This window comes from Mytilus galloprovincialis, chromosome 2 (assembly GCF_965363235.1).
Source record: "Mytilus galloprovincialis chromosome 2, xbMytGall1.hap1.1, whole genome shotgun sequence".
NCBI lineage: Eukaryota > Metazoa > Mollusca > Bivalvia > Mytilida > Mytilidae > Mytilus > Mytilus galloprovincialis.
The window spans coordinates 37094353-37216248 of NC_134839.1; the positions used below are offsets into that span (position 1 = coordinate 37094353).

Sequence of the window (121896 nt, forward strand, 5' to 3'; positions counted from 1 at the left end):
AAACGCCGAACATTGGTGAAGATTATCCCCGCTTAAATTGTTCGATGAGCAAAACGCTTTCTTGGACTAAACACTTTGACAAATGCCCAAAACCAAACACTATAATCCTGATAGTTAAGCAACACGACGGGTTCCACATGTGGAGCAGGATCTGCTTACCCTTCCGGATCACCTGAGGTCACCCACAGTTTTTGGTGGGGTTTGTGTTGCCAAGTCTTTAGTGTTCTATGTTGTGTCTTTTGTACTATTATTTGACTGTTTGTCTTTTTATTTTTAGCCATGGTATTTTCTATCTATAAGTTTGACTTTCCCCTCTGGTATCTTTCGTCCCTCTTTTGTTGACTATGTACATTTTATACTTATTGACTGGATATGAGTGGAATAGTAAGTTGATCGTCCCGAGGAGCAATTATTGTCCTGAGGCGTAGCCGAGGGCAATAGTTGTATCCGAGGGACAATAAACTTATTATTCCACGAATATCCAGTCAGTAAGTGTTTAATTATTTCGAAAAAAGACAACAGAAAATAAATGGCGTAGATAAATCAACTATCGTTATATCAAAAAGAAGAAACCAAACCATAACGTTTACTTCATAGGTATGTTCAAATGGTAAGGCTACGTCTTGCACTGACGTCAACCTTATACTAGATACAATAGGTAAAACACGACGTCGTTACTTCAAAATCCTCCAATCCTGTAGCTGCACTTAAATTTCCGCGAAATCTAATGACGCTTGCTGTCAAATAGTTTCACCCAGGTCTAATAGTTGGACATTTTTGACCGGTCCAAATGTTCAAAGCTTGTAATTTGCAAAATAGTGAAAATATTGTGTACTTATTCTATATAGAAAATGATAATTGAGGTATAATAAAGTACTACTATATAACATTTTCAAATATATAATTACTTTCAATGTATTTATCATATGAAAAACAAATTGAAATACATAAACATACCTTACGATTTATTGCTTATAGTATTCACATTAGATAAAACCACAAGCATATATATAGTATTTGTGTGTATTATTATGCTTCCAAATTGTAACCAGTTATATATAAATTGTAATATCGTCGCCATAGTCCTCAGGTAGATTTGTGGCATATTTTTTGTTTATTTAAAAGAAAAAATCTTATTAATTGTAATAGAAAAACGTAAGGTTAGGTCAACTGTTTCACTCGCTTGATGCTCAGAATTTGTATCTCCATTATTATATTCATTGTATGTTGATGATGAGGCAGTAGACAAAATTACTAATGACTAGGGCCTCGGTTTCTAAGTGGTTCTACTACTGTAATGACTAGCTAGTCAACACTGAGGTAGTGAGTTCGAACCCTGTTCGTGCAGATGCACTCGACTCCAATCTTAATTGACTAGGAATGTCAGTTTTCTTATCGAAGGTCGGTGGTTATCGCTTGACAATCCGGCTCCCCTATTCATTAAAAACGACCGTCACATAATAGCTTAAAAGTGGTGCTTAAAGGTGGCGTTAAAATACCAACAAACAATAAATCCAACAAATGACGTTCTGTGATTTCTTAATCATTTGTATTTTACTTATTTACGCAGACGAAACTGTTTTTACATAGATCAATAACAATAGATAATAAATGCTGTACCGTCTCCTTCAAAATAGTATGGTATATCTTTTAAAATGTTTAAAACTAAAGCAGTAGTGTTTAGAAAATGGTTGTGTAAAAATTCAAGGGAATGGTTTTTATGTTTGACCCATTTGATATATGTCAATTTCTGGTGTTTTGGTAATATTATTAATCAAAATGAAAACTGCTTACATACACAAAAATAAAAGTATGAAATCAAAGTGGAAAGGCTGTTTTTGTTTTGTTTTAAGCAGTAAAATTGAAGATGCATATTTTTATACCTTTGAAACGATACTTCCCTTAACTAATACGTACATGAATGTATCCAGTACTCATAATTTTGTTGTGCGGTTCAAGTAATCATTAAGCTGATAATATACATGCAAGTAACTTATAAATTTTTAAATGAATTTTGTAAGTAAAAAAAACAATGTTGCCAATGATATGATTTCCTGAGAATTGGGACGTTTCCCAATGCATGCGTACAATGAAAATCCCAGATAAATAATTAAGTTTTGGTTTAAAACATTCCATATTGATTACATTTGCGAGTATGGTCTTGAGAACGGATGATATTCCGTGGGAAGAGGACGATAAATGACTGACGTGTTAAAAATAAAGGCAATAGTCGTATACTGCTGTTCAAAACTCATAAATCCATGGACAAAAAAACAAAATCGGGGTAAAAACTTAAACTGAGGGAAACGCATTAAATATAGGAGAACAACGACACAACATTAAAATGTAACACACACAGAAACGGACTAAGCATTAGACAAAATCCTATGAGAATAACAAAGATAACCAAATACATGAATTTGAGATAGGTAAGTACCGTGTAATGTGAATTCACACTCAAAAATAAGAGAAAACAAACGACACAACGGAAACCCAACGTTAAAATGTCACACACACAGAAACGATCTATAATATACCAATGGCCATATTCCTGACTTGTCATTTTTAAAGGAAAAATGATGCGTTGAACCTGGTTTTGTAGCATGCCAAACCTCCCTCTTTTATGGCCATGTGAAATATAACAATAAAATGACAACAAAAACATTACAGGACTACAATATAAATAAATAGGAGAACACAATTGACAAAGAAACACACGAATAATAGCTAACAAAAGGCAACAAGTTTAAAATTTTAATACGCCAGAAGAGCATTTTGTCAACACAAGACTTACTAGTCGCTAGTTACGCCTATATACAAAAATTTGAAAGCCGAAACAAGTACAAAGTTGAACAGCATCGAGGACCAAAAGTTCAAAAAAATTGTGCAAAAAACGGCCAGGGTTTTCTGTTGGGTACAAGAACATCCCTATTATTTAGAATAATTTGTACTTTTGCAAACAGTAAAACAGTAAAAGAGAGTAATTGCACTTAAAAAAATCCTTGTAGATTTCGAAAAAGAGCAGATGAATGCCGCTACAAGGCATCACTCGTACCCGCAAAGTAGAAAGGAATTAAAATAATTTGTAAGAACTTCTTTCCCAATCCACTTTAAATAAATATATTTAAATTAAATTCTATACAGGTATCCATATATTATAAGCACAAATTCAAGATGTGTTGACGACTTCACTTTAAAATTCACGACAAATTGAATCGTGCATGCTCAGTCATAGATATTATATATACATATGCTTTTTACAATGTATTGCTAAAACAAAGTATAACAATTGATATATACCTTTTTAAGTGATGTCAAGTTTTTTTTCAAACCTAAGTAATCTAAAAGAGGGACGAAAGGTACCAGAGGGAAAGTCAAACTCATAGATTGAAAATAAACTGACAACGCCATGACTAAAAATAAAAAGACAAACAGACAATAATAGTACAAAATACAAAACATAGAAAACTAAAGACTAAGCAACACGAACCCCACCAAAAACTGGTGATGATCTCAGGTGCTCTGGAAAGAGTAAGCAGATCCTGATCCACATCTAAATGAATTCATGGCCTTTGTTTTCTTGCATTATTTCTTGTTTATTCATATATTTTGGAGTTAAGTAAGACGTCCATTATCACTGGACTAGTACACTTTTTTGTTTAGGTGCCAGCTGAAGCACGTCTCCATGTGCGGGATTTTCGCCCTGTATTGAAGACCCATTGGTGGCCCTCGGCTGTTTTCTGCTCTTTGGTTGAATTGTTGTCTCTTTGGCACATTCCCCATTTTCATTCTCAATTTTATTTGTAGATATATATGACACGGACATATTACAATATGATTAAGACACCCTGTTAATAAATCTTTTGGTCGGGTTGTTGTCTCTTTGGCATGTTCCCCATTTCCACTCACAACTTTATATAAGCAATATATAAGTAAATATTCGTCGGTATATGTCTATCTTGTATGATTAGGGCCCCGCCTGGTGGCAGATTGTTCTTAAGTGATTAGTCTGTCCGTCCGTCTGTCTGGCCGCCTGTAAAACATGTGTCCGCTCTATATCTAAAGAATCGGTAGAATTTCACACTTAATACTTTTAAAATACGTATATGAACCAATACCAGAGAGTGTGTACAGACAAATCAGACATGAATTTTAAATGCCAAAAGTAACAGTTTATTAATCAACACAAGAGGTGGTGTCATAATGTATTTACAACTTTCTAGGTCAAAGGGCGTCTGTATTTACCAAATTACGTCCGCTCTATATTTTATGAGAAAATGCTTCTTATCAGCTTATTCATACAATTGTTAATCACACTTTATTAAATTAACAGCGGAATCACAGAGATGACTACCATCTCAATACACCTTATCGCTATTTGTCCGCCATTTCTGGATATCACACAGGTTCCCGTAAAATTTTGACGTCATAATACAAAATATCTGACGCCAGAATGGAAAAGTGATTGTTGTATGTGTCAAAAGTTCAAGCGGCCGGGTCAGCCGGGATTAGCGATAAGGTGTATGATGACTGATTATTGCTATTGTTATGATACTTATACATTGAAATTTGAATGTGAAAGTGTACATTCTATGACATGCATTTTTTTGTTATTAATTGTTTTTGAATTTTACTCACTTTCAGTAATTTCGAGTACACTCAAATCGCACTTTCGTATTATTGTAACCTCTTGACACATTTTGAATGCATTTCTGTTATTCAATGTTTACTCATTTGCCTTTACATTTCCTCTCACAATTTCAAATGTGTACCACCAAGTATTTAGTATGAGAAAATAATTTCACTTCTGTATTACTAGATTTATTTCACTTGACTGGGCGGAGTTTAAGAAGTTCACTTAATTAATGCTAGTCGATCTATAGACAGGAGTTTTGGGATAAACTCATCAAAGAGGGACGAAAGATACCAAAGGGACAGTCAAACTCATCAAAGTGTTCAGTTAGTCGCCCCTTATCATACACTTAGCTCTCTTTGTATATGCGTTTGATGACACTGATTGGCGATTAGAATTCAATAACAATTTTAACGGCAATCATCCTAATCACACACATTTTCAAATAGATTGTCCTTATGCAAATTAAAACATAAGTTCCGCCCGATCATTAGAAATAACATTGATAATACTTGTACTGTAAACAACAAATGTATTTATTTTGTAAAAAATAAGTATTTCCGTAACAATGTAATCATATATTAAGATTTACCTGCATATTTTCTTTTATTTAACGCCATTTTGTACCAGGTTATTGGCGTTTGTTTGGAATTATTCCTACATCTTTTTTTAATGATATTGTATTTATATCGTATCAAAGATCAAACTTATTCGTTCAGCGTTTGTGTACTTGTTTTTGTTTGAATATGTTTTCGATGTCATTTCAATTAATATTCTATAACGTGTCTTTTTATGTATAATGCTACACGACTGTTCCGGAGTTTTTAAATGTTGGTGCCTGTTAAAACATTTAAACCTGCTGCATTTGTATTCACCGGTTTTAAATAAGGAGCCTGTTTTTTCGCTGGTTGTCGCTTTAAAGTGTGGTTTATAAGTGTTTCTCGTTTTATATATGTTAGACTCAGATCGACGTCCAGTCCCTAATCGACGTCCGGTCCCTAATTGACGTCCGGTCCTCAAATCGACGTCAAAATCTGACGTCACTTTCTCAAATCGACGTCCAATATTTTGAAACACTCTAATGGACGTCCAATTACTGCACTTACACTTATACATGTACATGTTTTAAAGGGTTTTATTGACAATAAAACTTTCAAACATTAACTCATACTTTCCATATAGATTTTTTCAACTCGTAATAGGTAACATGCAAATAATGTGTATCTTGATAAAAAGTTAATCCAATCGATCTACATAATATTGTGTCATTCCTATTCATATAACTGAACGACATGCATGTAAGTTTAGGTAAATGAGAAAGCAACCCAACAACAAAGAAAACCATACGACATTTAGGAGCATTATTCAGTCTTTAACAAAAGACAAACTAAAGAAGAACAGCATAATTTGGACTCTGTAAGATATTTTTCGATAAATTTCTGACATTAAGTGAAACATATACGCAAGAAATTAGCATTAGGGTTTTATGGTGTTTTGTTCCATTACTGTTCTAATTTAAGTGCTCACACACATGTTTAACCCCTGCATATTCTTTATGGGCATGCAATACAGTGGTTGTTGATGGTTTATGTCGGTCCTATTTGCTTTTCGGAATTGCTTTTTTTTATCATAAATAAGACTCTTAATTTTCTAATTTGAATTGTTTACATTATTCATGTCGTGGCTTTTTAAAGCTTGTCATATCCTCTGTGGTGTGTTTTTTTTATCATTGTCGGAAGCCGTACAGTGCCTATAAATGCTCACATTACTTTATTTGAACTATGTGGATAGTTGTCCTTTTGAAAATCATACCACATCTTCTTATTTTTCATGATGATTAAATCTCTGAAATTTAAAAATTGATATCACGGACGTTGATTAGAGAAGGTAAAAAATGGACGTCGATTAGAGAAGCCAAAAACAGGACGTCGATTAGATAGTCATAACATTGGCCGTCGATTTGGAATGTTGTTTTATTGTGACGACATATTTGGACGTCGATTTGTGGAACGAACGTCGATTAGAGACCGGACGTCGATCTGAGTCTTACATATAGATCCCACTTTCTGTTTACTTACAATTTTGTAACCTCTCATCCAGTACCTTGTAAAAGGCAATTGATCTGGTATGTTTACTTTTCCCTGTTTGAATAATTTTACATTATCTATTGTGGGGCTCTTTAATGCTAGATGTTCGGTTATTGTCAAGGCTCCGTGTTAAAGGCCATACTTTGACCTATACTAACGTTATTGTTGACATTTTATACATTGTGACTTGGATGGGATGTTATCTCATTGGCAATTATACCACATCTTCCTTTTTATATATAAATATATATTAACAAAGTTGACCTGACCTAAAAGGTGTTTCTTGGAAACCCGTTCTGATCATAATTGTTTTCATCCTAATGGAACAATTGTCTTTAATGAACTTTTGATATAAATCGACTGATTATGACATTTTACGGTTTGAGTTTACAGTAGAAAATTTTTTTCAGATGATGTTGCTAAATACAGTGTGACTGATCACCGTACTTATTAATTCGACTTATATCACCTACTAAGTCATATGTTTTTTTTTCTTTTCTCGTCAAACCGTAACGTCCCTTCAATGATAGCATCTCCTGGCTTTGTTTGAACGGTTATCTGATAATCAATACAAGACTTCATGCGATCGCCATATTTATACGTCTTTTTTATTGCTTGTTCTCTGGTCTTTCCGTATTGCAGCACTTTGTCTGACGGTATAACAAGCAAGGCATATTTTATGGACTTCAAGTACAATTTTTCACAAACTTCAAAAGACTGCCGTAAATTTTGGTTAATCTTAGATACAAAAGCATGACCAATTTCGATAATTGTCTTATTTTGAATATCTAATGTTGTAAGTTTAGAACAAGTACATCAATTAGATAGGATACCAGCTTCATCACAAGTTCTGTTTTCGGGAATTTCATTAAGTAAGCTAATTGATCTGTGCTTTGTCACTTGCTTTTTCTCAATTCCATTAAAATCTAAAATATGTTCTAATGTGGCAAAGATATCGAAAGGAGTTGTAAGTCTTCTTGCATTCATCTGTAAATTTCTATGAACGTCTGGATACTTTGTAATGAACCATTTTTCTGGCTACAATCAAAGATTGCTATATCAGGATGATCTTCAGCTATATCCCTTTGCAGAATAATTGTTCCATATCAAATTATAGTTGTCCATTGGCGCCAACCTTACTGATTCTTTCCGTGGTAATTCATTTACATATTTTCCCGCTGTCATCGAAACTATATTTGCAACTTTATTTTAGCCAAGTAAATCTATGGCGTTTTGTGTGTTAACTAGAAATTTCCAAGTTTTCTTCATATAGCTTAACATATTATTTCTAGCTATTGAATCACTACTCATCATCAAAACATTTAACTGCTCTTGTCAAGTGTTAGAAAACTTAATGGCTTTTTTCACATCGATTTTCGAATTCTTCTTTTAAATGAACAAAAAGAAGAAATTTGTATACATGTCTAGACCACCTCCAGTGTAGCATTTAACACGAATGAACTCATTTGATATATCAATACGATCTAGGAATTCTTTACTTTCGTTTTTAAACATAAGAAAAGTTGTGGTGACGCTTTTTGTTATATGGCCTCCAAATGACTTCATATTTGCAGTATTTCATTCTATTTTTCGGTTGTGAGTTATTAACAGATTTCCAATTTATGCATAAAGTATGTCCATTCGAGAATACTACATCATTTATGACGGCACACTTTTAGATTGTTCCATTTCTGAACATGTGTTTAACTGATTTATCAAACGGATCTATACACGGAATTTTGCAAGCTGTTATAGTTTATAATCGTTCGTTTGATTCTAGAACCTTGTATTGGGTTAATCGAAAATGCTGGTAATATGCATAATAAACGAATATGAAAACTAAAAACTTAAACATTAAACAAAGGGAAATGCATTGTTCCCTCATGGTTTGATTGCTACTGATAACAGCTCTTGCACTTATGTTTTCACTGTATTTTTAACAAATTGTGTTTGGTATCTCCTATATAACTGAGTAAAATTGATTCGTTGATTAAGTGATTAATCCAGCTTAAGCTTAGCATCCAAATTTTCAATCTTTCCTGAAAAAAAAGAGGATTTTTAAATATTTTGTGAAGAAAACTCATAAACGATACAGGTTTTATAATTTGTTACGCCAGATGCGTGTTTCGTCTACATGAAACTCAACAATGGCGCGCAAATCAAGACAGTCGGAAGACCAAATAAACTCATCATAGATACCAGGACTAAATTTTATATATACGCCAGACGCGCGTTTCGTCTACAAAAGACTCATCAGTGACGATCGAATCCAAAAATGAAAAAAAGGCCAAATAAAGTACAAAGTTGAAGAGCATTGCGATCCAAAATTCCTAAAAGTGTTGCCAAATACAGCTAAGGTAATCTATGCCTGAGGTAGAAAAGCCTTAGTATTTCATAAAATTCAAAATTTTGTAAACAGTTAATTAATAAATATAACAATATCAATGATAATTCATGTCAGCACAAAAAGTGCTGACTACTGGGCTTGTGATTATATTTGAAATAGTACAGATCCAAAATTTGAAAATTAACAAAACATTAGTCATTTTATTCGAATCGAATCGAATATTGAATCGATTACAGCAAAAACTAAAATGTATTGATCGAATACTTTTTTATCACATCTGGATTACTTTATAAAATACTTTGATGAAATATTACCATTTTTAACTGAAACAATGCATGTATTCATCACATTTTAGTATAGATAAGTTGGAATGTATTAACAAGATTTCTGAGTTTATCAAATGTCGTATTTGTATTTAGTGTCTCAAGCTGTATCATGATCTAGCAGATCTCCTACCAAATTTTACTGTGTATCCAGATTTTGAATCAATTGACTTCACTGTCTTCAATGCTTCAAATGCAACGAAATTGTCAATTCTCCAACAGTCAGGTCCGTATACTCCACAAAGAGTCAAATTGAAAATATAGATTCTTACATTGCAACAAGTGTATTACGATATTTCTCCACTCGAGACAGTTAAATGTTATTATATAAAGTCCGAGGCTTGTCGAGCTTTTTAAATGATTAAAATTTAACTGTCAACAGTGGAGAAATATCGTAATACACGAGTTATCGGAATCTGTTTCTCTAATGATTTTAATCCTTCTTTTTCAAAGATTTTCAGAAATTTGTGTTCTTTATATGCGACGTCATCAGACATGGTTGCCTTTTTTCATGACGTCACAATAGAAAAAATCAGCAGAAAACAAAACATTTGAACGTCATAATCAAATTTCGACTAACCATTTACCGAGAACAGATATTTCACTAGTGAGGAGAGATATTTTTCTCACACCGATCAAGAAATGTGAAAATATCACAAAAATTAGAGAAACAAGCATTTCATTGCCACTACCGGGCTTAAATTTTGTTCCACTCCTCATATGGTTAGTGTTTTATTACTAATTATGTATCAGTGCTGTTTACTACTGTCATGGAACTTATTATTAACTTTTGTATCAAAGCTTATGAAAATAATGGTATTAATTATTTTATGAGGGTTAAGAATTATTGTTATGAGTTACAATTTATGACAAAAATAAGCAAAGACCCATCGAAACAACATCTGATAAACAAATTTAATAATACTTTTAGATATTTGGATGATATTTTGGCTCTCAATAATGACGACTTCAGTATGTATATTAAGAGCCAGTCTGCCATAAAACCATGCAAAATCTCAAATTTCGTCCAAATTGGTAGTTATAACTGGGCAACATTATATATATTTCCAAAATCTTTGGGTATTTAGGAGTTAAGATAAAAAATTTTTTTTTGTAAATTCACACTATTTTTCATTTAACAGCCTTATTTGCATATTTGTGAATTATTAAAAAAAAAATGCCAAAAAAATCACCATATTTAGGTACTTTTTAAAGGTCTGGATAATTGATATATCTCTTAAATATAGCATTATCTTGTTATATTTTGCAAAGAACATTATAAAAAAAAAGAAAAAATGCATTTTGACATGTTTTTTTACCTTTTGGCAGGTTGCCAGAGAGGTTCGTGCAACAGATGTATTAGATAACTTGCATGTAGTACATGTACTCAGTAGGTGTTTTCTCTCAAGATCATATTTATTTTTTTCAACTTTTAGGATTTTTTTAAAGGTGCATATCAGTTCTAAGACAAGTAAAAAAGATTAGCCTGGCAAATATTGGGAAATTGGTAAAAAAATGCTCCCAAATATCTATAAAATGCACTAATTGTAATAGTTTTTGCCGCTTAATATTTTAACTAAAACTGATCAAAGTAGACTTATATTACGGACAATAACTTTAGTTAAAGTGTATAGATCTTTATGATTTTTTTCAGAAGGTTCAATACCACAAAAGGAAGGTTTGGATCGATTTTGGAGATGATGGTCCCAACCGTTTAGGAATTAAGGGCCCAGAAGGGGCCAAAACAAGCATTTTATAGTTTAAGGATAATAACTTGTGTATAAGTATTTCAATTGCTCTGATATTGTATCACAATGTTTAAAACCACACGTAGAAGGTTTGGATTCATTTAAATGGGTCATGGGTTCAAAGTTAGGAATTAAGGGCCAAAAAGGGGCCAAAAAAACAAGCATTTTTCTAGTTTCAAGACAATAACTTGTGTGTAATTGTATGGATCTCTCTCAAATTGTACCACAATGCTCCATATAACAAAGGGAGGCTGGGATTTAGTTTTGGATTAATTGTCCAAAATATGTAGGAATAAGGGGCCAAAAAAAGGGCCAAAAAGAAGCATGTTTCTAGTTTCCAAAGAATAAGTTGGGTTTAAGTATATGGATCTCTCTGTAATTGTACTACAAGGTTCTATACTTATTAGGAAAGGATGGGATTGTGTTTAAGGGTTATTCCTTAAAGGGGGTTTCAATAAATGGGGGGGGGATTTGTAAACAATTTTCTAAGGGATTTCTTTTTTTTTCAAAATTTTCAAATTTCAAATTTTGAAAATTTTCAAGAAGAAATCTTCAATTGCACAGTATTTGTGCAATAGATTTGTTGATCTTTGACCACATTTATTTTGTAACAAAAACCTTTATTTTGTCAAAAATGCAATCACAATCCAAATTCAGACAGCATCAAGCTTGAACATTGTGACCAAATTGTATATATTTGTTTAGGGGCCAGTTGAAGGACGCCTCAGGGTGCGGGAATTTCTCGCTACATTGAAGACCTGTTGGTGACCTTCTGCTGTTGTTTTTTTCTATGGTCGGGTTGTTGTCTCTTTGGCACATTCCCCATTTCCATTCTCAATTTTATTTAATTTGCCCCAACTGTTCAGGGTCCAACCACTGCGGTTGTATAAAGCTGCGCCCTGTGGAGCACCTGATTTTCACATACTTTCAATTGATGACAGTCTTTTAAAAAGCTTGTTATATGAAACAGAGTGTCTATTAGAGCGTATGTAAAAAAATGTGGCCATTTTTTTTCATCTACGGAAAAAGTTTATATGTGCATATATAATGTGCCATATAAAAGTTTTTGATTTATATCTCAGATTAAATAAAGATAAAAGAAAGACATTTGAGGTGACCCTACTTCTTCAAAAATCGAAAGCTTTTCCAAAATTATCTTGAATGTTCCCTCTCCAAAGAACATCTCTTTCCTGTTTGCTGATACTTTGAGATTTTGATTTTAAGTCCCCAAACGTCTAAGTGGATTTAGGTTTGCACTGCGTTTGTCTGTCTGTCAGTCTGTCTATCTGTCATTTCGGCAAATCAAGACTTTTTGTGCTTGTAGATTTTGATTTGATATTTGGTTTATTGATTTATCATGACAAGTTACAGGTCGAATTCATTATTCACGCTTTAAGCTTTTCTCTTTGTTCAGTTGAAGCCCTTTCTCTAGAATTAAATTTTTGATGAAATACTTATTCATTAGAAGATTTCTGTTCAAACGGAAATAACTCATTTTTTTAAAGACAAAATTACATTTTGAATGTTTTTCCTTTTCTTTGGTATTTACTGATTCAGTTTTGTTCCAGTCTGATATTTGTGTGCAGAGTTGTGGTCTATGGACATAGGAAATTCACTTAGATAGTCAGAATTCAACAAGTTTTTTTTTTGTTTTGCTTGAAGATTTTGTCTCGATATTTTTATGTAGTTTACACCATGACAAATTATAGATCAAGTTAAAATTTTGTTCCATTACAATGAATTTGTAACGGGTTGGGGACTATGTATTGTCATGTATTACTCACAGAATGCTTGTTTTTATCCAAAAAAATTCTGATGCTGCAAAATTGTTTAATATTTAGTTAAAATAGATATTGATGACTTTATTATGTTAAATTTTTTCAGATCTATCAAACTTTTACTTTTTTTGCTAATACCTTCATCATGTTCATTCATGACTAAAGTATTTAGACCATTTTGCACGTTTTTCTTTACGGTAGACCACCATAATATTACATGTATATAAACAGTAAAATCTTACCATTTTAATGACAATATAAAAAAGAAGATGTGGTATGATTGCCAATGAGAAAACGGTCCACAAGAGACCAAAATGACACAGACATTAACAACTAAAGGTCACCGTACGGCCTTACACAATGAGCAAAGCCCATACCGCATAGTCAGCTATAAAAGGCCCCGATAAGACAATGTAAAACAATTCAAATGAGAAAACTAAAGGCCTTATGTATATAAAAAATAAATGAAAAACAAATATGTTACACATAAACAAACGACTACCACTGAATTACAGGCTCCTGACTTGGGACAGGCACATACATAAATAATGTAGCGGGGTTAAACATGTTAGCGGGAAATCCCAACCCTCCCCTTAACCTAGGACAGTGGTATAACAGTAAAACATAAGAACGAAAAATCAGTTAAAAAAGGCTTAACTCATCAGATGGACAAAAATACAAGTGGACGTGGCCGGGTAATTGTATGTCTGCTCAACAGTTTAACCATTTATCTGTGTATATTTGTTTTTCTACAACCGCAAAAAATGAAAAATTTTGGTCGTTTATTGGTATGACGTTGCCGTTGGCATCGTCGTCGTCATCCAAAGATATTTGGTTTTCGCACTATAACTTTAGTATAAGTAAATAGAAATTTATGAAATTTAAACACAAGGTTTATGACCATAAAAGAAAGGTTGGGATTGATTTTTGGAGTTTTGGTCCCAACAGTTTAGGAATTGGGGGCCAAAAAGGGTCCAAAATTCCTAAACTGTTTGATTTCATTAAAAAATGAATTATTGGGGTTCTTTGATATGCAAAATCTAACAGTGAATTTAGATTCTTAATTTTTGGTCCTGTTTTCAAATTGGTTTACATTAAGGTCCAAAGGATCCAAAATTAAACTTATTTTGATTTTAACAAAAATTTAATTCTTGGGGTTCTTTGATAATGCTGAATCTAGAAATGTACTAAGATTTTTTATTATGGGCCCAATTTTCAAGTTGGTCCAAATCGGGGTCCAAAATTAAACTTTGTTTGATTTCAACAAAATTGAATAAATGGGGTTCTTCAATATGCTGAATCTAACCATGTATTTAGATTTTTAATATTTGGGCCCGGTTATCAAATTGGTCCACATTGAAGTCTAATGGGGTCTAAAATTGAACATTATTTGATTGCACCAAAAATTGAATTCTTGGGGTTCTATGATATGCTGAATCTAACCATGTATTTAGATTTTGGATATTGGACCATAATAGGTAAATGTCAAATTAAATTTTTTAAATTTTTTAAGTTTAAGTTCTTAGACCACACTCATTCTGTTGTGTCAACTATTTAATCACAATCCAAATTCAGAGCTATATCAAGCTTAAATGTTGTGTCCATACTTTGCCCCAACTGTTCAGGGTTCGACCTCTGCGGTCGTATAAAGCTGCATCCTACATGTGGTTATGAAATAAATTTTATTGCAATTTGAAATATTTGTGTTTGTCTCAGCTGGTAGTAATAGGCCATCTGTATTTTACATGTCTTATTCCCAAGCCTCAAATTGCTTGAGATTACATTCTAGGAGGAAACTTAACATTACTGTTATGTCCACTGTTCTCCCAGAATTGACATAGGTAGCAATACACAGTTAGGAAAAAAACTTAAAATTGACACTCATAATTTTTAAACACCCTCTTTCCCCTCCTGTCTAACAAAGAAGGATTTATATGTGTGTTATGCATGTATATACTTATAGAAAGAGAATCTTCCATAGATTTGATTTCTAATGGTCATAAGGGTGAAATATAATCCCTCTTGGGTGTAACCATGGCAACAATCTGCATTTCTTAGATACAAAATATAGCAAAAAAGGGGGGTGAACATGTCACAAAAGTCTCCAAAATTTGGTCTAAAGGAAAATTTCAATCAATTACTGTTATACCTTTCCTGAATCCATAGGTTTATATCTATCAAGTGGTCCCAAAAAAATCATATGCTTATCTGCTCGTTTTTCCATAAAATTGAATTGAAAAGATCGAGCGCAAAATCTTTGTTGATAAACACTACAATAATGTATGGACCTATGAACGGTACGGATAGGAAAATACGGACTGTCAATCATATAAATGGCCTATAAAACATGTTAAAAACAATCTTAATGTTCATATAAACCCACTAAGAAGGCTATATTATTCTTCAATTATCTAAAAATCAATTTTATTGTACAAAAACTTTCATATTTAAAAAATTCACAGGGGCCATAATGCGAAACTAAACTTCTAACTGTGTATTGCTACCATAGGGATAACGAACTGGTTCATGTCAGCGTCACAAAATTTCAGTTCCAGTTTTATCAGGAACTACTAGGAGTAGTCTCTTTATATTTGACATAAAGCTTTATCACAATATACAAAATATAGCACTTTTCTAGGAAAGAGGCACCATTCTATGAAATTCACAAAACTATTAAATCTTCCTCTTTTCTGGAAATAGATAACATGGATGTACAAGGCTGCGCAGTTAGTACAATTTTGTCTACATTCTCATACTATTTTAGAAAAGAAAATACCCCGATTTCATCTGAAGGAGACGTGCTTAGAATTTTTAGTACTTTTATGATAGTATTTTTGTCTAAATTGCAAGGGGTTGCATTCATGTTGAGTCTCTATCTCTTATATGTTAGACAGTTTTATGAATCATTATCACATACAACATGTTTTAAAAATTTAAGACTGAACTCAATTGTGGCCACTTTGAATTTAGACAAAAAAGCGTCTAAAAACTAGACTATTATAAAATGCTAAAATTGTGAAGAACTCATGATGATATTACCTGATGAGTGTTCATAGTATTGTAAATAAAACAGCCCATTTTAAGTTACTAAAGTAATTTACTTTTGAAAAAGTTAAGATTTTAAACATATGGTAAAAATGCTCAGTGTAGGGGCAAAAAATGCAAAAAAGCGGTTTTCCCGGGTTTACTCCTTTAGTATATTTTATAATTTAAACTAAGTTAAACTTGGTTTATTCAATTAATATAACCAGTAAACATTAGTTCAGTCATTATTTTTCTTATATTTTGACTATTACATACTTTTAAAAAGTTTCTAATGAAACAGATAAAAAAATCAAAAAATCGGCAAAATGGCCATCACGCCTATCTTTAATTATTATTTTCTCGTAAGAAGGTATCATTTGCCGAGCACCATTTTCTTGCATTTTGTAGATAAATATATTAGCTTCATGAAATATTACATTTTATTGAAAATAAAACATGATCTTACAAGATTCAAGCCTTTAAAAATATACAAATTTTGCTGAATCGGCACTTTTTCAAAACCATGCAATTTCAACCTGTTAGTAGGGGCATTGAGAAATCTCACAACTTTTTGAATTATCATAATTTCCTTTCATTTTCAGTTGTTAGTTAAGACATTTGTTATCATTAAGCTGTATTTTTTCTATAAAACAAAAAAAAAACAGGTCAAAATACCCTAAAATAGGCTTGAAATGGCCATTTGTCAGTACAGAAATAGACAATTATCGAATGTTCGGCATACACAAATAATGGCTGAATATTTTTTCAAAATATTTTGCACAAATAGTTATTACATATAAGGTATCTAAAATACAAAATATCAGTCTGATTGGAGTATTTTGGATTTGGACCATTTTGCATGGTTTTATCACAGACTGGCTCTTAATGAAATTTATCCTGTTGAACTTACTTTAAATAAAGCTAATACTAACAATCACCACTGCCCTTTTCTCGATTTTGATATCTATATCACTAATGGAAAGCTGAATACTAAAATTTATGATAAAAGGGATGATTTTTCATTTCCTATCGTTAATTATCCGTTTTTAGATGGTGACGTTCCCTTGTCACCATCTTACGGTGTTTATATATCTCAACTTGTACGATTCGCTCGTGTATGTAACAATGTTTTAGATTTTAACGAGAGAAATTTATGTATTACTGAAAAATTATTACACCAGGGTTTTCGATATCACAAACTAGTCAAAACATTTACTAAATTTTATCATCGGTATAAAGACATCATTCGTAAATATAGCTCAACATGCAGACTTCTAATACGTTCAGGTATTTCACATCCAATTTTTTATGGTAATATTCTTTATAAAGCACAAAGGTGTCAGTATTCACCTCAGAAACTTACAAAACCTTTGAATAGACTTATTAAGAAGGGATATAATTACGATACTGTTGTCAAGTCATTAAAGATTGCATATTTTGGCGTTAATATTGAGTCACTGATAAGGTCTTTGCATCGGAACTAAACACATTTATTCTAAAAACAGTTGTTGGCATGACACGGGTTATGTTCTTCTCATATATGTTATGATGGTATGATACTAAACCCCTAACGGGAAGGATTGTGCCTGATGTTCATATGATGAAATCATAATCTTTCAGTCAGTTTAGTTGAAGTCTGGAGCTGGCATGTCAGTTAACTGCTAGTAGTCTGTTGTTATTTATGTATTATTGTCATTTTGTTTATTTTCTTTGGTTACATCTTCTGACATCAGACTCGGATTTCTCTTGAACTGAATTTTAATGTGCGTATTGTTATGCGTTTACTTTACTACATTGGTTAGAGGTATAGGGGGAGGGTTGAGATCTCACAAACATGTTTAACCCCGCCGCATTTTTACGCCTGTCCCAAGTCAGGAGCCTCTGGCCTTTGTTAGTCTTGTATTATTTTAATTTTAGTTTCTTGTGTACAATTTGGAAATTAGTATGGCGTTCATTATCACTGGACTAGTATATATTTTTTAGGGGCCAGCTGAAGGACGCCTCCGGGTGCGGGAATTTCTCGCTACATTGAAGACCTGTTGGTGACCCTCTGCTGTTGTTTTTTTATTTGGGCGGGTTGTTGTCTCTTTGACACATTCCCCATTTCCATTCTCAATTTTATTTAGAGGTGTAAGATAAAATTCATGCTTTTGATGGTCCTTTTAATTCTGTTGAAAGTTACATTTTTCTACTCTCTACGCTACACTTCCACGCAATTTTTTTAAGAAAAAGTTTTCAGTTTCAATTAATTTGAAAAATCTAATTTTCCTATACACAAAAAAATCTAATTGCAAATTAATTTGTTGTTACTTGTTTGAAGCCTTTTTCGGTAACAAAAAATAAAGTACGCTAAATACACTTACTGGAAACATATATGTATGTTTCGGCGATAAAGTGCATCGCTGGTAGAATGTATTCCTATGGGCACTGACTGTGCCCTTTTAATAGCAGATTTAGTCCTGTATTGCTATGAATCTCAGTTTATGACCAAACTCAGTAAAGACACGTCATTGTTACATTTGGTTGATTCTTTTAACAATAGTATTAAGAATGCATGAATTCAGTGTTTCAATAGCCCAAGCGTATATTGCTAAAACCATTTAATTAATCACAGGGATGACCCCGAAAGACTATAGACGGCTTAATTATTTAATAATCTGAGGACAATCAATGAACTATTACATCTGATTGTATTGGTTGTGTAGGTAAAGGTAATATCTTTGGTTAGCTTGCTTTCTAGCTGAACCGTAAAGTCATTATAAGATAAGGTAGACTACCTACCTGTCGAAGTAGCCTAGTCCTACAGACAGATATATTGGTTATATGTCGGACTAGTCTACTCCTAAAGGAAGATAGTTTATGTAACATAATAATGACTTCACGGTTCAGCTAGCAAGCAAGCTAACCAAAGATATAACATTTACCTACACACTAAATGCAATCGGCTGTAAGAAAATATAAGTTAAAGCGTGTATGGATAGTAATGTGAACATGTTGAATGATTTACGTTATTCAATGAAATTATCCCACATTCTTACTGTTTATAATTGATCATTCTATTCAAGTGTTTTCGATTTCTTTTTTATCATTTAGATAGAAAAAAACTAACTCGGTTTTTAGATAAAAAGTAAAGATTTCCTCTCCTCCACTTAATTTCGGATTTAAATTTAATCTCTTGCAACATGATTTTTTTCAAACTCATGATTTTGTAAAATATTATACATACAGTTTTTTTTCCCCTTATGCATAATACTTTAATTTCCGTATTTGTACGGGCATTTTGTTAAGCGGGTACTCGAAAACGTATTCACTATCACATACATGGTCACACTTCATGTAAGATAATACACAAACGCGAAATTCATTTTTTTATTACGTATACAAAACGTAATTTAAACAAATGTTCAACTCATATTTTAATTCCTTTTCATATATAATTTTATGCTCATTAAAATGAGAGAGGGAAAATATTCGTAAATAATAAGACTGAATATAATTATAATGTTCATATTTTTCATTACTTCTTTTTCATCTTTTTAAAATCATTATTTAAAATAAAAGAAAATATGTACACTTATGACAGTCATATCTTAAAATAACTTTGATTTTCATTCTATGACATATCATATGATAGTCATAAGATGGTCATAGGATTTGTCCTAAGTTATATCTTATGACATATCTCATGATACTTTCAAAACCCTGGCCCCTAGTGTATACGTATTCATTACATATTTCGTACAAAATCAATTCACCGTAATCAATTTTATCATTCAATATTGCAGCTTGTTTTAACCTTAATAATCTGGAAGAATAAATGAAATTTTACGGAAATGGATGGTATCAAAACCAATTTTAAAGAAAAAAGAAAAGTTTTGAAAAGTTTATAATTTACCTTATACTTTACATATAATACGTTCAACTCTCTCAATACTCAAGACTGATATTGCATTTGATATGTAAATGTCAACCTACCAGATATAAAGGAACAGTTTGCATTTTTTAGGCAGGTTGGAAAATATAAACAAAATCAATCCTTTTCCAGATTGTAAATTTTAAATGTGTCTTTTACATTTTTTGTACAATATAAATTCAATTTGTTATAATTTGTTTAATTTCTTTATTAAAAATATCTGAGGAGAAACAATGACCTATTAACCAACTGCATGGCATTGCGTGTATGGATAGTAAGGAGACGATGATTTCAATCGAGTTTACATTCCAACAGAAGCTTTTTCCGATTTTTTTGTGTTACAGAATGTAAAATAATTATAAAACATATGCAACCGATTAAATCGTTGACCTGGCGTTCACAATTTGAATTTATTCTTCTTCTTGTACCTTAAACTTGTTTCACTTATAAGAGACATTGTTTAGGATTAAAATTGTGTACTCGATTTAACTTTACTTTTTATATCACCGCTTTTGGTTTCCGTTTACATTTCCAAAAAAACCACCTGACTGATAACGTACAAATAAAACCAATGTATGTTACCTTGAACAATAATTATCTATTTTATATTTACAAATGGCGTACAAGAGACCATTATAGTTTGAACAAAAAACCCGAAAGGTAATTTTTCTTTGTAATCTCTCATTGAAAATTTCGTATTTATAGCATGAAAAATGATTTCGTTAATTTTCATGTCGAAAAGAAGAAGGATTGTGAAGAAGAAAAAACCTGTAAACCAATGGATTATTTAACGATAATTCGGTTATTGTCGTCTTAGACTTGAATGTATATGTGAATGTATATGACGCTGTCGTGTTGTCCCTGTTTAATAAACAATATGATAACAGTTGACAGTTGTTATCCATTCATTTGATGTGTTTGGGCTTTTGATGTTACCATTCGATTATGGACTTTCTGTTTTGCATTTTCCTCGGAGTTCAATATTTTTGTGAATTTCCTTTTTCCTGGAGTATCAAGTATATAACAAAAACAAAATCGCCCTAAGATTTCTTGAAGTAAAAAGTAAAATCACAAAAAAGAGAACGCTGAAGAAAATTCAAGTTCTTGATCAAAAGCTCATACACCCCAAACGATTTGATAACAAGTCATTTTCCTTACTTGGTACAGGCATTTCTTATGTAGAAAATGGTGGATCTAACCTGGTTTTATAGCTAGAAAAACTTTACACTTTTACGATAGTCGCATAAATTCTACTAAAACTATGTATGAATATGCTTTAACTCTGGTGAAATCTGTTACTGCTGAGTTTGAGAGTCAACCATATTCGAAGTTTATACGGTAACATCAGTGATAAAATTAACAAACATGGCTGTATACATTTCAGGAAATATCATAGACAGTACTCAATCTAATTACCTTGGATTACAGATGGCTAGCCAAGGAGAAGGCTCAAATGCACAGATACCTACTATTAATATCGACAAAGTAAAATTGACCTTTGTCAAAAAAATAAAAATTCGTCCAGGATTAGAAAAGGGAAGTTTCACTGGTATTTGCCAGCTTCCAGATAAGACAGTAGTGCTGGCGCATTGTGATATGGCAAACAACAAGGGAAGATTATATTCCATTGAGTCGGACGGCACAACATCATCATCCAAATGTGAAAATGCACCATTTGGAATAACCTTTTTTAATGATGAATTGCTTGTTTCATATCAAAAAAAAAAAAGAAATCGGAATGGTAAACATTTATGGTTTAGAAACGTACGACACCTTTGCTAAAGGATATGAATTTCGAGGAGTATCAACAAACGGAACTGACATTGTTTCAATTTCAAAAGGAAAGGGAATAAGTTTTATCAGTAAATCGGGTTATATTTATAAGAAATTTCCTATCAAATCAACAGACAAAAAGGCTTTCATTCATTTTGATAAGGAATATATCTATTTTACTGACGTACAAGAACCGTGGATAAAATGTATGAGTACCATTGGAAAGAGGGTCTGGCTTTGTGAATTGTCATACGAACTCCCTTACGGATTATGTACCGATATGTACGGTCATGTATTTGTTGCAGATAGAGTGAACGGTGATATTCTTATTGTTGCAGCCGATGGATCAGAATATCGCTCACATTTTATAGAGGAAGTAGAAGAGCCTACTGCGTTATACTTTGATAAGGAAAATAGTCAGCTAATTGTGGCAAACAGATTTAAAAGTCCCTGCATATACCAATTTACCTACAGATGAAAATAATATACACTGACAGTAACTCAATAGGTTCGAAATGTCAAATAATAATAATCTGTAAACTGCTTTATTCACATGGCGACAAGGTCATAACGCATATTCACTTTTTAGTCATTTATTTTTAAAGTGGATAATTGTGCTAATACGAAATTCCATGGGGATCAAAGTAATGTACCATGTTGAAAATAATTGTTAAAAGTCTAAAATACATTTGCCTAAAAATCGTAACCTGTGTACAATATATGTACCACATAACCCTAAACTTGTTAACGTACATGTGTTTCAGACTACCAGATTCTTTTTTTCTTACAAGACAAAGTTAAAAGTACAAAGAAGGATATTTTTACATGTAATAACATACAGATTCTGCGCATGACAAGTTTGGACAAAAAGAGCAAAAAGGATGAGAGATTGATCATTAACCTGGGGAACATATTTCCATATGGATAATTCTGATTAATTTACACAAAATTTTCAATACTCGAATATTAAAATATAAAATAAAGTGCCGAATTTCAAAACGTTTAGTAGTACTCGGTTTACGTAGTAAGGCTTAAGAAAAGCTCTTATTCTTTCAGTTCGAACTCTACAATTTATAATATAGTGAAATTCATCACCTATCTCTTGAGAATTACACAGTACCTTTCCTGTCTAACAATTCCACGCCGTCCACCCGTTTCTATGTCGTATTACCTTTACCAGTGTAAATTTCATGATTTCAATGTTTTCCATAAAAATAACAATGAAGGTACTAAATTCTTCTCGAAGGGAAGAATAAATAGTACTAAAAAAAAGATTTGGTGAAAGCAAATTGATGTCTGAAAAAGACATTCTCTGATGTATCGAAATAAAAAAGGAGATGTGGTATGATTGCAACTATCCACCAATTTTCAAATGAACTCGATACAAACAATTGTAGGACATGCACCGTAACAATAAAAGTAAACCAATACTATATGGTCGGCAATAAAAAGACTCCACATGAAAAAGGTGAAACGATTCAAACGAATAAAACAAAGGTCCAATGCACACCAATAAAATGACAGCAAAGAACCAACGACACCAAATAAACTACAGGCTTGGGATAGGCACATACAAAATGTAGCGGTGTTCCATATGTTTGTGAGCGCTCAACCATTCACTTACCTGGGAGAATGCTTTTACATCACAACATATAAGTAACAAGAATGTGTCCATAGTACACGGATGCCCCACTCGCACTAGCATTTTCTATGTTCAGTGAACCGTGAAATTGGGGTCAAAACTATAATTTGGAATTAAAATTAGAAAGATCATATCATAGGGAACATGTGTACTAAGTTTCAAGTTAATGTAACTTTAACTTCATCAAAAACTACCTTGACCAAAAACTTTAACCTGAACTTCGCACTATCATTTTCTATGTTCAGTGGACCATGAAATTGGGGTCAAAACTATAATTTGGCATTAAAATTAGAAAGATCATATCATGGGGAACATGTGTACTAAGTTTCAAGTTGATTGGACTTCAAAATCTACCTTGACCAAAAACTTTAACCTGAAGCGAACGGACGCACGGATGGACGAACGGACGCACGGACGGACGGACGGAGGCACAGACCAGAAAACATAATGCCCCTCTATTATTGTAGGTGGGGCATAAAAATCAGTTGCAACTGCCTTTAAGGAATAGAGCGATACGAGGTACAAATACAATTGAAATCATTGCAGATAATAGTTTTTTTTTACAGTATATTATTAGTCACATAATGCATATTTTAAGTTTTTGTCTTGTCGTACACATGTCGTTTGTTAATCAAAGTTGTGACATTCACAGTGTTGTTTCTTTGGTGAGTTTTTATAAACATTGTAAATGTTTTTGCATATAAGGTCTACTCGATGAAACTAAATGCTGCTTTTATGTCATTTCATTTATTGCTTAAATCATATCTAGCTCTGCAAGTAGAGTTATACACACAATCTGTAGGACGAGTGAACAGCAAATATTGGCTACAGTCTTTATACAGGATATTAAATAAATGGCGAGATGTCGTATATGTATAGAGAACAATCATGCATAATATATAACCAATCGTTTGATTTTAGGTCCAAAACAGCTGCAAATAACAAAGCATTGTCAACATTTATGTTGTTTACATTCTCATCCTTAGTCTAATAAACGTTCTCATTTTCAATTGTACCACATCTACTTCTTTGTACATTCGAATATTTTGTAAGTGATTCAATTACACATGTGATCTTTTTTATAAGTATTGCAATGAGGGTACTAGTTTTCTATGTTTAGTTTTCAATTTATGTTTAATCCCATGTCGGGGCCTTTTATTGACGACTACACGGTAACAGTGTTACTGTTTGTAAGTTTTCATAGTGGTTAAGATGATAACACAATGTTGACTGCTGTAAACTACAGCCGCTACGAGGTACTAGTAGACTGGAAAAGGGGTTTCGGCAAAGTATCAATGATTCTGGTGTATTCATTACATATTTCGTACACGCCGGATGCCACATGTACTCTTCTGGAGCACCCAAGTTCATGTTGCTCAGTCTTTAGTTTTCTTTGTTGTGTTTCGTGTACTATTGTTCGTTTTTTTGTCTTTTTCTTTTTAAAACGTGACGTTATCAGTAAATTTCAACTTATGAGACTTATGTCTCTTTAGTATCGTTAATATATCATGTCATGTCATTAGCAAAAGACCAACAGGCTTCATTGGTATGCGTTTAAGCTAACGACACTTAATTGTTAAGTAAAAACTATATGATGTTGTTTCCAGCTCGACATACGGATATCACGGATCTCAATATATGATACACACGTCAAGTAAGTAACGAAAATTCAACCAAAAAAATACGGAATTGATCCCACTTTACCTATTACTTTGAAAATAAACCTTCGAGTGCAAACGTTCAGAAGTGTTACGTATATACATGGGTAGGGTGGTATGAGTGCCAATGAGACAACTATCCATCCAAGTCACAATTGTAAACGCAAACCATTATATGTTAAGGTGATTCCTATAAAATATTAAGCGATTTTCTAATGACCTTTAATATCAGCATAGTGCTAAATTGACAACATCTGTTACAACAAAAACGATATCAGTGTATTTGGCCATTTGTTCTATTCAAAATTCAATTAATTAATTATCTTGAAGGGGGTTAACTTTCACATGAAATTTTATAATTACCGATTTGACTTTGAGTTTCATATCTGATTTATACTAAACCGTTTATCGAAATGTCAAAAAGTACAGAACAAAACAATAAAAAACATGCATTATCTTAGTGTGTCAGCACGCCACGCGTATTTTAAGGCTTAAATTCATTTGATTAATCACAGAGATTGCCCCAAAAGACTATAGAAGGCTTAAAATGTGATGTTGACAAACCTTAAAGTATAAGTAGCATAATTGTGTACCAGCCATTTTGTCTATGTACATTTAACATGTTTAATATCCTCTTTTAGATTTGAAAAATACTGTAAACCATCTGTTTACCTGTTGATGAATGTTTTTGTTATACAAATCATTCGTCGAAATGGTTTTACTATGTCGCTAACTAACAAACTTGACATAAAAGTCCTTTGGAATTGTTTTCAGTTTTTAGTTAATTGTCTCCGTTTTATACACATCAATAACCTCTTTAAAAATGTGTTATCATGGAGAACATCAGAAAGATGTGGTACGATTGGCAATGATACGACTGTCCATCAGAGAACACATGATATTGAAGTTAACACATAAAGAAGATTTAAGTGCTTCCTCTTCGAAGCCTCAGTTGCACTTTGACACGGAATGATGGGTAGTTATGCAAATATTTAGGGACTCCATCGTAATAGTTACTATGTTTGGTCATTTTATATTAAAATAGCAATTAGGGTGGAAATATGTCAGTTATTTTTAGAAAGGAAAAGCAACCGCCATATTTGTATCTTTCAAAACAACAACGTCACTTGCCATTTTCAGTTGTTTGTTGTTTTTTTTTTTTTTGTAAAATCAAATCTCCGAAGAAGGAAAAATAGCATGGTCTCCTGTTAAAATTTCCTATATAACTTATTGATGACAAATGATGCAAGTTTAATTGTCTTTGAAAATGAATTTCTTAGATAATCACACGTACTTTACACACGATGTAAACACATTACCGAGATGGTGCGATACTGTCGCCGTCTTATGAAAATCGCGAAAGTTGCCCTTGAATTCTTGTCTGTTACGTAAATATCATATGGAAGGAGGCGCAGAACTGACGTGTGGCTTTCCCACTGAAAATAATTTGGAACACGGGTAAGTTAAAAGTAATTTAAATTCAAAATTTAAACTACTAAGTGTTTCCCTATATGCAGACAAATTATGAACAATTTCTTCTTGTATCTTTAATTTTGTTTTAAGTCTTTCTTTTTAAAGATTTCTCGTTATTTTGTATAGCAACTATTCTACGATTACGTTTCTGATTTTCAGGGACGATTTCAACTTCCCAATTATCAATTTCCCATTTCTCAGCAGTAACATACCCTCTGCCCCTTCGTATGGTGTTTACAATTGTTTACAATTGATACGTTATTCTCGTGCTTGTTCACACTATACGGACTTCATATACAGAAGTGTGCTCCTTACACAGAAACTGCTTCAACAAGTTATTAGGAGGACAGATTAAAATTGACACTCCGTAAATTTTATGGACACCATCACGAATTAGTTGATCCATACGATGTGTCTTTGACCAAACTAGCTAAGGACAATTTTACCACATGGTAGATTGTGGTTTGTCATTACGTCGTCTAATCTTTTAATTACCGAACGTGACTTATTCCTGATTGTGACTGTTTTGCTGAGTGTGAATTCGCATTACTATAAGACGTGTTACGGTACTTATCTATCCCAAATTTATGTATTTAGTTTGATGTTATATTTGTAATTCTCATCGGATTTTGTCAAATTTGTTGACGTCTTTTCTATTATATTCATGTGTTATGGTAAAGAAAATTAATCACTGCCTTCATTTATTAGATTTGATTTTGTTCAACGTAATCTGAACAATGTTTTACGTTTAAAGTTAGATTCAAAACAAACCGGACATATATATAATATAGTTAATTGCTATTAATAAGTATTGCAATGTGCATTGTGTTTAAATGTAATATCAGTATTTAGTTCTATTATAATCTTATATCAATCCTAATTCTATCTTATTTTTGAGATATAGTTTTTCTAATGTGACGTCATTTTTGTGCTCTTTCAGAAATTCAGATGTGACGTAATTTTTGTGCCTTTTCACCACTTCGTATGTGACGTCATTTTTATGACTTTTAGCGTTGAGGCCTGGACTAAGTCGGGTGTGTCTATTTTCTGTATTTTTTGGTCTTTGTACTATGTATTCGGGTTTTGTTTTCTTTAATTAGTTTACACTTCAGTTTTATAAGGTATATCTTTTATATTCATTTGATAAAATTTACTGTTTGCAATAGCATAAATTGTTCTAAATAATAAGGATGTTCTTATCACAAGCAGAAAACCCTTGCCGTATTTGGCACAACCTTTTTCAACTTTTGATCCTCAGTGCTGTACAATTTTGTACTTTTTTTGACTTTCGAACTTTTATATCTGGGCGTCACTGGGAAGTCTTGTGTGGACTAGGCGCGTTTTGGCGTATTGAATTTTAAACCTGATGCCTTTTGTTATCTATTATTCATGTGTTTCTTTGCCTAATACGTTCTCCTATTTATTTGTATTGTAGTCCTGTAATACATTTTTGTATTATGTTGTCATTTTAATGTTATATTTAACATTGCCATTAAAGTGCGAGGTTTGGCATGCCACAAAACCAGGTTCAACCCACCATTTTTTTCTTTAAAAATGTCTTGTACCAAGTCAGGAAAATGGCCATTGTTATATCATAGTTCGTTTCTGTGTGTGTAACATTTTTACGTTGTGTTTCCGTTGTGTCGTTTGTTTTCTCTTATATTTTGGTGTGAATTCACATTACTATAAGACGTGTCACGGTACTATTCTATCCCAAATTCATGTATTTAGTTTTGATGTTATATACGTTATTCTCATCGGATTTTGTCTAAAGCTTAGTCTGTTTCTGTGTGTGTGTGTTACATTTAATGTTGTGTCGTTGTTCTCCTCTTATATTTGATGCGTTTCTCTCGGTTTTGGTTTGTTACCCCGATTTTGTTTTTTGTCCATAGATCTACGAGTTTTGAACAGCGGTATACTACTGTTGCCTTTATTTCAACTTTTAAAGGTCGAAAGTTTTCAGTGTACACATTGTTCATTTTTACACTCATAGAACCTTTAATTCACCTATACAATTCACCGATATGCGTACAAATTGTTGATTCGACCAAGGGATTGGTATATTGGCAATTTAATTTAAGGGGCACATATAATCCTATTACAATTGCTGCCTTCATAGTGAGGAAAAATGGTCGCTATTCAAATTAGCAAACTATCCCAAATTTTGCCATATTTTGTGTTTCTGAATCCTAATTGTGAATGTATTCTAAAATTCATAATGAAATATTGTTTAAATCAAATATAGCGAAATGTCAGTCTTTGGCGGTCATCCCGATGGATAATTAGATGGCTTCTAGACTAACATATACACGAATTCTGATACATTTTATCGAGTTCATGTATGTTGTGAATTGCTTATTTCAGACTTATTTTAGTTTGGATATACGTTTTAGTATGTTATGAATCAATTATGAAAATTGAAATCAAATCGGTGTACAAAAATTTGACAGTTAATGCCCCTTTTATCGTCTATGGTCAGTTTAATACACTAAGATCGATTTAACATTACTTTAGTTGTGTAAGAACTAAAATGGCAATCAATAAACGATTATGTAAAAAAAATATTTTCTTTTCCAACTCTTGTTACTGTAACAGAAACACGGAAATTGAATATCCTAAAAATATTCTTAAAAGTATATAATTTGCTTTCCATCAACAGAAGGGTTGCTAAATGTTTTGTATTATGAATTTTATGTTATTATATTTGATTCCCTAGTTAATCACAATATTTTGGCTAATTCCGATGGGTTGCCGGATGTTTTTGTTTACGGAGAAGGTCTCAAAAATTTCAACTATTTACAAATATATAAAACGAAATGGTAAGGAACGTACGGAATAAGCTAGTCAAATAGTCCCAGCATGTATTGTCACTTCTAACCGCGAAGATTCAGTTTATTTTCTTTTTGTAATAAAGGAATATATTCAGTGCCAATATTAACAACTAAATTTAAGATTTCCAGAAACTTTCCAAATTTATATGTTATTTAACTACATAATGAATAAACACGTGACTTTGTACACCACGCAATGTACAATGATATAGACGATACCATATTTCGTTAAATTTAATAGTTCTAAATAAAAACATAGCTTCAATTACTTCTATCAAATATAACATATTCTTGGCTAAGTGATTTCAATATTGAAATAGATAAAGTGAAAAGATCAGGGGCCTGAATTAAACAAAATTATCAGTCGACTCCCAATATACCTTCTACTTAGTGGACGACCATATTATTGGGTTTTTTTTATTTATTTTTCGGGGGGGTTCCGTACGATGTTTTACAAGTTATTTCAAATACAGTTATATCCTCCAATTGGTTCATTAAGTACCAGAATATTCAGTTGTATGTTTTCTTTGTCAGATAAATAATTAGCGGTGTTTACAAAGTCAGATTATACATTTACAAAATTTCTTGCCCAATCCCATTCCCTACTTATTACATTCTAGTACTCACAACGGAGACATTATCGCTTGTGGCGTATACTTTTGATCTAGAACTAATTTGTAATTTAAAAACCCGTAACAGTTATAGTGCCTAACAAGATTTTGTGAGGTAGACGAAATTGACTTTAAAACGATCGTATTGACTTTTGATGTGCAGAAATAGGCAGATCGGACATATTTTGACTTTAGTTACTTACTTCTTAAGTTTGGGATTAATTGTAATCAACATATTCCAATGAGACTGAAAAATGCTTTTTTTATTATGATAAATAATAATTTTACCTGCCGTAGTCGTGCGTAAAATATATTTCGGTATTTCTCTTACGAAAATGACTTGTTTAATGGAACAAAACGTATTATTTGTAAACTTTCTCTTTACTCTTCACAATAGGCTTTTAAAAAATAACCTTTCAACTGTATATTACGAAAATTTTGTGAAAATCGAATAAGTGGCAATTTTTACCTTTCATACCTTAACTTTCATTGATAAAACATAATATTGACTCGTCCAGTGTCCAGTTTGGTCATTTTAGTTACCTTACACATTCATGCACGTTCTAATTAATCAATTGTCATGTATGAAAAGCATAAACAAGTTTGAAGGTAAACAAATAACAACTTAATCCAATCGCCTACGATTCAATAACAATGACCAGTCCACATCATAAAAATGTATAGGGGTAAACTGGGTAGGGAGAAAATGTCAGATATATTAAGTTCATTATTTTGCAATAACGAGTAAAAATTTGTTAACCAATAGATTTGTTATAATTTCATAACATGTCGTTATGTATTGGTATAGTTTTTGGATCTTTCATTAGCGTATTTAAGGCTGTAGAAAGTCTGGCCTTCAAAAGTCAACATAATCATTGACTTTATAAAGAAAATTCGCCTTTTTAAAACATTGAATGTTTCACAAATAATACGCGACAACAAAGCAAAATCATTTCTTAAAACAAAGCAAAATCATTTCTTAAAACAAAGCAAAATCATTTCTTAAAACACTGCAAAAAAAATAATTCTGATTGATGCAGTGGTATTGTCATAAATTGCACTGGAGTGAACAGTGGTACATCAAACGTCGAATTCCCTCACACAATGTTATCACACACTATAGTTTATTTTTCAATATTGTATCTGAAACGTGTTTTATTTACAATATCATTGTTTGGGTTTTAAATTTTGTACTCGATTTACCTTTACCTCATTAATAATGTTTTGAACGCTTTTAGTTTCTTTTTGCATTTCCAAAAAACTTACCTTACTGATGACGTACAAACCTTTAACAAAAATACTGTGTCACCTTGAACAAAAATTATCTATTTTATGTTAAACTTTACAAATGGCGTACGAGAGACCATTATAGTTTGAAAAAACGAAAGGTAATTTTTCTTTGCAATCCTTCATTGAAAAAATCTATATTTCACTACTTGGTACATATTATTATTCAAATAATTTAACTTTATCGTTTTTATCTTCCAACATTATGACAATTTGCATTAAAAAGCGGGCATTCATATTTCAAAAAATGATACCGGAGCCATGATTCAGTCCCTTTAATGCCATGAACTGTATGTTAATGTAAAAGGGTTATTTTTAGTAAAATTAAATTTGAAAGATAAAGACGTACTTGTTTCGAAATCTTAACTCTAAAGTTTCAGTTTTGCTATTTGTTAAAGGCCTTACGTTGAAGTACAGTTGTCCTTTGTTCCAGGTGAGCTACTAAGCTACTCATCACGGCAAACATTTTGCGAAGTTTCTTTCTCGTAAGCGCACGGAAATTGTCTACGTCGTTTATATGTAATTAATGGCTTACCAACAAATACTATTTGGTTTTTCATTTAAAAACAATGACATTGTTATACAATCTAAAACCCTAGAGACTATTGTGTCATCAGTCTCCATATCATTATTGTGTAAAACAAATTTACATAAGATTGCAATTTAGACAACAGCAATCTCACGAAATCCAATAGAAGTGAGAATGTGTGCTTCGGCGGGGAAAGATTTGTTTGATAATGATAGACACTTTAATAAACTGAAATGTGAATAACAATGAAGTGATGATGATGTTGTGTGGTGATTCTAATATGACGTGCTTCTTTCGCTTTATGAATAAACCCAAGCTCTAAATCAGAATAATGAATTTTATCAAATTGGCATGCATTTAATATATTTCATTTACTTAAAACACTTCCAAACTCTTAAATGATGCACATGTTGTTACTAATTCATTTATTATGACTGTAATTGCATTTCGAAATTGACATTTTTGACCTAGATACAATAGCCGTTCATGCTCCCTCTGAAAAATCACAGTGCCAGCTGTTTGCTACTTTACAAACAAAGAAGAAAGGTTCATGGAAGAATCGCTTTACCCTTATACACATCGGACATAGAAATAACCTTAATTGTCCTAATCAGAATCGAAATAATTGATGCAAGCTATACTTAATTGTAGTTTTAACATGGGTAGGCATGATATTCGTGATTATTTATGCCCGAGCGATAGTGATTAAATAAAACTGCACCAATTGTTCTTAAACAGATGAGAATTTTGACAATTAATGTCGCTTCAGGGATGCACGGGAGCAAAATATTTGAAAAACAAAACTTATAGAAAATAATTGATAAAATCTAAAAGAATTAAGTATTGCGAAACACTGTCATGAAATCTGTGCTCTGCACGAGGAAGATACATTCCTTCATTTCAAATGACTTTCTCTGTTTTACGATTAAAAGATTAAACAGACACTACCTTGTTCAATTAATAATTTATTTGTTCTTTGTTCGAAAGCGCTTCATTCTAAAAATGTGTGCACGGGTTAACGCTTTTACAATCCTATGAAATTTCTAAAAGATGCATTCAATATTGATAATCACATATTTTCGATATTATCATGAAAACACAATTACTATATATTAAGTTTTTCTTCTATTTATCTGTGCACTTTATTGTGGAAACGTGTGTCATCATGACTGTTACGATTCATTTTGAAATGAATGTTATTTTCAGAATGACGCGAGATTGATGTTATCCAATCAAAATAAAATATTATAATGAAATATATATCTAATGCAATTATTAAACAATATGATAACGGGTGCACCTCCTAGAATGTCAATTAGTACATACATGCACCCCATATAGTATGATGTTTAAAAATTATATAGCTTTACGACCAAAAGAAGATTATGGGTGGGTATGATTAATTATTGTTATGATTAAATATAACTCGGATACAGTCTGTTACTTCTGAGTTTGAGGGTCAACCATATTCGAGGTTTATACAGTAACGCCATTAATAGAATTGACACAAATGACTGTATACATTTCAGATAATATCATAGACAGTTCTCAATCTTAGTATTACCTTGGATTAAAGATGGCCAACCAAGCACAAGGCTCAAATGCACAGATACCTGCTATTAATATCGACAAAGTAAAATTGACCTTTATCAAGAAATTAAAACTTCGTCCAGGATTAGAAAAGGGAAGTTTCACTGGTATTTGCCAACTACCAGATAAGACAGTAGTGCTAGCGCATTCTGATATGGCAAACACCAGGGACGATTATATTCCATTGAGTCTGACGGCACAAAATTCTCATCAAGATGCGAAAAAGCACCATATGGAATATCTTATTTTAAAGATGAATTGCTTGTTTCATATCCAAAAACACAAGAAATCGGGATGGTAGACAGCGATGAATTAATAATGTATAAAACTTTTGCTAAAGGATATGAATTTCGAGGAATATCAACAAACGGAACGGACGTTGTTTCAATTTCAAAAGGAAAGGGGATAAGTTTTATGAATAAATCGGGTTATATATATAAGGAATTTCCTATTAAATCAACAGACAGAAAGGCTTTCATTCATTTTGACAAGGAATATATCTACTTTACTGACGCAGAAGGACAGTGGATAAAATGTATGAATACCATTGGAAAAAGGGTCTGGCTTTGTGAATTGTCATATGAAGTCCCTTATGGAGTTTGTACTGACATGTACGGTAACGTATTTGTTGCAGATAGAGAAAACGGTGAAATTCTTATCGTTTCGGCCGATGGATCAAAATATAGCTCAGAATTTGTAGAGAAAATAGAAGAGCCTACTGCGTTATGCTTTGATAAGGAAAATTGTCAGTTAATTGTGGCAGACAGATTTAAAAGTCCATGCATATACCAAGTTACCTATAGATGATAATAAAATACACTAAAAGTAACTCAATCGGTTCGTAATGTCAAATCAGTATAATACTTATTCACATGACGACATGGAAATAGTGAATATTCATTTGTTTGTCATTTATTTTAAAATAAAACATTGTTAAAGAGGAAGATTGTACTAATATGGAATTCCATTGGGATCGAAGTAATGTACCATGTTGAGAATGATTTGTCATCCAAAGTCAAAAACACATGTGCTTAATTATTATCGTACAATATAGGTAACACATTACTTGAACCTTGTTATACAGTGTATATACAAAAAAACAAGATTTTTATAAATGCTTGCTAGCTTAAAAATGACTTACCTTACATATTACTCTTTACTTTTCATATTTAATTTCTGTTCAAATTCTATGTCCCCATTAGTAAAACAACTGATTAACGTACTAGTGCCGACAAAGCATAAGTTCTTGTCCCTTTGTATCTAAGCGATTACAGAAAACGTCTACTGATAGTAATCCAGACGAAAAATTAAGTAACATTTCAAATTAAACTAACCATAGGATTCGTGCTTACCTGAGCAACATGACTAGCCGACCGTGCAAGGGCTGTATAGCCAGTCAAGGTCGTTAAAAACTACCATTTGTTTGCAACACGACTACATATGTGAAGTAGGATCTGTTAACCCTTCCAGAGCTGCTAATATTACTCAGGGTGTCACCAGGGTTCTTGTTGCTCAGTCTTTATGTTTCTCTGTTTCGTTTTGTGTATTGTTTTTCTTTTTGTCGTTCTCGTTTTATTTCCATGTCAATGTCATTTTGTTTTAGACTATTAAATTTGAATATCCTTTTAACGTCTTTCGTCATCGCTCTTGTGCAACACAGATTCCATCTCTGTTACCGAAATTTGTTTAAAATATTGATTAATTTATGTGTTATATGTGGGTTGGTTTGTTTTTGTCCACTATCAAACTATTTTTGGATATCCTTAACAGAGTATATAAATGTCCTTGTGTTAAAACTGCATTTATGTATTCGTCTAAAACTGAAAAAAATAGATATCTATGATGTTAACATTTGAAATGCCTAACCATTTATAAATATATAAACGGACAATTTGAGAAAGTTTTGTTATAAATGATACTATATGTGTGCTGTGATTTTGCATTTGAATGTTTTGTAATTTTTTATTAAAAGCTGCAAAGCAAACCAAGCCAATTTAATGACTTGCTTCTTATCTAAAGATTTATATTTTTTATGATAAATTTATGAAGGAAAAAATATCTAATACAACTGTGAGAAAATGACACGGATTTATGCTGCAAAAAAGCTTAAAAGACGTAAATGAAATTGATCTACTACAACGGTGTTAAAACAATGTGTTGGCATATATTAATGATGCTATAATTAGCCGACATCTCGTAATATATCTTCTTTTCCCATCAACTTCAAAAGAAATCGAAAGCTAAAAGTCCTTTCTAAACAGGCATTACAACTGACAACAAGGGACTCTTTATTTATGTAATGTATTTATAAATAGATTTATAAATAGATTGTTTTGCTTTTTTTTTTTAATTTTATATGATTGTGGTATATATGTTTTCCTATGGTTTTGTTTGTGAAATGTATACTGTGTATGTTTCGATTCATATAATTTCTCTCAAACTTAATGTTTAAAAAAGTTTATATGACATTAGATATTTGAGCTACAGTTGTGTTAAACTATTGGTCGTTAGATCTATGCAGATAACAGGATTTTAGATATGACTTGACATGGATTTATGCAGCTACATACGTGTAAATCAATGAGATGCATGAAGGAATTCTGCTACATAAACAAATGACATAGATTTATGATTGTAAATTGCTTTGAGATGATTCGGATGTATGATGTAATAGGGGTGTAAAACAGTGAGATGGCATGGAATAAGGCTTCATGAAAGTGTCAACAATGAGTGGATATGCATATATAATTGTAGAGGGGTGTTAAAAAATAATATCAGATAAAAGTTATAGATGTTAAAAATTAAATGACATGCATTTATGCTGCTACAGGTATGTGAAAAAAAAATGACATTGATTCATTTTGCTGCATTGGGTGTTGATCAATTTGTTAATATAATTTAAGCTGCCGTGGTGTTTGATAATGAGGCAATATGTAGATCATGTAGATTTATGCATAACAGTTATGTTTAACAATATGATGTCTAGACATGTATCTATACTGGAAATTGCAATTCTCCTTTCTAAATTAGTTTTAATTTTTATCAGCAATCCGATCCGGGCCTCAAAGTTATTGTGAAACTAACTTATCTAGAGGTAGCGACAATCCGATGTGAATACTGTAAAATTTAGAGTAGATACAATCTAAGGCTCTTTAACTTGCAACAGTATTAAAACATTTGACTTTTATATACTTACACCTCCATTCCAAAGAGAAATAATATGACGTACTACATTGCAAAAAAAATCAATTGTTGCACATGTGTTGCACATGTGTAATCAAAAGTGATGACACGAATTAACTTTATATCAAATGATCCACAGATTAACGATCATCAAAGGTGTTAACTAGACGATAAAACACTTATCAAACACCTATCAAAATTCGGTTACATGAATAAATGCAACAAAAGTACTTTAAATTGTAGAATTAATTCCCATGAGACAAAAAAAGCAAGCACAATATGATTGTTTTTAGTATAATGATTACGAGAAGATAAAGAGAAAACTTCACCATCGCATATCATCACTAAAAATCTATATTTCGTCGATAAAAACTATTTTTTCATTAGAACTAAAGGGTTCTTAATCGTACAGTTTCGATTTTTAATGATCAAATAAGTAAACTCCTGCCTATCGCAGTATATATTATAAGTTATATGGTTCGCTACTGACCCCCTACGGATCCATAGAGGGTTAGTAAAATCCATAGGGGGTGAGGCCGGAGGCCGAGTCCCCTATGAATTTTATTCATCCTCTATGGATCCGTAGGGGGTCAGTAGTGAACCGTATAACGAATTTATCGGACGCTGGACTTTTTCTGCAGCGTTTTGTTGAAAAATAAACAATGAAACACAACAACATTAATAGATGACGTCGCCATTAACGCGTCATGAACCCCATATGAAACTTACTAACCCCATACGGTCTCATAGGGGGTCACCACGTGACGGCATTTAACCAATCACAACGTGATAATTCATCTGTGGTCCGATAAATATATATATCAGTCTAAGTGCGTTTACTGATATGCAAATTGTTTTCTATGCACGTATCCATGTAGTCAAACTTACAAGGTAATCTTTCCATGTCTTAATTGGGAAAACAGTTTTTATATTTCTTTAAACAATAAAGTTCATGCATAAAACTATCAACAAAAACCACGGAATTGGTACCTCTCGAATAAAAGTAATTTCGCAGCAAATTTTTGTCTGCTATAGACGCATGATGCTACATTGGTTTAAATTTTGAAATGACGTAACTTTTGTCAGCCAAAAGGGGAGCAACAATGCCATGACATGAATTCTAAAGAAATGCTATAAATGTTGTTTGTCCTTCTGCACACCATTTTATTTTTTATATTGTGGTGATCAATTTCTAATAAATCAACACGGAAATTTTAGAATAGAAAGATAAATTAAAAAGGATGTTCAATTTTAGTATCAATTTCTTTCGGAAAAAACAAAAATGTACACTATAATTTAAGGTTTTTCCTTTTTAATATTTCCTTGATTGCTTTGTTACTTTTCATACAATTAAGGACATTTTTTACTAAGTGAATAAGAGTGAAACATTTGCATTAAACTTAAGGAAATAATATCAATATGAGATTCATGTTTCCAAGTATGAAGTGTATGCGCTAACAATGAACAGAATCAAACTGCAGTGTATGATCTCGAAGAAGGTAAGTTTTTATGAATCTTTATAGCATTTACCCATCTTGATTTTCGTATAATAGCTAATTGTTACATATAAGGCTGTTTGTGTTTTCGTTTGAATCGTTTCAATTTTGTCATGACGGGGCCTCGTATAACTGACTATATGCTATTGTTCTTGTTATTATTCAGTCTGAAAGTTACCTCAAATTTCCTGCAACCAATTATTTGAACTCTAGTGGATAGTTGACTTTGATATATCACTCAGAACCAAGTGTGTGTTTTTGATAGTATTATTAACCATAAACATTGAAAATTCTCATTTTATAGTTATGATAAACAGTTCAGATAAAAGCTTAAGATTAACTCATCCGACAACTCAATAATCTTCAATTAAAAAAAGTCTTTGGGATACTATACATTTATTATTTAAACATCAGATGACCTTCTCCATTATGACAAACCCTGTTTTAACTTAGTTAAGACAAGATAAGATTGGTGGTTTAACTGTAATGTTCGCCATAAGCTCCAGCTTGACTAGTTTATTTTGCTAATAACAAAGTACCTTCATATTTTGTATATCATGTAAATTTCCATCTAAGAATAAATCACTTGAACCATATAATTGCATTCATTATCATTTATTCATGTTCAAGTTTAAAATACAAAACTGTCCAATACTTTTAATAATTTAAATAAAAACATTGTATTCCATTCAAAATAAACTGTAATAAGGTATTATTTTCATTCCTGATCGCTTTTGAAATTTGACAACTAGTTGCTTGTACTTTATCATAAACATCTGGTTTGTTGTATCTGAAATTCATAATTATTTGTTGACTTCTTAAATCAGTTATGTTTCCTAAAAAAGACAGAAGGACAAACTGGACATACAAGCAAATGTGTAGAAAAAAATCTCTAGTTTGCCATAGAATGCAGCTCTAAATACTTGAAACAATGAAACTTCGTAGTTCAGGTTTTAACAATTTTTCCTCTAAAGTATTGCAGTAGTGAGTTCGTGGTCTAGTGGTTAAGACCGATGGCTACAATGCTGAAGGTCCCGAGTTCGATTCTCACTCGGGGTGCTAAAAATATCAGCACATTAGAAGGGTAATTTTCACCCTCTCACACACATCTCTGGTAACCAGTTTAAACTAGAATGGGTACTTTGGGGGCCTCGGTTGGTCACAGTTGTCCCTTACTTTGAACTGCAGATCAATCTTCTGATATCTCTCTGGTTTGTCTGTTTCCACCGAGTGGCCCGGTGGTTCTCTCCGAGAACTTCGGCTTCCTCCACCATAATAACAGACTGCCCGGTGTCCTAGCACTCCCTCTGTGTTGGGTGGGGATTGATTGTCCTTGTAAAAATAATTGTCGTATAAACATACGTTAGTGACACATCTCCATTAATCCCATTAGGGAGTGTACATGGATGCCACTGTACCCTAGCAGCTTTCGAGGGGTTCTTCTGATATAGGAGGAATTTACCAGTACATACATACATACATTGCAGCCAAGAATATAGAGATTTAATTCTTAAAACCGTACAAAATATTGACATTTTTTTTTTTGCTATATAGGTAGAAAATAAAAAAAATGTTCAACTGGATTTAAACGAGCGGATAGCCTTGATCATTTCCTATACGAAACTTTGAAAATTTCATACTGACTTGGTATTGACGTATATATCATGCAAAGCTAAATAAACACCCTGCGGAGAAACTGAAAACTGTTTTGAACCCTAGGAAACCATAGGTAGATATGACATCGTTCTGTGATCTGTCAACATCTTCAGTGTATCCAATTTTCTCACCATTGAGCCATTTCCAAATGGGTTTAAATTACCTTAATATAAATTGTCTGCGTATTCCCTTTGTAATTAATTTGGTTTGACTATTTAAGCACACCCGTCCCCAGTTTCATTTTGTACATTGTCGTCATTTCTGTTATTTACTTTTCAAATTAGTAACAATTTCTGTAGTAGAGGAAACAATTACTATATGAATGAAATATCAATTCTAGTTTTTACAAGCATGCTTTTTGCTTCTTTTCATAGAATTAAGAAAGTTTTCACATAGTAAATGCAACTGAAACATATTTATTACACTAAAGAAAATTGAATCAAATTTCCCCTGATAATTTGTTTTATAAAATATATTTGCTAACAATACATCAAAGTTAAACTACTGTACCTGAAGTTTAATAGTCTCTAAGAAGGTGAGTCTTTATCACATTTAATTGCAAAAAACTAACTTTAGATAACTATTATGTTTTTCTTAGAATCCTCTACCAATAAGGAGAAAGACTTGCACAAAAACGAGATGAGTGCAAATACAAATAGACAACCACTTTTGTAGCATATGTTATAATTAACAATATAATCACAAGTACGAATTACTTATATTTGAATGCATGTTTCTGTTTTATAAAACCTGAAAGACATACCTTAAAAATCATTTTTATAACCAGACACAACACAATTTTTTAACTGTCCTGTAACCGTAAAAGCAGTTTTTTAAGTAACGTTGAATTATATCAAATGTTTTAATAGTTGTTTATTATGAAGCTTTGTTATATAAGTTGCTTTTAGGGAAAGAATTCCTTCTCATTATTAAATTTTTATTTTGTGTACTCTCGCGATTGGTGATTTTGCTCTGTACCGCGATTGGTGATTTTGCTCTGTACCGACATAGTGCATTGGCTGTAATAGAAATACAACTGGTCAATCGCGTCTAGGCCATGCAATGGTTTCCTTCTTAAAATAAAAATGTTATGCACAAACATATAGCAAAGTATGGAAAATGGTCATATATAGAGAGAGAATATTATATGGCTTTTTCAATATCACATCCGTAACAACCCGTGACACCAATATAATCCCCAGAGCTCTGATCGGCGGATTATATTGTTTGAAGGTTGATATGATGTGTGATATTGAAAAAGCCATATCATATACACTGTATTGTATACCTCACTCACAATGTAAGTTTTTATGTGAATTATTTCGATAATGAATTGACAGCATAAGAAAAAAAACAACAGTTGTTTTAATTATGAAATAGTGAGACGTCGGACTTGACATTTTTTTAAAGGTCACAGTACAGCCAATTACCCCTGATTTATAGCCTGCTAACCTCGGGAGGCACATATAGAATGTGGTTTTATTATAATTATTTGTAAGCCCTCAACCCTCCTTAAAACCTCGGACAATGGTGTAATAGCACAACATAAGAATGCATTCAGCTATAAAAAAAAAAGTGACTTATCAGACCCATCCCATGCACAATTAGCACAACCAACATAAGGACAAACGACACGATAACTGAAGCTTACTGTTGCTGAAAGCTAGTCCAAAGCCAATAGTAACTTATAAATAAATCATATCACCCCAATCTGAAGTACCATTCCGTAAACGTATTACGAAGTATGTGCAAAGAAGTTATAATTAGAGAAAAGAATGACCTTTTGTAATTTTGAATTAACATTTTTGATTATATTGAGTGGACGTAAGACCAAAGTATTCGTTATGTACGTTCGAAATATTATACTGTTGATAAATTGTTTAATTCTTATTCCTTTTTTTACAGTTGCCATCTTCAACAGCGTTTTACCAGTTTGAATAACATTGAATAAAAAGTACAAAGAAAACGTAACAAAATAATCCTGTGTCAAACACGACATCTTCAGGTACATATAATTTGTATTTGACAAGAAGAAAACATTTAAAAGTTTTATATTAAATTGAAGATAACTGCATTTAAAAAGTTTAAAGTATAAAATTTCAAGGTAAAGTTTTATACTTTTACAATCTTTTATGAAAATGTTCATCAAGAAGGGTATATGTATTTTCAGATGTCAATGCAAAAACAAATATTTAAGGAAATATTGTATATTTGTGACACATCAAGCAGATTTGTTATAATCTTCATAAGAGCCCAATTGCTTTTCAATACCTTTAGTCGTATTTCTTTTTTTTTTTTTTAAGAAGGGTAGGTTTTGATATGATTCATCTTCCTGAATCATAAGAGTTCTGTGAAGTTTTTTCCTAGATGCTGATTATGTTTAGTTTTGGAATTATAATGTCTATCTTTCTTCAACTTGAGATTCTTAAAATCTCTGGTTATTTTTTTTTTTTCATCACAAATATCATGATTATGATACATATTCAGGATGAGACTAACTGTTTTAACATTTATGTTCATGCAGTTGTATAAATACCAGTTTCACAACACCAAACAGTCTTGCAATTGAGGCATTTCTGCTAACACTGGAATAAAAGTTTATCGTGATCAATGATAATCCTCTGTCAATTGAATATATAACAATTTATTATTTTACAGATTTGTATAATACGGATTGATTCAATTGGTTGCAATAAAATGTTCAAGGATAAAAATGAATCACTTTCATTTTATAATTATCTCTGTCAAAAGATTGGATCTATGAAGGCAGTGAAATTTAGAAGATTAACCTACGCTATAAATGATATGGCTTTAATTGGGATAAAAGGCATGCACCATATCACAAGTGGAAGCAAAGGCGAAGGACTAGACATAAAAGGCAGTGATCTTGATATAATGCATATGGATACTTTATTCAAAGTTTATGAATCAGAGAGAGATATTGTTCCCTCATCTCCGGGAATTATTCTGGTTATGGATACAGAGAATACACCTCCATGTTTCACGCAGCTACGTCTATATCGGGATCTTAATTTACATTCATTTCTTGAAAAACAAATGAAGAATACATTTCTTGGAGTTAAGTTTTCAAGTGAATTATATAAACTCTATCAATATACGAAAAACAATTCATCAGTATTCCCTATGACTGGTATTTCGACTATAGTTCACGGTCCATGCATTTCCCCAGAATCCGAGAGCCATGATTTGGCATTTTGTCTGAAATGTGACCGATGAGTGTCTGAAGCACAACAATGGGTGGGACGATCTCGCACATCATGGCCCTCTAGCGATATTATTTCCAAAATAATCTCGTGTGGGGTTTTGTTTGTTCCAATTGGCAGCAAAGGGTCAATACAGGAAAATATTGAATGGAGAATATCGTTTTCTATAGCAGAAAAAGTTCTCATATTTTCCTTTAGCCATACCCAGTTATTATGCTATGCATTGATAAAAATCTTTCTAAAAGACATTTTGGATAAGCATGAAGATTTAAAGGGTGTTTTGTGTTCATATTTTTTGAAAACTTTGATGTTTTGGATTTCAGAAGAATCAGACCCATTTATGTGGAGACCTGAAAATACCATTCAATGTTTCATGGCTTGCTTACAACGACTTGTATACTGTGTCGAATATTCTACATTGCTACATTATTTTATTCCTGATAATAACTTATTTTATTTACGATTTGATGATGACAAAAAAGTCAAAATGATGAACGTTTTAAAAAAATCATATAAACAAGGAATTCATTGTTTTAGTCAATCCGAAACTTTGTGTGATTATTTTAAGCTACCGTTTGTAGACATGATATCACCAATGGGTAATCTGGTTACATCAATTCAAAATACAATAAGTTTTACCGATTTATATAGACACAATCCTCAGAAACTGCTATACAATTTTCTACATTATTTTAGGTCCGATATGTCTAGAACTATCTTCATTGAATTGCTGTCACAATTACAGTTTGAATGTGTTTTGTATTTGTCTGAACAGCAAATTTTACAAAATCAACCAATAGTTGCATGTAACAACAAACAGATATACTGCAAGTATAAGCATGACATCAGGCAACAGTTAAGAGGAATCAACTTACATGCAGTATCAGGATGGCTGATGTTAGCCTCTGTTTTCTATGTTCATAAAAACTACTTAGCATCATTAAGTGTAATAAACTATGCTTTAAGTAAATGCACACATGATAAAGTTTATCCTTGGCAATTGGGTTTAAATCAAAGTCAGGAATTTGTGCTTAATCTTATGAAGCATGAAAAACTTAGCACAATCACCAAAACAATGACAATAAAGTTTCTTAGATTTTATAAAAGAACGTCAATTTTTCCACAAGAACTTAAACTGAATAATTATGAAAACGTTTGTAATTTTCATCCTCTAGCATTTGCACATTTCTTAAGTTTTCTGTGTTACTACCATTTACATGAAATGACAGCATGCAATCAATCTTCAATACAGTTACACCAAACAATTTTAATGCATCTTAGTAATAGCAAACTAAATCCATATGATGTATTTTTGTCACTTATTTGTCTTGGTAAAGTTTTCCAAATGATGGGTAAAAAAAGCTTAGCAAGACAATGTTTCCTTGAAATTGCACTAAAAGCTGATAAGTGTAATGTAAGCAGTGCTGCAAGACGACTGTCTGAACTTACTTAAATAGAATGTATTTTGATAAGGATTTATATCGCCGCGATATAGCCTTTTTGTGCTAATGCGGCGTAAAGCAACCAACAATCAATCAATCAATGATAAGGATTTATATGATTTTCCCCCTATTAGTAAACAGTGACCTATAATAACACAAAATAAAGAATTTTATGTAAGACAGAGATTAAATACTATTAATATGTCTAGTAAAAAGATTTAAAATCATATCAAAACTATATTAACAACATACAACTTTCGTTTCAATTACTGGGCATTACAACCGAAAGTAGACATTCAAATTGCAGTTAAAATCATTATTTACACAATCATCTGTTTAATTGATCATGTATTCATGTTTGCATTTAACGTAAATTATATCTTATTTGGTGTTCAGACACTATATGCTGATATGATATATGTGTTATTGTTTTTAAAATAAATGAAATACTTATTAGTTACTTTATTATTCCATTGTATACATATTACTCATTGACTACGTGACTAATTTAGTGTTTTTATTCAAACCCTCTGTCTGATTGTTTGACCTTTTCATATCTCAATTACTACACGTAAGCAAAAGAATGATTACATTATACTGAGTTCATCAAAAGGATGACAACTCCTTAATAAATAGAGAAACTAAAATCGACACTATACACACATTTTACCATTACAATCATGAATTCAACTCGCGTTAGACATTTCCCAGGTACTAGAAACAGTATTAGTATAGTTGTCTTATCTTCAAATTTACAGATTATTTCCTATCTCCTATCGTAACATTTTGATAGAGTCTGGATTCGCCTGACGGATGATGCATTCATAGAAGGAGCCGCTTTCTTTCTTGACGTACCCGATTCTTACGATTTTGCCCTATTGTAATCAAACTTGATGCCCTAATCTTTTCTCTTTTGATTTGTATATCACAAAATAATTTACGGATTTTGATTAACGGTGTATTCATTTTTCCCTTTTATTCAATTTACTCGATTTTAGAGAAAGTAACAATATATTAGTATAACTGTGCATTTTTGATAGCACTGTTACCACAGCGAATACTTTACAGATCATTTTAAGAAGTCCCTGAATCTATACATGAAAAATACTGTTTAAGTGGATTACTGACAATATTTCTTTTCATGTTTTCAAAATAAAAAGAATGCAGAGTTTGTAGATTCATATAGATGTATTTCCAATATTTTTGGCAATGAAACAAAATTAAAGAAAACGTCAGACGTTCCTTCACAACAGCATGTGTCCATTTATATACCAAATTGTAAATGGCACTACGTCTATAAACATTTTCCGATATACTTTCTTGATATTAACCTTTTCATGGATCATTTATCAAAGATGAACTTCACAATTAACGAAAAACAATTTGAAAACAGGAACCAACAACCAACAGCAACCACTGAATTACAGGCTTCTGACTTGGAACTGACACATATATATATAGTGTGATGGGATAAAAATAGATCTGTGAAAACTAAAAATTATACTGACCTTGGACAGAGGTGTTAGAGCAGAACCTGAGATAAAACTGTAAAAATCATTTAATAAAATATATGATGAAGGTTGTCGCCTGTTAAAACGTATAAATCCGCTGCATGTGTTTGCACCTGTCCTATTACAGGAACCTTTTGTACAGTCTTTGTCATTTGATGATGTTGTTCGTAAGTGTTTCTCGTTTCACGACGCGAGTTATATATATATTAGACCGTTGATTTTCCTGTTTGAATTGTTTTATTGCAAAGCCAATTATAACTAACAAGTATGTCATATCTCAAAATGAAATCATTTTATAAATTCCAATGTATAACATATTTATCGTTAAAACGTTATAACAGTCTGAGAGAAATATGAATTTTTCCAATGCCAAAATATAATATGGACAGGATGGAGGACCCTACGACCAATGATTCCTAGTTGTTAAGTAGAAGTCATCCCCTCAGAAACGTTTTGTATTATGAATTTACCGAATGAGACCTTACAATTTGTACTCTTCGCGAGCAACACGACAGGTAGCCACATATGAATCAGGGTGAGCTTACCCTTCCGAGGTATTTTTTACTACATATTGTTATTTGTGTTCGTGTTGCTCATTATTTTGTTAATATGTAGTGTTCTGTTATTCTTGTCTATCTTTCTGTAATTCGTCGTTGTTGGTTTATTTTTCTTTTGTCGTTTTGTTTTTGTGTTTTGAGTTATTTTTGCATAGATTTTATCGGTGTCTCGTCAATTTGTGGGGTTCATTCTCATTATGATTATAATCCGCCTCTATATAGTATGTGTTTTGCTAGAAATTTACCATAATTTAATATCGAAATGTCAATTGTATAAATCAACTTTTCATGCTTAAATTCATGGTGCAATGAAATTTGGTTCTAATTGATGCAAGCATAACAGTTTACATTATACTGCAATTTTTCCTATCCGCGTCTACAGTAAAAACCAATCGTGTTTTACCTCAAAAATGTTATTCTAACCTCAATCTGAACAAAAATAGATTAAGTTCGACGAAAAACACATTGCGGTCAGTAGGTCGTGTTGTGAACATACTCAAAGTTTTTCTGAGAAATGTTGCTGACATCTGATATTCGTAGAGCAGAAAAAGAACTATTATTTATTAGAGTCATTAGAGAAACGGAGCAAAAATACATAGTTCTTAAACTTCTATCGGGACACTAAAAAATAGTATCGTTAATAACACAATTAACACTCGTGTTACTCTTACAAGTAATATAATAACCGGAAGCCCGTTTTTTACTGTTAATGTGCATTTATAGTTTTGTTAGAGTCTTGTGTATCAAACATTACTAGTATTTTGTAACAGTTGATTCAACTTTTTTTCACATAACGAATAAGCTTACATCCTGTTTTAGCACATGGTTAAAATAAGATCAATTCATATATTGATGATCACTGAATAAATACGACAATAAAAAATTTAAACTGACATTTTAACGTTGTATTAACTTCAAAGATAAGATATATATAGAACCTGTCTTTTCACTGGGAAATTTATCTAACTACAGCCCGTAACAGAGTAGTGATCGAATTCGCGTTTCTTTACCGTCAGAATAAGTTACGTTATCGACAAACTTATTTCAGAAGTGACATAATTTAATTTTCTTCATCGACAAAATATTTCATGTCCAACGTTTAAGTTTTCATTGTTTAAGTCGAAGTTTTTTTAACACAGTAAAACATTTTTTATAATCAACCTTTATCATTGGCATTTTCATTAAAATTATTTCAGTGTTTATTTAAAGTTAAATTTATTTTCAAATCTCTTCTGTTTAAAATTGTCGAAACTTCCGTTTAAGATTTCTGTGGTAAACTATCTATTCTATAGTTAGGACCATTTTATAATAAATACCCTTTTGTACAAGAATACTTTCTTTATAGAAGTATAGATCTGCTGGTTATAGATTTTTTTTTATAACTTTCATTATTGTGACGACCCGCTATGAAATTCAGATTAATTTATAAATGAAGTCGTATATAAATTTTTGGTCATAAACACACATCTTTTAAACAGCTTGACGAGTGCGTCAATGTTACAGTAGTCTGTTTACTGTAAGTTACTAAGCTTGGTCCGATTCATCTGTCATTTATGGAAACTAATTCACCACTTTCTGAGACATTCATTTTTATTTCACCATCAGACATGGAGCTAAATTTATAACTAAAGGAAAACTCTAAAATTAAAGAAATTTGACATGATATACTGAAACTTTCTTATAATCAATTAAACGACTGCTTTTCTTAGATATGTGATTTTTCATGGTCAAACTTTTTCATTGTTAACGGACATTTTGAGATTTTTTATTGTAAAAAAATGGTGTTTTTTAAAGAAATCAACATTCAAAATTTAGAACTTCATGAACATGTACAGGAAGCTGAATTATTGCACATCTATGTACTACTTAAAATTGTACTTCGATCTGTTGCGTCCTTAAAATGTTCTGACCGTCCTAAGATTTAATGTACGGAAATGTTTCGGTAAATTGAGTCAAATCCGAATTGAATGTTTATGACACACAAAAAGAGAACCCAGAATCTCTTGATGACCAAACGTATGTACACGTTGGGGCGATTTAGAGCTTTTCAGAAGGAGTGAGATTCCACCCTTGTTGAAAGCCTTGTGGAGACCTCTAGATTTTTAAATTCCGTCCGTTTTTCTCATGGATGGAGTGTGGTCTCTCTGTAAATTACCCCATATCTTTTCATTTTCCTATTTACCGAAGGTTCCATGTGAAAATTTCCATTGGATCATGTCTGTTAAACTAAATGTACAAAACAGGCTCAAGAAAAGGCGAAATTTCTTTTTCAAACCCGAACTAGAAATCCATTTTTTTCTAATAGAGCACCTTACATTATCGTCAATGAGTTTAGGCAAGTGAAAAATTATATAATCATACACAAGAAAGAAACCCTGAACAGGCTTTCAGCAATAATTTTTACCTATTTAATATTAAGTAAATATTAACATGTACATGTATTTGATAAAGTACAGATATAACAAAGAAACTGCCCGGTATCCGACGTAAGAGTACACTTTTTACTGCACGCGTAGTCGGGTGCGTTCACTACGAGGACACTTGTACCCAACTACGCGTGAAGTATTAGTACAGAATCGTCCCATACAGGACATTTTCTATGTTATCCTAGTATATTATCCGACAGTTAAGAATAGAATCTGGTCAAATTTTGAAGTTGAACATGTGGGTTTTTTTATTTTTGCCACGGACCATTTAATTTTCATGGAGGAAGGTGCCTGGTAGTTTTTAGAAAACAATATTCTGACCCCGATTTTGACTTAAAAAATCTGCTGCCTCATATTTTGTCATATGAAAAAAAAATTGTCAACAACAAACTACTTTTCGCCCAATCGAAATGGTGCATGGACATATTTTGTTTCATATTATTAGAATTATTTTCAATATTATCGGTATTAAAATTGATTATCGACACGTGAAAGTTTGTCAGCATTGTCAATCTTTTTAACGTTAAAGTACCAATAGTTCGGTCACTACTCAATTAAGTTTGTCGATAACATAGCTAATTTTGACGGTAAAGAAACATCAATTCGATCACTTCTCTGTTACGGGCTGTATAAAAATGTAACGTCAATCAATGAACCATGCACATTAGGAGTTATTTGAAAACGCAATAAGGGCATTTACACTATCATTTTTTAATTCTCACTATTCAGTTTAACATTGTTTTTATTAATTATAGTTGACTTTTAACTTAAAGAACCGGAGAAATTGATAGTTTACGACATAACGATATTAAATCGAATATCATTATGTCTTGAGTTCTACGAACTCTGTCGAAAGCGAGACTAAGCACAATGAGAGAAACACATATTCATATTACTCTGCTTCACCACTAGTATACATGTAAATAAGATAAGGGTTTGCTATCAGAAACCTACATCATTGTTTGAATGGAAAAAAGAAACAAATTTTTTCAATAAGATATATACGTACCACTCATATGCAAATTTCACTATTTTATATGTTCAGTTTTCACTTTCACTTGTTAAATCTCATGTTATAAGTTAACTATACTTTTATCAATTAAATTGTTTTCTATATATTGCATGTCGGAAACTTTCGTTGTCGACTATACGGTAAAAGTTTTTCTCATTGTTAAAGGTTTTATGGTTGCATATTCTTGCTTTCATTCACTTCATTTGAATTGTAGTGCATTTATGTCTCATTTGTAAGCATACTCAATCTCCATATTGTTATATACATTACTCATTCGAATTACTTTTAATTTTATCTATAAAAAAAATAATCAGTATTTGTCAATGTTAGAAGCAGGGTTTATTCATATCCTTTACACACTTTTTATTATGTTTGTATACTGTAAATATACTATTAATCTACGGATATTGAGATTAATTGCCATAATTATAAATAGGCTTGATATATAAGTCATAATCTGCCAACAATGTGACATTTAATAAATCAACATATTACATTGAATAAAACAAAACATTGTGTACACAGGTATGTATAGCATTGTGTATTTTTCCTGCATGCAATTTAAAACAGTTTATAATTTGCATTATGAAATACTTCAGCGATGGTAGGTCTATCGAATGGCCACTTTTAACCATATATAAAATTATCTAATCTGTTTTTCAAGAAGGCCCAGTCCAATATTATTTGACATTTCACTAAAACAGGGACGTACTTTCACGTTTGATAATATTGTACAACAAAAATATGTCAAACCTTTTTAAATATCAGAATAGATATGCTGCTAAATAAATCTTTCTGAAAATGACGTTCGGTTTACTTTTATCAAATTATGTATTTAAATCTTTTTCTTTCCATTTTTTAAAAAAAAAATAATTCACATGAATTACCAGTAAGTTTCTAAATATTATATCCTGCACATCATAAATTTCTAACTTATACAGAACAAATAAATAGGTTTTAAAACAGCTTTTATCACTTAAAAAATAATTTGGACTGAGGTCGAGGGACAACGTTCTGTAAATTTCCTGGAGAGTCGAATGTACTAAATAAACTCATCATAGATACCAGGAGTAAATTTAGTATATACGCCAGACGCGCGTTTCGTCTACAAAAGACTCATCAGTGACGCTCGAATCCAAAAAAGTTAAAAAGGCCAAATAAAGTACGAAGTTGAAGAGCATTGAAAACCAACATTCCTAAAATGAATGGTTGGAATATGTTGCATCACCTTAATTTATCTTTGTTTAATTGTGTTTGCATTTGCAGTTATATAAACATTTCCAGCTTATGCATTATATAAAAGTCAGACCTAAAATGTCAAATAAACTGAAATTATCAATAATCAATAAAAACAAAGGCGAGGATGGACACAAAATCGAAAAGTTTCTGCATTGTTACACGACGTCACTACGTTTATCAGTGACACGAGGAAGAAAAATTGATACACTACCTCTTTTTGCAGATGCATAAAATGCTCTTAAAAGACTGAACAGAAAATGTTTACGTCATTAAAAGTCTTTCAGTTAATCTTTAGTCTCATCCACTGCAGTAAATTCAGTATTGTACAAACAATGTATTAGCAATCAATTAATTTAAAGTGTGTATTCAGACTTTTCAGTATGTGTTATTTAAATGTTCCCAAATGATAATGTATCCTTCAGACTTTTCAGTTGAGTTGAGACCAAAATGATTGTTTTATACTAAAATTCAGTTTCTATTGCTGTGATATCAAGGATATGCGTTAATGATATTAAAAAAAGAGAAGATACTTATGAAACATTTAAAACTAAAACCTTTAAAAAATAAAATGGAAAATATTTCATTTTATAATTGAACGCTTACAATTCGACCATCACATTGATTACCTACAACGATTAACGGTTTCTCATACAAACATTTTTAACCTAATGAAATGATTTAACCAAACACGTAAATGTAATTATAGGTCACAAAATAATACTCTATTTCGTTTTGATGCATAACTTATCGTCATTAAGTGAGATATAAGTATTTAAAAGACTTTTATGTGAACAGAGATGACTTCAATACCTACATTTGGAAATGAAATCAAGAACACAGAGTTTACCCTGAAAGATGGAGTGGTGTTTGTTAATCATGGATCGTATGGCGTTGTACCAAAACGTGTACAACAGGCACAAGATAGGTAGGACAACAATAATAACATATACTTCAAACTGAATACATTCATGGATTATGTTACTGGTGAATAGACATATGATAACACAAGAAAGGTAAAACAAAAAGCATAACATATAAACTAAAATACTTCGATGTATTATGATACTAGTGTATACTAATACTAATAACATGAACTCAAACAAAAAGCTTTACAACTATCGTACTCGGACACAGAATCAACCAATCTAGTGTTTAAGTACAGATTCTGTGCTAGGGGTGCCGAGTACAGTTTTATGAACAGCATGTCTAGAATTCTCCCATGCAACAGTAGAGGCTATGCTTTTTATATTAAAAGATGAAATTCAGTTAAAAAAAAGTAACTATTCTACATATCATGACTTATGATAATTTTCCAAATGAATAGTACAAGTTGGAAACATTGAACCAATTGACAGACACAACATTAAGAGGTAAACATGCAAACGTCAACATACATGAAAGCTGGTGTCATTACAGTATATGAAAAAAGGTCAATTGGTAAGTTTCTAAAACGTTTTGAATTATTATCAGGTACTTAATCAAATATCTGCCATCAACACCGGTGTACTCTAAACAAAGTGAAAATTGTCACAAAGTCATAAAAAAAACCAATGTAATCTGATAAATAAAGGCAACAGTAGTATACCACTGTTCGAAATTCATAAATCGATAGAGAAAAAAACAAATCCGGGTTACAAACTAAAACTGAGGGAAACGTATCAAATATAAGAGAACTACGACACAACAGAAACACATACTTATACATACTTATACTAATACATTGAACTTGTAGATGGCTCAATAAATTAAGTATCACATTGATCAAAATCAAAGGTTTATAGGATTATTATTAAAGTTATAGCAAAGACATTGAGATATTGTTTTCTTTTTTTTAACTTACCAGAATTAATTGTGAAATGAGGGACCATCCAGACTTATGGTGGCGTCACAATTTAAGATTGAGAATAGAAGAATCTCGAAAATGTGTTGCTGAGTTCGTAAAAGCTGATGCTGAGGCTATAGTATTTCTCCAAAATGCTACTTCGGGTTAGCTTCTTTTAGCATTTATAGCATTTGAGAAACTAACATTGAGTTCAACATTAATTCCAAATTGAAAGTTAACAGTGATTTTTCAATTGCATGCCTTAGCTTAAAAAAATCGAAAATAACAAGGAGTCTATACACATGACGAGTTGTCATGCCAACAAAGCCTGTCAAGTTTTTTATGTTCCGAAAAGCTTCATAATTTTCCTGTAGGTCTCATTCTTTCATATAAACCTTCAAAATGATAGCAGTAAGCAACAACATCAACCGACACCAACATCCTATATCGGACATCTCAAATACACGTACAAACAACAACGAATAACACATGGACCAGAACTGTATAAGATACACATAGTTTTACATTTTTGTGTAATGAACGAATATTATGACACAATTAATTTTACATAATAACATTGCATTTCTTTGAGCCAAGAGTTTCTATTATAAGTATGTCATTTTTCGATTGTTTTATTTGTTTTGGGTTAATCCTGCATTAAAAAGCACAACATTTAAAATGGATATGGCGAATGTGTCAAAGAGACCACAACCCAACCAAAGAGTAACCTTTAGAACTGTAAAAGAGGGACGAAAGATACCAAAGGGACAGTCAAACTCATAAATCTAAAACAAACTGACAACGCCATGGCTAAAAATGAAAAAGACAAACAGAAAAACAATAGTACACATGACACAGTTACTTTAACAGACGAGTTGATTCAACCATGTTACTTGATACTATTATTTGAAGATCAATATAAATCAGAGTATAGTAAGTGTTTGTTTATTTTTTTCAGACATTCTGTGTTTTATATTAGGTTTTTTTCTAGATTCGATTGGATTCCTTTTCTTAACACTGGCGATGATAATTGTCATTTTCTTTTAAATCCATTGTTTTCAATATGTCTGTGTTTGTTGATTTGCAATGTGAATTGGTTATTATAGGCATAGACAGTGTTTTGAGATCCCTTCCATTTGAATCAGGAGATATCATTCTGTGTACAGACAATTCATATCAATCAGTAAAATATGCTTGTGAATTTATAAAAGAATATGGTAACGACAAAGGTAAAGTACTTGTAACATGGAAATTGTCAACGCTTTTCAATTAGAAAACTGCAATTAAAAATAATAATATGTAAACATTTTGCAAAATAAAATTAAAAAAAATAAAACCAAATCATTGACAAGTTCACCGCATATAGATCATCAAGTTCTTCATAAAATCAAACTCGATTAAATAAATATATAAATTTGTGAGTTTACAATATGTTTATGATTGTTAAAAAATCGTAATGATTCAATGTATTTGGCTCACCTTAGTATGTTCTCATGATTCATACAAACATTTCATACATATTTAACGATAAAAATTATATATATGAACATTTTCTGAATATACCACATTTCCTGGGAAAAGAGGTGAAAGATCCCAGAGGGACATTCAAACTCAAATATAAACTAACAACGCCATGGGTCCCTGGAAGATTAACAGATGAGACAGTCGTCAAATAAAGGGAAAACGACTAAATCTTTGAACATTGAGAGTTAAAATTTCTAAATTTCATATTTTTGTTATAGAAAGTTTTCTACAATTTTTCAAACGTTTATATATAACTCATCAAGTTTTCACAGATATTCAAGTAAAATATTTGACAATGAAATTCCCGATCAACAGTGAAAAAGATGTCATAGACCTATACAGGGAATTCTTCAAAACCAACCAAAATGTTAAACTTGCAATTATCGGTAAGTACTGTAGTAATATAAGTATTAAATGATAACCCTCCTGATCTGATGAATACTATTGCAGTGTTGGAAAGATGTCGGGAGTTAATTCGGAAAGGATAGATATTTGCTTGTTAAAAACAAATAATACCAAAAAATCTAAGATTGGATTGATCTGAAGAAATGAATCCTCTGGGTTTTGTTTATAATAACTACATTTACAAACGGACAATTAAAAACAAACAGTTTGTTTTAGATCATGTCAATAACGAAACACTGACTTCTAAGCTGATGATACTATAGGGAACTCAAATATAAAAAAAATATGATGATGTGGTGTGATTGTTATTGCGGCAACTCTCCACTAGAGACCAAACTATAGGTCACCATTACGGCATTCGATAATGAACTTAATCCATACTGCACTGTAGTCCTCTTGCAGTATCGACCCAGTGCACGAAATTAAAAACTTTGTGATTTTGAGTGAAATGTGAATAATGCAATGTTTTTACAAGATAATCAATTTTAGTTCTAGGAATTCTGAAAATGTAAGCCTTGTTAGTAGATAAAGCAAATTATTACCAAAATGAAGAACACACCGATTAGAACATTGCAGAAAAGCATGTTAATCGTGATGAATTGCTCAAATTATAAACAGAACATTTTGTAAAGATAAGTTTTATGTTTAGTGACTTTTTCAGACCATATAACAAGCCCTTCAGCCATAGTTATGCCTGTAAACAAGCTGATTCAATTGTGTAGAGATTATGGAATACTGAGTCTAATAGACGGTGCTCATGCACCAGGACAGATTCCTCTGAATTTGACACAGCTAAACCCTGATTTTTATATAGGTAAGCACAAAATAAGGAAGTAAATAATCCTTCATCTATTGGTCCATTGCAGACATTTGTGTGTATTTGTCATAAAAATTGGTGCTTATTGAATCTTTATCGCTAATCAAAGATTTCAGGGTAATTACATAAGACACAAAAAATGGTTCAAAACATAATGTATGTGATGGTCGTATCATTGATTATTTTTGCCGCTTACAAAATAATCTTTCATCTTATAGTTCCTAAAGCAAAAAGGGCAATAACTTTTACTAAGGACGATAACCCACCAATGATTCCACTGACGATTTCGATCATTTGACATTTTGGTCATACTTTGCTGATTATTTCTGCAGTTACCCTATCTTATAAAAAAATTCACCTTAATTTCGTAAAGACATGATTTTTTTAATTTTTTGGGCGTAGCATGTACAAATTGGTGTTTCTGTGTTTTATTAAAAGCTATTCTATTGCAGTCTCGGAATATTGTTGTGAATACATTATGATCATGGACACGAAGTAATGTGAATGATCGTCAGTTTTAAAACCATTTCGAAATTCATTTTGTTTAATAAACTTTTTGGTCAATCTTAAACCCATCTGAATCAAATTCAATGCATGTTGTTTATTGATATATTGATGTATTGTCATGAAATTCAAAATTTCAGGAAATCTGCATAAATGGCTGTACGCCCCTAAAGGATGTGCAATATTATACATTAAAAAAGAACATCAAGATTATATAAAACCTTTGGCAATATCCCATGGATACAAGAAAGGCATTTTAACTGACTTTTTTCACCAAGGAACACGTGACGACAGTCCGTATTGCGTTGCACCAGCAGCTATTCAGTTCTACAACGATATTGGTGGTCATGTAAGTTAAACATTGATCGGATTTTGCTTCAAAAGATAAGTATGATTATGTCAACACTGGTTAATAATATCAAAGAAACTTAAAGAAAAACAAACATAGCAGAGACGGATATAGAAATCTTAAAGGGACACCGTCAGTATTTTTTTTTTGTTTTCTTCAGCATGCATTTACTGTATTCCGATAAGGAAAGAAGGACGCCACCAAAATGCTCAAAATAGTCTAACCAAACTTTTATAAAACCTGATATTCAATTTTAGCCATTTGATTTTTATTTCTTTTGTAATATTATTGTTATAAATACAAAATTACAAAATACATCAAGAACAACCACATACTTTCCGTATATTCGAAAAATTTACCATTGAAAAATGAAGTTGAAAACATAACAAATGAGAAAAAAGACAATTTTTTTTGACAAATCAAAATATTTAAACAAATTATTTTAAAGGACAAGATACAAGCGTATACTGATAAGCTATTGGGTGAAGCAGTAAACTTGTTAACTGACGCTTGGGGAACTGAGAAACTTGCAATTCCTATGTCCATGGAGGCACCATTTATGAGAATGATAAAACTTCCAAAATTAAAAGTCTTTGGTGGATTGACGACATTCGTAAGTAAGATTTTCAGTAGTTGCTATACTTCTTTTGCTACTTTTTAAATAGCTACAGTTCATAATAAATACAAAAGGAGCTCTATGATCCCGCCATAATGAGTATCCAGTATTGATACCTTTTCGAACTTGAGCATAATGTTGCATAAAATACTGTATTTGTATAGCTTCCAACATTTCCAAATACTTAGAAATGTTATAGTTGGTGGTCTACATTCATTTTAAGTTAATGTTCTGATTTTCTTTTTCAAGTATTAAAAAACATAGAGTGACCATTTCATACATTATATTTCATAGTTACATTGTAATTATAAGAAGGATACTAAATTGGATTGCAAAGTCCAGTCGATGTCAGTGGGCACTGTATAGGCTTAGAGAATAAAGTTCATTTGGGAAACTGGATATGCAAATTTTCTTAGCCTTAGTACAGAAAACGATTAAGTCATCATGAATAACATATTCTATCAGGTCAGCTTGTGAACCCTAAGAAGGTTGTGTCATGGTTTTAAACCTTATTGAAAATATTGAAGGGGAGAAATATATTAAACCAGATGTACTGTATAGAAAGTTAGTTATATTTAATTCCGACAGAACGCAACGAAACGTAATCTTGCAATTATCTATGGCAATGCATAAGTTCATATATACCTCAAAATTGTCAAAAACATGTTTCCATCAGTTTTTAAAGAAAAGATCATTAAACTGATTAAGTATTGACCATCAACTCTTTAATGTACTTGACCACGCCACACATCGGTTGTAATCTTAAATGGAAATATTCATTTTTTTTAATGTATATATAATTCTTACTATATTTTTGTGTAGATGGGTAAAAGAAATTTGAAATTTTTCATTAATATATCATATTTTTTAGGATGAAGTTGAACCAGTTATCATAGACCACCTGGTAAACCATGACGTTTCAGCTCAGTATACATTTGTTGACGGAGATATATGTATTCGTATTAGTGCTAATGTATACAACTCAATCGAGGACTACCAAAAACTAGCCAATTTCATATGTAATCTGATGGAATAAGTTACGCACCTGTCACTATGTAAACTTTAAAACGTACAGTGAAATATAATAAAACAAATTTGGCATTTTTTATTCGAATGTCAATGTTGAGTATTCAAGTTATTGCTGTTCTTGTTTTATTTTAATCCCTCATATATTTTTATACAGAGCAGACTTCTTTAAAAATATGGACTTCAGTTGTGCAAAAATTAAGCATTGTTGATTTATTTGTCCACATATATAAACGTTGTATGTTAAATATCATATTATGTAGTTTCAAATAAAAAGCGCCAAACATGATTTCTTATTCTTATTCTTCTGTTTTCTTATATATTAACTTTAGAATAGTAAATAAACTCATCATAGATACCAGGAATTCAATTCTATAATTATGCCAGACGCGCGTTTCGTCTATAAAAGACTCATCAGTGACGCTCGAATCGAATAATGTTAAAAGGTCAAATAAAGTACGAAGTTGAAGAACATTGATAAACGCAACAGACGTTGTTAAATAAACACTGTTCAAAAGACATAAATCAATTGAGATAAAACAAATCCGTGTTACAAACTAAAACAGAGGGAAACTCATCAACTATAAGAGGAAAACAACGGAACAACAGAAACACGGAAGTTCAACAAAAACAAACGTCAATACATACATAGACACAAATTTATTTGATAACAACTTGAACTGTCATATTCCTGATTTGGTACAGGACATATTAAGAATAATGGTGAGTTAAAACTATTTTTCATGGCTAGAAAAACCTAGAACTTAATAACAATGTTAAAAATACAGCTAAAATGACAATATATTATATGATAGTTTGTTTTGCCATGTTAGCCACAGAATAAAAACGACCATCTTAAATTAATTCATGACAATACTCAAAACAGCATAATAGAATTACTAACTGTGATACACACGAATGTATCGTAACAGGGTATCGCATCAACATTCACATTATTCTAAACAAAAAATGAAAAGGACACATGCAAGCAGTCGATTCATTTCGATTTGGCTAAAATTCTTATATTTGATTTATAACATACTGCACGGTTTATCTAAAGTACAAACATTCGAAAAAAAAAACAAAATTAACAAATCATGGGACAAAACGAAAAACTATCATCATGTGGAGTGCAGTTTAGTCTAGACACTGGTTGTGATTTGAATATATGCCTCGGGTGACCTATGGCTACCCATAGTTACTTTTGGGTACCCATGGCTAAATACTATATATATTATTATATTGAAATAATCTGACTTGTCCTTTATAAAAAGAATTCGGTCTAATCTAGAAATTGGTATATGATGTTCAATAGTTTGACCTTGTTACAAAGTAATAAAAGTTCTTTGTCCTTTTTTATGTTTTGTTTCTGCAATTAAATATGTCAGCTGCTTTGTTTATGAATGTTTCATTTTGCATAAATATGTATTCATATGGGTAGCCTCGTAAACTGAGATTTCGGAAACAAAAAAAGCAATGTTACCCTAGAACTCGGTTTTGAAGTTTTTAAATTTGATCATTCAGACACGTCCTAAACTGAAGCTGGTACCTTACTATGTAACACAACAGGAAGATAACTCTAAAAAAAATCAGCTAAACGTTTTAAAATTACGTTGTATTGTTAAGGAAATATCAAGCTGCACAATGATCAAAATTAGTTTTTGTCAAACTACTGTATTACCAATGATTTTTTTTTCTGATAAAGTGGTTGGTTCAAATTATTTGAAATTTTCATATTTTTGTCAATGGGTCAAAGTAAACATGTTGTCAAAGTTCTTGAAAATTAAACGAGCCAAATTAATATTAGTCAATGTGTTGGGTACCACCTTAAGGTGGTTTATAATCAAACTGATCAGAATAACATTTTACAAAAGATAGTACTTTGAAGGCAATTTCAAAACATTATGAACAATTATACCTTTTTTGAATTATGAGATTATAGTAATAGTTGTATAATCACGATTTGCAATTATTTTACTACATCGAACATGAGAAACATATACATTTGTCGTATTAAAAAAAAAATCAGCAGATTGAATATACTTTTACACGTGCTTTCCATACTATATATAAAGCAATTAAAACAGAGCCTTTAAGTATAAAACTGTCTGTGAAATTTTTTTTGTGAAAACTGAAGTTATATGAGTTTAAATGTCAATGAATTTTGAAACATAATGTTTAGTAAAATTAGGTGTTCTTATCTTGTTTTCACTCAACCGTAATACATCTCCTAGCTTATTGTATTATTGTTATCAGGCAGGACTGATAGAGCCAAGATTTAGAGGTAAATATTAACTTGCATACATGTATGTAGTTCAACAACTCAAATATTCATTGCATACAATAACGTTTTGTTCACGCTCAACATATATTAAATACACGTATGTATAAATGCGAGCTTAGGAATGGTATTTATAAACCATTAAACAAGTCGATGACCATTGTAGACGTGCTATACATAATTTATTTAAAGAAACGTTGATCTATTTTAAGATATGAAAACACTTTCGGTTATTATTAATCATTGTTAATATTGTTGTGGTACTTTATCATTTTATTTTTAATATTGTTAATGCATTGATGGCCATTAATTTAAGTAACGATAACTTCTACAATCACATTGTATTTATATATGTACATTATGGAATACACATATATAAAAGTAGTATAGATTGAAAGTACACATGAAATACGTCACAGTCAAATGGAATACCAAACTGTTTTAGTTTGAGGTTTAAATAATAATACCGTTTCGCAAAGGTCGATGGCAGACATAGGCGAAAATGGAACATGTGTACATTTGAAATTTGACTTATAATTATAAATTGGCAGTCAATATTTATATCAGTCTTTTTTACTAATGGAGCTACCATTTGATTTTTATGGGGGGGCTAGGATGAAATTTGAAAAAAAAATAGGCAGGACAGGAGTTTTGAGTAAAAAAAGAAGGCAGGATGATGAGACACTTGCAAAAAAAAAAAGTGAGGACGACAATTTAGCAATTTAGGTAAAAAAAAGTCAGGATAAACTAAAAAAAAAAAAGGCAGGACAAAATTTTTCATCCTTGCCCCCCCCCCCCCCCCCCATAAAAATCAAATGGTAGCTCCCTATTATTTAAAGGGACATTATACACGGCCGACACTTGGCTAACCGAGAGTTTGGTCGGTTAATCTATATTGAATATGCGGCTATATGGGCGGTTGGTCTGTTAATCGGGTTGGTTATACGTCTGTTAAGAGTAAAATGCACAATTTAGTGTTAAATATACAGATTTTTTGGCAAATTATAAGAACCAAATCACAAAAAGAAAAGTGTCTGACAAAATGAAATATATCATAGAACATTTTCCACCTGTAAAAATATTTCATAGTCTGCGCAGTTTTCAGTAAAACTAAAAGGCGTCGCACAAGTATGCAGTATGTATGCTTATACGCAACGCAATTTTTTTTTAATAAAAGGCGAAACAAACAATTTTAGATATCTTTTAAAGGACACAAAATAGTACTTTGGTTCTAAAAAAAAATGGCATTAGTAAATATTTCATAATTGTAAAATAACGTGAATAATAGCACGTTTTAGGGGAAAATATGGGAATAAAGTCTGTTAATGGGTTGGACAATTAAAATTGTGTCAGTTAAGAGTTATTTAGCCACGACAGTAGTTTTGCTACCTTTATATTTTCCCATTGAAAAGTTAAGAATGAGATGTTCTTGAGTAAAAAAAAATGACAATACGGTGCAACAGTATCCTTCTCTTGCATTTTATTGAAGGGTGTGTCACTTCAATATAGCGTGAATATGGCCACTGGAATATGCATGAATTTATGTGTCTGTTCAAAGTAGCACGTTCTAAAATCCGACTGAAAGTGTCTATGCACATGCTATTTGTCATTGGACGTTAAACCCTAATTCGTCAGCATCATCCAATTAATTTTTTTCTTCTATTACTTCATCATAAGTTTTTTTTTTACAAATCATTCTAAAGAAGTAAATGGAAAGGAGCGAATACAGCTATATTTGGTTATCTTAAGTTTTAATTCATTTTATTCCGTTTAGTTCCTTTCTACAAAAGTACAGAGGAACTGCAGTTGTCCGCATGTAAACGTCTAGCATTTATCACCAATTTGAGAACATCGCAATCCGTTACTGTGTCAACACCCAGGGATGTTTCATGTCTGTATTCTTAAACAATAATATTTGTTTCTCTCTTTTTTTAGCAATGCATCACTCTCTACTGTCCTTATATATTATTCTATATTATGCGTCACCATCCAGATTTTCGTGTATACCATGAGGGTGTAGATTGGGGTGTTGTTTATTTCTGTATTCTTTAAATTTGTATGTCACTTTTCCCTAGATTTTATTTATTTTACTCATTATTCTTTCTCTATTCTTTATATTTTAGCATCGCAATGTATTTTACTTACTGTTGTTTGGTTACATTACGACGTTTATCTCTGATTTATATACTGGTTACCAATGTAGATGACAAATTGGTGTCATTCATGACAATTAAACATAATTCACATGATATACGCGACTATTACTTTAATATTATACTTTTTGAAACCATTTTTATCAATTTTCAATTTCCATTGTCTAAATTGTTCATTGTTCATGTGTTGTTTCCGTTTATTTATGTTTCATTGTTTATGTGTTGTTTCCGTTTATTTATGTTTCATTGTTTATGTGTTGTTTCCGTATATTTTAGCCACTCGTCTTGAGCCTACCCATTTGATCTGATAACACCCCATATAGCAATAAAATTATACTTTTATTGTCATTCATAACTCTTAACAGACCAATTAACAGACCGGGTTGTATATATCCGACCCATTTTTAAATAAAAATTGATTAATGTCACCAAAATACAGATTTTCGTGTAGATTTTTCACACAATGATATTTTAAATATGGTTAACACATATAATGCCTGTCTTTTTTCGACGTTCAAAATGTTGCATACAAGTAAATTCAACCAACGTGTCATTTTGTGTACATTTTGTGTGTGTAAAATGTGTATAAATTTATTGATGAGTAAACCGCCTTTTCATTTTATAGATCGTTTATCGAAGCTAGAAAAAAAATAATTACACCACTGGATTCAGTACATTGAATTGTTTTGTCAGACATAAATGATTTTTATGATAAAAGTATATTTAAACAGTTTTACAATGAAACATACTGAACGTGCAATGATTTTCTCGATAATATCCGATTAACAGACTTTAGCCAACCCGATTAACAGACCAACCGCCGATATAGCCGCATACTCAATATAGATTAACTGACCAATCTCTCGGTTAGCCGAGTGCCAGCCGTGTTATAACTGTCAAATTCATGTTCACCGATTTGACTCAAATGTTCATATTCGACTTATAAATCATACTAAAACGTATATACTAGTATATGAGTCTGAAAGATTGTGTTACACAATCTTTCAGACTCATATAATTTTTCCTGTTTGTGTAGTATTGTCAATTTTGATGGTCCAATACCTATTAAGTTTACTGGTTGGTAGACATGCGCGTAGCTACGTTTACGTCAAAACGCCCGGGCGTACACTTGAATTTTGAAAATAAAACAAATAATCGTCATAGAATAAGAAAAACTGGTCAAAACCACATCAGCCTTGTGTTTCTTTTTTCAATGGATTGTAATTTTGAATAAAAAGGGACTAAATTTACTCAAATAGATCATTTAATATATTTATTCGAATCTTTTGTAAAAGTCTGAATCTACTATGAATTCTACTTACTTTTCTTATATTTAAAGCAATTCACTATCTGCTCAGATTCGATATGCTGTTTGTATTTTTGTCGAGCCTGTGATTTATGTCCCAAAAGCGAGACAAAGCGGCGTCAATATTTAGGTTCCGAATGTGGATAAAGTCTTTTGAATGACTCTCCGTGAAATTTTACGAAAGTTGGACAGAAACTGTTTATGATCACAAGAGTATTCAGAGCAATATAATAATGCAATTATATCTTTAATTTCCCCGCATTTTAAGGACAAAATGTATTTCTTTCTGCAATTAATAAGTGGTCGCAGTTTGGGCTTACATAATTAAAAGTAATATTGGTTTGGACTTTTTCTCTAAAACCAATGACCATTAGGCTAGCTTCCAGTTTAACACGATGAATAAGTTATCATTTTACAAAATTTAACCAAAACAAATCAACCATTTAGATTCAAAAGTATGTTGCTATCAATGATTTTTTATTGACAGGAATCATTATGGTATCTCATTCCCGATAGCTATCGGGGGCTTCGTCCCTTTCGAACCCACTACCAGCAGGTGAGCGGTTGGTACCCCTCATATTCCTCGCCAAGGTTCGGGCGTACACGTAAAAATGACCAACCTACGTCACTGGTAGATTCTTATAGACTCTCTCTCTCTCTCTCTCTCTCTCTATATATATATATATATATATATATATATATATATATATATATATATATATATATATAGCGAAAGCTCTTTTTTTGAGAGCCCAGGTGGTCGTGTGGTCTAGCGGGACGGCTGCAGTGCAGGCGATTTGGTGTCACGATATCACAGTAGCATGGGTTCGAATCCCGGCGAGGGAAGAACCAAAAATTTGCGAAAGCAAATTTACAGATCTAACATTGTTGGGTTGATGTTTAGACGAGTTGTATATACATTATGTACACAGCCATGTATCACCATCATTGATGGCGATCCGATGGATACATCTGTTGTAGGGTTGTCACTGACTCAGACGTACTTATAAATATAATTATTTTCTGTGACTGTATCTTACATTAATTTGTAGGATCCTTTACTATAGATAATTTAGCTGATCTGTAACAATAACATCTTCATGCCTTATATATCATGTACTGCAGTACGCCGCTAGATTAAAACTGACGTGGAAAGGTAACACACGGCCAGCGAAAGCTCTTTTTTTGAGAGCCCAGGTGGTCGTGTGGTCTAGCGGGACGGCTGCAGTGCATGCGATTTGGTGTCACGATATCACAGTAGCATGGGTTCGAATCCCGGCGAGGGAAGAACCAAAAATTTGCGAAAGCAAATTTACAGATCTAACATTGTTGGGTTGATGTTTAGACGAGTTGTATATACATTATGTACACAGCCATGTATCACAATCATTGATGGCGATCCGATGGATACATCTGTTGTAGGGTTGTCACTGACTCAGACGTATATATATATATATATATATATATATATAGTAACATCCAAAGTATCTAAACAGGAGATATTAACAATCGGAGGTTATAAACCATGCGGAAGGGGCAATTGTAAGTGCTGCAAAGTCGCCAACATCGAAACCCAATTCGTAATTAGCACAGTCACAAAGAAAAAATACAACATATTTATAACATCAAATTGCAAAACGCAAAATTGCATTTATGTTCTAACGTGTGGAACTTGCAAATAACAATATGTTGGTGAAACAGAAACACCATTTAACATTCGACTAAATATTTAAAAAAAAAATCGAAATTATGTATCAGCATTTCGTTTGTATCTTTGTCTAGACGGAATCTTTAAAACATCTACGTGAGCCTCCGAATGAAGTTTGACGGTTATATGATCTTCATATATAGCCTTTTGCTAACATAAACAAAGATATAAACTATAGATAGCGAACTCGTGCAGGAATCAGAGTTTGTGGATCTAACAATCTAATTAAAAACCGCATATCAGAAACAGGAGCGATGAGAGATCGGTTTTTAATTAGATTGTGGATCTAATCGGTCAATCAAAAGGCTTACCCTTGTTTTAGTTTCAATGTTGACATTATTTTCCTTTTACTGGCCGATTATGCCTAGTTCATTCATAACCCATCAGCAGCTAAAAGTTTCAATTGAAGTTCACATGAATACGGATTTAATGAGGTCGAATTATTGACTTATTATTTAATACTTCATGAGCAATGTTTCTTTGCTAATTTTGACAAAACAGAACCACACTGATTGTTAAAGACAAATTTTACCTCACTATTTCCCTTTCGTTAAAAATGTTGAACCAAAAAATTCATATTCTATTATTTTCTGTATGTTGTAGCTATAGTGCCCCTTTAAAATCATAAAATGAATACATATGTATTTTATCTCTACTAATTTTAGACACACACACAAATAATTCTACCTTCAGTTAGTTTCACATTAAACGGATTTTCTTTTTGGGTGGAAGCTGGAAATGGTTGGGATCCCTGATGGTTCGTAGGTTAATAATTTTTTCGATAGTTAAAAATCTAACAATTCTTAAAATAAGAAGACAAGTAAGCGTTATATAGAAATATCAATTTATCTATTAAAGTCTTTGCATTTTAGATTAGAATGGGAGATATGCCTGCTTTCGGTAAGGAAATGCTCAAAAAAGAATTTGACCTGAAAGATGGCGTCACATTCATTAACCACGGATCATTTGGTGTTGTTCCATTACGAGTACAAGAAGCACAAAACAGGTACGAACCAAGTGATGGGTAAATAAAAAAACGTCTGTCATTGTGCTGTCATCATTGTAGAATCATGGTAGATAGTATAGGCAGTTCGAAGAAGAAAGATATGGTTAGATTTAAGTTTTGTAACGCGAACATGTTTGACCCCGTCGTTTTCTTTATGTGCCTGTATTTTAGTGGCTGTCGTTGGTGCACGTTTTCTATATTTGTTTTTCGTAACTGGTATTGCTTGTTCTTTGTCAATTGAACTCTGGTGGACAATTTTGTTTTGTTGAACACTTGTCATTTCGGGGCCTTTTATAGCTGACTATTCGGCTTTTTTCATTGTCGAAGGCCGTACGATGACCTATAGCTGTTAATTGCTGCGACATTTTGTCTCTTGCGAAGAGTTGTCTCATTATCCTGGTATCTATGATGAGTTTATTTGCAATCATACCACATCTTCTTATTTTGATAAACATGTCACACCTTGAACTATTGTAATGTTCTATCAAAACCTTGTACTAGTATTACCATATTACAAAAAGTTCATAGCGCATGCATGCTTAGATGCCAGTGAACACGAAACAACATAACATAGTGTACATGAATGTATATTACATGACTGTGTCTCTATAACTTCTAATAAATGCAATTGAGCAAAGCGGGTAGGGTTTTTTTTTGGTTCCTTCCTATAAAAACGTAACTGTTTTCTTTGTTTGCTCGTCAAAAACCTTTGCCCAAAACAAAAAGTAAAATAACAAAAACAAAAACAAAAACAAATGTCTTTCCAAGTAACATTGAACATGATAACGTAATTCAAACATGGTTTCCTTGCAGATAAAACAAGGTAGTGTTGCTATATTACTAATCCATCCGGTGTATATAGATCGTTACCTGGTACAGTCACCGAACAAAGTATCAAAATAAATAGACGAATCAAAGTTTGACATGTGGAAAGCAATTCTATTATATATATATATCAAAGAGCAAAATTTAAAAATGGCAAAATTAATTGTAAATTACTTACATCGGTTTTGAACAATTATACCTGTTATGACAGGTCTGTAAACATACGTGTCTCATCATCAATGAAACCAATTGTGTTTTAAAGAAAACAAAATAAAAGAGGGACGAATTACTTACGGAATGGTTAATGGTACATTCTTTTTTTAATTTGTTGAAATTGTTTTTAAGGGTTCTGCATGAAATAAACAGCTTTCCTGATCTATGGTTTCGAATTAACAGACGAGTAAAACAGGACGAATCTCTACGATTAATTGCTGAGTTTGTAAATACGGAAGCAGACGAACTGGTTTTCGTTCAAAATGCTACAACAGGTCTGTAAAAGGTTAATGCTAGCGAAACTTATCATTTTATCACATACAAATGTAGTATCATTTAAGCTGTGTCGTTCATGGCAAAATCGTAAATTATAATATTCAAAAATTGGATTATTTTTTCTGGATACTTATATTACACAATGCTTAATTAACGTATGCTCTCCTAATGTTATTTTTTGTTTAATTGGAGTAACTATTTGTAATCCAGTAAAACTGTTACTTGCCCTGAATTTCCACAAAATAGCTTGTAAAACAAGTAAAATCCGTTTTAGAGAAGAAATATGTCTTGTGAGTAATTGTTTCAAAGATGTATTGTGCTGGTCTCACTCTTTATTCATATGAGTTGAAAATTAACTGGCTACAGAGGAGTAAATTTTAAAAGATATAGTTTGCTTCAGATATTTGACAAATTGACTAATTGACTTGCTAAGTTAAATTCGGATGGTTCTATTTACAAAACTATATTTTAGGTGTAAACACTGTACTAAAGTCATTCAAATTTGACAAAGGAGACGTAATTCTATGCACTGACAATACTTATGCAGCTATTAAACATACATGCAATGCAACTTCAGAACTACCTGGTGCTAAAGGTAATAATGTATAGATATCGATAGCTTCTATTATCTTACCGCTTAAACATTTCTAGGAATATGATTGGTAAAAAGCAACCGCGTGGAGACTGTGTGTACTCCATATTAGGTTTGTAGGGTTCCTTATTAGGTTTGTAGGAATAACAAATAGTTGTAGACTGTAGTGTCGTATAGACGCGATGCCTAGTTACCACCAGCAAAAAGTACCTCTAAGTCAGTATGAATTAGTTTAATAATGATGATGGATATACGTCAACAACCAACCCCACAACACAACAAACCATATATCGATGTCAAAATATTGATTTCAACAATACACAAGCGCCCGAGCTGAGGCAAACAAATATGTCAAAACATTAAATCACAGGACTAAAGACATTCTATTCCATCCAAGTCGATCAAAGTGATTGATCAAATTTTTTTGGACGGTTGTTACTATTAAAAAAACATCCATAACATTGTAAAAGAAAACGTTGATAGTGACAACAGGTCTCCTCACTCATACATATACACACACGAACACTTTGCAGCATTACATCACATTAATAGTAATTTTTTTCTGTTAATAAATATCATACTCTTTGACTTCAATACGATTATACTGGTATCATATTCAGGCAAACCAACTCATTCAAAAATATTAGTTGTTAAAATGTGGTATTTTATCATTCGTTTTCGTAATTTCACTTTTTCAGGTTTACGCGTAGAATACATAGACTTAAAATTTCCTATTGAGAATGAAGATGAAGTTGTAGAAATGTTTCGGGAATATTTCAAGAATAACCCTAAAGTTAAATTAGCAGTTATAGGTATGCCTTTATCGTTTATTCTAACGAATGTAGATAAAATCATTTTGCAATTTCATCATTATAAAACTATCCGGATACAAATATTGAATAAAAGAAACGAACACAACAAATAAAAGTAAAATACAAAAATGCTGTACTCCGAGGAAAATTCAAGATTGAAAGTCCGGAATGAAAAGGCAAAATCAAACATGTCAAAAGCTCAAATACATCAAACGAATGGATAACAACTGTCATATTCCTGGCCTGGTACAGGCATTTTCTTGTTCAGAAAATGACGGATTAAACCAAGTTTTATAGCTAGCTAAACCTCTCGCTTGTATAATATACAGAAACGAACGTCACTTACGTAGAATGAGACTTCACATCGTTACTTTCGAAGACGAAACTTTCGTATGGCCTTCAACAATGGAGAAAACCATACCGTTTAGTCAGCTATAAGAGCCCGCTTGTTATATGCGAAACAACTATTATACGAAAACTACCAGCCATATGTTTTACAATACTATTTGAATCACGTCAATAATCGAATAACAGGCTTCTGACTTTGAACAGGCTCATAAATATTGTTTAGCATGTTTGTGAACATTCTACCCCGCTAACTTGGGAAGTGGTGTAACAACACTACATAAGAACAAATGGTTAAAATCAGTTTCAAACGGATTAACTCAATAAATTTGATACGAAGCACAAACAACTATGGAACCTACGCTAAAACAATGACCACTCATAACCTTATAAAAGTACAAGGAGTTATTTAAGGCTAGTTCAAACTTAATTACAACTAATTCATATTACATGGTATTGTTATCCCAGACGGCAGACCAGTTCACATCCAACATAAACTTAGTAAACGATTACAGACCAAATGAGGCATATTTTGGTATTCTCTTACTTTTAAAGAAAGAGGTATAAGAAAAAATTCAGATAAGATTTCATATTAGAGAAACTTAGCAATTTGATGCAAAGCGTCAATTTATTTTAGCTTTGTACATGTAAGACAGACAGAAAAATATTGATTTCTGACATATTAAAAATGTCATTGTAGATCACATAACAAGTCCATCCGCCATAAGAATGCCGATTGAAAAGTTAATACCACTTTGTAAAGAGTTTGGAGTATTGTCATTAATAGATGGTGCACATGCGCCTGGACAGATTCCTCTCAATCTGAAAGAGTTGGATGCCGATTTTTATACAGGTACTTTAACAGGAAAAGTGTTTGAAAACTAAGAAAAAACTTAATCATGTTAATAGCATAAAAAATATACACATGTAATTACAAATGTTAAACAATTTTTGAAATGAATTATATACAGATCAAGTATCTGAAAACAAGCACAAAATAAGCTAATAAAGCTATGGTTATCTTTTAGGCAACACAATGGTCAATACAATTTTTGAAGTATTTGTTTAAGGACTATGAACTGCAAATGATTAAAAACCAATGACTCTTGTATTCCCGTCCGGCGATAACAAAATTACAAAAAAAAACCGAAAGATACACAGATTTGTAAAATGCGTAGTACAGAAATCGCGAAACGGTCAAAATACAAGGAACATGAATGTCAAACATACTAGGTAATCATCTAAAGAAATTACCACGTTTAAAAAAGAATCAAATTATTACCACGTTTAGAAAAGAATCAAATTATTACCACGTTTAAAAATGAATCAAATTCAGAGGGTATCTTTAAAGTTATGAAGGACAATACGATGGAGGAGAACTTTTAAAACTGTTAACGAAAAAGTAGATTTGGAATAAAAATTTAGAAAGTCCGTCGGGTCTTGCAATTGTTGGCCCTCTCATGCCAGATTTTTATGAATTTATATCATATATTTATATCGGCATCTTTTTGTTTAATGACATGATCATGTTGATTATGTTTTATTTATTTTCAAAGCCCTTAGGATTGTTTTATTTCAGGTAATTTTCATAAATGGTTGTACACACCACGTGGATGTGCAATACTTTACGTTAAGAGAACGCACCAGGATTGGGTGAGACCTCTTGTGACATCACATGGTCATAAAACAACATTCCAGAATGACTTTTTTGAACAGGGAACGCGAGACGACAGTCCATATTGTGTTGTACCGGACGCTTTGAAATTCTACCAAGATATTGGCGGATATGTAAGTAGTCAGAATTCTTCAAGATAAAAGCCAAAACCAACAAGGTCACTCGTGGTTAAAAATGAGGAGTACATTTTAAAATTAAACGGTTATTTCAACATTATCGACCTGAATGAATAATAAATAATATATTTTCATTTCACTATATCAAGTACTATATTTAACTACATGCGTCAATGAAAGGTCCACCCAGTATGTGTTCAGAGCGCTGAGTAACTTTTGATAAAATGAGTTAAATAAGATCTAAGAAAAGTGTGTGAACAAATTAATATTGATTGAATTATATTCTAAAAGTCTGAATACATCATGACTTTCCAAAATAAAAACGTCTCTAAATTGTTGACTCGTTTGCGATGTTACAATGCCATATAGGAAAATAGATAAAGACCGCTTATGACAAGGATTTGTATAGCAAGTTTTAAATATACACAAATCCTTCTTATGACAACAAAAAATAATTCCGATATTTTTTTCTTCCTTGGTCCTTGAAATGTGCATTTACTGCAAAGACGATGTTACAATTAGCTTTGAATTAAACAAACACAAATAATAGATTTAATTAAAAAACAATTATTATGTTCAGGCAATATTTGCCTGTCATGCATGTCTTACACAAAGAACAAGAAATTACTCAACATTATCTGCTTGAATCTATTTAACAGTATGAATTTTACATTGCAAAGGCACATAAACTCAGCATAGATAACAGTATTAAATTTTGTATTAACGCAGGCGCGCGTTTCGTCTACAAAAGACTCACCAGTGACGCTCGAATCAAATAAGTTAAAAAAAAAGGCCAAACAAAGTACGAAGCAAAATTATTCATACATTGAATATTGTATTGGATCTTGAATTCTCATCATCATACTGCATTTTTCTGTATTTAATATATTCTGTCCGATCTATATTCCAAATTCTTCATTTCATTCTAGCTAATATGATTTTTCCAACATCATAAGGCAGCCAATGAGAACAGATATATGTCATGAAATAATTTTAAGATGGCGCGAAAATCGTATAAACTAATGGCTTCACATTATGATGCGTAGCATTTCAGTATTCTACCGTTTTTATCAAGTATTTCGACACAATTAGATATGTTAAAACTAAGCAACGCTTAAATGACCATCTTGCATGCATATATTTCTTGACGATTGAGTTATTGTCTTGCAGGAAAAACTTAACGGCTATGTAGATGACCTTTTGAACAAAGCCACCAACATGTTAACATCCTCATGGAAGACAGAAAAACTGCAAATTCCAAAATCAATGGAAGCACCATTTATGCGAATGGTTCGTCTACCAAAACTGGAAGGACTTTCATCAGGCGTAAGTAGTCTGTTTGATATTGTTCATGTACATTATACTTGAAATATTGCCTTTTGAATCTCTTCGTTTTAACGGAATAATGACATACACTAAAGGGGGTTCAAAAGGAAATATTGCCGTAATAATTATCGTATTCATCTTTGAATGCAGATGATCGGTTATCTTTTGTTTTAAAATTTTCCTAACTGACGAAGATTGGACTTTATTGTGTCATGGCAAATGTTTGTTTATATATCTGTTTGTTTTTGTAGATAATAACACAACGTTGACTGCTGTACACCTATTTTTGACATTTTTACCTATTATGTCTGTTTGTTTTCTTGACACATACGACTGTCATACAAGTGAGAGTTTACCTAACTATAGAACTAGGTTAAATCCGACATAAGAAAATGCCTGTACTTAGTCAGGAATATGACAGTTGTCCATTCGTTTGATGTGTTTAAGCGTTTTATTTTGCAATTTAATTATGAACTTTCCTTTATGAATTTTCCTCGGAGTTCAGTATTTTTGTGATTTCTATTTATCCAAATTATTTATAATAATAATTTTATTTGCAAAAATACACCCATATGGGTCAAGCAAACACAAATACAACATTTAATACAGACAGTGAAGAATTACAAATATAAACATAAAAAAAAAACATAGTAATAAATGTTAATTAATGTAGCCTTTGATGAACATGGACCTCATTTTCGCAATTCTAATGATTGCTTTATAAAGTCACCAATTTCTGTCAAAAGCTCAGATTTAGGATTTAAAAGTTGTTTTAGCTTTAAAAGTGGTTGATAATTTGTAAAATCAGGATTTAAATTATTAATCTTTAAAAATAAGCAATCTCTTAAAGTTGAGTTTAGTTTGCAGTATAGTAAAAAATGGTATTCATCATCAATTTTATTACAAAGTTTACATAACCTTTGATCTCTGGGTACATTTTTATATCTTCCCATTTCAACTTCTAGGTTATGGTCACTAACCCTTAATTTAGAAATTAATTGTCTCGTTTTAAAATTTGATTCTTTTAATAAATAATTTTCAATTTTTATCTCAGTTTTTATTTGACCATATAGAAATAATTTCGAACTGTCTGTTATAGAAGAAAGTTTATTCAAGACTTTTTTTGTATAAAATTCATGTGATACCTGTTTAAACTTCATCTTTAAGGAATATTTAATTTTATTGTATGGTTTATCACAAGTTTCAAAATCTTTAGCATTTAATCCAGTCTCTTTAAAAATATTTAGAGCAAATGTATACCAACTATGAAAACCATCATTATGCAGGGACTTATTTAATTCATAGGCTTCTTTTAACAGAGGATTAATATCATTGGTATGAAATCTACAGAAATATAGCATAACTTGTGGTTTAATAAATGAAGCCATAGAAAATCTGCCCAGTTCTGTTTTGGCTGAAATATCACATGCAGTTTTTCTAAGTCCTAGGACAGATTTACAGTATTTATTATGAATCATTTCATAGCAAAATTTATCTTCTAACGACAAAGTATCACAAACAGAACCATGTTGTTCTGAACGTTTCAAAGATTTAAACATGGATAAATAATCTTCCATAAACCATACCTCACTATTATATAATAAAACAGGTCTTATTAAGACATCAAAAAGTTTGCATGATAAATTAACAGGGATGGATTGAAAGTTAGAAAATCTACTTTTTAAAGCAAATAGGACCTTCAATCCCTTTTTTGATAACTCTTGGATAGCATTTTTAAAATTACCCTTATAGTTAATAATGTTTCCTAAAAAATTGTATTCTTTAGTCTCATTTAATTGGGTGTTTTTATAGCATACCACAGGGGTGGGAGAAAATGTATTCTGAAACGTGATAACTTTAGTTTTTTTAGTATTAACTGTTAATTGCCAGTCATAGCAGTACTTCTCTAGTTTATTTATTGCATTCTGCAGTCCTATATGTGAACTTGACATTATTACCAAATCGTCTGCAAAACTCAAGCTGGACAATTCAGATTTTTGAAGGACTAAAGGTTTACAAGTATTGTCAAATTGTACGAAACTTTTATAGGCTGAGTGTGAAACCCGCATTAAGGACAACATACTGAGACATAACATAGTTTGTCAAATATCATCAGTAAACGGAATCGCCTATTGTCGTTTGAGTGCCAACATTTATAATACAGAGGAGGACTATGAATTATTGTGCGAATTTATTCGAAGCAAAAGTTAGGTAAAGCATACTAGTACTCGCAATGAATAAATGAAATAACACACTGCAGAAAAAGCCTTATTTCATAGATATAAGAGGATGTGACATGAGCGCCAATGTGACAAATCTCCATCCAACATTGTCCAAGTAACACGATGTAAAAGTAAAACATTAAAGGTCAAAGTACGGTCTTCATCATGTAGCCTTGACTCACACCGAACAGCAAGCTATAAGGGAGCTACCATTTGATTTTTATGGGGGGCTAGGATGAAAAATTTTGGACGGCATTTTTTTTTAGTTGTAATCTCTGTCCTGCCTTTTTATTTTTCATTCTATTTGGTCCTGTCTTTTTTTTATTAGTTTATCCTGACTTTTTTTACCTAAATTGTCATCCTGCCTTTTTTTTTTGCAAAGTGTCTCATCCTGCCTTTTTTTTACTCAAAACTCCTGTCCTGCCTATTTTTTTCAAATTTCATCCTAGCCCCCCCCCCCCCCCCCCCCCCCCTAAAAATCAAATGGTAGCTCCCTAAAGTGACACTAAATGACTAGTGTAAAAACTAAAATAACAAACGTACCGAACTCTAAATGGAAAGTCCGTAATTAAAAGGCAAAATAAAAAGCTCTAACACATCAAACAAACGAATATATAACAACAGTCATATTCCTGAATTGGTACAGGCATTTTTTAATTAGTTTAAACATATTTTATTGTTCAAAAATGACAAATGGATTAGACACAAGTTTTTCAACTTAGTAACGTCTTCTCCAATATATACATAAATATACACATGAATGGACATTACATAAATCTGACTTTAAAAAATAATGTAGAAAATGGTGGATTAAAACCTGGTTTCACCTGGTAAAACACTCAAACATTATTTGATCATTTGATAATCTAGGACTGTATTTTTAAATATTTGATTAATATGTTTGTAACAGAAAGAATTAATCATTAATTGATTTTATTTAAAAATAAAAAATAAAAATAAAAATAAAAAAAAAAGAATTTGTGATTATGTGATAACTTGGACACCCCCAGTAAGGACATATGTGTAATATGATGTTCATTATGTTTTACAGTCGAACAGCAATCAGTACATAGTGGATACCATGTTGAATTACCAAATTGTTGTGGCTATAGTGTTCGTAGACGGTGACTTCTATTGCCGACTAAGTGCCAATATCTACAACACAGAACTGGATTATCAAACGTTGTGCCATGTAATAGAATGTCAATTTGAATAAAGGAATATAATTAAACGTCCGGAGCTCTGATTAACTTTCTTTAATCTTTATTTGTGTCCTAGAAATTTTTCTCTTTGCAGAATTTTTCTCCATTGTAATTGTGTAACTATTGTTACGCCATGTTTCTGCAGCGCTATGCCCTTACTATCGTTAGGCCACTTAAATTTTCTAAAAAAAAAAACTAGGTTCTAACTATCTTTGCGTAACTTTTCTGCAGACACATTCTCCGACAATCGACAGGCCATTTTTGTATTATTTCCTTGTGAGCTATATTAACTTTATCAGGAAAACTAATAATTCTTGTACAATACCCTTGTTATGTTAATCTTAAAAGACCCAAATGTTGCAAAACACTTGTCCTTCCTCAATGACAAATATGTTGTTGTCTCCGCAGATAAAGGCCCAATCAACATCGTTTTCGTATGTACATCTCATTACATAAACTGCTTGATAAATGAATAAAGTATTGACAATTCACTTGGAAACTCAACATATACCCTCACGACACTTACCAAAGAGGAAAATCCTGGATAATCATAGGTCTGTTCTATGCTCCTTTGGAATTTCAACTAAAGATGAATAACTGTATCTTCAATCACTGTATTTGATACCTAAACTACAAAAGTGTCATTACAAGCATATTGCTGGGTCTTCCAAGTGCTCCATGAAAGTTCTTTCTAAATTATTAGCATCTATTTTATCAGCAATTAGAGCAGGGCTTAAAGTTATTGTGAAACTGCCTTTTCTAAAGGGAGCGTGAAACAGATGTGGATACTAAAAAAATCCAAAGATCTTGAAGGGTGCATACAATCTAAGACGCTCTCATCTTGCAATAAAACATTTGACTTATCTACACTTTACACAAGTGTTCCAATTTCCAAACTAAAAGACAAATTGAAAGAGTTGGTATTGCTTTGTTTCATAAAAAAGAATGGCGAACGTAGATACAAGTATCTTGTCTTAGGAATGGATAAATGCTACTTTGTAAAGAATCACTCTGAAAAATTCTCTGAAACTGACATTATCAAGATGCTTTATTTCTTGGTTGACAACACATTTGTTACGTTTGGAGGACGAGTTTTTCAACAGACTGTGAGAATTCTAATGGGAACCAATTTTGCCCCTCTTCTCATCGACTTGTTTCTTTATTATTATGAGGCTGACTTCATACAGGAACTTCTTAGGATGAAAGATAAGGAGTTATCAGTATCCTTTAACTTTACGTTCCGCTATACAGATGATGTTCTCTCTGGAAAGAATACAAAATTTGGTGACTATGTTTCCTTGATAGAGGGTTGCTCTCACAAGGAAGCTATTAAACCAAGAGTTCCAAATGGTAAAATTGAAATCATCCCCTCGTATATTTTACGGACGCCATCACAAGTTTCTTGACCGTTATGGAATAACCGTTTCACAGATGATATCGAAAATGTGCCTTATGTCGTAACTAAATTCAGTGTGCACCTAGTGTTCATAACATTATTGGAGCAGGGAGTGTTTGACCTTCTGTCTAAACTTCATATTCATGTAATTTCATGAAAGTTTTTCAAAGTAATTTAAAACTGAAAACTATAACCTTATAGACTGCATCTTAGTGTTAACTGTAAACAGAACATTACTAATTAAAAATTAAAACAAAGATTTGCCTTGTTTACTGTCTTTTGGTAATTAAGAAACTTTTTCAAATGTCATTGTATAACTCAATTACAAACAGAATATTGACTGGCTCAAGACAGGCGGATGTATTATATTTGAAAAATTATTTTGTTTTAGGTGTAATAATACCAAGTCAATAATCATCACATCTAGTTTCATTCTAAAAAGGGTTAAAAAAAATATTCTCTTGAATTTGAATGTTGTAGGAAAGAGTAAAATACAACCAAAAAGTCTTTTATCAAATGACAAAAATCAAAAGCTCAAACACATCAATTGCATGGCAACAAACAAATGCTATATTCCTGACTTGGTACAGGAGTTTCCTTATGTAAAGAATGATGGATTAAACCTGGTTTTATAGCTAGCTTAACCTCTCATTTGTATGTCAATAACATCGAATTCCATAAACTCTGCATTTCATTGCTGAAAAAAGATCTGAGTCATAATTATATGTTTTGGGTGTTTCAAAGCATCATTCCTTTTTAATTTGGTGTTTCTATAAAAAAAAATTGGAAACGTGAAGTGACAAAGCTAGTAAATTAAATTAAAACTTAAATCATGGCAGCAACACAGAATGCTGTCAGTGTTGCTTAATTTGAACAAATTATATTTTTCACTATTTGCTATAGAAGTTATGATTTATTTTTCAGTACATTCTTTTGATTGATTAGTTTTTAATGCCAGTTAAGTGGATTGGTAATATAATCATGTGATCCCTAATGGCCAACATTTACTAAAGAAAAAGATCATGAAAAGGTTTGTATGTAAAGAAAAGATGTTGCATGATTGCCAACTTGATATCAAAGACCAAAAAACAAAGTACAATAGGGTGTGTTTGGTTAGTAACCTGTTTAATGTGTGTCAATTAACAGAATATAAGACTTTCAATATGCGTAGTCTTGCCATATAAAGAGTTTGGTATGGTTTGTAGCAAAACATCCAGTTATTAGCTGTTAATTAGTATTTCAATTTTGTTTTAAATCTTTAGCTGTATTAAACCATAATGTATTCAACTGACTTCATTTGATATGTGTGTGTTTTATTTTATATGTGTGTGGCTTTATTTTATATGTATGTATTGATTAAAAACAAAGAAGATTTAAATATAAAGAAATATATTTATTATTAAAATTTAACTGTACAGTATCACAGACACTAAATGGACGGATTTAAAAGTCTACAAACAAAGATATGTGTTTAATGAAATGTATATTAATAAAAGGTGTCTTCAATAATATCAAATGATAAAAGTGGTAATATAGTTTTCTCAATAACTTTATAACTTTCGTCATTTTTTAGACAAAACTTTAATTAACTTGTACCATCTTTATGAATAATAGCACAAGACAAAAAATGTAAATCCTATATGGCATGGGATTTGGTCATTTTCAAAGATTTTCAAAGACTTATATGGAAATCAATAGTTATAAACATCTTTGTGTTTTGGTTTCTGTTAAACCTTTTCTCATGAGCAAACATACCACATCTTCACGTTTTTATACCAAACTTTCCATTCCAGTAAAAACTACTATAATCTTTTCTATTACAATTTCCCTATAAAATGTAACGTACAGTAAGCCTGCACTAGTTGATGGTATAACACTTCTGAAGTACCACTTGATAACATTAATAATGTTCAAACATAACTTACTAGTCATCTTTGGTTATTACATGAATTTTGGTCAATATCATTACTTATAGAATATGACATTCTTTTCCAAACAATAGTAACCAAATGCAATATCCATATTGTATGTCATACAAAATCAATTCTTGTTTCAAGCCCTAAAATATAATTTGTTCATCATCAACATATTCCTGGTCTTGATATTCATCACACAACTTTTTCCACCAGGGTTGCCGTAGTAATCGTAATTGTTCAATATGATTAGTTTTTGCTTTAGTTGCTACTGGTAACAAATTACTGGAATACATTTCTACATCTTTATCTGTTACACTGTTTAATGGTGGTGCCACTGAAATTTAAGTAATAAAATGAAAATAACACTGTACTGTCCAATCAATATAAAAAACGAGATAAGAAAAACGCCTATAAAACACACTATCAAATGACAACCAATGATCAACAGGCACCTGACTCGTGACAGGTGCATACAAATGCAGCGGGTTTTAAATGGCACCAACCCTATTTTGTTTATAGACAAATATTGGGAAGACTATTATTTTCATTTAACCAAATTTTGTTTTGTTTGATCTCAGTCATTCATTGGTCAATATTTTTAAAATTATGATGTCAAATTTTCTTGCTTTCCTCTGAATTTGCTATTGTGATGTCATGAAAAAAGGCATCCATGCCTGATGATGGCACAAAGACAGAACAATTCTTTTGGCAAATCATTCTAAAGAAGGGTTGAATTTGTCTGCATAAAGTACAAAAATCATTATACAAACAGATTCCATCACCAAATCTTGTGCAATACACTATTTATCTACTCTTGACAGTTAAATTCTAAATATTTAAGGCACTTTGCAAGCCTCCCATTTTTAATTTGAAAATTTCACTGACTTCAGTGGATAAATATCCCACTTGATACACTGGTCGAATATTTATATCTCAGATACTGCAAAACTACAAAATTAACGATCTATAATTTTATAATTTTTTTCTAAACAAATGTTTTAGATTTTTTCCTTATTAATGAATTAAATGATTAATGTAATCAATAAATTTTCATTTTGTAGATAGATGATAAATAGTCATCCCTTTTTACAAAGTATATTTAAACAATTAGAAAATTACACAAAGCATTACAAACTATACTCACAATGTACAAGTTCAGAATCTACATTTAATCTGGCTATTAAAGCTTCCCTGTGGTGTTGTTTTTCTCTGTTTACTCTTGCAGATTGATAATAACGAGCTAACATTTCTGCTGCTTTTTTATGTCCTTGTTCTAATTCTTCTCTTGATGTATACACAGTCTGAAGTAAAAGTTAATAATACTTAATTATAATTCTCTTTCAAATGTCTTTTTTTGTGTGTAACATATTAGTTATATATCAGCCCCCCTCTAAACTTTACTATCATATGAATATTTTCAATCTTTTCATACCTAATAATTACATCTGGTATGTTCATTTAACCTATTTTATTTGCATAATAATTTTGCTTCGGGTAAAGCAGATACATATTTAATGTGCATAGTCAATATGTTATATGCATTAGAAAAGGGATCTTTTCTTCACTGAAGGTGGTAAAGGGTTATTTTCGTGCAACGTGTTTTGCCATTTTTATTTCACGTGCAGCCGTGAAAAAGGTTCGTTATTCACCATGTTTCGTGAAATCGGTAAAAAGATCAACGTGCAAGAAATTTTGAAGTGTTTGTTCAGCGTGAAATGGCAATTTTATTCCGCGTTCTTCCGTGCAGATACCCCCCCTTTACGCCCCTCTTCACTTTGTGGTTCAGTTTTGTCCTATACTCTCTTTTTCCTTATAAATAGTCTCCCTGATATACCTTATCCCTCTTTGTCCGCCATTACTGGACATCACAAAAGTTTTCATTAAATTTTAACGTCGTAATAGAAAATATCTGATGCCACAATGGAAAAGTGATTGTTGTATGACGTCAAAAGTTCAAGCAGGACAAATTCTCAGGTCAAATGGGACAGATTTGCAAAAAGCGATTATTCTGATTCTGTTAATAAGACTTGCTGGTTTTAATTCTCTGTTCTGGTTAATAAGTCTTTGTATTTCTACTCTTCTGTCATCAGTGAGTCCAGGAGGTTTGAGTGATGCTTTAATTTTATTTCTTTTGTCTTCAAGCTTCTTCAACCATTTTCTAACCTGTATGTGAAAAAATAACATATTGTTCAAGTTACAAAGAACTTTTAATTCTATTTCTTTTGTCTTCTTACTTCTATAACCATTTTCTAACTTTCATGTGAGATACAACATATTGTTTAAGTTGCAAGAACTTCAGAGTAAAATTGTGGGGATATTTTCAAATACAAATGTACTATAAAACAGCTTATGCTAGATTTAAATTTGTTGTCAAGGATGTACCACTTTCAATCTAAGTAACATATACATTTTCAGGACATTTTCCCCCATTTTCAATCAAACAATACGCTTTCATATCCTATGAGTTTGTATTTTCATAACCACTCAAAATGATTCATTCTTTTAGTGTATCATTATAGAGTTATAGTTACATTAGATGTATGTTTCATTATAACACATTATTTTGATTGGCTAACATCAATCTTGAGTCAATCTGAAATTAACATTCAAAATAAATAGTAACATTCCTGATGACACACATTTCCACAATAATGTGCAAAGGTAAATAAAAGAAAAACTTGATTGCAATCCTGTTTTCATGATCATAGCGAAAAAAATGTAATTATAAGTATTGAATTCTACTTTTAGTAATTTCATTGGGTTGTAAAAGTTGTTGACCGTGCACACATTCTTAGAATGAAATGCTTCTGCGATTCATAAAAAAATGTACTTCGGTCCATGCTTTTCCATCCAATAGAATTATCAAAAAGTAGCATTCAATTCTTTTAAAAATAACAAGTGAAACTGCGAGCTACTGCTCACTGCTGATACCCCCGCCGTAAGTGGATAATATTTATTGTGTAAAAATATGCAAGTGTTCGGTAAACAGGAAGTTGTCGAGTGATGAATCTGAAAACGCATCACACAGTATAGCTGACTTATATTAACCCTTAAACCAAATTTCAGAAATCCTTGTATTGTAGTTCCTGAGAAAAATGTGACGAAAAATTTTCAACTTGGCTATCATGTGTTAAATCAAACAAGTGTTCGGTAAACAGGAAGTTGTTGAGTGATGAATCTGAAAACGCATCACACGGTATAGCTGACTTATATCAAGCCTGAAACCAAATTTCAGAAATCCTGGTAGTGTAGTTCCTGAGAAAAATGTGACGAAAAATATTCATGGGACGGACGGACTGACTGACGGACTGATGGACTGACGTACTGACGGAAGGACAGACAGAGGTAAAACAGTATACCCCCCTTTTTTTCAAAGCGGGGGTATAAAAATGTACAAATTTCCTTCTTTGTCATAATTTAACATACCTGTCATACATTTTATGATTACTAAAATTTGAAAGAAAAAAAAATAACTATAACTATACATAGTTGTATAAAAAAAAAATTTAATTTCAGGGGAATTGAGTTATTTCAATTATAGCTAACTTTTGGTGTGCTGTATATAAACTATAAATGATGTAGACTTGATTATAGTATTTGTTATCAGTGATCCCACTGTCTGTATCACTCTACTCAGCTAGCTCTTACTATTAAAAATTGCATGTCACAGCTTTGTGATATTAAATGTGTCGACCCTTATCACATCAACTTCTGGTTTGCTGGTGAAACAAAGAAAACACTTGTTTTATCATGCAAAATACACATATACAACCCAATAATCATTATCTGGATATTTGTATATTTACATTGTAAAATATCAGCTGCTAGACACAATATGAAGCTTTTTGATCTCATTTGCTACGCTCCCTCAACAATAATCTTCATATTGTGACTTGCAGTTGATATTTTAAGATATCAATATGTAGACAACCTGATAATCAGTTCAAATTCTACAAACAAAACTTCTATACTTACAGCACGCTGGACAGTTATCGCTGCTCTATAACGTTTAACAAATACTTCTCGGTCTTGCATACTGTTTCGTGCATGATGACCCCTCCAGGATTTCTGTATAAGAACAGCAGATTTATTCTGTTGTCTCTGCATGTATCTTTCCAGCATAGCTACAATCATAATTTTAAATTGTTGTGACTAAATAATAAATTGATCAAAGTAATATTTGGGCTGATAACTCAAAATTATACCCCACTGTTTCAAAATATCTGGCAGATTCTGGTTTATTATGCAAGTATAATTATCTATGGTGTACTCATTTTGAGAATTTAGTTGCCAATAATAAAAATTTGATACCCTACAGGAACATTTTACATCTGTATTGCATAAAGTTTATTCGCTAAATAGTCTTCTTGACGCTTCTTATCGCTAAATTAATTTTATTGTCGCTTCTTATCGCTAAATTAATTTTATTGTCGCTTCTTGTCACCTTTGACACTTCTTGTCTCTAATTAGTGAGACCCAGATCGGCGCCACCTATTCAGGAACGATAATTTCATACTTTATATAACTGAGACCGAAATAACTATAACGTCATACGGCTTCACGTACAGAAATGCTTTAAATTGTATAATATGCAATATAATTCATGTTCAGTCGACTTTTAATTGTAAGATCATGTAATATCAATGACTGAAATGATTTTAAAATATCTTAAGATCGCAAATATTACTCGAAATTGACCTGACCTCTTTCCACACAGAATTCAAATAATGATAGTTTGTAATCAGGTTGACTGCTTATGTTGAATGCAAAATACACATTAATAAAATGTTTTTAAAACGAACAATACACAATGATTGTTTCTTTATTTCCCAATGTAAGTGAAAGAAAAAAAAAACATTTCATACCACAAAGAGAAGAAGAGAAATTTAAACATTTCCGGGTCTATTTCTGGACAAATGACCCCCCGCATAGATTTGTTGGATGTCGCGTAAGGAAAGAAGAACCTCATGACTTGAAAGTCAAGCCTTAAAGCACTGCCTTTAAAAATGAAACTCCACGTCAAAAGTATTAGAAATAATAAAAAAATTTGTAAGGGTTCCACGGAACCCAGTGTCTCGCCTACTTTTGCTGTTAATCGCAGACTCAACAAAAATGAGGAAAAACATCAATAAAAATTTCCCTCTCGATACTGTCTTTTGATTGAAAGAAGCTTCCAAGTTTGGTAAAAAATCCAGGATAGTTTATGAATCTAATAAATGTTTTGTAAACTTTAACTGCAGACTGTATGTAATAGTAACTGAAAGAAAAACTAAGTCCATTTATAAGTAAAATACGGAAAAAGCGAATTTTTTTTTTACAAAATTTACTTCTGAATAATATCTTATGATCAGAAACAAGCTTTTGTCTAAGTTTGGTAGAAATCCAGGATAGTTTAAGAACATTATAAAAATTTTAAAAACTTAAACCACAGAGTGAATGTTTTGTTTCTGGCAAAAAAAACTAAGTCCATTTATAAGTAAAATACGGAAAAGTGGAAATTTATTTTTACAAAATTTTCTTCTTGATACTATCTTATGATCATAAACAAGCTTCTGTCCAAGTTTGGTACAAATCAAGGATAGTTTATGAAAGTTATTAAAATTTTAAAAACTTTAACCACAGAGTGAATGTAATGTTTCCTCGCAGAAAAACTAAGTCCATTTATAAGTAAAATACGGAAAAAATGGAATTTTATTTTTACAAAATTTACTTCTGGATACTTTCTTATGATCATAAACAAGCTTCTGTCCAAGTTTGGTAGAAATTCAGTATAGTTTAAGAAAGGTATTAAAATTTCAAAAACTTTAACCACAGAGTGAATATTTGTGGACGCCGCCGCCGACGACGACAACGACGCCGACGACGACGGAATGTAGGATCGCTTAGTCTCGCTTTTTCGACTAAAGTCGAAGGCTCGACAAAAATAGTATCATCCTTGTTTCTTTTTTCCACAAAATACATGAAATATCACATGAACAGGTTATGCTGAAATTTTCTGAACAAAATTACAAATACTATTGGTTTCTTATCAATGAATTTTAATACTTAAAAATGTCTTTCAATCAATTTTTAAACAAAAAGGTTTTTTCATTACCAGTAGCTAAGATAAAACTTCATCAAAACTCAGGTTTAAGTATGCAATTATATGCAACAAGTGTATTACAATATTTCTCCACTCCAGACAGTATTTAAATATTTAAAGCGAGAGGTTTGGCGAGGTCACTATAGGAAATTCAGAAGAAATCAGGGAAATTCAATGTCAATTTGATCAATCATTTGCAGAGAATTTTTCTCACACAGCTCAAGAAATGTGCACAAAAATTAGAGAATGTCATTTTCTGGATCTTACTACATCTTTTCAAAGTTTTGTGAAATTAACTAAGGTCAAAGAAAAGAACAATTTCTTGTAGAATTTGAATGTCATGGTAAATAAAGACCTTCCACAATATTTTTGCAAATATTAAAACATGAAACCTTTGATTTTTTTTCAATGATATGTAGTGACGTAGTGGATCAGTCTGCTATGTTTTAGTACATTACCTGCTGGTAAAATTTCTACAGTATGTAATTGTTTCTCTTTAAATTCCCTCATTATTCTTTGTCTATTTAACTTTAGTTGTCTCTGTAATTCTATGGCTTCCTTTGCCTGTACTTTTCTTTCTTCTAATACCCTTTTCTTTAATCTAAAATATAAAAATATGTAGTCTGGTTCTCGTTTGTTACCAAAACAGTCTGATTAATATCAAACCTCTCAGCGCTCCTGTTTTATGATACGTTGTGTGTCTCAGAAAACGGGAGCGCTAAGAGCTTTGATTTTAATCAGACTGTTACCAAAGTTAAAGTATTTTCAATATCATGCAGCTTAAAACATAATTAACGACTAATACTTGTTTATGTTTAAAAAATGAAACATGGTAAATTTGAGTATAGTACAATCAAGTTCTACCAATTTTAATTAAGATCTTTTTGGGGTTATTGTATCTCTAGTATAGCAATAATTGGCTAATTTAATTTGTAATAATAAATGTTGATTCTACCAAACCCTGTTCATCACTGAAGCCCTACTATAGTATATCAATATAAAAATAATGAGATGTGGTATGATTGCCAATGAGACAACTAAACACCAAAGTTTAAATGAAGGGGATGTAAACTCTGTTTATCACTGAGACCCTATTATTTTAAAGCATAAACCTGTTAATTACTAGAAATATACAGGGTTAGCATTATTACGTCAATTAGTTACTCTAATTTTAATACAATATATACTGTCGTTTTTGATAACTGTTAAATGAACCAATGAAAAAAGTAAAATCACAAAAATACTGAACTCCGAGGAAAATTCATAACGGAAAGTCCCTAATCAAATGGCAAAATCAAATGATAAAATACATCAAATGAATGGACAACAACTGTCATATTCCTGACTTGGTACAGGCATTTTTAGATGTAGAAAATGGTGGATTGAACCTGGTTTTATAGTGCTAAACCTCTTACTTGTGCAACAGTCGCATCAATTTCCATGAAATGACTGCCTCCATATTTTTTGAAGGTGTGTATTTAAAGCTTAAGACAAATTGCAAAGTCCAAAAGGTCGTTAAACAAGGAAGCAGAATGACATGTTGTGACATCCTTATAAGAAGGCTTTGAAACAGGATATGTATTCTAATTAATACAGCTGTCAATTCATTTATTTTCGTGGGTACCAATGTTTGTGGATAAAGGAAAACTTGTATGTTCGTGTATATTTAATTTCATGGTTGTGTCCAGGTTTTCATACAAGCCTATAATAAAATTTGTCATTGATTGAACATTTTATTTCGTGGTTTACATGTACCCATGAAATCAACAAAATTATAATACAACAAAATAAAATGAATGTACAGTATAGCAAATACTATTATGAAACATTGTAAATGCACAGAATAGAAACTTAACTACATAGTACCTATATTGTTGTTGAAATTTGGAGAATGTTTTGTTAGCTTTCACCAGCTTCTTTCTTGTAATAAATCCTTTCCATACAGCTTGGATAGTTATAGCCGCACGAAAAAATCTCTGGAATTAGAAATATCATTAAAACTTACAGTATTTTGACACTATTATTATGTCAAACATATTTTTTTTTAGGTTCTTAGCCAATTTTCAATACGAAAAGCAGAGGGATATAAACTAGTGGTACCAGCAAAATTAATTTGTAACTTTTATTGTAAAATGTATAATCTAGATAAGAAAATAAATGTTTTATTTTACTATTTTTACTTCAAAACACTAAATCAATATATATATTAAATCTTTTTACCTCATTTTCAGCTTTCTGTGCATTCCCTGCTTGAAGTAAAAGATGGATTTCTTTTAAATCTCGACTAAATCCTGCTCCTTCCCATTTTGCTAATAATGGCCTTAAGCCTCTGCAAAATATTCAAATGTATTTTTATGTTCTGTTCATAATTTCACATGTAATTATTTTGAAACATATAAAATTATACATGGAATAATGATTTACATATATTGTAATCATAAGAGAAATATAAAATCTATTTGAATGAAGAAATGTGAGGCTCCATTGGTAATTTTTTAATTGTTCTGTACTGTAGGTGTTTTTTCTTTTCTTATATTGTGACTTATACCAGTAGTTGCTCAATTCTATTTCATTTGGTTGATATAAATGGAGATTTGTCTCATTAGCAATCATACCACATCTTATTTGTTAGTGGGTTTTTTTTAACAGAAAATGACATATTGTTGGATTACTGTTTAAGTCATGTTTATCCCACATGTCTTCTAACAAACACCCATTTTTTATCAACAAATCTATACAAGTGTCACTGGTTGAGGAACTGTTGACCTTTTCGAAACACCAGGGTTAAGGTGGTACCAAACATCTTGACTAAAATTAATTTGGCTCGTTTAATTTTCCATATTTACTTTAACTCTTTTACAAAAATATATAAAATTTCAAAAAACTTTTTCAGAAAGTTTTCATTGGATATATAGCAGTTTCACAAACATTAATTATGATCATTGAGAAGCTTAATATTCCCTTAACAATACAATGTGATTAAAACGATTAGCTGATTTTACAGTTATCTCCCTGTAGTGTAAGGTACAACCTTAACTTACCACTTTGGTAAGGTTTAATTTGCTCAATCCTTATATAAGTGTTCTGTGAAGTGGTTTTTTTTGTCCATTTGTTTGTCTATAAGCCTTTTATTTTCTTTTTGATTGTTTTGCTGTTCTGGAGTTTCTTATTTACAAATATGGTTTTTGATTGGGACTTGCGAATTAGTTGCCTGTCCTCATTTTTTCATAATATTAATTCCATTTCAGGTTGTCATACAATCTTACTTGATAATTTGTTGCTGTCTGTTGTAGATTTCTATTTTCTATGTAATTGTTGAAATCAAAACCACTGATTAAAAGAGTCTTGTAAGATGAGGATGATCATTACTTACTTATATCTTGTACACAAGGTTTCTACTAAAGGTCGATGATTCTCACAGATTCTCAATACACATTTACAAGCAGACCTACATATATATAAAAAAAAATGTGTCTATGATAAAATTTAAAGAAACTAATGCCCATGGGAGTTTTGCGTGCAAGATGGCTCTCATAGTCCTACAAAACCTTTAAGGGTTTAGCCTATAGCCATTGTAAAATTATTTTTTTGTTTAAATTGTGGACACAATTGCTCTTTTAAAATTTCAATTTGGGAGCCTCAATGGGGAAATCCCCCGCAAATAGTGACAGTCGGCAGGTATGGTTCTTGTTGTTTGAATTTTGATAATTTTAATTCTTGCTTTAATATTTAATTCATCTGTTTAAACACAGAGATATAAAAAGTGAAAAAATAAAAAGAATCATAAACCAAAGAATTAAAGTCACATTTTGCACAACATGATGTATCTTTAATTATTCTAACTTGTTTCTTTTAGTACAGAATTTATTTTTGCTGTTGATGAATAACATTATATTCTTGCAAATCTTTGAATTCTTCAAAATTATTTTAAATCTTTAGCAAACTCTTCTGTCTGACTTTATTAATGGAAAAGATGTCCATTCCTACATTCCAACGTCATAGTATACATGTCAGCATATGATTACTTGGTCAGATCTAAATACTAATGACTGTCAGAAAGAGCAGGCATAACACTTTTGTCTTTTTTTTTTCGGTAATATGCTGTGGATTCATTTATTTTCATGGGTACCAATTTTTGTGGATTATGGAAAACTTACTTGGGGTGGATATTTAATTTTGTGGTTTTTAAGGAAGTCTGCATACAAGCCAATGGAACATTAGTCATTTGTTGAACATTTAATTTCGTGGTAACCTAGACCTATGCCCACATAATCCATGAAAATTGGTATTCAAGGAATGATAATGAATGCTCAGTAGTACATCTAAATCATTTGTTAGCATATTACTTCTTTTTGATATCATATAGTACATCATGATATTTAGGAGAAAACTGTATTGTATTTTAAGCTCCGACGGCATCAATTGGGGATTTGATAGTCGCAAATTAAGTTTACTGGCGACGTGTTAGGGAAGACAGTAAACGGGTATTTGCGACCATCAAATCCCCAATTGATGCCGTCGGAGCTTAAAATACAATATTGTTATCTCCATTCTAATGAAACAGACAGAAAACAACGTTAAAACATGTAATTAAATTCTGCAATATGTCGTCTGTGCTTGAGCGTACGTCCCATATATATATTGGCAATTGATGCCATGTAAAAAAGTGACGTTATCCAATCAAAATGAACGTTACAAACGTTGTTGCATTAGAATGGTTACTTACGCTCCAACACTAACTTCATTACTAACAGAGAGTTTATAAATTAATTCATCCATTATACTGAGAATTAACTTCTGGTTCAAACTTCTTAGGACAATTCTGAAATATAAAAAACATTTACAAATTGATTTGGCATAATTAATATTTGAAATTATATTTGTATTGTTTCTTTGTTATTTTTTTTTCATTTTTTAATAAGTTATTTACAAAGGCTTTGATTAAATGGTAATTTGAATGTCAGTGCCTTTTTAACTGAACTTCCTTCAGTAAGGGATTTGTGATATTTTCCACACCTTATCAAACATTTTTGGTGTCATTTTATCACTTTCTTGCTTTTTTCAATGGTTAATATTATACAAGAAACGGATATCAGATGATAGATAGAAAATATTATCACTTAAAGGTCATAAGATTTACAAGCATTAAGGGTGGATATCAGACACAATGGAATAAACAATCTTTTTTTTTCAAATTTGTTTTCACAGAGTTTTAATCTATTCTACAGTTTTGTAAAATTTCAAGCAAGATTTATTTGAATAGACCAGATGTTTACACAGGTGTTAATTGAGTTTGCTCTATTATGCTTTACTTTCCTTATTATGGAAGTGCTACAGATTTGATTGACATCTTAATTTATCATGATAATTATTGTCACATAAACTGCTGAAAAAAGCCTACTTAAAAAGCTCAGAGCTTCCTCTCAAAAACAAATCTACGATCACTTAGATCATAAGTTACAGTTACCTGTTAACCCTGAGTATTTTTGGAATGAGATCCATTATAGCTACAACTGTGTCAGTGTCATCTGTGATCAGTAATTGTAATAACCATGGACATTCCAATACTACAATATATAAACAGTTAACATAAATAAAATTCTTCAACTGTAACAGCACACATAAATAAATATATAATTATTAAATGATAAAACAGTACTAGTACATGTAAATCTAAATAAGGTTTACTGTGGATTAATTTATTTTCATGGGTTACATATACCAATTTTCGTGGATTAATGAAAACTTACATATTGGTGAATATTTAATTTCATGAAAATATAAATCAAAGAGCTGAAAGCTCTGAAGAAAAATGACGCCACTGTCTCTAATATTGGGATAGTTTTTATGCAAGTCTTGATTTTCACATACCGTAATTAGTTTAACAATGCAACATGTCTCGTAAGCATATAATTGATATTCGTATATGTGTGTGTGTGAAGTGAAGGTGCCAACTGGCTGGGTTTTTTTTAAGACAAATGAATAGGTCAAGACTACCTGAATTGTACAAATAAATACCGTAGAAAGGCTTCTATATTTCTCACTGGTACATAGGCTGAATCCGGGTCCGTTCGCGCCCATTCACGTTTGCGCCAACTCATGTTCGCCCCCTTTCACTTTCACACCCTACATGTTCGTAACTAATCCTAATTGGTTTTGTGTTTAATAACTCTGTAAGCAAGTGTTTTCTTATAAGTATAATTGTTGTCATTGTCTCAAAATAAAGTGAGACAGCATTTTTTTTTTGTGTTGAATAAATCTTAATCATGTTTTGGATAGCGTATTGTTAAAGATAATAATAATCCTTTCTAAATAAAGTGGTATTTTGTCAACGTTTTATTTAGCGTTGAATAACTCTTAATCATGTTTTGGTCAGTGTATTGCTATACTTTGTTTCATTGACCTCTTTCATAATGAAGTGAGATTCTGACTAATTTTTTTTCTGTGTGTTTAATTTTATCATGTTTTGGTTATAATAGTGGATTGCTACATGTATATTTTGGTTCCTATATTTTATTGTTTCAGATCAAAGGGCTTAAAAACAATTATCTTTTGTGTTTTCCTTTAAAATCTTCAATGTTTTACTTATACCAAGCTATAAATACATTCAGTATTTACACCAAAGCAATTTAAAACAACAATCATGATTTTCCAATTATTCAACTTGAATTTGAATTAAAATTGGGCGCGAATGAGTAGAGTGCGAACGGACCTTGGGTGTGAACGTGCGAGGTGCGAAAGTGTATTGGGCGCAAACAGACCTGATACCACATAGTCTGAACCCCCTTCTCCCACAAAATATGAAGTAAATTAAAAACAAATTGTTCAGAGAACAATTGAAGTCTTTCCACTAGAAAAGATCTATTTTTATATTGAAATATGAAAAATCAGTTTAAAATGTTAGTTTCTTATGGCTTTATGACGTCCTATTAACTATGACCTTGACCTCAATTTCAAGGTCACAAACCATGGACCTTGAATCAAAATATCCTAGGTCTTTAATATGTTTGGTTAATGAGTACTACCACTTGACGCGTAATTTTAAATGTAAGATGGACAAAAACTCCCTTTTATTGTATGCGCAGCCTTTCAACCAAAATATACAAGTAAGGACATGTAAAATTATTTGTCAAAATGTCATACGGTATTTGAAAAGAAGTGAAAATAAGCCAAAATCAAAATTTATAATATGACCTTGACCTTTGACATTGACCTCATTTTCATTTTAAGTACCAATGACCTCATGAAGACCCTAGGTCTCTATCAGTTATGGTTTACCAGTTGAAAATGCATATCGCTTGAATCAAATGAAAAAGGGGGAATAACTCTCATATGGAGTCCCCATAGAGCTATGGTTCAAACGAATATTCTTATCCTTAATATGTAACGAGCAATTTGGTAAAATAAAATCTTTTACGGTTACGAAGGAGAGGTGGCCACAAGAAAAACAGTGTTTGGGGAGATAACTCTTACAACGTAATGTATTTTGTTATAATTACATTTGATATATGTTTCATTATAATACTAACTGCACATCACATGTTATTCCTCAAGCAATTGCATCACTCAATAAAACTTTTCATTCATGATAACAGGTGGTCCCACAATAAAGTGCACAGATGAATTGAATAAAAAAGTTATAAAATTCGTGTTTTCATGATCCTAGCTAAAAAAAGTAATTATAAGTATTGAATGTTTCTTTTTGTAACCTCATAGGGTTGCAAAAGCATTGACTGTTTGCACATTTTTAGAATGTAGCGCTTACGCTTACGCGCTTCATACAAAAAGTACTTCGGTCAACGCTTTTACACCTCAATGAATTTACAAAAAAAAAGCATTCAATACTTAAATGCAGTTGTAAATTTTTAAAGCAAAAAGAGTTAATACTAACTTTCACTTTTTTGGATGTTCATGTACATTTTGTATGTATTTATTTTTCTCAACTACATGAATTTTTTGGTGTATTTTTAATGATATATATGAGTAGTCAAAATAATTATTACGTCTGGCAAGGCTTTTTAAATTTTATTCTGGGACACCTTCCTATGACCACAAGGCTATGTTAATTTTTTTCTGGGACGCCTTCTTAGGAAGCCTTCCTACGAACGTCTTAGGAAGGCGTCCCAGAAAAAAATAAAATAGCCTTGTCAGACGTCATTATTATTTGGACTAATACATGAGATATTGGATATTTTTATGCATTATTTAACCAGTTGAGTCTTTTACAGGATTGTTTGTTTAATGCTGTTTAAACATTACTGAAAAAAAAACACCTTAAATTTGCTAATTATTTGGCATGAAAGTTTGATTTATTGAAAGGGACTCATAGTTTTCCATTTAATTTTAATAATTGTCTAATGGTTAAAACAATAGCTTCGTTGTTTACTTTTATAGGCTATTGGTACTTTACGGAACGGAACGGAACGGAACGGAACGGAAAAGAATTTCATTTAAGGTATCCAAAGGGGGCATTTATCAAAATTTCGAAAAATCTTTAAAACAAAACAAACTTTAAAATTTCTGTGTTTTACGGTTTTCCATATACAAATAACACAAATGTATACTTAATCTCATCTTCACAGGTGAAATGTGTAATAATGTATAACATCGGAAAATATTCTGTAGATGAATATGTCGGATTGTCCTGATAAATTATCATGAAATTAACGCATTTGCAAGTCATGCATTATGATATCTAGACTGACCTCACGTCGTCCTTGATTAGAGACAGTGATCAAAATGAATCTGATTTAAACTTTTTAATTTATTTTTCCGTTCCGTTCCGTTCCGCAAAGTACCAATTGCTCTGAGGAATTGGTATTTAACGGAAAAAACGGAAACAGACATCTTTAATGTAATTAAAGCAGTATGATAAAAAAAAATTGTCTGACACCTCTTTTTGCATGAGTGGTATGTGTTTTAGATAGCATTTTCGACTTGATCAATAATAAAAAATGTAACACAAAGGCAGGTTACACAAAAAGTCTTTCTCCTTCCATCGGTAATTATATTTTAAAAAAGAGGCCTTCAACAGCCCGTTCCGACGATGATTAGAGACAGTGATCAAGTTGAATCTGATGTAAACTTTTTAATTTATTTTTCCGTTCCGCAAAGTACCAATTGCTCTGAGGAATTGGTATTTAACGGAAAAAACGGAAACAGACATCTTTAATGTAATTAAAGCAGTATGATAAAAAAAAATTGTCTGGCACCTCTTTTTGCATGAATGGTATGTGTTTTAGATAGCATTTTCGACTTGATCAATAATAAAAAATTTAACACAAAGGCAGGTTACACAAAAAGTCTTTCTCCTTCCATCGATAATTATATTACAAAGAAGAGGCCTTCAACAGCCCGTTCCGACGATGATTAGAGACAGTGATCAAGTTGAATCTGATTTAAACTTTTTAATTTATTTTTCCGTTCCGTTCCGTTCCGCAAAGTACCAATTGCTCTGAGGAATTGGTATTCAACGGAATCAACGGAAACAGACATCTATAATGTAATTAAAGCAGTATGATAAAAAAAAATGTCTGACACCTCTTTTTGCATGAGTGGTATGTGTTTTAGATAGCATTTTCGACTTGATCAATAATAAAAAAATTAACACAAAGGCAGGTTACACAAAAAGTCTTTCTCCTTCCATCGGTAATTACATTTTAAAAAAGAGGCCTTCAACAGCCCGTTCCGACGATGATTAGAGACAGTGATCAAGTTGAATCTGATTTAAACTTTTTAATTTATTTTTCTATTCCGTTCCGTTCCGCAAAGTACCAATTGCTCTGAGGAATTGGTATTTAACGGAAAAAACGGAAACAGATACTTTAATGTAATTAAAGCAGTATGATAACAAAAATTGTCTGACACCTCTTTTTGCATGAGTGGTATGTGTTTTAGATAGCATTTTCGACTTGATCAATAATACAAAATTTAACACAAAGGCAGGTTACACAAAAAGTCTTTCTCCTTCCATCGGTAATTATATTTTAAAAAAGAGGCCTTCAACAGCCCGTTCCGACGATGATTAGAGACAGTGATCAAGTTGAATCTGATTTAAACTTTTTAATTTATTTTTCCGTTCCGTTCCGTTCCGTTCCGCAAAGTACCAATTGCTCTGAGGAATTGGTATTTAACGGAAAAAACGGAAACAGATGTCTTTAATGTAATTAAAGCAGTATGATAAAAAAAATGTCTGACACCTCTTTTTGCATGAGTGGTATGTGTTTTAGATAGCATTTTCGACTTGATCAATAATAAAAAATTTAACACAAAGGCAGGTTACACAAAAAGTCTTTCTCCTTCCATCGGTAATTATATTTTAAAAAAGAGGCCTTCAACAGCCCGTTCCGACGATGATTAGAGACAGTGATCAAGTTGAATCTGATTTAAACTTTTTAATTTATTTTTCCGTTCCGTTCCGTTCCGTTCCGCAAAGTACCAATTGCTCTGAGGAATTGGTATTTAACGGAAAAAACGGAAACAGACATCTTTAATGTTATAAAAGCAGTATGATAACAAAAATTGTCTGACACTCTTTTTGCATGAGTGGTATGTGTTTTAGATAGCATTTTCGACTTGATCAATAATAAAAAATTTAACACAGAGGCAGGTTACACAAAAAGTCTTTCTCCTTCCATCGGTAATTATATTTTAAAAAAGAGGCCTTCAACAGCCCGTTCCGACGATGATTAGAGACAGTGATCAAGTTGAATCTGATTTAAACTTTTTAATTTATTTTTCCGTTCCGTTCCGTTCCACAAAGTACCAATTGCTCTGAGGAATTGGTATTTAACGGAAAAAACGGAAACAGACATCGTTAATGTAATTAAAGCAGTATGATAACAAAAATTGTCTGACACCTCTTTTTGCATGAGTGGTATGTGTTTTAGATAGCATTTTCGACTTGATCAATAATACAAAATTTAACACAAAGGCAGGTTACACAAAAAGTCTTTCTCCTTCCATCGGTAATTATATTTTAAAAAAGAGGCCTTCAACAGCCCGTTCCGACGATGATTAGAGACAGTGATCAAGTTGAATCTGATTTAAACTTTTTAATTTATTTTTCCGTTCCGTTCCGTTCCGCAAAGTACCAATTGCTCTGAGGAATTGGTATTTAACGGAAAAAACGGAAACAGACATCTTTAATGTAATTAAAGCAGTATGATAACAAAAATTGTCTGACACCTCTTTTTGCATGAGTGGTATGTGTTTTAGATAGCATTTTCGACTTGATCAATAATACAAAATTTAACACAAAGGCAGGTTACACAAAAAGTCTTTCTCCTTCCATCGGTAATTATATTTTAAAAAAGAGGCCTTCAACAGCCCGTTCCGACGATGATTAGAGACAGTGATCAAGTTGAATCTGATTTAAACTTTTTAATTTATTTTTCCGTTCCGTTCCGTTCCGCAAAGTACCAATTGCTCTGAGGAATTGGTATTTAACGGAAAAAACGGAAACAGACATCTTTAATGTAATTAAAGCTGTATGATAAAAAAAAAATGTCTGACACCTCTTTTTGCATGAGTGGTATGTGTTTTAGATAGCATTTTCGACTTGATCAATAATAAAAAAATTAACACAAAGGCAGGTTACACAAAAAGTCTTTCTCCTTCCATCGGTAATTATATTTTAAAAAAGAGGCCTTCAACAGCCCGTTCCGACGATGATTAGAGACAGTGATCAAGTTGAACAGATTTAAACTTTTAAATTTATTTTTCCGTTCCGTTCCGTTCCGCAAAGTACCAATTGCTCTGAGGAATTGGTATTTAACGGAATCAACGGAAACAGACATCTATAATGTAATAAAAGCAGTATGATAAAAACAAGTCAGACCCTTCTTTTTTGAATGAGTGGTAAGTGTTTTAGATAGCATTTCGACTGGATCAATATTTAAATAAACAGCTGCGCCATGAGCGCATGATACGCCCGTCGTCTTGTGAAAAAACATAAATCTTTTTTGAATAACACAGGGTTGTACAGGATGTCATGCTTAGTATATCCTGACTCATTCCTTATTCCCGCTCAATAGGAAGATTGTACAAGATGTATTTGGAAACCCGACGCAACATTAGCCTGTTAAGTTTTAAGCAATAGAGATACAGCGCAACATGTGAAAAAAAACCTCTTTTTTTACAAAATCTCAATAACTCGAAAATATAAAAATGAATCATCACCAAAAAGTATACAGATCTTTAGATTAATATAACAAAGAAGTGTGTAAAGTTTTAAGCAATAATCATAAATCGTTTTTGAGATATGGTGCGACATGTAAACCCCCCCTTTTTTTTTTTTTTACAAAATACTCAATAACTCAAAAATGACATTTTGAATCATCACCAAAAAGTATACAGATATATTAAGATTAATATAACTAAGAAGCCTTTGAAGTTTTAAGCCATAATCAAGAATCGTTTTTGAGATACGGTGCGACATGTGAAAAAAACACACCCCTGTTTTAGTTACAAAGTGCCATAACTCAAAAAGTTGTAATCTTATTTTCACAAAAAAGTATACAGATCATTTGACCATCATAAGAAACAACTATGTTAAGTTTCAAAAAATTTGGATAAGTCGTTCTCAAGTTACGGTGCGACATGTTTACACCAGACAGACGGACAGACGGACGGACGGACGGACGGACGGACACTCGACATTTGTTTACCATAATACGTCCCGTCAAAATTGACGGACGTATAAAAAATAACACAAAGACAGGTTAGACAAAAGGTCTTTCTACTTCCATTGGTAATTATAAATTAAAAAAGGGGCCTTCCGAAGATGATAAGAAACAGTGATCCCCATTTCCATTCTCAATTTTATATTAGAAACAAGGTCTCATAAATATTAAAACATATGTTTAAAATATATCTTCATAAAAATATGAGCACTAAACACTGGTTTACACTATAATAAAAAAATGTTTGCAAATTGTTAAAACATTTTCGGATTTATCAAAGCACTATAAAAAAATGGTAACTCCTTAAAAGTCATAAAACCACAATAATAACTGCTGTTAATCAAAGTATTTATAAAAACTAAAAGTCTGTTCTGTTACAAAACCTATAGGCAAAGGTCTTACTATAATATCAGCGGGAAATTTCGGTTCTAGAGGTGCATTCCGTATTTAATCTGCAGGGGCGGATGCAGGAATTTTCGAAAGAGGGGGTGCTAACCCAGGTAACCCAGGGCAAAGGGGGGGGGTGCAAAACATATGTCCCGATACAAATGCATTGATCGGCAAAAATAAAGGGGGGTGCGCACCCCCGGAACCCCCCCCCCCCCTGGATCCGCCACTGAATCTGGTTTTTTTTCTCCTATCTCCTGATGACAGCTGGTGTGTCCGTAGATATTGTTTAAATTTTCTATATTTTCACTTTTTAATTAGTTTACCTGCACAATGGCGCAGAAGCAATATTTATTTTTTGGCGCAAATGAAAAACTACAACTTTTAAGAATTGGCGCAAAAGCAATGCGTACTTAAATATCAATCAAATTTGACCGTGCCCACAAAACGATTGTTCAAATTACGAATAGTTTCAGCTTAAAATCCATGGCACTCTAAAATGTAGATTTTTTAAATCACATAAATTCCATATCGATATACGTATATTTGGATCTATGCAATATGTTTATCTGGACATCAGCATGCTAGCTGTAATGACTCCCATCTATTCTTTGCGGGCATTAAATAAATGACTTCATTAAAGATAACCGTTTTATTTATTGTCATATAATCCACTCTATGAACACAATGTAGCATGAATAACAAAGGTATGCTGGTGTTCAATGAATGATTACAAATGATGACAGGTAAGTATAACTCCAAACTGAACGTGAACATCAAACGGTAAAAAGCTGAAAGAACAAATAAAAACTCAATATAAAACCTATCAATCAAAAAGATTTGCCAAAACATACAAAAATACAAAGTTGGCTTATGACACTAATTGTGTTCCATACATTCACATAAAAAGTATTAACAATATATCAAGTTTGTAACATAACTGTGAGTCAAAACTGGTGTGTTCAGCTTTTAATGTGTTGAAAACTCGACAAGTATCAAACATTATGTATGCAAATTATGACACGAATTGCTTTCCATACTTTAAAAATAACGAAATGAGGGGGGTGCTATGAATCATACAAAAATTACCAAAAAGGGTATTTGAATGTTTATAGAACATTTTTATAGTGTAAATGTTGTATCTGTGTGTTTACAAGTAATAACAAACGGTTGTGAAACAATAAAACAAATAATCTGGTGAAGTGGCATATTTGTCATCATTGTCATTTATCCAACGTTTTATACGTCATCAAAACACAATACATGTTATATATGTTTACAATAAACAGTTCTTCAAATTGTCAATATGCTATAAACGTACACTGTGCCGGAATCTGGCAGATTTATCAATAAATGATGCTGAATCATCAACGTGAGCATGTAAATAAGGGGAAATTACAAAAGAGGGGAAAGTAACAAAGAAGATAGTAAATGTAAGTCAACTTTCGGAAACATCATGAAATAATTACGGACGAGTCAGTACACTAGCTTAGTTCCGTCATTTCAATAACATGGATGGCAATATGTTTGATTGATCTAACCATACGTTAACCAGTGTCCTTTGAATACAGTGATCATGCATGATGTGAACATTTTTTTCTATAGACATAGGTAGATTTGATTAATCCAAATAATATAGGTATAAAGCATACCGGTGTCCATGCAATTCATAATGCAATACAACAATATATAGAAATAAATTATGTTTTTTTTATGAAATGTATGTGCTTATGCAACATTATCAAACTGCTGTAATGCATTAGTTATAAACTTTGAAAGAACCGATGACTTTTCATTCGTTTTTAAACTCAAATGTACTTAAATAGCACATTTTAAACCGTAAGAAATTGGTTTATCTCTCGAAAAAACCTGAACTGTTCTCGAAAAAACCCGAACTGCTCTCGAAAAAACTTGAACAGATGGAAATGAATATACCCTTAAAATTGCCTTTTAATTACAATAACTAAAACTTTTGTTATAGCATATGTAAATGTAAGGATATAAAGACATCATGTGTGCATGCTCTTTTAAATTTGCATTGGTATGTGTATAGAAATTGCTTTTTTCTATATTTTGGCATAAAAGCATTATTAGGCCAAATCAAACTTTTTTAACTGCAAAGTATGTATGGTTGGCAACATCCTTTCATCACAAATACTTACTTAACTTGTTTGATCTTGTAAATTTAGTTTAAGCATTTATTTTACGTGTTACAGGAAAACATGTCTGTTTGTTTACATTTTTAGTCATAATCTGTCGAAAAAAACTGGACGCTCTCGAAAAAACCCGATCTCAACCGGACACTATACCTACGGTGGTAATACTGATACGTATTATTACATATCAGTAAAAAAAATCTACAAACATTATGTTAATAAAGAGTTATGAAGTAAAATGTACATGGGACAAAATCACAAAAAATACATAGAATAATACAAATTATCAATGAACAGGTGTTATATGTCAGTTTGGTATGGTCAAGACGTTTGGTAAAGATAACATCCTTTTAAGAGAGTTATCTCGCCTTAACCAGTTATGGGGTTTTTCGTATTGCGGATTGCATTCCGTATTTGTATGATATGTTAGTTGATTTGTTCTCTTGATTTATTGTTACCATTCCATGTAGATGTGTTTTTGAAGAATAGAATTTATTAACTTGAATATTCGTTTATTATCTATGCCAGAAAGGAGCATTAAACAGGGCTTTACTTGACAGTGGATGTAGAGTCTGCAACAAAAAACGAATCATAGTATATTTTTAGCATTCTTTTAAACACATACAGTAGACGACTTTAGTTTTAATACCGATTTTGCCGCAAATACTAATATTCTCTTAGAAATCAAAGACGGTTACTTCGAAGTCGATAATAGGGCTATCTTAACTAGTTATCGTAAGTGTATACTAAGATAGCCGTTAAATTGTTAAGATAACCCACGAGGGGATTGCAGATACTCTCTTATCACCATCGTAATCTTCTTGTGACGCGTTTTCTCTTAAATGAAACTTAAGATAGGTTTTCATGATACAGGGGCCCGCGGTAACAAGAAACTTCTCTTAAAGTCTTCGTAAGTCATAGTTTACGATTACACAAAGAATGCATTAAGGGTCATTTTAAGAGTGTATCAAAAAGCATTCTATTTTCGTTCTTTTCTTTCCCATAACTTCGTTTGATAAAACCCTTAAAACATTCTTAGTCTAAGCGCACTTATTAATTTTCGGACTTATCCGACAACGTTTTCTTTGAAATTCTTTGATTTACATGTTAGTTTGTCCCGAAAAAATCTAGTGAAATGTTTGTATCGTAGGGCTATCATGACTAGCAGTGACACGGACAGTGAATTAAATGTATGCAATTACTTTTGCAAATAATCTTACATGTTTTCAATTTGTTTCTTAATCCGTTATAAATCAAGAGGACTTGAGCGGCCAAGCAATACACGTACAGTTTCATTCCCTGACATTCCTCATGTGTAAAATAAAGGTCATTTTCATTCTAAGATAGGTTGATGTGTGGGTAGAACCGCACTTACATTAAAATGTTTTTTTCACAAGACGACGGGCGTATCATGCGCTCATGGCGCAGCTGTTTATTTAAATATTGATCCAGTCGAAATTCTATCTAAAACACTTACCACTCATTCAAAAAAGAAGGGTCTGACTTGTTTTTATCATACTGCTTTTATTACATTATAGATGTCTGTTTCCGTTGATTCCGTTAAATACCAATTCCTCAGAGCAATTGGTACTTTGCGGAACGGAACGGAACGGAAAAATAAATTAAAAAGTTTAAATCAGATTCAACTTGATCACTGTCTCTAATCATCGTCGGAACGGGCTGTTGAAGGCCTCTTTTTTAAAATATAATTACCGATGGAAGGAGAAAGACTTTTTGTGTAACCTGCCTTTGTGTTAAATTTTGTATTATTGATCAAGTCGAAAATGCTATCTAAAACACATACCACTCATGCAAAAAGAGGTGTCAGACAATTTTTGTTATCATACTGCTTTAATTACATTAAAGATGTCTGTTTCCGTTTTTTCCGTTAAATACCAATTCCTCAGAGCAATTGGTACTTTGCGGAACGGAACGGAACGGAAAAATAAATTAAAAAGTTTAAATCAGATTCAACTTGATCACTGTCTCTAATCATCGTCGGAACGGGCTGTTGAAGGCCTCTTTTTTAAAATATAATTACCGATGGAAGGAGAAAGACTTTTTGTGTAACCTGCCTTTGTGTTAAATTTTGTATTATTGATCAAGTCGAAAATGCTATCTAAAACACATACCACTCATGCAAAAAGAGGTGTCAGACAATTTTTGTTATCATACTGCTTTAATTACATTAAAGATGTCTGTTTCCGTTTTTTCCGTTAAATACCAATTCCTCAGAGCAATTGGTACTTTGCGGAACGGAACGGAACGGAAAAATAAATTAAAAAGTTTAAATCAGATTCAACTTGATCACTGTCTCTAATCATCGTCGGAACGGGCTGTTGAAGGCCTCTTTTTTAAAATATAATTACCGATGGAAGGAGAAAGACTTTTTGTGTAACCTGCTTTTGTGTTAAATTTTGTATTATTGATCAAGTCGAAAATGCTATCTAAAACACATACCACTCATGCAAAAAGAGGTGTCAGACAATTTTTGTTATCATACTGCTTTAATTACATTAAAGATGCCTGTTTCCGTTTTTTCCGTTAAATACCAATTCCTCAGAGCAATTGGTACTTTGCGGAACGGAACGGAACGGAAAAATAAATTAAAAAGTTTAAATCAGATTCAACTTGATCACTGTCTCTAATCATCGTCGGAACGGGCTGTTGAAGGCCTCTTTTTTAAAATATAATTACCGATGGAAGGAGAAAGACTTTTTGTGTAACCTGCCTCTGTGTTAAATTTTTTATTATTGATCAAGTCGAAAATGCTATCTAAAACACATACCACTCATGCAAAAAGAGTGTCAGACAATTTTTGTTATTATACTGCTTTTATTACATTAAAGATGTCTGTTTCCGTTTTTTCCGTTAAATACCAATTCCTCAGAGCAATTGGTACTTTGCGGAACGGAACGGAACGGAAAAATAAATTAAAAAGTTTAAATCAGATTCAACTTGATCACTGTCTCTAATCATCGTCGGAACGGGCTGTTGAAGGCCTCTTTTTAAAAATATAATTACCGATGGAAGGAGAAAGACTTTTTGTGTAACCTGCCTCTTTGTTAAATTTTTTATTATTGATCAAGTCGAAAATGCTATCTAAAACACATACCACTCATGCAAAAAGAGTGTCAGACAATTTTTGTTATCATACTGCTTTTATTACATTAAAGATGTCTGTTTCCGTTTTTTCCGTTAAATACCAATTCCTCAGAGCAATTGGTACTTTGCGGAACGGAACGGAACGGAACGGAAAAATAAATTAAAAGATTTAATAAAGATTCAACTTGATCACTGTCTCTAATCATCGTCGGAACGGGCTGTTGAAGGCCTCTTTTTTAAAATATAATTACCGATGGAAGGCGAAAGACTTTTTGTGTAACCTGCCTTTGTGTTAAATTTTTTATTATTGATCAAGTCGAAAATGCTATCTAAAACACATACCACTCATGCAAAAAGAGGTGTCAGACAATTTTTGTTATCATACAGCTTTAATTACATTAAAGATGTCTGTTTCCGTTTTTTCCGTTAAATACCAATTCCTCAGAGCAATTGGTACTTTGCGGAACGGAACGGAACGGAAAAATAAATTAAAAAGTTTAAATCAGATTCAACTTGATCACTGTCTCTAATCATCGTCGGAACGGGCTGTTGAAGGCCTCTTTTTTTAAATATAATTACCGATGGAAGGAGAAAGACTTTTTGTGTAACCTGCCTTTGTGTTAAATTTTGTATTATTGATCAAGTCGAAAATGCTATCTAAAACACATACCACTCATGCAAAAAGAGGTGTCAGACAATTTTTGTTATCATACTGCTTTAATTACATTAAAGATGTCTGTTTCCGTTTTTTCCGTTAAATACCAATTCCTCAGAGCAATTGGTACTTTGCGGAACGGAACGGAACGGAAAAATAAATTAAAAAGTTTAAATCAGATTCAACTTGATCACTGTCTCTAATCATCGTCGGAACGGGCTGTTGAAGGCCTCTTTTTAAAAATATAATTACCGATGGAAGGAGAAAGACTTTTTGTGTAACCTGCCTCTGTGTTAAATTTTTTATTATTGATCAAGTCGAAAATGCTATCTAAAACACATACCACTCATGCAAAAAGAGTGTCAGACAATTTTTGTTATCATACTGCTTTTATTACATTAAAGATGTCTGTTTCCGTTTTTTCCGTTAAATACCAATTCCTCAGAGCAATTGGTACTTTGCGGAACGGAACGGAACGGAAAAATAAATTAAAAAGTTTAAATCAGATTCAACTTGATCACTGTCTCTAATCATCGTCGGAACGGGCTGTTGAAGGCCTCTTTTTAAAAATATAATTACCGATGGAAGGAGAAAGACTTTTTGTGTAACCTGCCTCTGTGTTAAATTTTTTATTATTGATCAAGTCGAAAATGCTATCTAAAACACATACCACTCATGCAAAAAGAGTGTCAGACAATTTTTGTTATCATACTGCTTTTATTACATTAAAGATGTCTGTTTCCGTTTTTTCCGTTAAATACCAATTCCTCAGAGCAATTGGTACTTTGCGGAACGGAACGGAACGGAAAAATAAATTAAAAGATTTAATAAAGATTCAACTTGATCACTGTCTCTAATCATCGTCGGAACGGGCTGTTGAAGGCCTCTTTTTTAAAATATAATTACCGATGGAAGGCGAAAGACTTTTTGTGTAACCTGCCTTTGTGTTAAATTTTTTATTATTGATCAAGTCGAAAATGCTATCTAAAACACATACCACTCATGCAAAAAGAGGTGTCAGACAATTTTTTTTATCATACAGCTTTAATTACATTAAAGATGTCTGTTTCCGTTTTTTCCGTTAAATACCAATTCCTCAGAGCAATTGGTACTTTGCGGAACGGAACGGAACGGAAAAATAAATTAATAAGTTTAAATCAGATTCAACTTGATCACTGTCTCTAATCAAGGACGACGTGAGGTCAGTCTAGATATCATAATGCATGACTTGCAAATGCGTTAATTTCATGATAATTTATCAGGACAATCCGACATATTCATCTACAGAGTATTTCCCGATGTTATACATTATTACACATTTCACCTGTGAAGATGAGATTTAGTATACATTTGTGTTATTTGTATATGGAAAACCGTAAAACACAGAAATTTTAAAGTTTGTTTTGTTTTAAAGATTTTTCGAAATTTTGATAAATGCCCCCTTTGGATACCTTAAATGAAATTCTTTTCCGTTCCGTTCCGTTCCGTTCCGTTCCGTAAAGTACCAATAGCCCTTTTATACACAACAACATATTCACTTTGGTTTCGTTGTTTACCTAATATTCACTATGTACTTGGTAACAGTTATTAATTAATTGAATAGAAAATATTATAATAAATATTATTGGAAGCCGAATTGACGTCAAATAGGTGCCGATTTGACTTGAAGCCAATTTAACCAGGTGCCGACTTGACTTGTACGTTTCAATTCCTCTGCGATCGTTTGCGGTATTTTCTTGAGAAAACCTATTTTCCATCATCAAAGAGAAGAAGAAACTGCTTGAAATGATTCCCGAACGCTTCGTGATTGTTAAAATAAGTTTAATTCACTCAAAAAACAATTTTAAAACTTGCGATGTTTAATTCTGTATTCTGTTTAAACAGGAAGTTTCAAAAGCACGTGTAAAAGAAGAAATTAACCGGTGAGAGTGGAAATCCGTACATAACATATATCACTATAGTACGACTTTTAAAGCAAAACAGTTTCATCCTTTTGTAAAACAGTCTTTAATATACCTATCACATTAATGTTTGAAGGGTCTTAAGCTTATTCAAACCATATAAGTCGGTATGAAACACCAAAACGGAATGATAATAACCGATTACGTTTTGTAGTTTACAAAATTCTGGACTGGTTCCTGTCAAACTACAACACTTTGTTCGACTGTAGTGGAATACAAACAGAAACCAGTTAGTTTGTAAACTGGTTCCTGGCTGATTACTACACAATGCTCATGCATAATGATAAGGAACACAAGCACATTCCAGTTTGTATTGAAATTAGTAAATACGAAACCAAGCGCGGTAGGCAGAGAAATCAGGTCGGCAGTTATGGAACAATGACTGCGTCATTTTCCAATAACAAAAAACTTCATGAGTGCCTTTGGTACATTCTAATCATTTTCTGTGCTTTATTTTGTAATTCATTTGATTGTATAGCTTAAATTTTGGGCACCATGATTGGTTAATAAAATTATCTATCTATCTACTATTATGTCATTCAAATGAAAACTTTCAAACCCTTAACTTGTATGACTAAGATTTGGATACAATGTATGTCTCATGAAAATTGTGTTTTTAAGGTACTAAGGTGTTGTAATATGTTCTATTACATTGTATTAATTAAACATTTGTGGATTCCAGCAATTCATTACGGTGAACCAGACATGTCAACAGGTCTCATCACGGCTAGTTCGGCGGCCGGCCATATTGGATAAGGGGCAGATTTTCCTAATGAAAGTAAAAATGGTGTGAAAAATACGGGGAAAATCGTATAAACAGAGCATTTGCTTGGAAACTTGCATAAGATTTCCCATACTTTCATACTGTAACCCCCTCTTTCAAAAAAATCTGCACCCTATCCAATATAGCTGAACTAACCGTGAAGAGGCCCATTGTGAATTTGGCAGTAAAGTTCAGCCAATGAAAAAACTGTTACATAAGGATTGCATTAGAAACAAAATGTTCATTAAAGTCTAATTGAACAGAAAACGTTCGATCTTACTGCATTCAAATTCAATATTGTTTGATATGACTATACACTCAATCTTATTTCCTTAAGTTCTTAGATTTACCTTTTTTTGGCACACTAGTGTGTCCTGAGGCTAAATATACAATAGATTCCAATACACCTCTGTAACATGCAAGTAATTTATTTCTTTCCTTCATGTGACCCTACAAATATAAAAAAAAGGAGTCTTAAGATCCCACTTCAAGAACAGCAAATCTCCTCCATTTATCATAATCATACATTTGTAACTATTAAAAAAAAGTACAGTCTGCTCACCAAGTATTATATGTCTTGTATTCCAAATTAAATATAAGTTGCCATGAAAAATATCTATCGAACCAGTATGCAACTATAGCTAGTAACCATGACGTTTAATTTATCAGATCTACCATTTATCTGGGGTCACTAAGGATATATACGTTTCTCACAGCTCTGTCTGGAATCTTGACATATCTTATATTGTATATGATTGGTCACTAAGAACAAATAATTCATTTGGTCTACATATGACAGGGTTCTCACTAAGATTATTTTAAGGCAATTCCACATGTTCCAGGGACTTGTCAATTTTCCCTTGAAAAGTCCAACAGTAACATGAGGATATTGCTATATGACCTGATAGAGCAATTAAATGACATTAATTTCAGATTACTTTTAAACTTTTGCTATATAATGATGATATACATGCATGTGTACAGTTTAAACAAAATATTTCATTCTTGATGCATTTTTGGACTCACAAGTTTTGAAAAAGGTGAGTCCAGACAGATTTTCATGAGTCAAGGACTCATGAACTTGCCTTAGTGAGAACCCTGAATTATGATTGTTCAATAAGAATATGTTACTGAAAATTCAGAAATTATTGAGAGGTTTGTATTATTGCAAAAAATGTGACATAGTTGTAAACGCAATAATTTAAACTTGCATTTTGAAATATTTTATATGAATTAAACAGGATTTTTCTCAAAATCTTAAAAATTAAAATTGCATTTAAGTATAAAATAATAAAATCACAATAATAAAATGCACACAATAATTTCTGAATTTACAATACTTACAGCTCTGTCTGGAATCTTGGCATATCTTGCTTGTATACGCCTGGTCACTAAGAACATATTGCTGACAGATTCAAGTAGCACCTCATCCTCAAACTTCTTTACTTCTGCACTAGGAAGATCTAGGCCTGTACACACTTGACTAAAAATGGTTAATTATGAAAAAGTAAATTAAATTAAGACAATTGCTTAAACATTATCTATTCCTTGATAAAAGTAAACTTCAGATCAGTAAATCTGACACCAATATTACATAAAACTACACTGAACAGCTAGCTCAATATGTGATAAGGGTAAATGTTGTACTTTGTTTATATTTATTTATCATATATGTAATGAAATAAGCCTTATTGTCACCATGGTCACTATAAACTAAAGTATAATTTGTACTCATGTGTCTCATATAAAAATAAGAAGATATGGTATGATTGCAAATGATAATGACATATATTTGATTAACAACTCTGGGACCAGGTGATTTTCCTGCTGCACTGAAGACTCATTGGTGGCCTTGGGCTGTTTTCTGCTCTTAGGTCAGGTTTTTGCCTCTTCAACACTTTCCCAATTTCCATTTTCAATTTTATCAGAAAACAGTTGATGTAATTCATTACATATAGTTAACAATGATTAATACCTGAGTATAGCAGCCAGTGAAGCGGCAATTTGCCATTCTCCATCCACAATGGAAAAGTCTTGTTTCAAAACTAAAACCAGGGCTTGCAACAGATTGTATTCCCATATTTCTTTCCTAATTCTCATACCATCTTTGCTTCCAGCTACAGCTGTGCTGAGGATTTCTAATAAAATAAAGTTTGAAATATACACATATACATGATAAAATGTAAATTTTTAGCTAATTTTGTGTTCTACACTTTTGAGATGTTTGGCCACCTTTTAGGGGGAAAAACATATTTGTATGATGGACCAAAACAACCAAGGCCAAAAAGGGGCCAAACGTTTCCAATCCGTAGAACACAAATTGTTCTATTTACATGTATACAATGATTGTTTATGGTATAAGACAGTGTATAAGTATAAAATGAAATCATGGCTGAAACTACTTTTTTTATACATGCCAGAATTGGTACATGGCTGAAACGATTAGACTGGAATTGACCAATTGTGAACTGGGTCCATGGTGGAAATGTCTTGTTTCCATATACACAAGTACAGATATGGACACTGAGACAGATCATAAGCAGATAAGTACAAAAAAATGAAGTAAGGATAGTCTTTTTAAATTCTTATTTCCCAGTCAATAACATTGATATTTATCTTCATTTCGAGGAAGATTATGAAATGATTTTTTTTTATATCTATATGTAGGTTTAAATCTTTGTGTAATATATTTGAGCATGACTGGTCTTGTTCAAATCAAAATTGAATGACTATAATAACCTTTCAGCCTCAGAAGTAAAATTGGGATACGTCTGTCTCGTGTCTCTGCTACCTCAGATGCTAAATTGATAACACGTTTATCTCTGGTAGGACTCGGCTGTCTTGACATTTTAAAAATATAAGTTGAAACTTGCCACACAAAAATGTTGTTTACATGGTCATTTTGGCGCTTGCGACTGAATCAGCATTACGTTTTAAAATCTAGCTGTCTAAAATAAAAACAACCTCGGTAAGCATCAAAACGAAAGTAGGAATGGCGGGAAATATGTCACAGTTCTAGTTAAACATAGCAACATGAAGTTTAGAGGGAAAATCGTTGATATAGGATGTATTCACCATTTCACGAGCAAGTCCATTTACATATGTTTTTATTCAATCAAGATTTAAATAATATATCCTATATATCACCAAATGTGCAGCGGAATCACAGGCACTTGTTTCTATCAATGGGAAGACAACTCGTAAATAAATAGTGGGTCTTCCCATGGATAGAAACTAGTGTCTGTGAGCTGAATATAGGTATATTGTTTTGTTATCATCGTGTCATATGTGTAAGTACATCATATGTTTTCATGCGTCATATATGGTTTGGTATTATTTATATTTCATCACTCTCAATTTCACAGGATTGATTACTACTAATACCATTGAATACCAAAAAGCATTAATTTCCCTGGGACTCTAACCATCACCTCTGTAACTGATTATTCCTCGCCTAATATGAGACAGGCATTACCTGTATGAAGTCTGTATGAATTATTTTTTTTATAACTTCAAAATCTGTTAAACATGTTAAAAAAGAAATGGAAATACTGTAAGGTTTCCGATTTTGGTTCTGTTGTTAGGGATTTTACTTGTGACGTTATTTAAGTTATGACGTCACGTTCAATGTAAACAAAGAAACGTGATCATCAGTTAACGTTTATTCATATCAAAGACAAAGAATTATTAAAAATGAAATTGGTATTGTGTTCCTTGAGTTCCTATATTTTACTAGACTACTCAAAGTCACATGACAACAAGACTGGAAGAAGGAAGAAGATGTCTGCGTTCTGCGCAAATGGGGGAATTAAAAAAAAGTGACAAAAAAAATTAACGATTTTAAGTTCATTAGTACATTTGTAGTACAATAAAAATTTTGGGAGATTTTCCCTTTTTTTTTTTCTTGATTATTCTACTGTTATAGGGAACTTCGTCCGCTTATAAGTGTAACAAGACAGCGCTTATACTGAATGAGCTAAAGAAGTACTTCCCGAGCTCAACCACTTACGCTGACTTGAGTTTCAACCTCATTTACCAAGGGAATCAATCCCGTCACAAAAATTGTACATTTTGACATGTTTTCTGTTTCTATATTTGGGACATTAACAACACTACAATATGTACAACTTGACAAATGTCAAACTAGGAACATATATTTTGACGGGACTTGACACTACCGAATGATAGCAGATTTTATTGTCGAGTCATAGTAAATAAATTACACAATATGGCAATGGACATGTGTAAAATACGCAATCACTATTATCTAAATAATTTCTAATAATATCAATAAATGTCATTCAATGATACATGAGCGAACAACATCTATATAGTGAAAAGAAAAGTTAAGGATACTGCTATTATAAACTTTTTTCTTTCTGTCTTACATGTAGAAGTTTCTGTTTAAAGTCAGCATTATATGAACATGATGAAAAGAATAACAATTCAGCGTAAAGAGGTGCACAGTTGGTTCCCATGGGACTGCAGGTTGTTTGTTGAAATACACATTGTTTGGAAAGTCTATTAAACCTTTTGTGTAAATGCATGTAGATGTGATTACTATTTATTATCATCATGATCATGATTATTATAATTATTATAGTATGAAACATTTTAATTTTCAGGAGTAATAGGAACTCTCTCAAAACTAATCAAAAGTTGTGTCTTGAGAATAACCCCTGGCAACTGGTATTTTATACTTGCTGAAAAGTTGGCTAATGGAGGAATCCAGATCTGGTGTGAACTACCTCAGGTAAAATTTGTACCAGTATATTTAGGTGGTGAAAAGCTATTTTTTTCGGAACATTAAATGAAGTGCAATTACAAAATGTATTTTCAAACTATTTCAAAATAAGTTCAGACCAGATTAAACATCATAAAATGTAGTAAAAGCATGTTCTATCATAACATTGAGTATTCCATTAAAAGTTTACATGCATTGTGCTTCGTTCAAGTAGGTTTTACAGTATAAATGGCAGACACTTCTGTAAACATAATAAAATGGCAAAATTACACAAAATCTGTACTGTTTTAAACTCTCATGCTATAAAAAAAAAATATGGAGCACAACTGTATTTAAAGATATTTCTCTGCTCCAAGAGAAGAGGTATTGTTGGTTCAGATAATTATGACATTGACACTAAAAGTTGAGCTTCTGCTCAATGCTCTTTTATCCAACATATTCCTAACATACATTGACATCAGCCTACATTTTGCTAAAATCTGCAAAAATTGAAAATGATGTAAGTTTTTTTTTTTTGTCAAGTCCAAGCTCTTACATGTCATATTTGCATTTCTGAGACCCTTTTGAGCATGTTGAGTTTAAAAATTATAGTGATATTGATATGAATGCAAACTGTTGTTGGGTAAACATTACATTAATTAGACAGTGCAGTGGCTTCATCATTGTAATACAATTCAATTTAGTTTGTTTAAGTTGATACAATATAAGTCAAGTAAAATATTAAGTTTTATATAAGAAGTTAAGCAGATGTGGCATGACGGCTAATGAGACAACCATTAAGTGACCAACTATAGTTCACCTTATTGCCTTTAACAATGAGCAAAGCCAATTCTGAATGGTAATTGTTTTTTTATTGAAACTCTATTTTAAGGGTCGAAATGTACTATGTCTTTTAAAAATGTATTACCTAATATTGTTGCCAGTGTCCTTACAAATAATTACTTATTTATTTATTTATTTCCTCAGGGTCATTTCTTTGATGAATATGCAATGGAAGGAGTTTCTAAGGAAGCTAATGAGATTTACTTAGAGGTTGCTCCAGATAATATCGTTAAAGCTCTAAAAACAGCTAGCAATGCCAAGTGGATCAAGATTAAATTGACCAAAAAACATGTCCCTTGTCTTACTTTTGAAATTGATCAGGTAGGTGGACAAAAGACAAACAAGTATCAATTATCAACACAGGAATTTCAAATGACTTGTACAGTATTTTTCACTAATGGTTATTTAGAAGTATCAATAAACAGGAATGAAGGGTATAAAATATATTGTTGAAAGACAAAAAAAGGAAGAAAAAAACTATAAGAAGATATGTGTATTTAAAAAAATAATAAATATTGATAAAGGGTAAATACAATGTTGAAAGACAAAAACAACCACAACAACGAAATGATAAATACATGTAATAGAAAGAAAAAACAGTAAAATATCATACAAACTATTATTGTATTTTTAGCCAACCCTAAGTTCCCACAGCAGAACAGTAGTCCATGATGTTCCAGTTTCTGTTATACCCAGAAGATTATGGGAAGACTATGAAGAACCAGAACTTCCACACTTTGATGTGAGAATTCATTGTTCAGATTTTATTCATAAATGCTGAGAACCCGGTGGTGACTGTACAACCGTTTATATATTATAGACCCACAATCCCAAACAGAGGTTTACATCTGTTCTTACATGTTTCGGTCAGTTTCTCTGTTTCTTGAAACATTTGTCACAATTATCTCTGCCCCAAAAAAATCAAAGCTTTCTTGAAATTCAGTTTCAAACTTCATGTTAGCATTGTATACTGTGTGGGGATGTCTCAAAGATTGTGAGGAAGTACACATCAGGGTAACAGTCATATATTTGCCATTCAAGTCTTATTCTGAAAGGTTAATGGCTAATATGGTATTTTGTATAGGTCACGAAAAACAAAATGGTATAGAAATAATTTCTTTGGTTTAATTGAGATCAGCTGTTTGTTTATGCCATGAATTTTAGTTTGAAAAAAGACTTCCATCTTACAAGTGTTCTCTTTTTCCATAGGTCAGTATAGCTATGCCACAGATGAAGTTACTGAAGAATATGATAGATAAAATGAAGAATCTAAGTAATCACATGGTAAATATAGGAATATAATTTTTGTTTTCACAATTTTACAACTCATTCAAGCCAATTGCATCTTTAGAACACAACTAGGAACCAATCGGAACAAACTGTTGCAAAGTTATTATTTCAAGATAACATGTATATTGACTGAAATTAATAGCTTGGCAACATGAGCAAAGCAAACAGAATAGGGACTAAAAACACAACTTGAATGGTATACTTTTACAAATTGTGACTTGGATGGAGAGTTGTCTCATTGGCACTAATTCCACATCTTCTTATATCTAATAAACTTTTCTGTTCAGCTGAATTGTAACGGCCATTAAAGCATAAAGGGATACAAATTTACTGATTAAGTTTAAAAAAAGAAGATGTGGAATGATTGCCAATACGACAACTCTTCACAAGAAATCAAATAACACAGAAATTAACAACTAGTATAGGTCACTGTACAGCCTTCAACAAGGAGCAAATCACAAAGCACATAGCTATAAAAGAGGGCTGTTCCATAAAACATACATGGGACCCAGGGAAGGCAGTTTAAAATTTCAACTTTGGAATTGGTCAATGATTGATTATAAATTTGATAAAAATAAGTTAATTCAAATTCAAAAATTATTGCATGCATTTATTATTGTGATTTTGTCATTTTAGACTAAAATGCATTATTGAAGAAAATGTTGTATGAGTCATTTAAAAAAAAAATTAAAATGTGAGCTAAATTATTGAGATTATAACCCTGTCACATTTTCTGGAATAATTTTGAATTTACAGTAATGGTTCCAACATCTGATATTGTGGTAATCAGGATTTGACACAGCTGAGTTTTACATGCATGATTCATATATATGTCTTTTTAAGGAGGTTTTCAGTCCCATTTTTTCCCCACTGAAAATGGTTCTCACTGCCTGTGTTAGGCAGTACCCCTACTGTTATAGAGAAAAATATGTAGTGGGTATCAGGAAGTGCCTTTTATATGCAGGTGCTTGTTTTATGGATGTGCCAGTTAGACCAAGTTTGGCTTATTGTCTTATTGAATCAAGATATTTCACTAATATTACATCTTACATTTAACTCTCATGTTATCACAGATGCTATCTCAGTGATTTTTGTTTTGCTGAGTGACCAGTTATATTTCCACTCAGCTTTTCAAATAGCAATTTCCATTTAAGTACCACAATTGACAAATTCTTATGAAGAATGCTCCCTTTGTTTGATATAGTATATAGTATAGGCTGTATCAGATAATTGGAATGGAAAAATGAAATTTGATGTTGAAATGATCCTTTTGTTTGTTTCAGGTTCTATCAGCCAATCAGAATGGAGAGATGAAATTAAGTGTAGAGACTGACATGGCAGCAGTCAGTACACATTTTAGAGACCTGATCAACCCTTCTAGTAAGTATGATGTATATTGTGTAAGTTTTGTCTATTAGTATAAAGCACCACTTTCTAAAGTCATGATAGTAGTAGAGGGACCTCTGTGACCGAGTGGTCTTATAAGTCAAACTACTCCAATCAACACTAAGGTTGTGAGTTAGAAACTACGATCTTAATTGACTAAGATTGGCTGTTTTCCTACAGAAGGTATGTTGTTCTTTATGGGAACTCTAGCCGCCATCAATAAAATCTGACCGCCACAAAATAGCACCAAAGTGTTCATCAATCAATCAATCTATATTAGTTGTCCTCACTACATAACATTATAATACACTATGTATTTGTTGTGTTAATGAACAGCAACCCAATTAATATGCAAAAACACAATGAATTAATTAAGGTAAGAAAAAAATGAAGAAAATGAAAGAAATAAAACATCTTTCTTTTTGACAAAATCTTTATTCAAATAAATCTGGCATTCCCAGTGTCAAGAGGCATCACGGTGTCTATTCATATTGGATCCTTTACGCGCAATTCAGCGGTACGCGGCTCCTTTGTGAACAGATAACGGATCCTTGCCGTAAAAACAACGTGGTGTTGTTAGAAAGTTATGGATGACAACAAATCAGAGAGGTATTTTGTGTTAAATTCTTAGTTCACGGAACTTTAGAATGTCAATCTGATCCACTCTTCTTATGACTTTAGATAGTTTTAAGAATAACAGCTATTTTTACAAGAAAAAGTGGGCAAGTGTCTCACATAACCTTTGTTTTTTCCAAAAAACAGCGTTTTATGCATGTTATTTCTGTCAATATCGATTTGAATAAACAGTTCATCATTTTTTAATTGCTCATTTCATTTTATTGAGTATAAAAGAGTATACAATAAGCTCAAGATAGAATTAAAAGACTGTGTTGGAAACGGTGATCATAAAGATCCGTTGCCACAAATTTTATAACATTTTGAACTAATTTCAGAAGACTGAACATTAGAATTTCGGTAAATTGTTTTACCCAATAAAAGAACGTCAATTTCTAATACAAATCAGTCTTTGAAAGTCTGGAAAATGTCAACATCACTTCGCAATTTCATACAATTGCACTCCCTTGTTTCAGTGATTATTTCGTAATCATAATAGCTAACGAAATAAAGTACATCTATATACTTACCTTGATAGTTGGCTTATTCCGCCTGATATTTGTTTTTTGTTGACCAGAGTGTTTAGACAGAATAAAACACAATTTTAAAGGAACGTTTAGATTAACTCACCTTATGTTTACGGCAAGGATCCGTTATCTATTCACAAAGGAGCCGCATACCGCTGAATTGCGCATAAAGTATCCGATATGGATAGACACCGTGGGCATATTTCAACAAATATTTGTAATTCTTTGAAACTCTTAATAGTATTATTATGCATAATCATGGAACTGTATAAAGCTGGCAACAATTTACATTGTTTGTCTTTGAAGTTTGATAACCTTTATTTCTATGTTTAGCTTTAGACCAAGTACCTAGTTCACATGACAGTTCTCCAGAAAGGGTGAAAGATCCCACTGAGTTCAGCAAGGCCAGAATAGATATTAGAAAATTTGCCCAGTTTCTATCAGGACAGCTGGTTAATCCAACTAAAGTTATATGTAGTGAGTATTTGTGTTATTAATATTGTTCTTCATACTTTGATGATATAAAGTAATCTGAAATATCCCTTACATTTCCTTCCAAAGCACTAAAATAATAAGAGCTAGTAGTGCTTTTTATTAAGTTTAAAGCACTTTTAAAATGTAACTTCTTTCACACCAATTTGTTATTTTTTTATTAGCTCACCTGGCCCGAAGGGCCAAGTGAGCTTTTCTCACCACTTGGCGTCCGTCGTCCGTCGTCGTCGTCCGTCGTCCGTCGTCGTCGTCGTTAACAATTTACATTTTGAACTTCTTCTAGAGAACCACTGAATGGAATGGAACCAAACATGGCATGAATGTTCCTTATGAGGTGCTGACCAAGTGTTGTTACTTTGTAGCCGATCCATCATCCAAGATGGCCGCCAGCGGGGGACTTAGTTTAACATAGGACCCTATGGGAAATGCATACAAATGACTTCTTTTAGAGAACCACTGAATGGAATGAAACCAAACATGGCATGAATGTTCCTTATGAGGTACTGACCAAGTGTTGTTACTTTGTTGCCGATCCATCATCCAAGATGGCTGCTAGCCGGGGACTTAGTTTAACATAGGACCCTATGGGAAATGCATACAAATGACTTCTTTTAGAAAACCACTGAATGGAATAAAACCAAACATAGCATGAATGTTCCTTATGGGGTGCTGACCAAGTGTTGTTACTTTGTAGCCGATCCATCATCCAAGATGGCCGCCAGCATGGGACTTAGTTTAACATAGGACCCTATGGGAAATGCATACAAATGACTTCTTTTAGAGAACCACTGAATTGAATGAAACCAAACATGGCATGAATGTTCCTTATGAGGTGCTGACCAAGTGTTGTTACTTTGTTGCCGATCCATCATCCAAGATGGCCGCCAGCGGGGGACTTAGTTTAACATAGGACCCTATGGGAAATGCATACAAATGACTTCCTCTAGAGAACCACTGAATTGAATGAAACCAAACATGGCATGAATGTTCCTTATGAGGTGCTGACCAAGTGTTGTTACTTTGTTGCCGATCCATCATCCAAGATGGCCGCCAGCCGGGAACTTAGTTTAACATAGGACCCTATGGGAAATGCATACAAATGACTTCTTTTAGAGAACCACTGAATGGAATAAAACCAAACATAGCATGAATGTTCCTTATGGGGTGCTGACCAAGTGTTGTTACTTTGTAGCCGATCCATCATCCAAGATGGCTGCCAGCGGGGGACTTAGTTTAACATAGGACCCTATGGGAAATGCATACAAATGACTTCTTCTAGAGAACCACTAAATGGAATTAAACCAAACATAGCATGAATGTTCCTTATGGGGTGCTGACCAAGTGTTGTTACTTTGTAGCCGATCCATCATCCAAGATGGCCGCCAGCGGGGGACTTAGTTTAACATAGGACCCTATGGGAAATGCATACAAATGACTTCTTCTAGAGAACCACTAAATGGAATGAAACCAAACATAGCATGAATGTTCCTTATGGAGTGCTGACCAAGTGTTGTTACTTTGTAGCCAATCCATCATCCAAGATGGCCGCCAGCGGGGGACTTAGTTTAACATAGGACCCTATGAAAAATGCATACAAATGACTTCTTTTAGAGAACCACTGAATGGAATGAAATCAAACATGGCATGAATGTTCCTAATGTGGTGCTGACCAAGTGTTGTTACTTTGTAGCCGATCCATTATCCAAGATGGACGCCAGCTGGGGACTTAGTTTAACATAGGACCCTATGGGAAATGCATACAAATGACTTCTTTTAGAGAACAACTGAGTGGAATGAAACCAAACATTGCATGAATGTTCCTTATGCCGTGCTGACCATGTGTTGTTTCTTTGTAGCCCATCCATCATCCAAGATGGCCGCCAGCATGGGACTTAGTTTAACATAGGACCCTATGGGAAATGCATACAAATGACTTCTTTTAGAGAACCACTGAATGGAATGAAATCAAACATGGCATGAATGTTCCTAATGTGGTGCTGACCAAGTGTTGTTACTTTGTAGCCGATCCATTATCCAAGATGGCCGCCAGCAGGGACTTAGTTTAACATAGGACTCTATTGGAAATGCATACAAATGACTTCTTTTAGAGAACCACTGAATGGAATAAAACTAAACATTGCATGAATGTTCCTTATGAGGTGCTGACCAAGTGTTGTTACTTTGTAGCAGATCCATCATCCAAGATGGCCGCCAGCAGGGGACTTAGTTTAACATAGGACCCTATGGGAAATGCATACAAATGACTTCTTTTAGAGAACCACTGAATGGAATAAAACCAAACATGGCATGAATGTTCCTTATGAGGTGCTGACCAAGTGTTGTTACTTTGTAGCCGATCCGCCATCCAAGATGGCCGCCAGTGGGGGACTTTTGAATGAAATTAAACATGTTCCTTTCCTTATCAATGAGGTTGTGTTGTCACTTTTAGCCAAATTTTATATTTTTTCATATGATTTCAAAAACCCAAGTAGAATCAGGTGAGCGATACAGGCTCTTGAGAGCCTCTAGTTATTATTTTTTTTTCATTTGAAGTTTAACAAGTTATCACTTTTTACAAGAAACTTAAAAGTACAGAATATGGACTTTTTACAAGAAACTTAAAAGTACAGAATATGGAACACAAAAAATGAGAAAATGAAATAAAAGACGCATATGGTAAATGGCAAGAAATTTCATAAAACAGTCAAGTTATTTTTTTTATTTATTTTGGCTTGTTAACCTCATCTTCTGAAAAAAAAATCAGTTTCTGACACTTTTTATAATACAAAATAAAATTGACAGCCACTGAACATTATTATTTGATGTCATAATTTTATTTTCACAGATATTGTTCACAACAAAGTTGTCCATTTCCTACTGCTGAATGAAGATGTCTCATTACAATATTTCATGCCAGTGGTAGCTTCATGATACAGAAAAAAGAAGTGTCTGGTTGTTTGAAGGGAGACAACTGACCATTGATGATTTATAAATTGTGTCAAGGGAGATAATTGTGTGAAGGGAGACAACTGGGCATTGATGATTTTCAAATTGTGTCAAGGGAGATAATTGTGTGAAGGGAGACAACTGGGCATTGATGATATTCAAATTGTGTCAAGGGAGATAATTATGCCAAATTTAAAATTTGAAGTGTGTTTATTAACACAGCTGATACTATTTCATGTTAGCTTCTATTAAAATGATTATATGTAAATAGGAAAAGAAAATATATAATCTGTTCATTGACAAGACATAGTTCATAGAAAATTATTAATATTGTGTACAGTAAGAACACAATTAATGAACTTTTTAAGATTGTGACAAGGGAGATAATTAAGCCAAATTTACAACTGGAAGAATGTTAAACATAGCTAATACTGTTTCATGTGAGCTTCTATCAAAACTAAGTATAACACAAAAAGGAAAAGAAAATATATGATTTGTTCATTGACAAGACATAGTTCCATAGAAAATTGTTAATATTGTGCAGAGTTTGAACAAAATGGTAATTTTTGAAATCTCAAGAAGAGATTTTATATGAATTTATAGGGTTAAATATACTTACCATGAAATTACATTTATATTATATAGAATATGTTTGCTTTCACAACATGTTCTCATCGCAATTAACTAGGTGATTAAAAATTACATCCATGAGATGTACTCACCTACCTCATAGTTCACCTGTGTAACATACAATAGCTTTAGTTTTAATTTGTCGTTTAATTGAATAATTTCAATTAAGTGAACAAAAAACTGAATTTATTCCAGGGGTGGTGGTGGATTGTGGTAAGTATATTTAACCCTATAAATTCATATAAAATCTCTTCTTGAGATTTCAAAAATTACCATTTTATATGAATTTGGTTAAATATACTTACCATGAAATTACATTTATATTATATAGAATATTTACTGATTAACAAGCAGTATTTCATTTGGTGGAGGATAAATTCTCTCACACACATACAATTTCAACATATAAAAAATTATGTGAATTTTTTTTAAAAAAGTAACTCCATTAAATTTTGTAAATACGGATATTAGTAAAAACCGAAATTACTGAATTTATTATACAATGAAGCTATGCTGCATAACTATATGTATCAATGGCAAACTTTGCAGATTGTATAAATACAAGTATGCAAAATTAATAGACTTGATGTAGAGTTGTCTCAATGGCACTCACATGTATATATATACCCCATCTTTCTATATATGATGAATAAATAATCTGCAGGTCAGTATAGAAATAATTATATTAAAGCTCCTTCATTATGAGCTAAATGTGTTGTAATATTTATGCAACAGTAAATAAGCATCTATTTCTGAATAGGTTGTTCTTGTTGCTTGTACAAATCGACAATAACTAATCCAACCTTAATTTCATTACTTTCCACTTTGAAACTTAAGTTTATTTGGAAACATTATTACCTTTCTTTAACTTTCCATTGTTTTCTCTATATTAATATAATAACTGATAATATATGATTGCTGTTGTCTTTTGATAACCTGATCAATATCACATCTTTCGAAATAAATTCTTTTCTACTTAATTAAAGAATTATAATCAATTAAAATATACTTTGTAAATAGGTGTCCTTAATACAATCAAAATTTATTAAAGACTCAAACCAAAGTTGTTTCATGATTATGCTAAATCTGGATTAATCTTTAAACTTTTTTAAAGTTATAGTCCCTGAGAATTTGCTTCTCTGCTAGATATACTACTTTTAATATTTTATAGATTTAGAATAAAATATTTTCATCAAGAGAAGTCTTGTACTATTGTATAATGACAA

The 121896-nt window shown here is 32.0% G+C and overlaps 3 protein-coding genes and 3 long non-coding RNA genes across 7 annotated transcripts; 4 read left to right on the plus strand and 2 right to left on the minus strand.

Moving 5' to 3' along the window:
- Positions 1-7038: 7038 nt before the first annotated feature.
- Positions 7039-34805, minus strand: LOC143063515 (uncharacterized). The gene is made up of 2 exons (XR_012975029.1): positions 34389-34805; positions 7039-8759 (listed from the first exon to the last, which is right to left on the minus strand). It is a non-coding gene; the product is annotated as an uncharacterized LOC143063515 (long non-coding RNA).
- Positions 31097-34191, plus strand: LOC143063514 (uncharacterized). Its single transcript, XR_012975028.1, has 2 exons — positions 31097-31229; positions 33187-34191. It is a non-coding gene; the product is annotated as an uncharacterized LOC143063514 (long non-coding RNA).
- A 6680-nt stretch (positions 34806-41485) lies between the features above and the next one.
- LOC143062230 (uncharacterized) lies at positions 41486-44704 on the plus strand. The gene is made up of 2 exons (XR_012974620.1): positions 41486-41587; positions 42241-44704. It is a non-coding gene; the product is annotated as an uncharacterized LOC143062230 (long non-coding RNA).
- A 7049-nt stretch (positions 44705-51753) lies between these two features.
- LOC143061937 (uncharacterized) lies at positions 51754-76143 on the plus strand. Its single transcript, XM_076233799.1, has 17 exons — positions 51754-51918; positions 52837-52979; positions 53922-54044; positions 54612-54725; positions 55406-55558; positions 56206-56414; positions 56863-57027; positions 57902-58063; positions 60326-60340; positions 66377-66510; positions 67681-67823; positions 68297-68419; positions 69115-69228; positions 70274-70426; positions 71153-71361; positions 72535-72690; positions 75964-76143. The coding sequence occupies exons 1-17, from the start codon at positions 51791-51793 to the stop codon at positions 76126-76128; spliced, it is 2409 nt and encodes an 802-aa protein (XP_076089914.1). The 5' UTR covers positions 51754-51790; the 3' UTR covers positions 76129-76143.
- A 2739-nt stretch (positions 76144-78882) lies between these two features.
- LOC143063516 (IQ calmodulin-binding motif-containing protein 1-like) lies at positions 78883-110146 on the minus strand. Of its 2 annotated transcripts, XM_076235715.1 has the most exons (14): positions 109958-110146; positions 109194-109356; positions 108563-108701; positions 107569-107668; positions 90976-91075; positions 90235-90330; positions 88882-88956; positions 87729-87837; positions 87375-87484; positions 85967-86109; positions 83402-83550; positions 81458-81589; positions 80571-80727; positions 78883-79760 (listed from the first exon to the last, which is right to left on the minus strand). In XM_076235715.1, exons 1-14 carry the CDS (start codon positions 110064-110066, stop codon positions 79570-79572), a joined length of 1773 nt encoding a protein of 590 aa, XP_076091830.1. In that variant the 5' UTR covers positions 110067-110146; the 3' UTR covers positions 78883-79569. The 2 variants fall into 2 exon arrangements, with proteins under 2 accessions (XP_076091830.1, XP_076091831.1); XM_076235716.1 differs by lacking the exon at positions 88882-88956.
- A 26-nt stretch (positions 110147-110172) lies between these two features.
- On the plus strand, positions 110173-120592 carry LOC143063518 (checkpoint protein HUS1-like). The gene is made up of 8 exons (XM_076235717.1): positions 110173-110303; positions 111844-111971; positions 112929-113105; positions 113419-113526; positions 113994-114068; positions 115358-115454; positions 116936-117079; positions 119940-120592. The coding sequence occupies exons 1-8, from the start codon at positions 110252-110254 to the stop codon at positions 120023-120025; spliced, it is 867 nt and encodes a 288-aa protein (XP_076091832.1). The 5' UTR covers positions 110173-110251; the 3' UTR covers positions 120026-120592.
- The last annotated feature ends 1304 nt before the right edge of the window (positions 120593-121896 follow it).

What these genes read in the sequence shown, in the direction of transcription:
- LOC143061937 (XM_076233799.1), top strand. Translation starts at nt 51,791, where the DNA reads ATGACTTCAATACCTACATTTGGAAATGAAATCAAGAACACAGAGTTT. An exon ending in AAACCCTGATTTTTATATAG is followed by an intron (nt 55,559 to 56,205) that starts GTAAGCACAAAA and finishes TCAAAATTTCAG; the next exon opens with GAAATCTGCATAAATGGCTG. An exon ending in TGGAAGGACTTTCATCAGGC is followed by an intron (nt 72,691 to 75,963) that starts GTAAGTAGTCTG and finishes TATGTTTTACAG; the next exon opens with TCGAACAGCAATCAGTACAT.
- LOC143063516 (XM_076235715.1), bottom strand. Translation starts at nt 110,066, where the DNA reads ATGTCAAGACAGCCGAGTCCTACCAGAGATAAACGTGTTATCAATTTA. An exon ending in AAAATACTCAGGGTTAACAG is followed by an intron (nt 90,331 to 90,975) that starts GTAACTGTAACT and finishes TTTATATTTCAG; the next exon opens with AATTGTCCTAAGAAGTTTGA. An exon ending in CACAGAAAGCTGAAAATGAG is followed by an intron (nt 87,485 to 87,728) that starts GTAAAAAGATTT and finishes TTCTAATTCCAG; the next exon opens with AGATTTTTTCGTGCGGCTAT.
- LOC143063518 (XM_076235717.1), top strand. Translation starts at nt 110,252, where the DNA reads ATGAAGTTTAGAGGGAAAATCGTTGATATAGGATGTATTCACCATTTC. An exon ending in TCTGGTGTGAACTACCTCAG is followed by an intron (nt 111,972 to 112,928) that starts GTAAAATTTGTA and finishes TTATTTCCTCAG; the next exon opens with GGTCATTTCTTTGATGAATA. An exon ending in CAGAACTTCCACACTTTGAT is followed by an intron (nt 113,527 to 113,993) that starts GTGAGAATTCAT and finishes CTTTTTCCATAG; the next exon opens with GTCAGTATAGCTATGCCACA.